Source organism: Rhinoderma darwinii, chromosome 1, assembly GCF_050947455.1.
Source record: "Rhinoderma darwinii isolate aRhiDar2 chromosome 1, aRhiDar2.hap1, whole genome shotgun sequence".
In the NCBI taxonomy this organism is placed as follows: domain Eukaryota; kingdom Metazoa; phylum Chordata; class Amphibia; order Anura; family Rhinodermatidae; genus Rhinoderma; species Rhinoderma darwinii.
In genome coordinates, this window is record NC_134687.1 from 564,405,243 (window position 1) to 564,506,369 (window position 101,127).

General features: G+C 42.6%; 1 protein-coding gene across 1 annotated transcript; it reads right to left on the reverse strand.

The window, feature by feature from the left end:
- Positions 1-26,178: 26,178 nt before the first annotated feature.
- On the reverse strand, positions 26,179-99,371 carry CENPH (centromere protein H). The gene is made up of 9 exons (XM_075854894.1): positions 99,019-99,371; positions 88,233-88,288; positions 86,982-87,042; positions 83,008-83,079; positions 71,862-71,918; positions 69,185-69,248; positions 58,329-58,380; positions 40,037-40,197; positions 26,179-26,713 (listed from the first exon to the last, which is right to left on the reverse strand). The coding sequence occupies exons 1-9, from the start codon at positions 99,168-99,170 to the stop codon at positions 26,621-26,623; spliced, it is 768 nt and encodes a 255-aa protein (XP_075711009.1). The 5' UTR covers positions 99,171-99,371; the 3' UTR covers positions 26,179-26,620.
- Positions 99,372-101,127: the final 1,756 nt, after the last annotated feature.

A 101,127-nucleotide genomic window follows, 5' to 3' on the forward strand; every position in this document is an offset into this window, starting at 1 on the left:
CATTGGTAACTGGTTTCCCTTCGTATGCCGTTTTTCGAACATACGCGACATATCTTTTGGGGTCGGCTTCTTTTTGGCAGTAGGGGGCACTTCGGATGGGAAATGTTGTCCTGGGACAATTCTGCTGGCTTGACTTGATGACGCCACCCCTCCCCTCCCCTGGGCCTGTTCTCCAAAAATAAGATATTTTAGCACATTTTCTTGATATTCAAGATAGGATCCCTGGTTCCCCACCTTTCTAAAAATCACAAATGAATTGTATGGGGACACTTAGATGAGGTGAACCGCCAGTTTTTTGTACCATATCTGGGATTTCCGGACAGCGCTGTAGGGCTGCAGCATCTGGTCTGCAAGGTCCACCCCACCCATATATTTATTTTAATCCTGTATGCACAGAGGCTTACGGACAGTACTACTACTCCTGCGTACAGGAATGTGGCTGCTGCTGTCAGGGTGAATTGATGTTAGCATGAGAACATCTCTCTTGTCACGGAATTTGACAAGCAGCAAGTCCTGATTACAAAGTCCCCTGATTTCCCCAGCTTTTAATTTTTGGTTGACTAGGGATTTTGGCAGGCCTTTTTGATTGCGGCAAATGGTGCCACAGGCCACGTTTTTTTTCTCAGACAGGCATCTGAAGAGGGGTATGCTGGAATAGAAATTGTCCACGTAGAAGTGCTACCCCTTATCAAAAAGAGGGTGCAAAAGGTCCCATACAATTTTCCAACTAACGTTGAGTGAGAGGGGGAATTCTGGAGGGATAATTTGGGAGTCTTTCCCTTCATACAGTCTAAATTTGTGAGTGTAGCCCGAGTCACTCTCACATAATTTATACATTTTTAACACTCTCACAACAAATTTACCCTATTGACAGGACAATCACCCACACCTGGAGATTGGGCTTGTTATATGCTGATAAAGGGGGATAAATTACTTTATTTTTTGGACTATAAGACGCACTTTTTAGCAACAATAAATCTTGCTAAAAAGTCTCTACGTCTTATAGTCGACAGTCAACCGGCGATTGCGCTGTTCCTGGCCGTTTAACTAAAGGGGTTTTCACATGAGGGACATTTATGACCTATCGACAGGATATGTCCTAAATGTCAAATAGATGCGGGACCCGCTCCTATCTCTAGAACGAGGTCCCCTAAACCCCGCTCTAGCTTTTTTTGCTCACACTTCCTTCCGGCCACTTAGTGATTACATGGTCGGGAGTTACGGAAACAGCGTAACTCGCTGAGCTGCGCTGTTTCTGTAACTCCCATAGCAGTGAATGGCAGTTACAGAAGTAGCATAGCATGCAAGCTACGCTGTTTCCGTAACTACTATTCAGTTCTATGAGAGTTACGGAAACAGAGTAGCTCAGCGAGTTATGCGGTTTCCGTAACTCCCGACCATGTAATCAGTAAGTGGCCGGGAGGCAGCGTAAGCAAAAAAAGGTAGAACAGGTTTAGGGGGCCCCGTTCTAGAGATAGGTGCAGGTCCCAGAGGTGGGACCTGCATCTATCTGACATTTATATGGATATGAGCTCCACAACATGATTGGGGGTGCCGATGGTTGTCATGGCAGCCCGGGGGCCTTATGAAGGCACCCGGGTCTGCCCTCTGCTAAGTCATGCCTCCGGCAGGGCTTAGCAGAAGCCTGTAAAAATGACAATATACTGCAATATATTTGTATATAGTGTAAAAAAAAATTAAAAATATAAAAACTTCAAAAAACAAACCCTTTTCCCATTTTTCCACAAGCACAATGTAAAAATAAAAAAAAATTGCTATTGCTGCGTCCGTAAAAGTCCAAACTATTACAATATACCATTTTTTAAAGAGGTTCTCCCATCCTGGACAATTATGCCATATCCTGTGGATATGCCATAAATGTCCAAGATGGGAAAACCCCTTTAACTCGCACGGTGAATGGCTTAAAAAAAAAAAGTAAAACACTAAGATTATTTTTTTTTTGGTCATTAAATAAAAAGTGAGCGAAAAATCGTATATACCAAAAAATGGTGGCAATAAAAACTTCAGCTTGTCCTGCAAAAAATAAGCCCTCACTCCGCTCAATCGATGAAAAATTCAAAAAAATTATGGCTCTCAGAATGTGGTGAAACAGAAAAAAAAATTTTAACAAATATTTTTTCCTTTGTAAAAGTAGTAAAACATGAAATTATTTTTTCTTAATTTCTGTTGTCTAAAACCTGGGTGCGTCTTATAGTCCGAAAAATATGGTATGTATGTGTGACCAGAAGGGGGCTCTATGTTCTGCCAGAGGGGGAGGGGTGTGGGGTTATCTATATGCTAGTGTAGAGGGAGGGGCGGGGAAAGAGGGGAGTTTATGAATGTGCTATAAGAAGGGAAAGGGTCCCTGGTGTGTGAGCAAGATATTGAAATTAGATTGTGAGCCCCTCTGGGGACAGGGACTGATATGAGTTACTATAATCTATGTATAGAGATGTCTTTGTAGCTGCTCTGTGCTCCTGCTGACTGATGAGGGTCCTGAATAAAAGTGCCCCCTGTATAAGGCTATGTTCACACGGAGTATTTTGGGGGAGGAATATCTGCCTCAAAGTTCCAAACGGAATTTTGAGGCAGATATTCCTCCCCCAAAATACTCCGTGTGAACAGCAATTATCGCGCCGTTTTTCGCCCGCGGCCATTGAGCGCCGCGGGCATAAAACTGCGAGATATACGCTTTCTCCTGCCTCCCATTGAAGTGAATGGGAGGTCGGAGGCGGAAGCGCCCGAAGATAGGGCATGTCGCTTCTTTTTCCCACGAGGCAGTTTTACTGCTCGCGGGAAAAAGACGCCGACGCCTCCCATTGAAATCAATGGGAGGCGTTCTCGGGCCGTTTCTGCCGAGTTTTGCGACGCGGTTTCCGCGTCAAAAAACTCGGCAAAAGACCCCGTGTGAACATAGCCTAACAATGCTATAGGAGGGCCAGACAACCCCTATAATGTATGAAATATAACAATTCTCTGCATGTTTTTTTATATACCTTTATAAAACATTTGTAAAATCTCTGAAACTATTTCTGCAGTTTTTGTGGATCTTTGTTATAATCAAAGGCTCTGCTCTTCACTATATATTCTTGTCGTTTGTGTCTTTTTTTCTTTTTATACCGGTGATGACTGTTTGTTTGTGTGCAATAGAAAAAGAGAGTAAAGTTATATTTAATCTGGCATTCAGTAGTACAGAAATTCTGATAATCCGGCTCCAAATTGCAAGATAATCTGGAATCTCAGAAAACAAGAAGCAGAAGACTGAGGCGGAAGAACCTATGATGAGACTACCGAGGTCGTCTTCTTGGAATATTTCTACCTCTACAGGGATGTTTTATAAACTTGTTAATTTGTCATCTAATAGTGCAGAATGTCTGATGATCTGGCATCCGTAAGGTCCCATATTGGATTTACACAATAATACTGTACTCAGATAAAGAACCAAGCACTACGGGAGCTCCTATTCATTAACAAGTCTTATGTTATAAAACGTGGCTCCCTAAGCAGGGGTATAACAAGGAAACACAGGGCACAAGAGAAAAACTTAGAATTGGCCTCACTGTAGAGATGATCATCACCAGCAGCAGCAAATGTGTTCAGGAAATTGAGAATTATGATTATTATGGTTTTCGGTCCCACACACGCATCATGTGACCCTTAGCATTGAGGTAGCAACAAGGTTACATAACATACATGAGTTGGGACCACATACAAGACACATCTATGGGCTAAGTGAATAGGACTAATGTTGGAATAATGATGAACAATTCATACCTCCCAACTCTCAAGTATTGCAAAGAAGGGCAACCGATGCAGGGCGCACCTAGCGCAGCACATTTTTTTCCCTTTTAAGCCACACCTCTAACCCCGCCTAATGCCCGCCCATATAAAAAACGGTTCAGCCCACACAGTATTATGCTTCCATAGTTCTTCCCCACAGAATAATGCCCCTATAGATCCCCCCACACAGTATAATACCCCTATAGCAGCCCGACACATAGTATAATACCCCATAGTGCCTCTCACATAGTATAATACCAAATAGCTGCCCCACACAGTATAATTACCGCATACACTATAATGCCACCCTAGATGCACCCACAGTATAAAGCCAACATAGATGCCTTTATAAGTACAATGCCCACACAGATGCCCCCATACAGAATAATGCCCATACAAATTCCCCCATACAGCATAATGCCCCCATAGCTGCCCCATATAGTATGCCTCCATAGCTGCCCCCATACAGCATAATGCCCACACAGATGCCCCCATACAGTTTAATGCCCACTTAGCTGCTACCATACAATATATTGACCCCATTGTGCCTAATAAAAAAAATAATACAATACATGGGCTACATTCACATGACAGTGAAAAAATAATGGCTATTAAAAACTGATAGATGGTTTTTCATGGACGTTTTACATCAGTGTATCTCAGAATTTTCATCCATTTTCAGTCCATCTGTCCATTTGCCCTCTGTTTTTCATGGCCGTTAAAAAAAACGGATGGATTTAATGTCATGTTTTTTTTGTCCCAACCCCCTGAAAACACCAGTGTCCATGTAGATAGTGCCGCAATACCCACAAATAAATGCCAGTGCTCACATAGTGCCACAGTGCCCATGTAGGTAGTGCCATTGCGGCTCCCTCTAAGAGTGGAATTCCCAGCCAGAGCATCTGCCACAATGTTGCCGAGGATTCCTCTATATATGGATAGTAATGCCAGGGGCTTCTCCAGGAGCAGAATCCCCAGCCAGAGCATCCCTTCAATATTCTTGATCAGTATTTAATAGGAGTACGACACGTATACAAAAAAATGGTTAGTTTATATTTAAATATAGTAATAAAAATAATACTATATTAGAGATACATACATAAATATAGTTTACAAATACAGGATAAAGATATCATCTTACATAGTCATTGTATGGGACACTTGTTGTCTCCATCTTGCTTGGCCCTGGGTGTGTGTTTTCATCGTCGGAATCAGTGTATGTACTTAGGCATCTCCCTAGACAGGGACGTAGCTAGGGGGCAGTTGGGGCACATGACAGGAGCACCCTCTAGAAGCGGAATCCCTGGCCAGAATGTTGCCGACGCTCTGGCCGGGGATTCAGCTCTTAGAGGCAGCCCCTGATGTCACTGTCCATATATGGACAGTGACGTCAGGGGCTCCTCCAGGAGAAGAATCCCTAGCCAGAGGGTCGGTAACGCTCTGGCTGGGGATTTTATTCCTAGGGGGAGCACTACTAGCGCGGTCTACAGAGAGGGGGGTGTGGCACTATCTACAAGGGAAGTGTCTGGCACTACTAGGGGGATGTGGCAGTATTTACTGGGGGTGCATGGCACTAAAAGGGGTGTGTGGTGCTATCTACTGGGGGGGTGGCATAATCTACTGGGGGTATGCGGCACTATCTACAAGGGGAGTGTTGCACTATCTACTGTGGGTGAGTGTGGCAATACCTACAGGGGCAGCTGTGGCAGTATCTACAAGGGGGGGGGGCTGTGTGGCATTATCTACAGGGGTGTGTGGCATTATCTACAAGAGGAGGCTGTTCATTATGTCACCATATAGTCTCAGTTATACAATCTGTTTTAGTCAGGCACACTGACCTCTAATTTATTTTCTTTTAATTTATTGTTATGTTAACTACCTTATATAACTATATTGGTTCTAAAATGTACCAATGGTTCTATGCTCGAGTTCCATCAAAAAATATGTGGGAAAAAAAAATTACACCTCATTGATTGGTAGAGAAAGCAAACCTGGCAAGGGGGAAAGAGATGTCGGGAAAGAGGTTGGGGGAGCCGCCAAACTGAATCTTTGTCCCGGGTGCAGGAGAACCTAGCTACGTTTGTCTCTGCTTTTTTGACAGAAACAATAGCGCAGTCTACTATGCTATTGATTCCGTAAAAAAAAACGGAAAAATTACAGAACGGAGACAAACGGAAACCATTAGCAACGGAAGCGTTACCATTGAAATCAATGGCAATGCTAACGGAAAGCTATAGTTTCCATTCGAGGGTTCCCCTGGCAGAACCCACGAACGGAATCCCGATGCAGATGTGAACGAAGCCTTACACAGACACTGACAGACACGATGAGATGTTGCCGTGGGTAGATATACTATATAATTTCTGCTCCTCTATAAACTATTATTCACCGGTTATATACCTGGACAGTGTTACCTGAATAACAGGTGTCACATGTGGGTCACATGACTGCTGCCATCTTTATTCCATTCAGTTATCCTTAGGATGCATTTCAATGGACTCATTTGTGGGCTATAATAGCTTTTATAGTTGTTCTTTTTACACAAAGGCAATTACACAGGTATAAGAAAGCTATATGTCATCCAAATTTTAAATACGTATATATTAGAAATCTGTATGATTTCCTATTCTATAAATTAATTAATAAAACTAATTAAAAGTGGACAACCTCTTTAATGCCACTACATGATTCCTGTAAGCCCAAGTAATATTTTGTGAGGGTAAAAAAAAATGAAAACACAGTATCTCAGTAATACAAGCATGTAATGGAGCTTACCACAAAAATCCCTATGAAATTGGTGATACACACCTCTATACACAGAGCCATAATTCAGCCATGTGCATGAGGCCTAATTGAAGAATATTAGAAACATCTAGTACCACAATACCATAGGAAATCTTCTGTTAGATCATTGACCAACATTTACTAAACCTCCTAAGAAGTAGAAACCATACAAAACATAAGGACTCATGCACCTGGCCGTATTACAATTCTGTGCAGGAAACATTTACACTAAAATCGACAAAAGTATTGGGACACCTACACATTACAGCTACAGAAACTTTTATGACATCCCATTCCAAATCCATATGCATTAATATAGAGGTAGACGCCCCCCCCCCCCCCTTTGCAGCTAAAACAGCTCTCTGGAAATCTTTGAGTGTGTCTGTGGAAATTTTGGCCCATTCATTCAGAAGAACATTTGTGAGGTCAGACACTGATGTTGGACAAGAGGCCCTGACTTGTAATCTCTGATCTAGATCATCCCAAAGGTGTTAGAGTTCTTCCACACAAAACCATGTCTTTATTGACCTTGGTTTGTGCACTGTCACGCTGGAACAGAAAAAGGGCAAACCCCAAACTGTTCCCACGAAGCTGGAAGCATACAATTGACCAAAATGTCTTGGTATGCTGAAGCATTAGGATTTTACTTCACTGGAACTAAGAGGATAGGCCAACCCCTGAAAAATAGCCCCGTAGCATTATCCCTCCTGCACCAATCTTTACAGTTGGCACTATGCAGTAAGGCAGGTATACATTATCCTGACATTTACCAAAACTAGGCAAGGGGATGAGTGGAAGACTGCGTTTAACATGCCCGAAGGTCATTTCGAATACCTCGTCATGTGTTGTGTAATGCTCCCGCGGTCTTCCAGAATTTCATAAATGAGGTTTTAACGCCTTCAGGACCAAGCTCATTTTGGCCTTCAGGACCAGACCCATTTTTTCAAATCTGACATATTTCAATTTATGTGGTAATAACTCCGGAACGCTTTTACCTATCAAAGCGATTCTGAGACTGTTTTCTCGTGACACATTGGACTTTATGATAGTGGAAAAATTTGCTCGATAAATTCAATATTTACCAGTGAAAAACACCCAAATTTTGTGAAAAATTTCAAAAATTAGCATTTTTCTAAATGTAAATGTATCTGCTTGTAAGACAGGCCGTTATACCACACAAAATTGTTGCTAATTAACATCCTCCATGTGTCTACTTTAGATTGGCATCGTTTTTTGAACGTCCTTTTATTTTTCTATGACATCACAAGGCTTAGAACTTTAGCAGCAATTTCTCACATTTTCAAGAAAATTTCAAAAGGCTATTTTTTACAGGGGCCAGTTCAGTTGTGAAGCGGCTTTTAGGGCCTTATATATTAGAAACCGCCAAAAAGTCACCCCATTTTAAAATCTGCACCCCTCAAAGTATTCAAAACAGCATTTAGAAAGTTTCTTAACCCTTTAAACGTTTCACAGGAATTAAAGCAAAGTAGAGGTGAAATTTTCAAATTTCATTTTTTTTGCAGAAATTCATTTTTAATCTATTTTTTTTGTAACACAGAAGTTTTTACCAGAGAAATGCAACTCAATATTTATTGCCCAGATTCTGCAGTTTTTATAAATATCCCACATGTGGCCCTAGTGCGGTAATGGACTGAAGCACCGTCCTCAGAAGCAAAGGAGCACCTAGTGGATTTTGGACCTCCTTTTTATTAGAAAATATTTTAGGCACCATGTCAGGTTTCAAGGGCTCTTTCGGTGCCAAAACAGTGGAAATCCACCAAAGGTTACCCCATTTGGGAAACTACACCCCTTGAGGAAATTATCTAGGGGTATAGTGAGCATTTTGACCCCGCAGGTTTTTTGCAGAAATTATTGGAAGTAGGCCGTGAAAATAAAAATCGTCATTCTTTCAAAGATAATGTAGGTTTAGCTAATTTTTTCTAATTTCCACGAGGACTAAAGGAGAAAAAGCACCACAACATTTGTAAAGCAATTTCTCCTGAGTAAAACAATACCCCACATGTGGTTATAAACGGATGTTTGGACACACAGCGGAGCTTAGAAGGGAAAGAGCGCTATTTGGCTTTAGGAGCTCAAATTTAGCAGGAATGGTTTGCGGAGGCCATGTCGCATTTGCAAAGCCCCTGAGGGGACAAAACAGTGAAAACGCCAAAAAAGTGACTCCATTGAGAAAACTACACCCCTTGAGGAATTCATCTAGGGGTGTAGTGAGCATTTTGCCCCCACAGGTGTTTCATAGATTTTATTAGAATTAGGCAGTGAAAATAAAAAAAATCCTTTTTCTTCAATGAGACGTAGCTTTAGCTCCAAATTTTTAATTTTCTCAACAAATAAAGGAAAAAAAGAACCCCAACATTTGTAAAGCAACTTCTCTGGAGTACGGCAATACCCCACATGTGGTCATAAACTGCTGTTTGGGCACACGGCAGGGCTCAGAAAGGAAGGAGCACCATTTGCTTTTGGTGTACAGATTTTGCTGCATTTGGTTTCTGGGCGCTATGTTGCATTTGCAAAGTCCCTGTGGGACCAAAACAGTGGATCCCCCCCAGAAGTGACCCCATTTTGGAAACAACACCCTCAAGGTATTCACCTAGGGGTGTAGTGAGCATGTTAACCCCACAGGTGTTTTGCAGAAATTCGTGTGCACACGATGTGGGAGAATGAAAATGGGAATTTTTCCTTAGATACGCCAATATGTGGTGCCCGGCTTGTGCCACCATAACAAGACAGCCCTCTAATTATTATGCAGTGTTTCCCTGTTTTAGAATCACCCTACATGTGGCCCTAATCTCTTGCCTGGACATTCGACAGGGCTCAGGAGTGAGAGAGTACCATGTAAAATTGAGGCCTAATTTGGCGACATATAAAGTATTGGTTCACAATTGCAGAGGCTTTGATGTGAAATAATAAAAGAAACCCCTGAGAAGTGACCCCATTTTGGAATCTACACCCCTCAAGGCATTTATTAAGGGGTGTAGTGAGCATTTTCACCCCACGTGTCTTTTCCATAAATGATTGCGCTGCGGAAGGTACAAATTAAAAATTTTCCCTAGATATGCCAATTCAGTGTCAAATATGTCGTGCCCAGCTTGTGCCACTGGGGACACACACCCAAAAATTGTTAAAAGGGTTCTCCCGGGTATGGTGATGCCATATATGTGGAAGGAAACAGCTGTTTGGGCACACTGTAGGGCTCACATGGGTGGGAGCGCCATTTGGGTTTTGGAGCGTGGAATTTGCTTGGTAATAGTTTTGTTTGGAGTATCACTGTTGTTTCCGTTTATAATGTGGGGCATATGTGAGCCGGGCGGAGTACATCAGGGGCATAGTCAGGTGGTATAATAATAAGGTAAAAAAATAAATAAAATGATCCATAGATGTGTGTTACGCTGTGATCGATCCTTTCTGCACAGGCCGGTGTCGCACTGATAACTGGCGTCCTTCCTTATCCCCCTTTTGATCCACACTCCGCACCTTTGCAGTTTGGGGAATTTTGCCGAGAAAGCGTTGTCCTGGTATAATACGGGCACCGTCGCTTCCAGCGGATATGGTTGGGCCCTCCCCTTCCTGGTTCCCTAATTTTAGTGCCTTGATACATCGCCTTTTGAAACAGAAGAAACGTTCCCCTCGGGCCTTCACAACTGGATAATTTTCTTTCCTGACTTATTGGAGCCTTAACTTATTTTATTTTTTCATAGACGTAGTGGTATGAGGGCTCTTTTTTTACGGGACGAGCTGTAGCTTTTATTGGTACATATTGGGGTACAATCAACTTTTTGATCACTTGTTATCCTTTTTTTGGGAGGCAAGGTGACTGAATTTCTGCCATAGCTTTTTTTTTAGTTGTTTTTTTTTTTATACAGCGTTCAACATGCATTATAAACTACATGTTACCTTCATTCTGCGGGTCAGTACGATTCCGGCGATACCAAATTTATAGAACTTTTTTAAAACTTTGCACAATAAAATTACTTTTGGAAAGAGAATGTATTTTTTCTGTCGCCAAGTTGTGAGAGCCATAACTTTTACATTTTTTCGTCGATGGAGCTGTGTGACGGCTTGTTTTTTGCGAGACGAGGTATAGATTTTATCGGTACCATTTTTGGATACATGGGACTTTTTGATCACTTTTTATTTCAATTTTTGGAAGACCGTGACCAAAAAAACAGTAATTATGGCAGTGTTTTTGAGTTGTTTTTTTTACGGCGTTCACTGCGCTGGATAAATAACATATTTTTATACTTCAGGTCGTTACGGTCGCAGCGATACCAAATATGTATGGCTTTATTATTTTTTTCTATAATAAATGACTTGATAAGTGAAAAAGGGCGATTGTGTTTTGTGTTATTATTTGAAACTTTTATTGTATGTTTTACAACTTTTATTTTTACTTTTTTTTTACACTTTTCTTTAGTCCCACTAGGGGACTTGAAGATCCAACTGTTTGTTTGATGTTCTAATGCATTGCACTACCTATGTAGTGCAATGTATTGGAACGGTCAGTTGTTCACTGACAGCAAGCCGATCAGGCTCCGCCTCTGGGCGGGGCCTAATCAGCTTACATAATGGCAGACAGGAGTCCATTGTTAGGGCTCCTGTTGCCAAACCTCTAGGATGCAGCGATCACAATGTATTGCTGCATCGAAGCTAGCTCCGGTACCTGGCGATAGATGGGGGTGTCCACTGTAACATACAGCGGACACCCACTGCTAATGACGCCGGCTCAGCTTCTGAGCCGGAAGCTGAGGCGGCCCCATCTTGCCAATGGTACCGGAAGCCTCCTGGGCCCCGCCGATGACGGGGCATAGGAGGATTCTGTTACAGGCTGATCGGGAGGTAAGCATTAGCCCTCCGATCGCCTTTGCAGCCACCGGCAACCCAGCGATCACGTTGCTGGGGTGCCGGTGGCAATAAACTCCTCACATTGAACGCAGCATGTGAGGGGTTAATCGGTCGGATCGGAGGCTAGCTCCGGTCCTGGCCGATACCTCAGGGTGCCAGCTGTAACATACAGCTGTCACCCGGCGGTGATGTCGCTGGCTCAGCTCCTGAGCCAGCTTCATCTCCATGACGTACAGTAACGTCAAAATGCGGTAAGACACCGTTTTTATTGACGTTAATATCCGGCGGGAAGGGGTTAAGAGACTACCTGGGGGTATTTTTTGTAGTGTACCTTGATGATATACTTGTGTTTTCCAAGGACTGGTCCTCCCACATTGAGCATGTCAGGAAGGTGCTCCAGGCCCTTAGGGAAAGCAAACTGTGTCAAAGCAAAGCAAAAATGTGTCAAAGCAAAAATGTGTGTTTGGGGTGCAGGAGATACCATTTTTGGGTCAAATCCTCACTCCTAACGAATTCTGCATGGACCCTGCCAAGGTTCAGGCTCTGGCGGAATGGGTCCAACCTGCCTCCCTGAAGGCTTTACAGTGCTTCCTGGGGTTCGCTAATTATTACAGGAGATTTATTGCTAACTTCTCGGTCATCGCTAAGCCTCTTACGGACCTCACTCGTAAAGGTGCTGATCTCCTCCACTGGCCTCCGGAGGCGGTTCAGGCTTTTGAGGTCCTTAAGAGGTGCTTTGTCTCTGCCCCAGTGCTGATTTAGCCTAACCAAATGGAGCCATTCATCGTGGAGGTTGACGCCTCCGAGGTAGGAGTGGGTGCTGTCTTGTCCCAGGGGTCTTACCCATCTCCGTCCCTGTCCCTACTTCTCCAGGAAGTTCTCCCCCACTGAGAGTAACTATGATGTTGGCAACCGCGAACTCTTAGCCATTAAATGGGCATTTGAAGAGTGGCGCCACTTCCTGAAGGGGTCTAGGCACCAGGTACGGTCCTTACCGACCACAAGAATCTGGTTTTCCTAGAATCTGCCCGGAGGCTAAACCCGAGACAAGCTCGATGGGCGTTGTTTTTTACTAGATTCAACTTTGAGGTCACCTATAGGGCTGGGTCTAAAAATATCAAAGCTGATGCACTGTAGCGTAGCTTCATGGCCAGCCCTCCTCCGGAGGAGGATCCTGCTTGTGTTTTGCCCCCATGTATAATCATATCCTCTGTTGATTCTGACTTAGCCTCTGAAATTGCGGCTGATCAAGGTTCAGCTCCCGAGAACCTTCCTGAGAACAAGCCGTTTGTTCCCCTGCAATTCCGGCTAAGGGTACTCAGGGAGAATCATGACCCTGCACTATCTGGCCATCCAGGCATCCTGGGTACCAAACACCTAATTTCTAAAACCTATTGGTGGCCTAGGTTGCTTAAAGACGTTAAGGCCTACGTCGCCGATTGTGAAACTTGTGCTAGGTCCAAGACTCCCAGGTCCCGACCTGCGGGCTTACTATGTTTTTTGCCCATTCCCCAGAGACCTTGGACCCATATCTCCATGGATTTTATCACCGATCTGCCTCCATCTCAAGGCAAGTCGGTGGTGTGGGTTGTAGTAGACTGCTTCAGCAAGATGTCCCACTTTGTACCCCTCAAGAAACTACCCAATGCCAAGACATTAGCTACCTTGTTTGTCAAACACATCCTGCGTCTCCATGGGGTTCCTGTCAATATTGTTTCTGACAGAGGGGTACAATTTGTTTCATTGTTTTGGAGAGCCTTGTGTAAGAAGTTGGAGATTGATCTGTCCTTCTCCTCGGCCTTCCATCCTGAAACTAATGGCCAAACTGAGAGGACTAATCAGTCTCTAGAACAATATTTAAGGTGTTTTATCTCAGACTGTCAAAATGATTGGGTCTCCTTCATTCCCCTCGCCGAATTTTCCCTTAATAACCGGGTCAGTAACTCGTCGGGGGTCTCCCCTTTTCTGTAATTTTGGGTTTAATCCACGGTTCTCCTCCGTTTCACCTGGTGGTTCCAACAATCCCGAGGTAGATGTCGTTCATCGGGAACTTTGCACAGTCTGGGCCCAGGTTCAGAAGAACCTTGAGGCGTCCCAGAGCATCCAAAAGACTCAGGCAGATAAGAGACGTTCTACTAACCCCTTGTTTGTGGTCGGGATCTGGTGTGGCTGTCCTCAAAAAATTTGCGCCTTAGAGTCCCGTCAAAAAAAATGTGCTCCCCGGTATATAGGGCCGTACAAGATCATTGAGGTCCTTAACCCTGTCTCCTTCCGGCTGGAGTTACCCCCGTCCTTTCAGATACACAACGTGTTCCATGCCTCCCTCCTGAAAAGCTGCTCCCCGTCCTTGGCTACATCGAGGAAACCTCCGGTCCCTGTTCTCACTCCTGAAGGGGTAGAATTTGAGGTGGCCAAATTGTGTACAGCAGGATGGTCCAGGACTCCCTCCAGTACCTGGTCCATTGGAGAGGTTACGGGCCTAAGGAGAGGACTTGGGTACCCGCCCAGGATGTTCACGCCGGGTTATTGCTCAGGAAGTTCCATCTTCGGTTCCCCAACAAGCCAGGTCCACCTAGTAAGGGTCCAGTGGCCCCTCATAAAAGGGGGGGTACTGTAAAGGCTGGGTGGCTGAGGAGTGGCCTATCACAGCCTGGCCAGACGGAGCTAGCTCCCGCCCTCTGTCTATTTATACCCTCATTTCCTGCTGCTCCTTTGCCTGTGATTCTGTCTGTTTCCTGGCTCTGCTGCTCCTGCTGTTACTATTGACCTATGCTTCAAATTGACCGTGGCTTACTGACTACTCTCCTGCTCTGCGTTTGGTACCTCGTACACTCCTGGATTGACTCGGCTCGTCACTACTCTTGTTGCTCACGGTGTTGCCTTGGGCAACTGCCCCATTTCCCTTAGCTTCTGTGTACCCTCGTCTGTTTGTCTGTCGTGCACTTATTGAGCATAGGGACATGATTACAGTACGGGACAGTTGTCCTGCAGCGAGGCAGGGACTCCTAGCATCGTACATAACTATGATGCTAGGAGCCCGGCTCCCTGCAATGTGTTCGGTCTGGGATTAGTGGCCGAAATACGTTCCGTTCATTACGGACGTAATGTGCTCGTGTGATTCCAGCCTAACTCTGCTAAAGTTTTGAATATCCAAGTAATTCTGACATTGTTTTTTCGTCACATGTTGTACTATATTTTAGTGGTAAAAGTAGACTGATACGATTTGCGTAAATTAATAAAAAAATAGAAAAATGTAAGAAATTCTGTAAAAATTAACATTTTTCCTTATTTTTAACGGCAATATGTCACATATGTACGTACACACATACTGTACTTTTTTTAAAATTAAATATATATTTCCAACTCTTTACTCTATTTTGGCAGCACTTTTGAAAAAAATTAAATTAAATTGAAGCAATTTAGAAGACTTACAAATTTAATAATAATTTTATATATTTAGGTACATTTTGTTTTCCTGCACCCAGGTCAGGTTTTCAGAGGCTCATAGGTGTCAGAATGATGAAAACCCACACAAGTGACCCCATTTTGAAAACTACACCCCTTAAGGCCCTGTTCACACAGAGTTTTTTGACGATTTTTTTGACGCGGAAACCGCGCCGCAAAACTCCTCAAAAACCGCACGAAAATTTATTTCAATGGGAGTTGGACGAGTTTTTTTACCGCGAGTAAAAATACAGCGTCGCGGTAAAATGAAGCGTCATGACCCATCTTGAGGCAGTTTCCACCTCCAAAACCCCATTTCAATCAGCCAGAAAGAGGAAAAAAACGCCTCGACGAGTGTTTTGACGAGTTTTTGTCAAACCACTGTGCAAAAACTCTATGTGAACACAGCCTAAGGCATTTATTAAGGGGTGTTGTAAGTATTTTGACCCCACAGTTTTTTGTAAGAATTCATGCAAAGGAGGCGTAAAAAAATATAATTAAACTTTTTTCACAAATGTGTCATTTTAAAGACACATTTCTTTGTAAAGCGGACATGACAATGAAGACACTCCTCAAAATCTATCACCATGTTTCTTCTGTTTTCAAAAATACCCTCATTGTGACCCTAATGCGCTTTCAGAACACCAATTTTGCTTGAAAATGGTTTAGGCTCCAATGCACATTTGGAGAGGCTTTGAACTGACATAATGATAGAAACCCAGAAGAAATGACCCATTCTTAAAACGAGACCCCTTAAAGGGAAGGTGTCATGATTTTTTATTATATTGCTTTTAATAAAATATAAACAAAAATGTTGTTTACTAGTGCAACACATTCCCTTTAAGCTATTCAGGAGTGTAGTGAGCATGCTGACCACTATGTTCTCATAAAGGAGGCATGTCCTGAAAAATGCATTTGCTTGTTTGACTATGTCTTGCTAACAAAGCAATTGTCCCACATTTGTGTCATTCTGATGCCGTTGTGAACAGCATTCTTGTCTGATATATAATAAATTATAGTGGGAAAAATCAACTGTTCTGGAGTGAAAGGCAATATATTGAAAAAAAAAAAAAAAAAATGGAGGAAAATGTATCCAAGTATGTGGCAAACTCGAGCTTGTTCACGAGATAAAAAAACACCGGTAGGGCTATGATGACATCTTATTTTTTATAGTGACTGGTCATACAACGTCTCTTTAGTCTCATCAATCCCTGTACAATGGACGAACGTGCCAAGCGACGCGATATTCCATAACAGGCCCCTGCCCGGCAAGGTAGGAACCGCTATGCGCACAAAACAAGCCATCACCTACAGAATATATAAAGGGACAGCATCCAAAACCATCTATAGGAACAGTAAATGATCATTAGTCCCCAAAATAATGTCAATATTGCTAGAAATATTGTCGGGTGTAAGAGATCCAGTAAAAACCCGAATAAAACGGTAATAAAGCCCATGGTGTATTGATATGGAACAGTTCGATTATTAGAGATCCTCCAAATAAAAAATAATATGCCCATTTCACGATACTGTAAAACAAATTGAGGTTTGTGCGGCAGGACATAGTCATTACAGGTCATTTTACATTTTGAAAAAAAGAAAAGATATGCTATTTCAGTGACAACATAGGGTCACATTTTGAAAGCTATACTCCTTATGCTTTTTTATCTAGGTGTGTAGTGAGTATTTAGACCCTATAAATATTGAGGCCTTAATATTTAGTGCACCTTTTCTCCTGTGATTCAAGATATTCATCTAGGGGTATAATTGAAATTTTTAGTTCTATTTAGTGGTTTTACTGGGATGTCAGGATTGCATATCAGAACTCAGAATTGAAGGAGTGGCAGGAGGTTTTTAGGGCCCACTTTTTACTCGTAAGATTTTTATGCAACATGGGGTGCCAGAACATTTAGAAAATTCATGAAATGCCTCCTTGAATAAAATTGAAACTTTCAAGGTATTCATCTAGGGGTATAATGGGAATTTTTTGTTCTATTTGGTCGTTTGTTTTTTTTAAATGTCAAATGGGACAAAATGGGAAATAAACTACATTTTAGAAAGTAAATACCCAGGCAATAGGAGAAGGCAGGAAGAAAATGGACTTAATTAAAATCAACAGAGGTGTGGTATATTCGAAAACACACTCCAATGCCGAGGCCCAGTTTAGAGGGGCAGTGTAACGTCCGTGGTCGCTGACCACAAACTCCTTCCATCCAGTCGACGCCCTGATTCTCCAGAGATGTCTGCACATACGGCCGTCCTGTTCCACAGTGACCACCAGGGTGCGCTCGTGAGCTCAGTCCAGACTTAAGAAGCCAAAGCACACGCAGGTGGGAGATTGAGCTGATTGCCCCCAGAGCACCCTGAGCTATAAGAGGGGCTGTGCCCCACCCTGCAGTGCCTGAGCGTTGTTTGGTCATATCCTAGTTGGTCTAGCAAATGGTCTCCTAGTGTTTTCCAGTTCTAGTGTTCCCTGTTCCTGTATCCCGTGCTATCCTGTTTTAGTGCTGTGCTGTAGTCGTGCTGTGCTGTAGTCGTGCGGTGCTGTACCTACGCCTGTCCTGCTGCTCTACGCCTGACATCTACCTGCTGCCTAGTCCCAGCTGAGCCTGCCTTGCTACTGTCCGAGCTGCCACAGGTACCTTATACGAACTGTGAACTGTACCCTGTTGGCCACGAACCCTGCGTCACAGTACGCTCAGGCCATGGACCCCGCTGGTCGATCCAAGATCATGACGACATCACAAGAGATGCGGGCGGATATGCTAGACCTCCGGTCTCGACAGAACTAACTCCTCCAGGACTTGAACATTCTCACACGTCGGCAGGAGGCACGTGCTGCCATTCCTTCCACTACACCTCCTAGACAGTACTGTTCCTCAGACTACACCTCCTGGCAGTGTTGATCCTCGTTTTTCTTTGCCACTTCCTGACCGCTATGATGGAGACGCAAGTACCTGTCGTGGATTTTTGAACCAGTGCCAGATCCACTTCAGCCTGTATTCTAGGGCATTTTCGTCTGATGGCGCAATGGTCGCTTTCATCATCTCTCTTCTTACTGGAAAGGCCCTTGCATGGGCGAATCCAATCTGGGAGAGACAAGGACCAGAGACCCGTGACTTCCAGGGGTTCCTCCGGACATTTTGCACGGTGTTTGAGGAACCTGGACGAGTCTCCTCTGCTACGGCTTCCTTACTGAACCTACTCCAAGGAGATATCTCTCTGGGCGAGTACGCCATTCACTTCCGCACCCTGACGGGAGAATTATTGTAGAACAATGAGGCCCCGGTGGCTACATTCTGGCATGGACAGTCTCCTAAAATTAAAGACGAACTTGCCGCTCGAGACCTGCCGTCTACCCTGGATGACCTCATCCTCCTGGCTGCCCGGATTGCTAGAAAGCTCTGAGAACGGCTCAAAGAGGTTCATCAGGAGGGAGGTCTTCCTAGACCGGTCTCTACCTTGCAGCAACCCCTGCTGTCCTCGAATGCCGATCCTCCTAAGCAGTCTGTGAGGATGGACCAATGTCAGCTATCTACCCAAGAGAAACGCAGACGCACTTCGGGACTCTTTCTTTATTGCGGCCTCGGTGGCCATCTTGTGCATCTGTGTCCCCAAAGCCTAGGGTTGGTAGGAGAGACAACCTTGGGTAAAGAAGGACTCCCGTCTAAGTTGTCCATACCCGTGACCATAGTGTCCAGTGAGAAAACGCATCAGGTCTCTGCGTATCTGGACTCTGGATCCGCTACTAATTTCATTTGCAGAGACCTGGTGGACCTTCTCCAATTACCCACTACCCATCTGGAGAGACCGTTGATGGTTGTATCAGTAAATGGACCACCTCTGCCAGACCCAGTTATAGCTGCAACCAAGCCGCTGAGGCTCCAAGTAGGGGCTCTCCACTCCGAACTTCTACCGTTCTATGTCCTGTCCAAGGCCGTTAACCCTGTGCTGCTGGGCCTGCCTTGACTCCGACTACAGGCTCCAGTCCTGGAACTCTGGAGAGGTTCTCCAGTGGGGCCCCAAGTGTCACAGCTGATGGCTGGTGCAGATTCGTTCGGCTCAGCCTCCTCTGCCTCGGTCATTGGCAGGATTGCCTGGTCATTATGCTGCATTTTCGGACGTCTTCAGCAAGAGGGAGGCGGAGACACTGCCGCCACACCGGGTGCATGACTGTCCTATCGAGATGATCCATGGTGCATCCCTTCCCTGTGGTAGGGTATATCCTCTCTCCTTACCAGAGACTCAGTCCATGTCCGCTTATCTTAAGGAGAACTTGGAGGGGGGCTTCATACGGAAGTCTTCCTCCCCGGCAGGAGCCGGGTTCTTCGTAAAAAAAAAAAGGATGGCTCCCTGCATCCTTGTATTGATTACTGGGGTCTCAACCAAATCACGGTGAAGAAATATCCGTTGCCGCTGATCTCTGAATTATTTGATCGTATACGTGGTGCCAAATTTTTTTCCAAACTAGACCTGCGTGGGGTCCAAACTAGACCTGCGTGGGGTTTACAACCTAATCCGGATTCGCCAGGGTGACGAATGGAAGACTGCATTTAACACCCGTGATGGACACTATGAGTATCTTGTAAAGCCCTTCGGCCTGTGTAATGCTCCAGCGGTCTTCCAGTAGTTCGTTAATGACATTTTCCGTGACCTCCTCTATGTTTGTGTCTATCTTGATGACATCTTGATTTTTTCTCCAGATCCTGTGACTCATAAGAGACATGTCCGTCAAGTTTTGCTGCGTGTTTGAAAAGGATGCTCTGCCCTTCCGGGGCTACATCATCTCGAATATAGGTCTCAAGATAGATCCTGAAAAGGTAAAGTCCGTTCTGGAATGGCCACGCCCTCAAGGTTTGAGGGCCATGCAGCACTTTCTGGGATTCGCCAATTTTTACAGACAGTTTATTCCAAACTTCTCTTAAATTACATCTCCTATCTCTGACCTTACTAAGAAGGGCATGAATGCCAAGGTGTGGACTACTGAGGCAGAGTCCGCATTCAATAGCCTGAAGAGTGCCTTCACGTCAGCCTCTGTCCTCCATCATCCCGACATTTCTCTAGTTCTCACTAGAGGTGGACGCATCCTGTAGGTGCTGGTGCACTCCTGTTCCAGAGAGGTTCCAAGGGCAAGTCTATGGTATGTGGATATTTCTCTAAGCTCTTCTCTTCCGCAGAACGCAACTACTCGATTGGGGATCGGAACTTACTGCCCATCATCTTGGCCCTGGAGGAGTGGAGACATCTACTAGAGGGCGCAGCTCATCCCATCCAGATTTTTACAGACCACAAGAACCTCACTTATCTCCAGACGGCCCAACGGCTGAATCCTCGTCAGGCCAGGTGGTCGCTGTTCTTTACCAGGCTCCAGTTTGAGCTCCATTATCGCCCGGCCGACAAGAATGTGAGGGCCGATGCCTTGTCCAGGTCTTTCGAGACAGAGGACACCATGGAGATGCCACAGAACAATATTGATCCGTCATGCATTGTCTCTGTCAATTCCCTGCAAGTTGGGGACATTCCTCCAGGGAGGACTTTTGTGCGCCTGGCTGACTGAGGGAGAATCCTCCGATGGGGACACTCCTCCAGACTGGCAGGTCACGCGGGTACACGTAAGTCCTGAGATCTGATTGGCCGTGATTTCTGGTGGCTTACGCTGCCCAAGGACATTTTGGACTTTGTTTAGTCCTGCTCAGTGTATGCAGCTAACAAGGTCGCTCACTCCAGACCTGCTGGCCTTCTCCAGCCATTGCCTGTGCTCCCTGGTAGCATATAGCTATGGACTTTATTACTGACCTGCCTCTCTCTGCGGGATGCAGTACTGTCTGGGTGGTGGTGGATCGATTTTCGAAGATGGCCCATTTCGTTCCTCTGACCGGTCTTCCTTCTGCTCCTCTACTGGCCAAGCTGTTCATCCAACACATCTTCCGCCTGCACGGCTTACCGCAGCATATTGTCTGATTGGGGGGGGGGGGTTAAGTTCACCTCGAAGTTCTAGAGAGCCCTCTGAAGATTCCTAGGTGTAAAGTTGGACTTTTCCTCGGCCTACCATCCTCAGTCCAATGGTCAGGTCGAGAGGATCAATCAGATCTTGGAGAACTACTTATGCCACTTCTTCTCTAAGCAGCATGATGACTGGGTGCCGTTGCTTCCGTGGGCTGAATTCTCATACAACAATCACACCAGCGAGTCCACACAGAAGACACCGTTTTTCATTGTCTACGGCCAACACCCACAAATTCCTCTCCCGATACGTCCGAGGTACCAGCGGCTTTCTCTGCTTTTAGAGACTTCCTGCAGATCTGGCAGCAGACTCGATCCTCCATCCTACTGGCAGCCGACCACATGAAATGGAAGGCTGACACAAAGGGAAGAGAACCTCCTCAATTTCTCCCTGGCACGAGGGTCTGGCTGTCCTCTAGGAATATCCGACTAAGTGTGCCATCATACAAATTTGCTCCCAGGTTCCTCTGACCCTTCGAGATCCTACAGCAGATCAACCCTGTCGCCTACAAGCTTTGGCTGCCTCCTACCCTCAAGATCCCCAACTCCTTCCATGTCTCCCTCCTGAAGCCGGTGGTTCTGAACCGCTATACCAAGACTCCTAGCCCTGCGGTTGCCTCCAGCGGTCCTTCAGACACCTTTGAGGTTAAGAAGATCCTGGACACTAAAAAAGTGAGAGGAAGAACCTTTTATTTAGTAGATTGGAAGGGGTTTGGTCCAGAAGAGAGGTCCTGGGAGCCAGAAGAGAATCTCAATGCTCCTACCCTCATTAAGAGGTTTCTCTCTCGTTCTGGTCCGAAGAGGAGGGGACGCAAGAGGGGGGATACTGTAACGTCCGAGGTCGCTGACCACGAACTCCTTCCATCCAGTCGACGCCCTTCTCTCCAGAGATGTCTGCACATACGGCCGTCCTGTTCTACAGTGACCACGAGGGTGCGCTCGCGAGCTAAGTCAAGACTTAAGAAGCAAAAGAGCATGCAGGTGGGAGATTGAGCGGATTGCCTCCAGAGCACCCTGGGCTATAAGAGGGACTGTGTCCCTCTCTGCAGTGCCTGAGCATTGTTTTTCATATCCTTGTTTGTCTAGCAAATGGTCTCCTAGTGTTTTCCAGTTCTAGTATTCGGTGTTCCTGTATCTCGTGCTATCCTGTTCTAGTGCTGTGTTTACGCCTGTCCTGCTGCTCCACGCCTGACGTCTACCCAATGCCTAGTCTCAGCCGAGTCTGCCTTGCTACTGTCCGAGCTGCCACAGGTACCTTATACGAACTATGACCTGCACCGTTGGCCAGCTGCTTCCACTGCCGTCCTCCCCTTCCTGGTCTCCAAAGATCTGAGTTTTAATATTTTTTTTCTTGAAAATCAAGAAAAGTCCCCCTATGGTCTGCACTTTTATACAGAACAAAATAATTATATAGTGCCACTTGTGTTAGGTATACGGACAATTTTTTATACCAGGTTCTTGATTTTCTCAGGGTATTGTAGGGCTGCAGAACCTGGTCCAAAAGATCCACCCCTCCCATGAACTGATTGTAGTCCTGAATACACACAGGCTTGATGGTGTCACGAAGCGGGTTAGTGGACCCACTAGGCCGTACCGGGGAGGCAGCTGGCCAAACAACAGGAAACCCCAGCAATACAATGTCCCACACAAGGGTACCTGGATAGTCCGGACATTGGCCGCAGCTCTGGCACTGATGGAGATGGGTGCAGCGGGTAACGCCAAACGTGGCGGATGACACAGGTGCCGCAGGTTGCGCCAGACGTGGCGGATTCCTCCGGACGTGGCAGATGACACAGGACGTGGCAGACTCAATACTAAAAGGCACAAGACGGGAAACAGGAACAAGGCACGGGTAACAACTGGAACGGGAAACACTAAGGGACCATTTGCAAGACAGACTGGGAAAACTAACAACGCTCAGGCAAGGATCAGAAGGCCTGGGGCCTTCTTATAGACCAGGAAATCATGGTAGTTGATGATGATGACAATTTCCTAAGTACGCGCGCACCCTACGGGACACAGCAGAACGGAGCGTGAGCGCTGGCGTCTCCTAGGAAAGAGATGGGGACCAGCGCTCACGGATCCATGGCTGCTGGCGTCGGGAGGTGAGTAATCCCGACGGTCTGAGGCCATGGACGCTACAGATGGTCTGCTCTGTGGTTCCTCGCACTGAGACTGGATTGGTCTGCATGGAGAGTGGTTAATTCAAGGACATCACGCTTGTCCTTGTATTTGACCAGCAGCAAATTGTCGCAGCAAACAGCCCTGCCTTCCCCTCGGCGCACTGTATGATCTACAAAGTCCTTGGGGAGACCCTTTTGGTTTCTCCTACTTGTGACGCATGCTGCGGTTCCTCTAGCAGCAAGGCACTTCAAAAGGGGGACACTATTATAAAAGTTGTCAATATATAGGTGGTATCCCTGGTCCAGTAAGGGGTGCAGCAAATCCCATACTATCTTCCCACTTATTCCTAGGACAGGGGGACAGTCTGGGGGCTCTATTGCAGAATCTTTTCCCTCATAGATTCTGAATTTAAAAGTGTATCTGGACACGTTTTCACACACTTTATACAGCTTCACGCCATACCTAGACCTTTTGTTGGGCAGGTACTGGTGGAAGTGTAGCCTGCCCTTGAAATGCACCAAGTATTCGTCCACTGCAATGCATTTTTGTGGGGTGTAAATCTCTCTAAATTTGGAATTGTAGTGGTTCACTACAGGTCTAATTTTAAACAGTCTGTCAAAACTGGGGTCATTTGTGGGTGGGCATTCCTCATTATTGTTGTAATGCAGGAACCGTAGCAGGATCTCAAAACGAGCCCTAGGGATGGTGAGGCGGTAAAGTGGGCAATGGTGTAGCATATCAGTGCTCTAATAGGAGCGAATAGTGGGCTTTTTTGTAATGCCCATGTTAAGTAGTAGGCCCCAAAATTTCTGTATTTCATTTGCATTGGTAGGGGTCCATTTTTTGTGACCTGGCACAATAACTGTTGGGATTACGGGCAATAAATTGTGCCGCATAAATATTTGTCTGCTGTACCATAAGACAAATGAATTCATCAGAGAAAAATATTTTTTTTAAAAAATCTCTCGCTATAAATCCAGTAATGTCCACGCTGATCCCTGGGGTGGCAGTAAATTCTGGCACCTGTGGCATATAACTATCAGGGGCATTTGAATTTGGTTGTGCTTGCGCAATAGCCGTAGAACCTCTACGGGGGGTGGGTGGGGGTTCATCACGAGATGCTTCACTTGAAGATGACGACATCAAAAATGCAACCTCATCTCCACGGTCAGACTGTGACTATGCTTAAGAGGCGTATGCCTTATTCTGTGCAGTGAACACCCACTTTGTCATTGTAACTAATAACATAGTTTTTAACTCCCTGAACCTCTAAACCTAATTAGCCCCAATACCCGAATGCTAAATTTTATTTTTAACTCGCCCTGCACCTACCTAACCTTACACCACGTACCCTCTAACAAGCTAGTCTGATACTATCCGTCGTTCACTAACAAACTTTTTTTTTTACAAGAACAAAAGAACACAGAAAAACCCACCAAAGTGGTTTCACACGCAATGTGGCTGACTGAACTGATTCAGTGATGTCTGTCACTAGGCAACAGAGAATACTGATGGGGCACAGGGATGTGCTTATGTGTCACAGGAGGTGACTGGTCAAGTCTGTGGGGGTATATTTCTTTCATAAACGAATTTAGAACCCATCTCTGATCTCCTCTCAAAACCAACAGAGGCGATCAGAGCCGGAGACTATAGTGCAGACAGACCAATTACAGCGATCGCCGACAGGGGACTACCGTGATTGGTCCCGTCAGCTAGTTTGCAGTGAACGGTCACCTCGTCCCACGGCGCTGTGACAGTTTAACTGCATCACGTACAGGCACGTGGGCATGCGCTAATCAGCCGCATTCCCCGACTTGCATGGACATGAAAAAGCAGCAAGGAGGTTAAAAACCCAAAAATGTAATGTGCAAATTGAAAAAAAGTTTCAGATTTCAATTTACGGAACAAATATTTAGTGGCATAACCAATGTTTCTGAGAACTGCTTGACATCTGTGTGGAATGGAGTCGACAAACTTCTTGCACCTCTGAACAGGTATTCCAGTCCAGGAAGGTTGGACGACATTCCACAGTTCTGCATTTTTGGGTTTTACCTCAAACCGCATTTTTTTTTATGTCACCCCACAAGTTCTCTATGGGATTGAGGTGAGGTGATTGGGCTGGCCACTCCATTCCTTAATCCTGTTTGTAACCAAGATGTTGTTGGCTCACTGGTGCGTTTTGGGTCATTGTTGCGTTGAGACACACATTTCAAGGACATTTCTTCTTCGGCATAGGACAACATGATCTCAAGTATCTTGATATATTCAAACCGATCGATGATCCCTTGTATGCGATAAATAGGCCCAACACCATGATATGAGAAACAACCCCATATCATGATTTTTGCACCACCATGCTTTACTATCTTCACAGTGTAGGGGCTTGAATTCAGTGCTCGGAGGTCATCTCACGTACTGTCTGCAGCCACTAGACCCAAAAAGAACAATTTTGCTTTCATCAGTCCACAAAACGTTGCACCATTTCTCTTTGGGCCAGTCAAGGTGTGCCTTGGCAAATCGTAACCTATTCCAGACATGTATTTTTTTTTTTCTTCTTTTTCAACAACAGGCCTATGCGGGAAGTTCTTGCTGTTAACTTGGCTTCACACACTAGTCTTCGGAAGTTACCAGTGAGTACTGCTACAATCAGATCTTCTTTGATCTTTCTGGAGGTGATCATCGGCTGAGCCTTTGCCATTCTTCTTCCATTTGAACAGTCGTTTCCCGCTTTACTTTGCTTCTTAAGGATTTGGTTGCCACCTCAATGCATTTGAGATCATTTTAGCTGAGCAGCCTATAATTTGCTGCACTTCTCTATAGGTTGTTCCCGCTCCTATAGGCTTTTTAAATCAAAGTACGTTTTTTTGTTTTTTTTTCAGAACAATGTCTGGAATGACCCATTTTCCCCAGTATTTCAGAAGGAAACACACTATAACCAACATGTGCAACGTTTGCCACCCTCCTACATTAAATAAGGGCCAATATTGATACCTGGTATTCCACAGAACGAATGACTTCACCAGTTTAACTCCTCACTCATTATTTTGAACAAGTCCCTTACAATTAATGATTCAATGACTCAGAACGAGCAGCATTCATGTCCTAGTTATTGGCTCTGTTTTTTTTATTCTACTACACTTACAAGTAAATTCTTTGCTATGTAGAAATATCACTTCTACCAAAAACATTGATTTATCAGCTTAATGATGTTGGACTGCTATTTTTACTTTTTTTTGTAACACTACTGTAAGGCTTAAAACAGACACTTGACAAGGGCATGTTTAGGAAGCTAATCTTCAGCAGTAGAACAGAGTTGTGGCCAAACATCTAGTGACAGGTTCCTCTTAACCGTTTCTAGTATATCATTTCTGTCCCTTCTCTCCTGTCACTTCTGAATGTGGATTATGGTGAGCTATATCACACTGAACGTAAATTCATCCCCGAGTCGTAAGAAAAAAAACCAAGACATTACAATAAATGTTTTTTTTTTTTTCTTATTACAGTGTTTCATATGAACTTGTAAAACTGAAATAGGACCAGATAGAGGATACGATGTTACATATTACATAAAATAATTACATAAAACAAAACAATTCTATAGATAAAAAATATCTAAAAACTACTACAAATTGGTCAGATTCTTGCCCAGTTTGAGCACAGTGTCGGTTAGCTCCGGATCTTCTGCCCAGTTGACTCGAGTGCCAAGAATCATTCTCTGGGGTGAGAGAGAGAGAAGAGGGGGTGGGGGGGAAATAGAGTTAGCTAAAATAACCAAGAATGTCTCTGCTGAAGACAGTTCAACACGGGAAAAGAAAATAAATAAGGACTTAAAACTAGCAAGTGTTAAGATTAATGCTGTGCCCACACGCCGCACTCTTATTTGTGCCACAGATTTCATCCTATGTATTGCAGAGGTTTAATATCCATAATGAAAAAATGCAACAAATCTACAACAGATTTGACATGTTACAGATTGAAAAATTCTGCAGCAAACCCCCGTGCAATTTTTTCCGCTACATGTAGATCAGGTTTTTAAAACCCCATCTATCTACATGTATAGTACTTTATTGCTGCGGATTTGGCAGCCTGTGTATTTGCCCTAATGGGGTGTCTCCCTGTATCTAGAAGTGACAGCCCAAACGGCTCAGACATGGTTTACTTAAAGTATTGCTGCAGGAACGTATTTGATATATTAATACAATCATATTATGCAGGTAAGAAATATAAAGAAGCATTATTCAGCTTTAGGTCTCCTGCACACCCCCACAATTCTTTCAGAATTTTCAAACGCTTGTAAAATACGCCCTATATTTTAAGCATTTCTTCTCTCCAAGCTTTTATGTGACATTTTTAAATCACTTTAATCCCTTCCCGCTTTTTTCAAATCTGACATGTGTCACTCTATGTGGTAATCTCTTTGGAATGCTTTTACCTATCCGAGCGATTCGGAGATTGACATAAAGTACAATATGTCACAAGAAAACAGAGGTAAAATTTGGTCGATACATTCAGCATTTTTTTTTTTTTTTTAAACACCAAAAATTTAGAAAAACGTACAAAAATAAGAATTTTTCTAAATTTAAGTGTATCTGCTTGTAAAACAGATAGTAATACCACACAAGATAGTTACTAATTAACATTTCCCATAGGTCTACTTTATGTTGGCATTGTTTTTTGAACATCCTTTTATTTTTATGTGACTCAACAGGACTTAAAGGAACAGTGTCATCACAATTTTTTTTTAAATATGTTAAAGATGTTAGTGCTTTATTAAAAACGTTTATATTTATTTGTGTGTTTGTGTTTTACTTTTTCTTATTTTTACACTTTTTCTTCCCTATGGGGGCTGCCATTTTTTTTTCCATTTCTGTATGTGTCGATTAACGACACATACAGACATGGAATACGGCAGCCACAGTCCCATAGGGACTGCGAACGGGGCCCGTTCCATCCACTAACATGTACGCCGTCTGTGTGGGAACTGCGCATGCGCCGCTGCCACAGTCCAATTTGAAAGGCGCGCCGTCCGGCGCCATTTTCCTGTGGACCGGAAGTCGCGGCCGGACAGTAAGATTACTACTTCCGGTCGCGGCTTCCGGACTTGTGCACTTGGACCAGCGGCAGCAGACGGAGCGGACGGGCCGGAGGGAGCCGCGGCGGCAGGAGCAGGTAAGAGATTTCTATGTATGTTCGTGTTTGTGTACGTTTACTACTGTATGTAAACCTACTACACTGTGTGTTAGCTCAAAAAATGGCGACACACAGTGTAGGAGGTTAGACCGTTCAAACCCCTCGTTTATCCCGGCACTAGCCAGGATAAAAGGAGGGGGGGGGGGATGCTGAGAGCTCACTAGAGCGAGGGCTTTTTACCCAATTTTGCAATGCTGCAATTTTGGGAATAGCTCCATCTAGTGACCAGCAATGGGAAATATTATAAATTAGATTTATAATATTTCCTGACTCGTGAAAAAAAAATAAAAAATTTGAACAATGTTTAAATCACCTACACACTAAATGTTTAATTAAAAAAAAAACAAACATGTTTTTCTGGCATCACATTCCCTTTAAAGAGGCTCTGTCACCAGATTCTCAAATCCCTATCTCCTATTGCATGTGATCGGCGCTGCAAATGTAGATAACAGTAACATTTTTTTTTTTTTTTTTTTAAAACGTTTTTGGCCAAGTTATGAGCTATTTTATATATGTATATATATATATATATATATATATATATATATATATATATATATATATATATGCAAATGAGGTTTGAAATGGACAACTGGGCGTGTTTTTTTTCGTATGTCCAACTGGGCGTGTATTGTGTTTTTAACTGGGCGTGTTTACTTGTTTTACTAACGGGGCGTTGTGAATAGAAGTGTATGATGCGGACGAATCAGGACACTTGTGTATGTGGCTGCACATCGTTCTAATAAGAACGTGATGCTGCTGTGTAAATGAATGGAGAGGAGTGCATGATGCTGACTGGTCACTGATTCGTCAGCATCATACACTTCTATTCACAACGCCCAGTTAGTAAAACAAGTAAACACGCCCAGTTAAAAACACAATACACGCCCAGTGGACATACGAAAAAAAACACGCCCAGTTGTCCATTTAAAACCTAATTTGCATATATATAAAATAGTTCATAACTTGGCCAAAAAAACGTTACTGTTCTCTACATTGCAGCGCCGATCACATGCAATAGGAGATAGGGATTTGAGAATCTGGTGACAGAGCCTCTTTAAGTTTAGCAGAAATTTCTCACATTTTCAAGAAAATGTCAAAAGCCTAATTTTTTTAAACAACCAGTTCAGAAGTGGCTTTGAGGGGCCCATATATTAGAAACCCCCAGAAATCACCCCATTTTAAAAACTGCACTCCTCAAAGTATTTAAAACAGCATTTAGGAAGTTTCTTAACCCCTTCAGGCATTTCAAAGGAATTATTGCAGAGTGGAGGTGATATTTACAAATTTATTTTTTTTCCAGAAATTCCATTTTAACCCCTTCACGACCAGCCCACGTAGATTAACGGGCTGCCGTGCTGGGCTTTTCTCCTGCAGCCCGTTAATTCACGTGGTGCCAGAACAGAGTGCACAGCGCTCTCCCTGTGCTCTGAATCTCTCAGCACACGCTGCTACTAGCAGCCTAAGTGCTGAGAGAAGACATCAGGGCCGGATTGGTGTCGGTCCTGATGACGTGATCACCATGATAAAGCTATCATGGTGTTCACAGCAAAGTTTGTTGCAGCAACAAACTTTCTGTGCTGTTTGTTACAATGTTTCTCCTCCCTCCCTGTCAGATCGTTCTGAGACAGTGGGGGAGAAGAAGCTGTGCCGAGCAGCTGCTGTGTGTCTCCTATAAAGACACACTGACTGTGAAAAACACACAAAAACACCTCTACATAGATAGTTTAGTGTAGGCAGCTAGTTATAGTTTAGGTAGATAGTACTCAGACTAGGACAATTAATTAGTTAGTAATCAATTAGGGCTTATAATGTATATATATATATATATATATATATATATATATATATGTATATGATTTTATATATTTATATACTGTGTATATATATATATATATATATATATATACATACACACACACGTCTATAATATATATATATATATATATATATATATACACACACACACACAGACATACATACATACATACATACATACACACACACACACACACACACACACACACACACACACACACACACGTAATATGTATTATATATAGACATATATTTGAAATTTGTTAATACTAAGAATTAATAATTAGGGATGTTATATCTATATCATCATATAGATATATACGTACATGTAATATATACGTATACACACATTCTTATATAAATCTCTTCATATATTTTACACGTCAAAAAATTAAATTGTATGTAAATTCTAAATACATTTATTCATTGTTAGGCTGTGTTCACACTGAGTTTTTTGCAGGAGGAAAATTCCTCTTGCAAAAACTGCTCCAGACGTTTTTTGCACAGTGGTTTGACAAAAACTCGCCAAAACACTCGTCGAGGTGTATTTTTTACCCTTCTGACTGACTGAAATGGTGTTTTGGAGGCGGAAACCGCCTCAAGATAGGTCATGTCGCTTCTTTTTACCGCGATGCGTTTTTTTTGCTCACGGTAAAAAAGCTCGTCCAACTCCCATTGAAATCAATGGGAGATATTTTTGGGCGGTTTTTGACGAGTTTTGCGGAGCGGTTTCCGCGCCGAAAAACTCGTAAAAAAACTGTGTGAACAGGGCCTTAGGGTTGTAGATAAATTTATTGATCAATGGATTATTGGACTTTTTCTTTGTTACTTTTATTAAAACTGTTACAAAAAATAAGTAAAAAAAAAAATACGTAAAAAATGGCACGCAAGTTATATACCACTGAAGAGGCATTTGCTCTCGAATGGGGTCACTTTTGGGGGGGTTTCTGCTGTTTTGGTCCCTCCAGGGCGTTGCAAATGGGACATGGTACCGAAAACCATTATAGCAAAATTTGAGCTCCAAAACCCAAATGGCGCTCCTTCCCTTCTGAGGGCTGTAATGCGTTCAAATATAAGTTTATGACCACATATGGGGTATTGCCGTAATCAGGATAAATTTCTTTACAAATGTTGGGGTGCTTTTTCTCCTTTATTTCTTGCAAAAATTAAAAATGTCTATGTTTCTTCAGAAGAAATGTAAATTTTCATTTTCACAGACTAACGCCAATAAATTCAGCAAAAAACCTGTGGGGTTAAAATGCTCACTATACAACTAGATAAATTCCTTGAGGGGTGTAGTTTCCAAAATGGGGTCACTTTTTGGGGGTTTCCACTGTTTAGGTACCACAAGACCTCTTCAAACCAGACATGGAGCCTAAAATATATTGTAATGAAAAGGAGGCTTCAAAATCCACCAGGTGATCCTTTGCTTCTGAGGCCGGTGTTTCAGTCCATTATCACACTAGGGCCACATGTGGGATATTTCTAAACACTGCAGAATCTGGGCAATAAATATTGAGTTGCATTTCTCGGGTAAAACCTTTTGTGTTACAGAAATTTTTCTATTACAAATGAATTTCTGCAAAAAAAATTACATTTGTAAATCACACCTCTACATTGCTTTAATTTTTGTGAAACGCCTAAAGGGTTAAGAAACTTTCTGAATGCTATTTTGAATACTTTGAGGGGTGAAGTTTTTAAAATGGGGTGATTTATGGGGAGTTTCTAATATATAAGGCCCTCAAAGCCACTTCAGAACTGAACTGGTCCATGAAAAAAATAGGTTTTGGAAATTTCTTGAAAATGTGAGAAATTGCTGCTAAAGTTCTAAGCCTTATAACGTCCTAGAAAACTAAAAGGCCGTTCAAAAAACGATGCAAACATAAAGTAGACATATGGGGAATGTTAAAGAGGCTCTGTCACCAGATTTTGCAACCCCTATCTGCTATTGCAGCAGATCGGCGCTGCAATGTAGATTACAGTAACGTTTTTATTTTTAAAAAACGAGCATTTTTGGCCAAGTTATGACCATTTTCGTATTTATGCAAATGAGGCTTGCAAAAGTACAACTGGGCGTGTTGAAAAGTAAAAGTACAACTGGGCGTGTATTATGTGCGTACATCGGGGCGTGTTTACTACTTTTACTAGCTGGGCGTTGTGTATAGAAGTGTCATCCACTTCTCTTCACTACGCCCAGCTTCTGGCAGTGCAGCACTGTGACGTCACTCACAGGTCCTGCATCGTGTCGGCACCAGAGGCTACAGATGATTCTGCAGCAGCATCGGCGTTTTCAGGTAAGTCGATGTAGCTACTTACCTGCAAATGCTGATGCTGCTGCAGAATCAAGTGTAGCCTCTGGTGCCGACACGATGCAGGACCTGTGAGTGACGTCACAGTGCTGCACTGCCAGAAGCTGGGCGTTGTGAAGAGAAGTGGATGATACTTCTATACACAACGCCCAGCTAGTAATAGTAGTAAACACGCCCCGATGTACGCACATAATACACGCCCAGTTGTACTTTTACTTTTCAACACGCCCAGTTGTACTTTTGCAAGCCTCATTTGCATAAATACGAAAATGGTCATAACTTGGCCAAAAATGCTCGTTTTTTAAAAATAAAAACGTTACTGTAATCTACATTGCAGCGCCTATCTGCTGCAATAGCAGATAGGGGCTGCAAAATCTGGTGACAGAGCCTCTTTAACTAGTAACTATTGTGTGTGGTATTACTGTCTGTTTTACAAGCAGATACATTCAAATTTAGAAAAATGCAATTTTTTGCAAATTTTCTCTAAATTTTGGTGTTTTTTATAAATAAATACTGAATTTATCAACCAAATTTTTTCACAGACGTAAAGTACAATATGTCACGAGAAAACAATCTCAGAATAGCTTGGATAGGTAAAAGCATTCCCAAGCTATTACCACATAAAGTGACATGTCAGATTTGAAAAAATCGCCTGCGTCCACAAGGCCAAAACAGGCTCAGTCCTGAAGGGGTTAAAGAGGCTCTGTCACCACATTATAAGTGCCCTATCTCCTACATAATCTGATTGGCGCTGTAATGTAGATAACGGTTGTTTTTATTTTGAAAAACTATCATTTTTGACCAAGTTATAAACAATTTTAGATTTATGCTAATTAATTTCTTAATAGACAACTGGGTGTGTTTTTACTTTTTACTAACTGGGCATTGTGAAGAGAAGTGTACGACGCTGACCAATCAGTGACTAAAATCCGTTTCATACACTTCTCACTGTTCCAGCCCAGCTTCTTTCACTGCACAATCACAGTGGGCTGTGGATCATGCTGGGCTGGAACAATGAGAAGTGCAGGACACTGATTGGTCACGGATTGGTCAGCGTCATACACTCCTATGTACAACGCAAAGTTGGTAAAAAGTAAAAACACGCCCAGTTGTCTATTAAGAAATGAATTAGCATAAATCTAAAATTGTGTATAACTTGGTCAAAAATGATCGTTTTTCAAAATAAAAACCACTGTTATCTACAGGGTGGGCCATTTATATGGATACACCTAAATAAAATGGGAATGGTTGGTGATATTAACTTCCTGTTTGTGGCACATTAGTATATGGGAGGGGGGAAACTTTTCAAGCTGGGTGTTGACCATGGTGGCCATTTTGTATCCAACTTTAGTTTTTTCAATGGGAATAGGGTCATGTGACACATCAAACTTATCGAGAATTTCACAAGAAAATGGTGTGCTTGGTTTTAACGTTACTTTATTCTTTCATGAGTTATTTACAAGTTTCTGACCACTTATAAAATGTGTTCAAAGTGCTGCCCATTGTGTTGGATTGTCAATGCAACCCTCTTCTCCCACTCTTCACACACTGATAGCAGCACCGCAGAAGAAATGCTAGCACAGGCTTCCAGTATCCGTAGTTTCAGTTGCTGCACATCTCGTATCTTCACAGCATAGACAATTGCCTTCAGATGACCCCAAAGAGAAAAGTCTAAGTTGATCAGATCGGGAGGCATTTCTTCTGCGGTGTTGCTATCAGTGTGTGAAGAGTGGGAGAAAAGGGTTGCATTGACAATCCAACACAATGGGCAGCACTTTGAACACATTTTATAAGTAGTCAGAAACTTGTAAATAACTCATGAAAGAATAAAGTAACGTTAAAACCAAGCACACCATTGTTTTTCTTGTGAAATTCTCGATAACTTTGATGTGTCACATGACCCTCTTCCCATTGAAAAAACTAAAGTTGGATACAAAATGTCCGACTTCAGAATGGCCGCCATGGTCAACACCCAGCTTGAAAAGTTCCCCCCCTCCCATATACTAATGTGCCACAAACAGGAAGTTAATATCACCAACCATTCCCATTTTATTTAGGTATCCATATAAATGACCCACCCTGTACATTACAGCGCCGATCAGATTATGTAGGAGATAGGGCATTTATAATCTGGTGACAAAGCCTCTTTAAATCTATTTTTTTCTGTACCACGGAAGGTTTTACCACAGAAACACAAGTCAATATTTCCCAGATTCTGCAGTTTTTAGAAGTATCCCACATATGGCCTAGTGTGCTAATGGACTGAAACACAGGTCTCCGATGCAAAGGAGCACCTAGTGAATTTTGGGGCCTTCTATTTATTAGATTATATTTTAGGCACCATGTCAGGTTTTGAAGAGGTCTTGTGGTGCCAAAACATAAACACCCCAAAAAAGACCCTATTTTGCAAACTACACCCCACAATGAATTCATCTAGGTAGTGAGCATTTTGACCCCACAGGTGTTTCATAGATTTTATTAGAAATTGGCCATGAAAACGAAAAATGTTAATTTTCTCCAATAAAATGACGTTTTAGCTTAAAAAAAAAACAACAATTTCCACAAGGAGAAAAAGCCCCCCAACATTTGTAAAACAACTTATGTGGTCATAAACGGCTGTTTTGGGCACACAGCAGTGCTCAGAAGGGAAGGCACACCATTTGGAGAGCAGATTTTGCTGGTTGGTTTCTCAGCATCATGTCGCTTTTGCAAAGCCCCTAAGGCACCAGTACAGTGGTAACTACCCAAAAGTGACTCCATATTTGAAACAACACCCCTTGAGGAATTCATCATAGGTGTTTGATATATTTTATTAGGATTGGGCAGTGAAAATAAAAAATGTTTTTTATATTTGAGCCCTCCCCTTCCTGTTTCTCTAATTTTAGGGTCTTGAATATTTCTTCTGTTTTCAAGAGCCGATTTATCCTCTCGGGCCTGCACAGCTGCATATTTTTGTCTTTCCTGACTTATGGGAGCCTTAACTTATTAAATTTTTTTCCTAGACGTTGTGGTATGAGGGCTGTTATTTTGCGGGACAAGCTCTAGGTTTTATTGGTACCATTTCGGGGTAACGTGCGACTGTCTTTTTTTTGGGAGGCAAGGTAAACAAAACAAACAGCAATTCTGGCATAGTGGTTTTTTTTTGTTCTTTTATAATGTTCACCATGCGTTATAAAATTACATGTTAACTTTATTCCGCGGATCAGTATGATTCCGGCAAAACCAAATTTATATTTTACAACTTTTGCACAATAAAATTAAAATAATGTTTTTTTTTTATTTCGCCATCTTGTGAGAACCAGAACGGTTTCATTTTTTCATCGACTAAGCTGTATGGAGGCTTGTTTTTTGCAAGACGACCTATCGTTTTTATAGGTACCATTGGATACACGCGTGATATTTTTTATTCCAATTTTTGGAAGCCAAGGTGACCAAAAGACAGTAATTCTGACGTTATTTACATTAATATTTTTTATAGCTCAGGCCGTTACGGACGCTGCGATACAAAATATGTATGGTTTATTTTATATTTTCAATTAGAAAGGACTTGATAAGGGCAACAAAGTAAAAAAAAAGTTTTAAGTCCCACTAGGGGACTTGAAAGTCCAACTGTTTGAGTGCTGTTCTAATACCATTACAGTACATTAGAATTGTCAGTCGTTCACTGACAGCAAGCAGATTAGGCTCCACCTCCAGGCAGGGCCTAATCGGCTCAAGTAGTTGGCAGACCAGGAGGCCATTGTTAGGCCTCCTGTTGCCATAGCAGCCATCAGCACCCCCCACAATCGCATCACAGGGTTGCAGATTTTCTACAAACCACTTAGATGAAGCGATTGCTTTTGATCGCTGCATCTAAGGGGCTAATGGCAGCAGTCAGAGCTAGCTCAGCTTCTGAACCCGCACCATCTTCCCGTTGCTACAGAAAGCCTTTTAGGCCTGCTCGGAGGCTTCCATACATGGCAGACCGGGAGGCCAGTGTTAGGCTTCCGGTTGCCATCAGATATGCAGATTGGCTTCAAACCCCTTAAATGCAGCGGTCGCTTTTGACCGCTGTATTTAAAGAGGATCTGCCACTAGTTTATTAATGCCCTATCTTCTAACTAATCTAATAGGCGCTATGATGCTATGATAATTAGCGTAATTTTTTTCAAAAACATTATTTGCAAAGTTATGTGCATTTCTCTAAATATGCTAATTTGGCTATACTTGCCAAACGGGAGGTAATGCTTTAGTTTCACTCTGGGCGGTGTAGTGTTTTCGGTATGAAGCGGTCCAATCAGCGTCACAGTTCTCTTCCCAGCCCAGCAACACAGCGTGATTATATAGCATAAAGCTTCCATTCCCGACTGTTTTCAACTGGTAATACATTCAGTTGTTTCACAGCTAGAACTGTGATCCATCTTTCATATGTCATCAGAAGCACTGTTCTATGTGGTCTACAGCCCGAGATATGGCTATTTGAAGAAGTGATCCCCCTTCCCTCCAGTCTCAGATGGTGTGTGAAGCAGCTTAATGCTGATAGGACAGCTCAGAGGCTGTGAGGTAGCTCCACCTTAGGGGAATCACTGGTGTTTACACCCACTTGTCTAGTATAGCCTCATTTGCATATTGAGAAAACAAAAAGCTCATAACATTTAAAATAAACTTTTTGGGACAAAATTATCACTAGAATTATCAGTGTGACAGCACCTATTCGGTTAGCTAGGAGACTGGGCATTACTAAACTAGGGACAGATACTTTTAAAGGGGGTTAATCGCGGGAATCGACGCTAACTTTGGTCCCCGCCATTATAGCAGGGTATCAGCTGTAACACGGGCTTAACTTCTGAGCACGTGCCATCCATTTGTCGTAAGACTATGACAAACTGCGGAAGGTAGCAGCTTTCCATGACTAACCCCTTCCTGACATTTGTCGCAAGTATAAAAGGTTTTATTTCTGGCATTTTTTTAAGGGCTGATTCAGACGAACGTGCCGTTTTTGCGCACGCAAAACCCGCAGCGTTTTGCGTGCGCAAATGGCACTTGACAGCTCCGTGTGCCCTGTTCATATGGATGCGTGGCTGCGTGCTTTTCACGCAGCCGCCATCTTTATGACACTGTTTGGATGTTTGTAAACAGAAAAGCACGTGGTGCTTTTGTTTACATTCATTCTTTTACTGTTATTGCGCGAATAACGCTTGTCGCACGGAAGTGCTTCCGTGGGGCATGCGTGATTTTCACGCACCCATTGACTTCAATGGGTGCGTGATGCGCAAAAAACGCTGACACATAGAACATGTTGCGAGTTTTACGCAGCGGACTAACGCTGCACAAAACTCACGGACTGTCTGCACTGCCGCATAGACTTCTCTAGGTCCGCGCGAGCTGCGTGAAAACCACGCGGCCGGCACGGACGCAAAACACGTTGGTCTGAATCTGCCCTAAGTCCCATAAAGAAGTCAGAAACACTTTTCCATAATTCGCTATAGACTTTAACCCCTTCCCGCCACAGCCATTTTTGGGATTTTCACTTTTGTTTTTTCCTCCCCACGTTCCAAAAGCCATAACTCTTATTTTTCCATTAATATTGGCGTATGAGGGCTTGTTTTTTGTGGGACGAGTTGTAGATTTTCACAGCACCATTTTTTGTACCATATAATGTAGTGGGAAACGAGAAAAAAATATATATGTGGGGTGGAAGAGGAAAAAAAAACAGCAATTCCTCAACATTTTGGGTGGTTTGTTTTTACGGCATTCACATTATGGTAAAAAAAAGGCATGTTAACATTATTCTGCGGGTCAATACGATTACAGTGATATTAAATTTATATAGTTTTCTTTAGGTTTTACTACTTTTACAATGAAAAAACTGATGGTTAAAAATACAATTTGAGTTTTGTCGCCACATTCGGAGAGCCATAACGTTTTTATTTTTCTGTCGATTTAGCCGTGTGAGGGATTTTTTGCGGGGCGAGCTGCAGTTTATATTGGTACCATTTTAGGGTACGTGAGAGACTTTTTATTTCATTTTTTTGTGGGAGAAGAAGGGACCAAAAAAACAGCAATTCTGAGGTTAATTTTTTACAGCGTTCACCGTGCGGACTAAAAAATTATATATTGTAATAGTTCAGACTTTTACGGACGCGTCAATACCAGTTATGTTTGTTTTTTAATTTTTTTACATTGTGCTTGAGGGAAAATGTTTTATTTTTGAGCTTTTAATTTTTTTTTATTTGTTAAAAAAACAACTTTATTTTACAGTTTTTTACGTGTCTCCCTAGGGGACTTTAACCAGCGATCGTTAGATCACTTGCACGATATACTGCAATACTAATGTATTGCAGTATATCGCGTTTCTGACAGTCTCCTATGAAGCCCTGCCGGAGGCAGAGCTTCATAGGAGTACAAAGATGGCGGACCTGGGGGACTTAGTCAGGCCCCCAGGCAGCCGTGCCAACCAACAGCTCCCCCCGATCTCGCTACGGGGGGCCGTTGGGACGTTACAGGGGGTCGCCCCCGTTTGTAGTAATTTAAATGGTGCCATCGTAATTGAAAGCGGCATTTAACGGGTTAAACAAGCGGGATCGCGCTCGAACGGGATCCCGCTCGTTACCCGTCAGCCCGCTCCATATTTCCCCACCCGGCGTGCGCCGTATATATACGGCGGATGTCGGGAAGGGGTTAAAGTAACATCTGGCCACAGCGGGTTTTTTTTCGCTTACCAAACACAAAAATCTTGAAGGGGAGTGTGTCCAGTCAGATCCCATTACAAAATTACAAATGGAAATCTATAAAATACCCTAAGGCTATGTTCACATGCAGCCTTTGAGCTGTGCACTAGTAGTAATTTTTCCGCTAGCTACAATACCATGCATTTAAAAAATCTGTGTTGATATAAAGGCATTGCTATGGTGAAGTTCACATGGATAAAACACATGCAGATTTTGCAAATCCACAAGAAAATTTTAAGATCTGAAGCATGCGCTCAAATTCACTCAGATTTTTTAAACCCCAAATACGTGTATTTTGTAGCGGATTTCTGACCTAAAATCCACAGCGTGTAAACATGTCCTTACGTCTTGTTTGAGGACGTCATTATATAATGGTTTGCCATTATATACATGGGACAGGCCGCACTGAGCAGTTCTCCGCTCTGGCCCATACACGACGGTCCTCCATCTATGATGTACATTTTCCCTGATAGAGAGTATAGAAATAGGATTTTTAATGCATTCTCTCTGAAGACCTTTAAATGAGCAGTTTCCTAGAAATAGATATTAAAGTGGTTGTCCACTACTTGACAACGGATGACCTATCCACTGGATAGGTCATTAGAATACGATCGGTGGGGGTCCGACACCTGGACCCTGCACCGATCAGATTCTTCGGCTGCCTGCGGGCACCGGATGTCATTGCACAATATGCAATGTACGGAGCCAGAGGCAGTCGACTCCGTACATTCCATATCGGCCGTGCTCTGGAACTGCATCTCTGCTCCTATTCACTTGAGTAGGAGCAGAGCTGCAGTACTGCAGCTCGGCTTCCATGACCGGAGCCATCTTTTTCCGGCATGGACGTCCAGTGCCCGCAGGCAGCCTGAACAGCTGATCGGTGTGGGGTCCGGGTGTCGGATCCGCACCGATCATATACAATTACTGATCATATACGGTGAATAGGTCATCAGTTGTCAGGTAGTGGACAACCCCTTAATATGATATTCAAAGTTTGGACATTGCGGTTACCTGAAAAACATTCTGAATCATTGTCACCATGTCAATTTCCTTTGCAATGTATTTATTTATACTCTTCAATTTCTGGTCATCCATTTGAGCAAAACTGGTGTTCTCACTTTCCTTCATAGCTTTGAGCTCGGTCATCACTGTGGTACAGGTCTCTTTAAGTTCTGCCGATAAAAACAGGAAAACAAAATAGTAAATGTACAGGAGGACCAGTTATAGCGGGAGATATTAGACCAGGACTAGAAGTCAGACGCAAGGCTCCAGCAGTATTACAAAGCAAGTGTCCTCATATCAGAAAAACCAGCATGGCACATGACTGCTTACAGTCCCACAACCCTCCACACCTCATAGTGCTAGAATTGGAAAGAAAAATAAATACTGAGCAAAAATAATCAAAGTGTAAACTTCACTGGACTAGTAATTGTAGAAAATTTGCTTTTAACCCCTTGCCACTTTTCCATTTTTGGGTTTCCCTCCCCGTCTTCTAAAAGCTATAATTTTTTATTTTTCTGTGGACATAGCCGTATGAGGCCTTTTTAAAAAAAAAATTTTGCTGAACGAATTGTCGTTTTTGACAGCACCCTTCTTTGTACCATAGAATTAAAGAGGCTCTGTCACCAGATTTTGCAACCCCTATCTGCTATTGCAGCAGATAGGCGCTGCAATGTAGATTACAGTAACGTTTTTATTTTTAAAAAACGAGCATTTTTGGCCAAGTTATGACCATTTTCGTATTTATGCAAATGAGGCTTGCAAAAGTCCAAGTGGGCGTGTTGAAAAGTAAAAGTACAACTGGGCGTGTATTATGTGCGTACATCTGGGCGTATTTACTACTTTTACTAGCTGGGCGTTGTGTATAGAAGTATCATCCACTTCTCTTCAGAACGCCCAGCTTCTGGCAGTGCAGACACAGCCGTGTTCTCCAGAGATCACGCTGTGTCGTCACTCACAGGTCCTGCATCGTGTCAGACGAGCGAGGACACATCGGCACCAGAGGCTACAGATGATTCTGCAGCAGCATCGGCGTTTGCAGGTAAGTCGATGTAGCTACTTACCTGCAAATGCTGATGCTGCTGCAGAATCAACTGTAGCCTCTGGTGCCGATGTGTCCTCGCTCGTCTGACACGATGCAGGACCTGTGAGTGACGTCACAGATCTGCACTGCCAGAAGCTGGGTGTTGTGAAGAGAAGTGGATGATACTTCTCATCAGAACGCCCAGCTAGTAAAAGTAGTAAACACGCCCCGATGTACGCACATAATACACGCCCAGTTGTACTTTTACTTTTCAACACGCCCAGTTGTACTTTTTCAAGCCTCATTTGCATAAATACGAAAATGGTCATAACTTGGCCAAAAATGCTCGTTTTTTAAAAATAAAAACGTTACTGTAATCTACATTGCAGCGCCTATCTGCTGCAATAGCAGATAGGGGTTGCAAAATCTGGTGACAGAGCCTCTAACTGAAAATGGGAAAGATTATTATTTATGGTGTAGAACAGAAAAAAAAAAAGGCCTGATTCCGCCATTGTTTTTATGGCTTCACCACGCGTAAAAATGTCAGGTTAATCTTATTCTGCAGGTCAAGACAATTACAGTGATACCAAACTTGAATAGTTTATTATTTGCTACTTTTACTAAAAAAACAAAATGTTAATTTTTCCTTTATTTTGCATCACCTTAGGCATCATGCACATGGCCGTGCCCGTAATCTCGGTCCGCGATTACGAGCATGGCCGGCCGCAGACTGCCACGCGTATTTGCGGGCTGTGCTCCCATATAAAGTATGGGAGCACGGTCCATAAAAGGCAAAATATAGGACGTCCTATCTTTCGTGGAGGCTTTCTATGGTTTCTATGTAAACATACGGGAAGGTGTCCGTGGTCAATAGCAATGAATTGGTCCGTAATTGCGGACCGTAACTACAGTCCGCAATTACGCCCGAATACTACGTTCGTTTGCATGGGGCCTTATTCGGAGACCCAAAACTTTTATTTTTCAGTTGATGTAGGGGTGTGAAAACTTGTTTTTTTGGCCTTTTTATTGGCATTTACGCTATGAGATAAATAGGTTATATTGAAATAGTTTGGTCTTTTACGGATGCGTCAATACCAATTGTTTATTTTTTTTTCTCTTTTAGGTTTAGAAAAGTATTATAATAGATATAAAATCACAGATTACAGATTATCCCCCACCTCTCTCCATACCGCAGAACAGAAATTTTTTTTTTTTTATAAAATAAAAAATTTAAATATTACAGAATTTCTCCCGTGAGTTTTAAAGGGAATGTGTCGCAAATTAAACCTTTTTTTTTTTTTAAGTGTCGTTACTTATTTCTATTATATTTTTTACGTTTTTTGCTGTATTTTTTTCCGTATGGTGGAAAGTATTAAAAATTAAATAATAATTTGACGTTTTCCAATGTTGGCCACCAGGTGGAGCACTTCCCAGAATTACAGCAAGGTGAATAAGGCAAAGCAACCTGACTCACAGCTGCTGTAAATGTGGGAGGGATCCTCACCCCCCCCTCTCACAAGCCAGGAAAAGGAGTCTTCAAATTGCTAAGCAGTGTCCGGCAGCCATTTTGGGTGTGATTCTGCAGCTGGAAGAAGTTATAGGACACACCAAAAGGCTAAGTGTATGTTCACATGCTTACTAAACAAAGGGCTTCTGATTTTCAGCCATTTTTTAATCAAACTCGCGTTTTTTAACGTCCCAAGAAGTTATGTGCACTTCATTTTGGTCGGGCGTCATTTTACGTGCCGTTTTTGGAAAACTACCACGTAAAAAAACGCCCTGTCGGAACAGAACGCCGTATTTCCCATTGAAACCAATGGGCAGATGCTTGTAGGCGTTCTGCTTCCGATTTTTCAGCTGAAAACATTGTGTGTGAACATACCCTTAGGGTATGTGCACACGCTAACTGCATTTACGTCTGAAATGACGGAGCTGTTTTCAGGAGAAAACAGCTCCGTCATTTCAGACGTAATTGCACGTACTCGCGTTTTGCGAGGCGTCAATTACGGCCGTAATTTGGAGCGGTTCTTCATTGAAAAACGGCTCAAATTACGTCCCAAGAAGTGTCCTGCACTTCTTTGCCGAGGCTGTTATTTTACGCGCCGTCTTTTGACAGCGACGGGTAAAATTACAGGTCGTCGGCACAGTACGTCGGCAAACCCATTCAAATGAATGGGCAGATGTTTGCCGACGTATTGGAGCCGTTTTTTCAGGCGTAAAACGCCTCGTTTACACCTGAAAATAGGCTGGGTGCCTTAGAATGATGAAAGTGAAGTGAATGACTTTTCAGTTGACCGGTTCACACGCCGTTTATTTGACAGGTTTTTGCAAAAAAAAAACACAAAAACTGCTTGATTACACTTGATTTTGCTTGTTTGGGGGATTTGTGTGTGTATGGGGGGGGGGGGTGCTCACCGCTGATTCTTCAAAACAGCTGATAAGCGACTATGAAGTATCAGCGGCGCCCGTGCACACTCCGCTCTGCCACACACACACACGGGAGAAGTCTTAAAGGGGTCGTCCAGGAAAACATGGCGCCGCACCTGTCCTCAGGTAGTGTGTGGTATTACAGCTCTGTCCTATTCACTTCAATGGAGGTGAACTGCAATACCAGACAACCTGAGAACAGGTGCGGCTGTGTCTCCAATCCGGACACCACTTCTGTCCTGACCCGACGGGGGAGGCGGGTGTCAGAACCACCCACCGCCATCACTGCAGCCAGAACCACACAACTACGGCATGAGGGCAGGGCTTGTCCTGAGTGCACAGTCTCTTGTTATGGACAGATTTAGGGTATGTTCACACGCTTAACAAAAAACGTCTGAAAAATACGGAGCTGATTTCAGAGAAAACAGCCTCTGATTTTCAGACGTTTTTGAAGCGGAGAATGAAATTTGGAGCTTCTTTTGAGGCGTTTTTCATAATGTTCAATGGAAAATCAGCTCTAAAAAACGCCTCAAGTAGTGACATGCTACTTTTTAGGGTATGTGCACACACACTAATTACGTCCGTAATTGACAGACGTATTTCGGCCGCAAGTCCCGGACCGAACACAGTGCAGGGAGCCGGGCTCCTAGCATCATACTTATGTACGATGCTAGGAGTCCCTGCCTCGCTGCAGGACAACTGTGCCGTACTGTAATCATGTTTTCAGTACGGGACAGTTGTCTTGCAGCGAGGCAGGGACTCCTAGCGTCGTACATAAGTATGATGCTAGGAGCCCGGCTCCCTGCACTGTGTTCGGTCCGGGACTTGCGGCCGAAATACGTCCGTCAATTACGGACGTAATTAGTGTGTGCACATACCCTTACGGTGAAAAGATTTGTGGCGGATTAAGAGCACAGACGGGTTCATTCAGGTAAAGGCATAATGAGGAAGTTTTCTGCCAGACAAATGAATAGGATTAGGAGAGCAGCTGCTAAAATGCCATTGCAAAGCAGCAAACAGGTATTTGAAGCTGCTGGTGCCTCTGGAGTCCCGCGAACCTCAAGGTGTAGGATCCTCCAGAGGTTTGCTCACAAGCAGAAACGGTTGCAGTGGGCTCAGAAATACATGAAGACTAATTTTCAAACCGTGTTTACTGATGAGTGCCGTGCAACCCTGAATGGTCCAGATGGATGGAGTAGTGGATGGTTGGTGAATGGCCACCATGCCCCAACAAGGCTGCGACGTCAGCAAGGAGGTGGCGGAGTCATGTTTTGGGCTGGAATCATGGGGAGAGAGCTGATAGGCCCCTTTAGGGTCCCTGACGGTGTGAAAATGACCTCTGCAAAGTACGTAGAGTTTATGACTGACCACTTTCTTCCGTGGTACAAAAAGAAAAACCGTGCCTTCCGTAGCAAAAATATCTTGATGCATGACAATGCACTCTCTCATGCTGCAAAGAATACCTCTGTCATTGGCTGCTATGGGCATAAAAGGAGAGAAACTCATGGTGTGGCCCCCATGTTCCCCTAACCTCAACCCTATTGAGAAACTTTGGAGCATCCTCAAGCAAAATATCTGAGGGTGGGAGGCAGTTCACATCAAAACAGAAGCTCTGGGAGGCTATTCTGACATCCTGCATAAGAAGAAACTGTCCAAATACTCACAAATTCAATGGATACAAGAATTGTGAAGGTGATATCAAAGAAGGGGTCCTATGTTAACATGTAACTTGACCTGCTAAGTTTTTTTTGATTGAAAGGGCTTTTGATTTCTGTAAATATGTCCTCCTGATGCTGCAAATTCAACAAATTACCATTTTAGTTCTCTTTACAACCTTTAAAATGTTTTGATCTCTGTTGTGCATAATAATTTGAAACCGTGCATTTTGAATTTTTTTACTTTTAAAAAAAATCTGTTATCATTAGGAGATTTGTTCATTAAAATTCGCATTATACTCCAATGGCTGATGGCTTGAAGATTATACTGACTGTCATTTGCATCGACTATTTAGGAAAAATCAGCGAAAAATAACATTTGCATAATAATTTGGAATGCGGTGTACATTCCAAGTTAGTGTCTTAAGAGAAGCAACAGGGAACGACAATGAACATAGGGGCTCAACTGGAGCTTAAGAAGCATACGTGTAGTCAGAGCGAAATTAAAGGAGGTGTTTCCACTATTCTGGGAATAAACACTGTGGAATAAAGAAAGGAACAATCACTCACCAGTAGCATCCCCCTGTGTTTAGCAATAACGAGCCAGCAAAGGAGACTATGTCCCGTTACACAATAGATATGGGGCAGGAAAACCATACGGTGCTACTCCCATATCTTCTAAACATTTATAAAATCAGAATTGAACGTATCCATGTGCACCCTCTAGTCGCTGACTCCATATAATATATGGATTTCACATAAGCAACTAGGGCCAAGAAATATAAATATGCACATGAGAGAGGAGAATCACCATGGCTGTACATCATATAACAGAATAACACGTAGCCGATTCAAAAGAACCAGAAGCAAATGTCAGAGAACGGTATCACTAAACTCACAATCACCATCTCACGGAAAATCACTCTCAGCGGCGGGGAGATCATCCAATCCTGGAGAGCCATTTATCAGCCGCCTTTGGGGTAGTAAAAAAAAACAACGAGCGGTCCCCATCAACCACTCAGGCGTGCAGTATACACCATGGAATCAGTTTCTCACATAGTAGTCTTTGATGTGAACATACGACACCCTTTGGCGTTGCAGCTCCGGAGAGAGGGAAAAAAAAACAAAAAAAAAAAAACGGGAAAAATGGAAACCGTAGTGTTTTCAAACAATCTCTCCTTTGAGTCGAGCAGCCCGCAACACTGTATCCGATCCTTGAAATTCAACAGGTGCGCCAGCAATGGCCTCGGGTTCGTACCAGGAGGTGGAAATTTGGCGGGAACTCTGTGCACCCTTTAAACAGCGAAGGCCTGCGAGAATGAAGTGTCTGGAAACAAATCTTTCAGCCATTTTTCAATGTACGCATCTGGTCTTAGGTCCTCTGCCCTTTCAGGGAGGCCCACAATCCACAAGTTATTCCTCCTCAAACGATTCTCCAGATAGCCAGCCTTTTGGCGCCACAGCTCCATCTTACCGGTAAGATCACTTAGCGTGCGAGGCATGGCTTCAATACGGTCTTCCACGGTAGAGATTCTAGTCTCAGCCTGAGTAACCCGGTCTATCAGGTTATGCAAGTCCTGGCGCAAGAGACAGACATCCACCTTCACCCCCTCAATTTTGGTTGTGACTGACGTCAGAGTCTCCAGGACCGCCGTCAGAAGCGTCCGAGACCAGCTTCATGGTCAGTTCAGGTGACGCCGGACATTCCTCAGGAAGTACAGTAAGCGTCACAGGCTGTGCAAGTGCAGACTCGCCTCGGGCGCCATCTTGTCCGGAGCCCCTGGTGAACTAATTTCTCGGCCGCAACGGACATCTTGGAAGGTCCCACATTGCTCCTCGTGGGTCTCCTACCCTTTTTTCTGAGATTATAGGGAGTTTTGGCATCGATAATACCAAAGGCCGAATGTCAGGGGTCGCAACACGGAGCTAAGGCTCTGCGCGTCCGCTCATATCAGTGCCTGGCCACGCCCCAATTGTAACAAATTTTTTTTATTAGTCCCTAGTGGACTTGTGATCGTTGGTTCGCTTGCACTATACACCGCAATACTAGTCCTTCTCAATATATTAGAATATCAAAAAGTTTATTTCAGTAATTAAATTCAAAAGTGAAACTCATTATATAGATTCATTACACAGTGATCTATTTCCAGCATTTTTTTCTTTTAATGTTGAGGATTATGGCGAACAGTTAACGAAAATCCAAATTTTAGTGTCTCAGAAAATTATATTATAGAAGCCCAATTTCCAAAATGATTTTTAATACTGAAATGTTGGCCTTATGAAAAGTATGTACAGTATATTCCCTCAATACTTGGTCGGGGCTCCTTTTGCAAGAATTACTGCATCAATGCGTCGTGGCATGGAGGCGATCAGCCTGTGGCACTACTGAGGTATTATGGAAGCCCAGGTTGCTTTGATAGCGGCCTTCAGGTCGCCTGCATTGTTGGGTCTGGTATCTCATCTTCCTCTTGATAATACCCCATGGGGTTTAGGTCAGGTGAGTTTGCTGGCCAATCAAGCGCAGTGATACTGTGGTTATTACACCAGGTATTGGTACTTTTGGCAGTGTGGGCAGGTGCCAAGTCCTACTGGAAAATGAAATCCGCATCTCCATAAAGCTTGTCAGTAGAGGGAAGCATGAAGTGCTCGAAAATTTCCTGGTAGACGGCTGCGTTGATTCTGGACTTGATATAACACAGTGGTCCAAAGTCCTGTTTTCAAATCAAGGTCCTAGAGTCTGGAGAGGCATCAATCCAAGTTGCTTGCTGTCCAGTGTGAAGTTTCCAGTCAGTGATGGTTTGGGGAGCCATGTCATCTGCTGGTGTTGGTCCACTGTGTTATATCAAGCAACGCAGCCGTCTACCAGGAAATTTTAGAGCACTTCATGCTTCCCTCTGCTGACAACCTTTTGGAGATGCTGATTTCATTTTCCAGCAGGACGCGGCACCTGCTCACACTGCCAAAAGTACCAATACTTGCTTTAATAACCACAGTATCACGGTGCTTGCTTGGCCAGCAAACCCACCCGACCTAAACCCCATAGAGAAGCTATGGAGTATTGTCAAGAGGAAGATGACACCCCAGACCCAACAATGCAGACGAGCTGAAGGCCGCCATCAAAGCAACCTGGGCTTCCATAACACCTCAGCAGTGTCACAGGCTGATCATCTCCATGCCACACCGCATTGAAGCAGTAATTCATGCAAAAGGAGCACCGACCAAGTTTGGAGTACATATACTGTACACACTTTTCAGTAGGCCAACATTTCGGTATTAAAAATCATTATATAGAATAGATCACTGTGTGTAATGAATCTATATAATAGGAATTTCAGTTTTTGAATTTAATTAAAGAAAATTAACTTTTTGATGATATTCTAATTCATTGAGAAGAACTAGTATATAGTCTTTGACGGGTGTCTATTAAGCCCTGCCAGAGGCAGGGATTAACAGGTGCACAAAGATGGCAGATCTGGGGAGGCCTTCATTAGGCCCCCCACGCTTCCATAGCAACCATCGCCACCCCACGATTGCATTGCAGGGGGGCGCGATGAGCTGCTAGAGAGGGTCACCCCCCTCTAATTATTTAAAGGCTGCAGTTGCTATTGACCACGGCATTTAATTGTTAAACGAGCGGGATTGTGCTCCCACTTGTTACTGTGAAGTGTCGGCTGTAACATGCAGCAGACACCCGCATTGTATGGAGCGGGCTAGGACGTAGCCATACGTCAAATGTCGGGAACGGGTAAATCCATTTCACAAAAGGAGTCGGGAATACAAATTTAATCAAAACCTTCCAAAGAAAGTTCCACTTGCTGTCAAACCCATTAACTGCATCCAAAGACAGTATTGAGTGGGGATAATTTCCCTCCCCCAAATCCGGAAGGTTAGAAAATAATCTGCAGAGATTATCCGAAGTATTTTTCCCTGGCATAAAGCCAGTCTGATTTTCGTTGACTAATGATGAAGTTACCAAAGAGAGAAACATCTTTACCAACAATTTTGCATCACAATTAATCAAAGATATAGGTCGATATAGGTCTACCAGTGCAGGGTCTTTCACCGGTTTTAAAATCAGGGTAATAAGTGCCTCTGTCCACGATAAAGGTGGAATACTGGTTTCAAAACTAAGGTTATATGTATCAAGTAGATTTAAGAGCAGGGTCCCTCTCAGATACATATACCACATAGGGGATCCCGTCTGGACCTGGGAGACTTATTTTTGTAGATTTTTTAGAGTATTTTCCAAGTCAGATAATTGTATCGGTGCAGCCAAAATATCCAACTGACCCGTATTTCGAGTGGGAAAATTAATTTTATCAAAAGTATTTTTTTTTTTTTTTTAACAAAGTCAGGTTTCCACTAGATCTGGAGGCATATACATTTTGAAAATAAATAAAAATCTTAAAATTCCTATAAATTCTGGGTCACAGATTAATACTCTTCAAAAATATAACATATGATAATGGATTTTGGTCCCTAATAAGTTTAGAAAACAAAAGCGCCCGGTTTAACAGATTCTGCATAAAACTTTGCCCGATCATATTCCTGAGCCTTTTGATCTAAAAACTCATTGATTTTGAGCATCTCTCCACTTTTGCTCTAATACTTGACTTTTATTATTATTCAGTTCATTTTCCAATTGAACAGATAATTTCAGTTGCTGTTCTCTGCTTTTTTTCCTGCAGTTATGGTTGGCTATATCTCTAACAAAAAGACCCCAGAGAAAAGCCTTATTTACAAAAAAAAAAAAAAAAAAAAAAAAAAAAAAGAAAGAAGCTTTTCTAGTTCTAGTTTAATCTATCCCATTCAAAATTTTAATCCATTGAGCATTTATCTTAAAGATCATAGAAAGCGAAGTATGAAACCTTTTTTAATTTCCGCAAGGATGGGAGAGTGATCAGAAATGCCCCTGGTTTTGTAAGAGACTTTCACAACCCTTTCAAGGATTGTTGCATTTGATACAGCTAGGTCTATTCTTGACAAACAATTATGTGTTTTGGAATGGCAGGAAAATACCAATTTATGGGGTTGTTTTTTTTTTTAAATAATTTTATTGTTTTTACACATACAAGAAAAATAATAAAACTGGTACATTAATACAATGCCTTGTGAGATATAAAGTAAAGTAATTCTCTACATTTTCACAATGCTCAGAATGCAATGGCTCGGTCTCGCAAATATGGGTGAGAAGGAAGCGCAACCAACCCACACTTGTCAGGGTCACCATCTAGACATGTATTCGTTGAAGTATTCATGGTAACAATTCACACAAAACTTTAAACTGGAGCCATATGGTGCAACATACAAAACACAAGATAGCAAGTTTATGGCGTTATAGATATTGATATTATGTTTAAGGAAGTTTCAGCGCCCCTAATGTGCCCTTGAGGTCTTCTATAAGATACCAAGGTGAACCAATGAATGGGTTAATTATACTACGTAGTTCCGAAACAGAGAAATATGTAAGAAATAGCTTCCATTTCCCCCAAAAAATTCTTGCCTTGTGTATCTGTGGTTTTCGATGCGGATTCTGTCTAAATAGAACAAATTTCCTCATCCCTTGGATTACTAAACTTTGGTTCGGGATATCTGCTATCAACCAGTTCTGAAGGAGACATTGCTTTGCCACCATAAGTGTGACATGTGCTATGGGGAGGAAGGTGCGTCACCTCTGCATCTTCCAGTTCTCCATCATGTTGCACATGAAAAAGAACTTCCATTGGTCCCAAGACCCCTCTTAAAAGTTACTCACTTGTTGCAGTAAGGAAGCCATCTCCTTCCAAAATAGTTGTAGGTACGGGCAGTCCCAAAAGCCAGGATACATGTTTGATCGTGAAGCATTGCACCTAGGACAAGAAGTTTTCCTATCGGGTTTGATTGTGGAAGGGGTAAAGTAAAACGCATAAATTGCCTAATGAATGATCTTCAGATGGGGTTTCCTCCACTTCTCGCTAATAATATGGGCCCTGAAATCTACCAACCCCATTTCAATATGTTTTTCGATATCTGGCATACTGAACAGTGATTTCCATGTCCCAAAGGCCTGGTTAGGGGACATCTTCAAATAGTAATGGTCTTAAAATGCTGAAAAGTAGCAATATGGATCTCCTACGAGAGCCCATGAACCATGAGTCAAACGTGTTAGATGGTATTTCACTAAACTATATTAGTAAGTTTAGTTTTACAGTATGCTATTATTTGGTAATATTGCAAATACGGTTGATGTTAGGAGGTGAAACCTGGACTGAATTTCCTGTAAGGACATCCACCTCTCCTCCTGCTCATGAAACATCTCACCCAATGTCGCTATCCCACCCTCTCCAACATGACAATAATTCACTGGATCTTCCCGCTTCAAACTCTGGGTGTTTCCACAAAGGCATGCTTTTTGAAATCTGATAAGAAAGACTATGGTGTTTGCGTAGTATTTTCCATGTAATGATGGTATCTCGTAAAACAGATGACCTCTTAACAGCTGTCGGGAGAGAAGCAAAAGCAGTGTGTACCAGTGCCATGAGGTCCCATGGCTCCGCCAGCTGTCTTTCCAGGATGTTAGAATTATACATTGTACCATGCTTCCAATCCAGTAGGTGTCTACTCAAACACGCCAGGTTACATCCTTGAATGTTGGGAAAATGAATACCTCCCTCTTCTTTTCTCAGCATGAGTTTTGTAAGTGCTATTCTCAGTTTCCTTCCCCTTCAAATAAACTTGGTAAAGGACGAGTTAATTGCAGTAATATCTTGGTGTTTAAATCAGTAAGGGGATGGTCTGCAGTGGACAACACAATTTACGAACCCTGACATTTTGACCAAACCGCACCTTCCCAAAAGTGAGAGGTAAGCTGTGTCATCTCAGATGATCAGCCTGAATGTCACAAATCAGCGGAGGATAGTTCAGATCATAAAGGGATTTAGGTGCATGTCCCACCTTGATACCCAGGTATGTAATAATAGACTCTGCAGTCAACGTCTAGTGCATTCAGCAGTCGTCCATGTTTGGAATCATGTGGTATTAATTTCAACACCTGACATTTTGATGTGTTGACTTTATAGCATGAGCAACTCCCAAATTCATGTAGTGACTAGAAAATAAAAAATAAAAAAATCGGGACATCCTGTGAGGGATTTGCGAGGAATAAAAGTAGGTCATCCGCAAATAAAGTTTCCCTGACCTCGGTCTTCCCTACCAATATGCCCCTAAACAAGTCAGACGAGGCACGGTATCAGGCTAGAGGTTCTAATGCCAGGTTAAACAGTAAAGTGGACAACGGGCATCCCTGCCTTGTAACTTTGTATAAACAAAATTGCTGGGATAGGAAACCAGTTGTGTAGATTCTAGCTTTCGGGGCCTTGTAGATGTGGTGTAATAAAGTTCTGAATGCCCCATGCATCCCCACTTTGTCCAGGACAGCATTCAACAATTTCCATCTGAGATGGTCAAAGGCTTTCTCCGCGTCTAATAAAAGTAGGGCTGGGTGTTCATTAGGTAATGGGCTATGATGCACTCTATCCAATACCATCCTGATATTAGGGACCGTTGATCTACCTTTAATAAACCCTAGCTGTTCAGGGGCTGAGATGAGGCATTATATTTCCCAACCTATCTGCTATGATCTTAGAGAGAAGTGTAGCAGCCATGTTAATGAGCGATATGGGCCAATACGACCCAGGCAGTGGGGGATCCTTTCCAGGTTAACAAAAGTTTAGCATACAACGTGTCCGCCGATTGTTGTAGTCCCTCACTTCCCAGAGCGTTAGTGAATAGAGATACTAGAGTCTCCGTCACCTGTTCCCTCATGGCTTTAAAAAAAATTCTCCAGTCATGCCATCTGGGCCAAGTGCCTTAGCATTTTTTAGGTTCCTAATAGCCCCATCTACTTCCTCCCTAGTAACCGATGCATTTAGTATTTGTAGCTGATCTTCTGAGATGGTAAGTAGAGTGGTTTTGTCCAATAGTGTGTCAGTCAACTGTGGTGAAGAGTCATCCGAATATAATTCCTCATAAAATCAAGACAGAATGGAATGAATACGTGAAGGATCACTAGTGTCATTCCAGGTAGAATCACGCATTTTTGCTATGTATTGCGTTGGGCGTTTTCCCCAAGCCACATTAGCCAACAACTTTCTCGCCTTATTACCATATATATGTAGCTTAGCTTCAAACTCATGGTAATGGAGTAGTTTTTGGGAAGCCCACTAGTCATAGGTTTGTTTAGCCTGTTTCCAAGCCCATCTAGCCTCGAACGTTTAGTGTGTAAGGTAAACTGCGTAAGCGTTCCCCAATGCGGTACTAGAGATATTACATTTTTGTGTTATTTCCCTTTTTTGCTCACGGAATAGGATAGTATCCGACCCCTCAGCAATGCTTTGGCAGTATCCCAGAAAAGGGACATTGGCCCTATGTTCTTCATTCGCTGAAGCGTATTCCAGCCACCAACCCCGTAACGACTGTACAAGTGAGTCGTCAGAGGCCAAGTGAGACAGAAATCGCAATATAAAATCAGAGCTTCTCGGATATACTTCCTGAAGAGATAGCATTATGGGGCATGATCCGAGATCACCAGGTCTCCTATAGTACACCTATGCTGTAAAGATTGGGTCATGAAAAAGTAATCTATTCTGTACCAAGAATGTTGGGAATGGGAATATTGAGTAAATTCCAGTTAATCTAGGTTACCTATTTTCCATGGGTCTATTAGTGGAGTACTCTCCAATAAAGGGCCCAACACCCGATCGTGTTTTCTCAGGGCCCCTTTAGGGATGGAATCGTGGCCTTGAATCGTAGGTGAGCGTCTATCTTCTCTATGGTCCAGAACAGAGTTAAAGTCACCCCCCAGTAGTTTACGTATGACCGTATCTGTGAGCAAGGATTGTTCTAGTCTACCATAGAAGGAAACATTATCAGTATTGGGTCCATACACATTATAAATGCTTAAAACCCCGCAAGGAGTGCTAAGAACAACATGGAGCAGACGTCCCTTTGTCCGAATCTATGTGTAACACCTCATGTACCAGGTTTCTATTGATCAGAAGGAGTACTCATGCCTTACGGCCACAAGCTGAAGAGCCGTATACGGAGCCGCCACACAATTTTATCACGTGGTGGAAGTCACTCTCCTCCAGATGAGTCTCCTGTAGGAGAGCGATATCGGTATGAAGTTTCTTTAGATGTCGAAGTACCATCATCCGTTTGTTTGGGGAACGGAGTCCTTTACCTTCCAAGAGGTCAGTTGCATACTTTGTTTCGCAAAAGGGATCGACAGTGACCTTTCACATAGATCTATGTCTGGCCGCGAGCGCCCCACTACTATGATTGCCACTCGGTTATATCTGCTCCAGTTTGCTACCAACATTACAAAAATTTAATACAAAATCAAAAAAACTGTAGCATAACAGATTAAAACATAATACCCAACCAGAAATGTCCCTTCTCTGTGATAGAGGCATCGTTTCGGCATGCATGACTTATTTTTCTGTGCTGTGACCGTCCCCGCTCCTCCCCCCGCATATACTAGTTATGGTTGTTAGTTTCCAGGGCATGCGCGACAACTGAATAACCCTGCACGTCCGGGAAGCCAATCTATCAGGAAAACAAAACAGTGCATGTTCATGTATAGTAGAACTAGAACCCCTTCAATGAAAGTGCAAAATATAAAGCTACCATAATGTATAAAGGCAAAGTCACAGTGCAATCATTCAACAGGACAGGATATACTTATCAGTCCGGTGACGTCGTAATCAGATTATCTGAGCGTTGGAGAGTCCTAGACGTCCCCACCCGTTGATGCTTGGGTGATGACGTGCGAGCTCTCAGGCTTGAGCATTCTCAACAGGGAGATACCGACAACCGGGGGAGGGGTGGGGTCAGTCGCCCCAAATCCTTGACTCGTGTTTGTTGCTTGACTCCGTTCAGAAATTCTGGTCTACAAAAATTGCTGCCTCTTCAGGTGAATGAATCTGTCAGCATAATCCTCAAAGTGGCGGGAATTTGATTTTGCGCTTGTAACGAGTGGTGCAGACTCCCCCAAAGGAGCTTCGTTGACGTGTGACTTCTTTCGAATAGTCCACGAACAAAATTATTTTTGCACCCCGAACATGCAAAGGGGTGTTGCGGTTCCTGAAGTTCCTTTTTATCATTGTAATCCAGGTAACACATGATTACCTGCCTTGGTCTGGTTTGCGTCGCTCCTTTTGTATTGGCTACGGATACAGGAGGACCTGTAGGTGCTATGGTTTAATGTGTTCAGGCAAACCGACAATCCTGAGATTGTTTCTCCTGCAGAGATTCGAGATCCTCCAAACGGTCTCGGAATTTGGTATTATCTCCAATCAGATCTCTAACGCAGGTTGAGCCCCTGCTGATTCATCTTCCAGTAAGCCAGCACGCCATTCCAGGTCGTCAAGTAGAGTGCCATGTGGTTACCTCAGTCTAGATTAGCTGCAGTGTCGGTCACTGTGGCAATTAGAGTCTCTAATATCAGGGGCCAAGCGACTTCCAACCTCTATCGCCAGTTTCCTGTAGTCTTGGATGAGGCCGTGCTCTGCAAATTATGTCCGGGCGGGTGGGGATCACGGCTACCGCTCCGAAGGAGGTATCGCTCCATACACCCTCCGCTCACTATCTCTGCTGAGATATGTCTCACTTGCAGGTGGGTGGCGGCGGAGGGTCAGGGGGATCAGGGCTCCGGGAGCTCATCTATCTCCAGCCTCACGTCTCAGCGCCGGAACCGGAAGTCTTTTTTTTTGTAAATTTACTTTACTTAACCTCACAGCTCAGCCTGGTCCTCAAGGTCTTCCCTCTTATGGGGGTTATTAATCCTCCACATATCCTCCCAACCAAATTCTTTCAACAGTTCCCCCATAGGTGACGAAGGTGGACCCCTGCAACAACCCAACTGGTCTAATTCATAATTAAGAACATTGTTAAAATTTCCCACAAGTGGGCAGCCTGTTTTATCCTGAAGAAATTGTATAAGTTCGAATAGTACCCCCAGAGAATATGGGGGGGGGGGGGGGGCAGATATAAATTGCTGCTAACACAATTGTAGTCCCACTGGAGGTACCATGTAGAAATACAGATCTCATTTAAATATCGATTTTATACGAGTAGATATTAAATTCAATTCTTTTATTGATTAATATACTAACCCCACGTGAGAATGAGGAGTATGTTTCATGAAACACTGTCAATCCATTGTTTAGATACAGTACCCAGTTTGTGGAGTCAAATGCGTTTCTGCTAAACAAAAGCACCACTGGACCATAAGGCTGTGTTCACACTGAGTTTTTTGCAGGAGGGAAATTTCTCCTGCAAAAACTGCTCCAGACTGTTTTTGCACAGTGGTTTGACAAAAACTCATCAAAACACTCGTCGAGGCGTTTTTTCCCTCTTTCTGACTGATTGAAATGGGGTTTTGGAGGCGGAAACCGCCTCAAGATGGGTCAGGACGCTTCTTTTTACCGAGACGCGTTTTTTTTTACTCGCTGTAAAAAAAACTCGACCAACTCCCATTGAAATCAATGGGAGGAATTTTCGGGCGGTTTTTGAGGAGTTTTGCAGCCCTGTTTCCGCATCAAAAAAACTCGTCAAAAAAACGTGTGAACAGGGCCTAATTGTGTTTTTTAAAAGAAAAAAAATAGAACAAAGAGCCTGGTATCACAGGTAGGGTCAAGGGCACATTGGATAGTTCAACACCTGTGATCACTTTCATCAAATCCACTTCCTTAAGGCCCTTTTACACTGGTCAATTATCGGGCAAACGAGCGTTCATTGGACGCTCGTTCCGATAATTGCCCTGTGTAAACAGGGCAGCGATCAGCAGATGAACGAGCAAACACTCGATCATCTGCTGATCGCGTTAAACGTTTAAAATATTATTGTTGTCGGCAGCACATCTCCCTGTGTAAACAGGGAGACTTGCTGCGGACATGATACAAATGTATGGAGACGAGCGATCAGAGAAACGAGCGCTCGTCCACATACTAGCTTCTTGTGAGATGGGCAAACAAGCTCCGATCAAACGAGCACCGATCAGTCCCGTCGATCGGTGCTCGTTGCACCGGCCAAACTTGGCAGGTGTAAAAGTGCCCTTAACTCAGAGAGCATAAATAGTGGCATTCCCACCATTTAGAAGTCATAGATCCCTGAGCCTGTGCGCATCTCCAGCACAGTTTAGAAATCATAGGATACAGCAGATGAGGCAGCGTTGGACCCATACACTATCCGGTTAGCATGTTAGAATTTGTCGGTTTTCATTTGGTGTCCTTTTGTACATGCATTTTTTCTGGCGTTTTTGAAGTCCTAGAGAGAAGCCTATGGGAAAAAGACCTGTTTAAAAAAAAAAAAAAAAAAAAAAGACGCTGCCTTTGGAGCAAAACACTACGGACCACAAAATTTTAGATTTTTCTGTTGACTTCAGTGTACCATCTGGCTGAACTAAAATACGCATTTAAAAGACGCCACGAAAAACAGCGTGTATCCAACCTTTTACATGAAAATAGTAAATTCAATCATAGTAAACTATATATCCCCCAGCTCAGAGCCTTCCCTTCAATCCTATGCTGCCCTCAGATAGTATAGCATAGGGGACCTTACTGAGCCACTTCAAAGCTTTCCATAGTTTTGAAAGACTTTTTTTTACTAAAACAATGTATTAGAATGTTTACTGCAACTTTGTCATTCGTTTTAATAAAAATAAAATTTTTTCACTTGTTGGAGATACAGTTCTACGTATCCTGGATACATACAAGATGTATGTTGCGCTGAAACCCATACGTTTATAACTTGGATGTAGAGGATAACAGCTGAATTCTGCGTGTCAGACACACGCAGGACCCACCGTCACTGAAGCGGTCACTCCCACTGACCTGACTGATTCGGGTTTCAGCGCAAGAAACAGCTTCTATGTATCCAGGATATATAGAAGCTGTATCTCAAAAAGGTAGAAAAAAAACAAAAGTCGCACTACACACTATAGTGTTTTGGTAGAAAAAAAAAAAAAAAAAGGCTTTACAGAATTTAAAGGCCTTTACAGAATTATTTAATTTTGTAGTTCTTAGTTTAAAAGGGTTTTTACTAGTGTCGTTTCCCACGGAAAATCCAGTTATGGAGTTAGCCATTATTCTTAGTGAATTGCAAAATAACGTATGGAAAGTGACAAGCAACATAGAGGTTAAAATTAGAAGCAGCTTACTCATCCTCTTTTTTCTGACTTCAATCAATTGTTCTTCCAAAGGGAGGTTCTCCTAAAGGGAAAAGTCATGTGAGAAAGAGTCCATCCAATTCTCCTCAAGAATACATAGCATTTGTGGAACCTGATGTAAATACAACATGGGTTATTTTTGTGATGAATGTTTATTGTATATGCTGAATGCATAGCACCAAAATATGCAACTGTAGGCAAAAAAAAGTTATACCCCAAAATATAGGTTTTTGCGGATTCCTTTGCGTTAAAAAGCATATTAGACAACACAGATGTAAAAGTACAAACTTTGCAGACATGAAGGGTACGGTCCCACGTCTTGACATCTGCAAAATATGTCCGCTTGAATTGGGCGCATTTTTCAAACATTTTTAATTGGCCCTACGATTTGGCAGTTTTATTGCAAAACAATGGGGGCCATTAATGGCATTAAGGCCCCTTAATGACCACGGATTGTTTTATTTTCTCACTGTCGCATTCCAAGAGTCGTAACTTTTTTTATTCCATCGACATAGCCGTAGAAGGGCTTGTTTTTTGCGTGACGAGTTCTATTTTTCAGTTCCACCATTTGTGGATGCATATAATATATCGATTAACATTTATTACCTCTATTTTCAGAGAGAATTGAAAATAAGAGGCTATTCCTGCATTGATTTTCACGTTATAGATTTACGCCGTTTACTATGCAGCGTAAATAACATGTTACCTTTATTCTATGGGTCGGCACGATTACGGGGATACCAATTACATAAAGGTTTCATAGATTTTCCTACGTTTGCACAATAAAAAACACTTTTAGAAAAAAAATTACTTGTTTTTGCATCGTCGCATTCCAAGAGCTGTAACTTTTTGATTTTTCCTGTCAATGTGGCCGTATGTAGGCTTGATTGCGGGCCAAGGTGTAGTTTTCATTAGTACTATTTTGGAGTACATGGGACTTCTTGATTAACTTTTTTTTTTTTATGGGGGGGGGGGGGGATGGTAGAAAAATAATTTTGCCGGGTTTTTTTTGACGCCGTACATTCGGTGGTTTAATTAATGTGTTAATTTTATTGTTCGTGTCGTTGCGATCGCGGCGATACCATATATGTGTTATTTGTTTTGACACTTACTAAACGCCACCACTTTATTTGGGAGGGAAAACAAAAAAAAGTGGTTTTATCTTTTTTCCTTCATGAACTTTATTTAAAGAGGCTCTGTCACCAGATTATAAATGCCCTATCTACTACATAATCTGATCGGCGCTGTAATGTAGAGAAGTGGTTTTCATTTTGAAAAACGATCATTTTTGAGCAAGTTATGAGCACTTTTAGTTTTATGCTAATTCGTTTCTTAACCCCTTCCCGCACCTTGGCATACATGAACGCCCAGGTGAGCAGTAACTTCGCGCACCTCGGCGTGCAGTTACGTCCGCGCTTTAACAGTTAACCGCCGTGCGGCACTACACCGCAGCGGCGGTTAACTGTGCACGGTGTCTGCCCTGCTCTCACCGTTGCAGATCAGCGGCCTGTTACAAACAAAAAATGCTTTTTTCCTAGAAGTCTTTTATTATAGGAAAAAAATTAAACACGTTAAAAAAAGTACACATATTTGGTATCACCGCGTTCATAACGACCCCAACTATAAAACTAATATTATTTCCCGCAAGGTGAACACGGCAAAAAAAAACTAAAAACAATGCCAGAATCACAATTTTTTGGTCACCACCCCATCCAAAATATACAATAAAAAGTGATCGAAAAGTCGCATGTACGCCAAATTAGTACCGATACAAACTACAACCCGTGCCGCAAAAAACAAGCCCTTAAACAGCTTTTTTGACTGAAAAATAAAAAAAAGTTATGGCTCTCAGAATATGGTGACACAAAAAAGAATTTATTTTATAAATAAGTGATTTTATTGCGCAAACGCTGCAAAACATAACAAAATTATATACATATGGTATCGCCGTAATCATATCGACCCGCAGAATAAAATATAATGGTAATTTATAGCCCAGGCTGACCGCCATAAAAAAAAAAAAAAAGAATAAAAAACATTGTCAGAATTGATGGTTTTTGGTCACCTTGCTTGCCAAAAAATGGAATAAAAAGTTATCAAAAAAATATCTGGTACCCCAAAATAGTACCAATGAAAACTACAGATTGTCCCACAAAGAATAAACCCTCACACAGCTCCGGTGGAGAAAAAAATTCTGCCTCTCAGAATATGGCGATGCAAAATGTGCAGTGTTCTAAAAGCAGAGAAGATCGGGCGCCCTTTATCAGTGCATCACCGGCCACACATCTGCGGATTATTATTTATTTACCCCATTATTATACCCTCTTATTATGCCCGGATGTTCTCCGCACAATTACATATGCCCCCACCTTATAAACTGAAACACCAGTAATACGCCAAACAGAACTAACAAGCTAAATCTGCGCGCCAAATGCCCCTCCCTCGCCCTACAGCGTGCCCAAGCAGCAGTTTACATCCACTGATATGGCATCGCCATACCCAGGAAAACCCGGTTAATATTTTATGAGGTATTTGTCTTCAGTGGCACAAACTGGGCATAACAGAGTGCACTAAAATGGAAGATCAATGGAAAATTGTAATTTTCCCTCTGCACCATCCGCTGCACATTAACCCCTTCGCGCACCACGACATAGCAGGTCGTAGTGTGGGGGTGATGTATGGAGCGTCTCACGTGAAAAATAAAAGAATTTAAAACTGCAAAAATCTCTGTTTTTTGGTCACCATGGCTCTACCAAAAAAATTTAATAAAAAGTGCTCAAAAAGTTGTATGTACCAAAAAATGGTACCAATAAAAACGACCGCTCGTCCCTCAATAAATAAGCCCCCACACCACTCTATTGACGGAAAAATAAAAAAAGTTATGGCTCTTGGAAAGCGGGGAGGAAAAAACTAAAAAGGAAAAGAAAAAATGGTTCAGTCCGGAAAGGGTTAATTACTTCAGGAAAAAAAAGTAGATTTTTACTTTTACATAATAATTCCAATGAATTCAGCAAAACAACTGTGGGGTCAAAATGCTAACTTTACCCTTAGAAAAATTCCTTGATGAGTGTAGTTTCCAAAATGGGGTCACTTTTCGGGGGTTTCCACTATTTTATTCCCTCCAGTTAATTGCAAATGTGACACGGCACTGAAACCTATAACAGCAAAATCAGAATTTCAAAATCCAAATGGTGCTCCTTCCCTTCTGAGTCCTGCTGTGGGTCCAAACAGCAGTTTATTACCACATATGGGGTATTGCTATAATCGGGAGAAATTGCTTTACATATGTTAAAGGGAATGTGTCGCTAGAGATTTTTTTTTTTAGTTAAAACAGCTGGTATATACAGGATTACACATTGTTCTAATTTTTTCACAAGTAAGGAAATATTATAAATTTGATTCTAATTTATAACATTTCCATGTGTCACAAGAGGGAGCAATTCCCAAAATTGTAGCATTGGCATGTGGTAAAGCAACCTCATTGCTTTATGCTGCAAAATTGGAGAAGACACACTCGATCTAGTGTGCTCAATTAATCCCCCTCCTTTATTCTGACTAGTGCCAGGAGAAAGGAGGGGGTTGAATGTTCAAACCTCCTATGCTGTGTGCCGCCATTTTTTGAGCGAATGCACAGTGTAGTAGGCTTACATACAGTGGTAATCACACAGTAAAACACGAACATACACAAATATAACTTACCTGCTCCTGCCGCCGCCGCTGCTCCCTCCGCTCCTAGTCCTTGCTTCTGAACATATGTCCGGAAGCCGCGACCGGAAGTAGTCATTTTACTGTGCGGCCGCGGCTTCCGGTCCACATGAAAATGGCGCCGGATGTCGCTCGGCCGAAGACCTTCCTTTTGGACTGTGTGGGAGCGGCGCATGCGCCATTCCCAGAGAGACGGCGTACACCATAGTGAATGGAACGGCTCCCGTTCGCATTCTCTATGGGGATGTATAATCGACACATACAGAGATGAAAAAAAAAAAATGGCAGCCCCGATAGTGAAGTAAAAAAAAAAAAAAAAAAAAAAAAAAAAAAAAGAATAAAGTAAAACAAATAAATAAAATTTCTTTTAACAACACACTAAAAGCAAATTGCTATAAAAAAAATTTTTTTGGCGACACCTGTCCTTTAAGGTGTTTTTTCTCTTTTATTCCTTGGAAAAATTAAAAAAGGTCTACGTTTTTTCAGAAAAAAAAGGTAGATTTTCATCTTCACATACTAATTCAAATAAATTTAGCAAAAAAAACAAAAAACTGTGGGTTCAAAATGCTAACTATACCCCTAGATAAATTCACTGAGGGGTGTAGTTTCCAAAATTAGGTCACTTTTGGGGGTTTATTGTTTTGGCCCCACAAGACCTATTCAAACCTAACATGGCACCTAAAATATATTCTGGGAAAAAAAAAAAAAAAAAAAAAAAAAAAAAGAAGGAGGCCCCAAAATCCACTAGGTGCTCCTTTGCTTCTGGGGCCTGTATTTCAGTAAATTAGCACACTAGGGTCACATGTGGGATATTTCTAAAAACTGCAGAATCTGGGCAATAAATAATGCGTTACAATGCTCGAGTAAAACTTTGGGTATTGAATTTTTTTTTAAATTATAAATGAATTTTGTAAAAAAAAAAAAAAAAAGTGACATTTGTAAATTTCACCTCTACTTTGCTTTAATGCCTGTGAAATGCCTAAAGGGTTAAAATACTTTCTGAATTCGGTTTTGAATACTTTGAGAGATGCCGTTTTCAAAAGGGGGTGAATTATGGGGACTTTCTAATATATAAGGCCCTCAAAGCCACTTCACAACTGAACTGGTCCTTGTAAAAATAGCCTTTTGAAATTTTCTTGAAAATGTGAGAAATCGCTGCTAAAGTTCTAGGTCTTGTAACGTCCTAGAAAAATAAAAGAATGTTCAAAAAACGATGCAAACATAAAGTAGACATATAGGGGGATGTTAACTAGTAAGTATTTTGTGTGGTATTACTGTTTTACAAGCAGATCTTTAAATTTAGAAAAATGCAAATTTTTGCAAATTTCTCCAAATCTTAGTGTTTTTTTTTACAAATAAATATTGAATTTATCGACCAAATTTTTTCACTAACAAAGTACAATATGTCACGAGAAAACAATCTTAGAATCACTTGGATAGGTAAAAGCATTCCCAAGTTATTACCACATAAATTGACATGTCACATTAGAAAAATAGTCTTCATCCTGATGGCCAAAACAGGCTCAGTTCTGAAGGGGTTAATAGACAACTGGGCGTGTTTTTACTTTTTACCAACTGGGCGTTGTAAAGACAAGTGTATGACGCTGACCAATCAGTGTCATACACTTCTCATTGTTCCAGCCCATTGTTACAGTGTGATTGTTCCAGTCCAGCTTCTTTCACTGCACAATGAGAAGTGTATGATGCCGATTGGTCAGCGTCATACACTCCTCTGTACAACGCCTAGTTGGTAAAAAGTAAAAACACGCCCAGTTGTCTATTAAGAATCTAATTAGCATAAATCTAAAAGTGCTCATAACTTGCTAAAAAATTATCGTTTTTCAAAATAAAAACCACTGTAATCTACATTACAGCGCCGATCAGATTATGTAGGAGATAGGGCACTTATAATCTGGTGACAGAGCCTCTTTAACTGCTTTACTTTTTTTCTTTTGTCCCACTAGGGGACTTCACCATGTGCTCGCTTATATAATCCTTTACTATTGCTTTGGTATACGGCATCATTGCCGGTAACTGTAAAACTGACAGGCTATTAGGCAATGTATTAGGCCATGCCTCTGTGGCAGTTACTGAAGGCAGTAATAGAAGTGTACACTTCTCATCGTTCCCACCCAGCTTCTTTCACTGCAGACACACAGCGTGACGTCACCCACAGGTCCTTCAACCTTGGCGTCGGACAGAGAAGATACATGGGCTGCAGCCGTCCGAGAAGGTAATATGCTCGTCTCTAGGGAGTTGGCTATGATTACCTGACACGGTGATGCTGCTGCAGATGTACTCTGCAGGAGCTGATGTGTCTTCTCTCTTCCGACGCCAAGGTTGAAGGACCTGTGGGTGACATCACGCTGTGTGTCTGCAGTGAAAGAAGCTGGCTGGGAACGATGCGGTCACCCACAGGTCCTTCAACCTTGGCGTCAGAAGAGAGAAGACACATCAGCTCCAGGCGTCAGAGTACAGTTGAATCTGCAGCAGCAACACATGTCAGGTAAGCATAGCAAACTCCCTAGAGACGAGCATATCATATATTATAAATACCCCATATGTGGTAATAAACCACTGTATGAATACAAATCAGGGCTCAGAAGGGAAGGAGCGCCATTTGGCTTTTGGAGAGTAGATTTTGCTGGATTGGTTTTTCTGCACCATGTCGCTTTTGCAAAGCCCCTTAGGTACCAGTACAGTGGAAACTACCCAAAAGTGACTCCATTTGGCAAACTACACCCATTGAGGAATTCATCTAGGGGGTAGTGAGCATTTTGACCCCACAGGTGTCTCAGATTTTATTAGAAATGGGCAGTGAAAATGAAAAATTACATTATTTTGCAATAAGACGTAGCACTAGTTCAAAATTCTTCATTTTCTCAACAAATAAGGGAGAAAAAGCACCGTAACATTTGTAAAGCAACTTCTTCAGAGTAGGGAAATACCCCACATGTGGTCATAAACTGCTATTTGGACACACGGCAAGGCTCTAAAAGGGAAGGAGCGCCATTTAGTATTTGAAGTGGAGATTTTACAAGATTCGTTGTTTGACAGCATGTTGCATTGAGCTATAGTACCAGTACAGTGGTACCCCCGAAAAATTACCCCATTTTGGAAACTAGATCCTCAAAGAATTTATCTAGGAATGTAGTGAGCATTTTGACCGCACAAGTGTTTTGCAAAAATGAGTAAACAATAGATGTTGCAGATTGAAAATTGCCGTTTTCCACAGATATGCCATTTCAGTGCCCAATGTTTTGTGCCCAGCTTGTACCACCGTAGACACACATCCCATAAATTGTTAAGCGGGTTCTCCAGAATACAGTAATACCACATATGTGGTCATAAATTGCCGTTTGGGCACACTGCCAGGCTCAGTTGGACCACCATTTGTCTTTTGAAGCGCAGATTTTGCTTGGTGTTTTACTGGTATTTCAGTTTATATTGTGGGGGTATATGTAATCTGTGCAGAGTACATCAGGGTATATGTGATCCGTGCAGAGTCCATCAGGGTATATGTAATCTGTGCAGAGTCCATCAGGGCATAATAGGATGATGTAATAACGGGGTGAATGAATAATAAAAGTAATAATCCATGGATTGGTGTGGTACGCTTTAAACCAATCCTTTATACACAGGCCGGGTTATTGGGTATTATACAAAATATCTGCGCTCCAGTATTGCCTAATCTTGGACTTCTACACTAGCCCTATAAGCAGCACAAGGCCCTAAAGTTTCCTCATCTCTGCTGCATCTACGGGGTCCAGCAAATTATGATGTGGGGTATTTAGTGAAATTCTACTGGACCTAAAAAATTTGTCTGGGCAGTCATTTAACATCATTGCGTTTTGAGAGTCATAACGTGTTATTTTTCCGTTGACGGAGCTGTGTGAGGGCACGTTTTTGTGGAACAAGCTGTAATTTTTCTTGGTTCCATTTTGGGGTACATGTGATTTTTTGGGAGATGAGGAAACCAAAAAACAGCAATTCTAGCACGGTTTTGTTTTTTTAGTGTTCACCGTGCAGTTTAAACATGTTAACTTCATTCTGCGGGGCGATACGATTACAGCGACACCAAATTTATATTGTTTTTTTACGTTTCACTACGTGCCCACAATAAAAATACTCTTTTCTAAAAAAAAAATCATGTTTAAAGAGGCTCTGTCACCAGATTATAAATGCCCTATCTCCTACATAATCTGATCAGCGCTGGAATGTAGATAACAGCAGTGGTTTTTATTTTGAAAAACGATCATTTTTGAGCAAGTTATGAGCAATTTTAGATTTAGTTTCTTAATGCCCAACTGGGCGTGTTTTTACTTTTGACCAAGTGGGTGTTGTAAAGAAGTGTATGAGGCTGACCAATCAGTGACCAATCAGCCACATACACTTCTCATTGTTCCAGCCCAGCATGATCCACAGCACAGTGAGATTGTGCAGTGAAAGAAGCTGGGCTGGAACAATGAGAAGTGTATGTGGCTCATTGGTCACTGATTGGTCAGCCTCATACACTTCATTACAACACCCACTTGGTCAAAAGTAAAAACACGCCCAGTTGGGCATTAAGAAACTAAATCTAAAATTGCTCATAACTTGCTCAAAAATGATCGTTTTTCAAAATAAAAACCACTGTTGTTATCTACATTCCAGCGCTGATCAGATTATGTAGGAGATAGGGCATTTATAATCTGGTGACAGAGCCTCTTTAAGTGTCGCCATTTTCTGACAGCCATTACTTTTTTATTTGTTAGTTGATATCGCTGCGGGAGGGCTTGTTTTATGCGTGACGAACTGTAGTTTCTATTGGTACCATTTTGCGTTACTTACAACTTTTATATCACTTAATTAAATTTTTTTGAGACAAGATGACAAAAATAAAATGGTGTCATTGTTTATCAAAAAATATTTTACGGTATTCCGTGCGGTAAAAATAATGTGATATTTTTAAAGATCAGGCCGTTCTGAACGCAGCGATACCTATTATGTAGTTTTTTTTCATGTTTTCATTTTTTTTCTAATAAAAGGAGTTGATCAGGGAAACAGGGCAAGTGTTGTTTTTATTAGTTAAAACTTTTATTTATTTTTCTTTCACATTTTTTTTTTACTTTTTTCACTTTTTTTTATTACACTGACCTGGGGACTTGAAGATTTGGTCTTCTGATCCCCAGTACGATACAATACAGTGCATACATAAGTAGTGCAGTGTATTGTAACTGTCATTCTTCAGCTGACAGTTAGGCTATTACGTCATGCCTCGGGCAGGACCTAATAGGCTACCGTACCTGGGCAACCAGGAAACCTGGCAACGGCTTCCTGGTTGCCATAGCAACCATCGCTATCCACGATCTATCGCGCGAGGGGGGGGGGGGGCACAGAGGGAGCTCCCTCCCTGTCAACCACTTCAATGCGGCGGACGTCATTGACAGCCGCATTGAAGGGGTTAAATGGCTGCGTTCGGCAGTAACTGCCATCGCAGCGGGATGTCAGCTGTGTATGACAGCCGCTGAAGATAAAGCGCGCTCAGCTCCTGTGCTCGCTTTATCTACAGCTCGTGACTATATGCCCGTGTGCGGGAAAGCACTTTGAATTTGGACGTAGTGTCATGCCCAATAGCAGGAAGGGATTAAGGAGTTACATTTCTAGTCTGTTTTTTAAGCCTTTATTTCAGGTTGCAGCTAGAATAGAGTAGGGATTTATCTGAATGAATTGATATGGTTGTTGTGATGTGGGCACACGCCTTTGGCTCAATGTGACCCAAGGACCTCCATTTATTTTACAATGTAAAAATGAGCAATTCTGCATTTTATATTTATAGACTGTATACCTTGGTTGGCTGCAGCCTGCTTATTTATAGGTATAGGGCTTGGTGAACCAGTGACTATGGACATAAAGATTTGGGAATTATCAGATTCACCTTCTACTAACGAAGATATTTTGCTTAAAGCGACCCTCCGGTCTCTGGACAAAATTATAAATGTGATGGGGTATATGGAGAAATATTACATGGTGCCCACCAGTTGTGCCCTCTGCCATGGATCCGCCGTATTAGGGCCCCTTTGTGTCGTTTCAAAATGGCCACAGCGCTCATACGGAGTCTAAGGGTATGTACACACGACCTCTTTTCAGACGTAATGGAGGCGTTTTACGCCTCAAATTACGCCTGAAAAGACGGCTCCAATAAGTCGGCAAACATCTGCCCATTGCTTGCAATGGGTCTTATGATGTTCTGTGCAGACGAGCGGTCATTTTACGCGTCGCTGTCAAAATATGGTGTGTAAAATGACGGCTCGTCAAAAGTGCAAGACGCTTCTTGGGACGTTTTTAGAGCCGTTTTCTCAGACTATTGAAAACAGCTCCAAAAACGGCCGTTAAAAACGCCACGAAAAACGCGAGGTGCTCAAAAAAACGTCTGAAAATCAGGAGCGGTTTTCCCTTGAAAACAGCTCCGTATTTTCAGACGTATTTTGTTAATCGTGTGAACATACCCTAAGACACACCAATCCATGAACAGAGGGAAAGGACTGCTCACGTAAGCAGCTCTGGTCAATCAGACTGGTAGTTTAAAAAGTGCTGCGCTCATCTTGGGACAGCATAAAGGGGATCCTGAAATGGTGGATCCACGGCAGAGGGCACAACTGGAGGGCACCGGGTAATATTACTCCATATACACAATCGTATTTAAAATGTTGTCCCGGGACCGGAGGGTCGCTTTAAGAAACTTCAAGTTGCTCAAACATCTGTTGCCCTAGGGCCAGGATCTAAAGCAGTTTTGGTGCAGTTTTTAAGGTTTTTTATTTTTTTGGACACCGGAGTTGGGATAGGAGATGAATACATTTTTGGGTGAAACAGTTACATAGCACAAGAGAAGACTCATCAAGCAATAAAATGTTCAAGTGTACAGTTTCATTAACAAGCTAAACAGCTGTAAGACGGCACAAAAAAAACGTGTGGTTCTGCAAAATTGCAGTTAAGTCACAAGGTTTTGCTGAAGATCAAAGCAAAACGTGTTTTTTTCTTTTTTTTTTTCTTAAGAGAGCATTAAATCGCTGTACATAAGTGAATTGCTCAATACAAAAAAAATAAAGGTTTAGGTCTAGCCCCAGCCTAAGGACAGCTCATGCTCCTCATTAATAACTTACCTTCTGAAACTTTAGTATCTGATTACAAAGACCCCTGCTGTGCTCAATAGTCTCATGTATTAACCTGAAAAATAAATTATAAACAATTATCCATGCAGTTACTCCCCAGATATAAACAGTTTAGACTAGAAAATAAATTTTACACTGCTGACACCTAAATATATACATTTCCCCGCTTTCGTGGTATACTCACACAGCGTCTGTACGAAGCAGAAAAAAGCGTGGCTGTTTAAGAGAAAACAGCCTCTGAAACCAGATGATTTTGGAGCGGATTTTGTAATGTCAATGTAAAATCACCTTGTAAAACGTTTAACTGGTTCCCGACCGCCGGTTGTATATAAACGTGCGGCAGCGGGGGTCCTTAAAACTGGCAGCAAAGTGTTTTACGGCGCAGGTTTTAGATGGCTGCCCGAGCGATCAGGCAACTGAATGTCGAGTCCCCGGCAGTAAGTGAATCCCGGGGACCCTGAGAAGATAGAAGTTTTCGCTGCTTCTATTTTCTCTGATCGCGTGTACACAGCGCTCAATGAGCACTGTGTATAGAATAGCGGCAGGCAGCACCGCGGCCTCTATTGGTCCCGTTGATCACGTGACTGGTCACATGATCACCGGGATGCCGTTAATGGCAAGCTGCTAATGGGGCCCTACACAGCACTATTCGTGACAATGGTCACTATAAGGGTATGTGCACACACACTAATTACGTCCGTAAATGACGGACGTAATTCGGCCGAAAGTACCGGACCGAACTCAGTGCAGGGAGCCGGGCTCCTAGCATCATAGTTATGTACGATGCAAGGAGTCCCTGCCTCGCTGCAGGACAACTGTCCCGTACTGTAATCATGTTTTCAGTACGGGACAGTCGTCCTGCAGAGAGGCAGGGACTTCTAGCATCGTACATAAGTATGATGCTAGGAGCCCGGCTCCCTGCACTGTGTTCGGTCCGGGACTTGCGGCCGAAATACGTCCGTCAATTACGGACGTAATTAGTGTGTGTGCACATACCCTAAGAGGGCCGATTTCTCCTGTAACCGGGGCTGCTGTGGATAGAAAATGGTGTAGAATAAAAAAAAAAAAATAGAGTCTCCAAAAAGTCTTTTCTGACCTTTCGGGGACAGGCCATAGTAAAATAAAAAATAAAAAAAAAAGAACAGTAGAAATAAGCTAAATAATAAATACACAAAATATCCACCCAAAAACACACCCCCCCCCCCCCCAACCAATCATTGTCGTAATGCTAGCCCTGACCCAATTACCTTAAAATAGACATGTAATATATCAAAAATTTACGGTAGACTGAAGATCAAACAAAAGGTCTATTTTAAGGAAAAACTATATTACCAGAAAAATGTATTAGCTGAAGACTAAAAAAGCATGTTTTTTTACTATTATTTTCAAACTTTATGCCTAGAAACGCTAAAATAGCAAAAAGGATGTGTTTAAAAATGATTAAAAAAAATAAACCTGCATGGTCTATGAAAAAAATATCGCAAAAATCACATTGCTAACACACCAAAAGAAAGCTGGAGCCGTTATAGCAGATTAACGTGTGCTAAAAATGGCTAACACGGTCTGGTCCTGTAGACTCAAAATAGCCCGATCCTGAATCGGTTAAAGTAGTGACATGTCACTTCCTTTTTACGAGGAGTTTTCTTAAATTCAGCAGCGTAAAAATACACCTCATATGAACACAGTATTTCCCATTAAAACCAGAATACGAGCGTTTTGCGCTCCGAAATGTGTCTGAACACAACTTGTGTGAATATGGCCCAATACAAAACACCAGTGATGGTCTGTCCGCTGTCTCTAACATCATGTCCTCTATCACTAAATTTATCTAAAACTGAGCTCCCTGTGTTCCCACCATCTACTAGCCTACCTAAACTGGATGTCTCTATATCAGTGCTCAGCACTACCATAACTCCTAGGCAGCACACCCGCTGACTTATATTCAGTCACTTTCACGCTCCGGTCACCACCTTCACCGTAAAAACCTCTCCAGAATCCATCCTTTTCTTACTGTGGAAACGGCCAAAACTCATGGTCGCTCTGATTCACTCTCGTCTTGATTACTGTAACCCATTACTAATTGGTGTACCCCTCCCTAAATTCTCCCCTCTATCCTGAATGCATGAGCCAGGATCATCTATCTGACCAACCGCTACACCAATGCCTCTATCCTGTTAACTTCCTCCATAATCCGAACAACCCACTCCCATTCTCTAGTCTTTATTCATGCTGCACCAGTTCTCTGGAACGCGCTTCCAGTCAGATTAATTCCCAACATCCAGTTTTAAGCTTATCATAAAAACACTTATTTTTAGGCACCTGCAATAGCTTGTGACTAGGAGGATTCATATGCTAGAAAAATAACGGCGTACAGCACTCACTTGACTAATGCAGTTAAGGATTTAACCCAGACACGCAGTATTTGTATAGCCGAAACGTTGCACGTCTGGATTAAATAAATAATTGCATTGATATTCTGTACACCATGGTTTTTCTCGCATTGGATATAACCAATGGACAGGACGAACCAAGTCCACAGGAGAGGAGCACCACATTTCGTTCTCCTTTGAATGTGGAGTGCTGTCCATCCATGTTGTTGAAAAATTCACAATCCAAATACAGATATAAAATAGAGCATGAGTAATAAATACCCGCTAGTAACACTTACTTTGACTCTGTGTTCTTCTCTAACAACTTATTGTGTATTGCGTCATATAACTGCATCCTGTAGTAAAGATAAAAAAAGTTATGCAAGTGTGTGTGTGTGTATATATATACACACTACCGTTCAAAAGTTTAGGGTCACTTAGAAATTTCCTTATTTTTGAAAGAAAAGCAGTTTTTTTTCAATGAACATTAAATTAATCAGAAATACACTATACATTGTTAATGTGATAAAAGACTATTCTAGCTGCAAACGTCTGGTTTTTAATGCAATATCTACATAGGTGTATAGAGGCCCATTTCCAGCAACCATCACTCCAGTGTTCTAATGGTACATTGTGTTTGCTAACTGTGTTAGAAGGCTAATGGATGATTAGAAAAACACTTGAAAACCCTTGTGCAATTATGTTAGCACCGCTGTAAACAGTTTTGCTGTTTAGAGGAGCTATAAGGGTATGTTCACACGATAGCAGACATTTACGGCTGAAATGAGACTGTTTTCAGAAGAAAACAGCTGCGTCGTTTCAGCCGTAAATGCTCCTCCTCGTAATATACGAGGCGTCTGTGACGCTCGTATATCTTGAGCTGCTCTTCATTGAGTTCAATGAAGAACAGCTCAAATTACGTTGCAAAGAAGTGCCCTGCACTTCTTTGCCGAGGCAGTCAATTTACGCGTCGTCGTTTGACAGCTGTCAAACGACGACGCGTAAATTACAGGTCGTCTGCACAATACGTCGGCAAACCCATTCAAATGAATGGGCAGATGTTTGCCGACGTATTGTAGCCCTATTTTCAGACGTAAAAGGAGGCATAATATGCCTCGTTTACGTCTGAAAATAGGTCGTGTGAACCCAGCCTAAAACTGACCTTCCTTTGAGCTAGTTGAGAATCTGGAGCATTACATTTGTGGGTTCGATTAAACTCTCAAAATGGCTAGAAAAAAAGAGAGCTTTCATGTGAAACTCGAGAGTCTATTCTTGTTCTTCGAAATGAAGGCTATTCCATGCGAGAAATTGCCAAGAAACTGAAGATTTCCTACAATGGTGTGTACTACTCCCTTCAGAGGACAGCACAAACAGGCTCTAACCAGAGTAGAAAGAGAAGTGGGAGGCCCCGCTGCACAACTGAGCAACAAGACAAGTACATTAGAGTCTCTAGTTTGAGAAATAGACGCCTCACAGGTCCTCAACTGGCAGCTTCATTAAATAGTACCCGCAAAACGCCAGTATCAACGTCTACAGTGAAGAGGCGACTCCGGGATGCTAGCCTTCAGGGCAGAGTGGCAAAGAAAAAGCCATATCTGAGACTGGCTAATAAAAGGAAAAGATTAATATGGGCAAAAGCACACAGACATTGGACAGAGGAAGATTGGAAAAAAGTGTTCTGGACAGACGAATCGAAGTTTGAGGTGTTCTGATCACACAGAAGAAGATTTGTGAGACGCAGAACTGAAAAGATGCTGGAAGAGTGCCTGACGCCATCTGTCAAGCATGGTGGAGGTAATGTGATGGTCTGGGGTTGCTTTGGTGCTGGTAAAGTGGGAGATTTGAACAAGGTAAAAAGGATTTTGAATAAGGAAGGCTATCCCTCCATTTTGCAACGCCATGCCATACCCTGTGGACAGCGCTTGATTGGAGTCAATTTCATCCTACAATAGGACAATGACCCAAAGCACACCTCCAAATTATGCAAGAACTATTTAGGGAAGAAGCAGGCAGCTGGTATTCTATCTGTAATGGAGTGGCCAGCGCAGTCACCAGATCTCAACCCCATAGAGCTGTTGTGGGAGCAGCTTGACCGTATGGTACGCAAGAAGTGCCCATCAAGCCAATCAAACTTGTGGGAGGGGCTTCTGGAAGCATGGGGTGAAATTTCTCCCGATTACCTCAGCAAATTAACAGCTAGAATGCCAAAGGTCTGCAATGCTGTAATTGCTGCAAATGGAACATTCTTTGACGAAAGCAAAGTTTGAAGGAGAAAATTATTATTTCAAATAAAAATCATTATTTCTAACCTTGTCAATGTCTTGACTATATTTTCTAGTCATTTTGCAACTTATTTGATAAATATAAGTGTGAGTTTCCATGGAAAACACAAAATTGTCTGGCTTTATTTCATCTGTGTATGTGTCTCTTAACGGCAGCTACAGTGCATAGGACACAATGAACGGCTCTCGTTCATTGTATTCTCTGCTTCTGCTATTTCACTCTGTACTGCGCAGGCACAGTTCAGAGTGACCCAGCATACAAGCTGGTTTGTAGGGGGAAAGCCGGCGCCATTATGAAGACCGGCCGCACTGCAGGTAAGTTGTGTGTCTCTCTCTCTCTATGTGCATGCGCAGTGTTTTCAGCCATTTTTCGGGCCCTAAATGTCCCAAAAATCGGAAGCAGTACACCTACAAACATCTGCCCATTGATTTCAATGGGAAATACAGCGTTCTGTTCCAACGGGGCATTTTTTTACGCCTCATCAAAAAACCGGCACGTAAGAAGATGGCCGCGAAAAAGAAGTGCATGTCACTTCTTCAGCCGTTTTTCATTGATTCTATAGAAAACCAGCTCCAAAAACGGCCGTAAAAAATGCGAGCTGGACTAAAAAAACAGCTGAAAATCATTTTCAGACGTTTTTTTAGTTAGCGTGTGAACATACCCTTAGCCTTTTGGTGTGTCCTATAGAGTCTACAAGCTGCATTATACAATCACTCCCAAAATGGGAGACGGACAATGCTTAGCAATTTGAAGACACCTTTTCCTGGCTCCCACATTTACAGCAGTTGTGAGTCAGCTTGCTTTACCTTATTCACCTTGCTGTAATACTGGGAAGTGCTCCCTCTGGTGGCCAACATAGGAAAAGATGTCAAATTATTTAATTTTTAATACATCCCAAAATGTGGAAGAAAAAAAAAAATACAGCAAAATAAAATTATAATAAATAAGTAACTTAAATAAAATATTTAATTCGCAACACATTCCCTTTACAGCACTGTTCTGAATGATCAGTGTATACAGTAACACACACGAGCAAACGTTTATCGATCGTTATCTAGCATTGCTCTAAATTGATTGTGCTTTGTATGTTATGTATAAAGTAACACATATAGCACTGTTCTGATTGATTAGTGTATACAGTAACACACATGGTATTTAATTTGTATTCTACCTGAGTAGTGGTGATATAGTTTGTGAGGAATCATTACAATTTATTACCTACGATATTATATCAGGAATCACCTGGCTTTCTTTTAACCTATTTTTAAAATGTCTATAGTATATACTTGGGAGGGGGGTTATCTTTGTACTATTTACTGATGTATAATAAATTGTATAATTTGTTTAATAAAATTGCATTTTGATGAAATTTATTGCATGATTTCAAGATTTCCTTTTTTGGTTTAATATGTGAATTTTGTGGTATCTTGAGTATAATTACTAGTAGGAAATATATTATATAGGTTATAATACATTCCCTTTAAGTGGACCAAAGACATTAATTTTGTAAATTTATCTATAATTGGCCGTATTTGTTTAATTTCTCAATACTTACTATAAAAAGCAAATCGATAGTATACATGCATGATCATATTCAATCACCACTCCAACGTCACCGCTCTGCTGGTCACTGCTGGTCTTAGTTGACTTCCCTGCAGAGACAATATGCCGTTCACACCCGTGACCATAGCAGCAAATCACTGACCTCAGCGGTGATGCTAGCATGGACTGCTGAGGCCAGTGATCGGCTGCAGCGTTGTGCATGAAAAGCACGTCATCACCGCAAGTCAAAAAAGAAAGATGGGGACCACCGTGGGACTGAACAGGTGATTACTGGGATTACTTATTTGATCAACTTTCCTGCTGAGCAAATTTTTTTAAATCCCAGACAATCCCTCTTATAGCATTTTACCATCAGGGTTTTTGGGTAATTTTTTAAATTCGGTTTATTTATAAGATTTAGATGCAAACAAATAGGCTAAGTCGCCAAACATTCCAACATGTATAGCCAAGCACTATACATCTTTACATTTCAGACATACTTTCAGTGTATAGACAAGGAATAAGCATAACACATTAGGAAGTATGAACGTGCATCGGCATAGTCACTCAGTCGGTAGTATCAGAGATAGCACACCAGGAGGCCCATATCTTGTCAAATCTTTTAGGACATTTACGATGTTGGTATAAAACTTTTTCATATGGTAGTACACTATTTACTAAAAACTTCCACCGTGTCAGAGTAGGTACCGTAGGCGCCATTCACCTCAGAGCAATGGCTTTCCGGGCCATGAACAGGGCTTCGCAGAGAAAAAATTTTGATGGTGTGAGTAGGAGTCATCATTAGTCAGGCCAAAAAGGCAAAATAGCGGGTCCTGAGGAACAGGGGCCCCCATCACCCTAGAGTGTGAAAACAAAACCTCACCCCAAAAGGATGCAATACATGTCCAAATCATATGTCAAAAATCAGCGGCCCCCTGGTGACCTCAGGAACTCGGTGGACGGGATCACTCCCATTCTGTGCAGACGAGTCGGTGTTAAAGGGAATGTGTCGCTAGATTTTTTTTTTTTAGTTAAACAATTATTTAAGTGATTACACATTGTTTTAATTTTTTTTACAAGTCAGGAAATATTATAAATTAAATTCTAATTCATAACCTTTCCATGTGCTGGCCACTAGAGGGAGCAGTTCCCAAAATTGCAGCATGGTCAATGTGGTAAAGCAACCTCATTGCTTTATGCTGCAAGTTTGGGGTAGACACACTCGCTCTAGTGTCCTCACACAATACCCCCTCCCTTATTCTGGCTAGTGCCAGGAGAAGGAGGGGTTTGAATCTTCAAACCTCCTACACTGTGTGCCGCCATTTTCTGAGCGCCTGCACATTGTAGGAGGATTAGATACAGTGCTCAGCAGACCGTATAACACGAACATACATGAACATAATACACACATCACATACATTACCTTCTCCTGCCGCCTCTGCTCCTATTCCTTGCGCCTTCGCTTCCTTGAACATATGGCCAGAAACCGTGGCCGGAAGTAGTCATCTTACTGTCCGGCAGCGGCTTCCGTTCCACATGAAAATGGCGACGGATTTCGCACTGCCAAAGACGTTCGTTTTGGTCTGTGTGGGAGCGGCGCATGCGCCGTTACCACACAGGCGGCGTACGCAGCAGTGAATGGAACGGCTCCCGTTCGCATTCTCTATGGGGTTGTTTGTGCCGTATTCCATCTCTGTATGTGTCGTTAATCGACACATACAGAGATGGAAAAAAATGGCAGCCCCCATAGAGGAATAAAGATAAAGTAAGAAGTAGAACACGAGAATATAAATAAAATTTATGTTATCATATTAAAAGCAATATGATAAAATAAAAATTCATAACACCTTCCCATTAAATAAGCACAGCGAGTGATATATAACTGCGTGAGCCTGTTATTAGCAGCCAGTGAGACTAGAAGATGAGTAGACAACATATTCCCCCAATCGTCATCAGACATGAGGGGAAGAACCCCCAACCATCCGGCTTTAGCAGACGGTAGACGTTTGGAGCATGTTTTTTGCTTTTTGGGCAAGTTTAACCCCTTAAGGACGCAGCCTAGTTTTGGCCTTAAGGCTCAGAGCCCATTTTTGAAATCTGACATATTTCACTTTATGTGGTAATAACGTCGGAATGCTTAAACCTACCAAAGCGATTCTGAGATTGTTTTCTCGTGACACATTGGGCTTCATGTTCGTGGTAAAATTTGGTCGATATATTCAGTGTTTATTGGTGAAAAATTGCAAAATGTAGAGAAAATTTGGAAAAAATTGCATTTTTCAGAATTTAACTGCATCTGCTTGTAAAACTGATGGTTATACCACCCAAAATAGTTACTAGTTCACATTTCCCATATGTCTACTTTAGATTGGCATCGTTTTTTGAACACTCTTATTTTTCTTGGACGTTACAAGGCCTAGAACATAAACAGCAATTTCTCATATTTTTAAGAAAATTTCAAAAGCCTTTTTTTTTTAAGGTACCTCTTGAGTTCTGAAGTGGCTTTGTGGGGCCTATGTATTAGAAACCCTGATAAAACACCCCATTTTAAAAACTAGACCCCTCAAAGTATTCAAAACAGCATTTAGAAAGTTTTTTTAACCCTTCAGACATTTCACAGGAATTAAAGCAAAGTGGAGGTGAAATTTGCAAATTTCATTTTTCTTGCGGAATTTCAATTGTATTCATTTTTTTTTCTGTAACACAGAAGGTTTTACCAGAGAAACAATACTAAATATGTCCAGATTCTGCAGTTTTTAGAAATGTCCCACATGTGGCTCTACTGCGCTCCTGGAATAAAACACAAGCGCTAGAAGCAAAGAAGCACCTAGTGCATTTTGAGTCCTCTTTTTTTATTAGAATATATTTTAGGCAGCATGCCAGGTTTGAAGAGGTGTTGAGGTGTCAAAACAGTAGGAATCCCCCAATAGTCACCCCATTTTGGAAACTACACCCCTCAAGGAATTGATTTATGGTTGTTGTTACCATTTTGACCGCACAGTTTTTTCACAGCACGTATTTGAATTGGGCTGTGAAATGAAAAAAAATTTCTTTTTTTCCAATAAAATGTCATTTGTGATCAAAATCTTATTTTCACAGGGAACAAAATACCCCATTTTGTTGCCCAATTTGTCCTTAGTGTAGCAATACCCCATTTGTGGTGATAAACTGCCGTTTGGGCCCATGGGAGGCCTCAGAAGGGAAGGAGCGCTGTGTGTTCTTTGGAGTACAGATTTTGCTGGTTTGGTTTTCGGGTGGCATGTCGCATTTGCAGAGCCCCAGAGGTATCAAAGCAATAGAAACCCACCAGAAGTGACCCCATTTTGGAAACTACACCCCTCAAGGAATTCATTTATGGGTGTTGTGACAATTTTGACCCCATAGTTTTTTCACAGAACTTATTTGAATTGGGCTGGGAATGAAAACAAAATTATTTTTTTCAAATAATATGTAGTTTTGGCTGAAAATTTCTTATTTTCACAAGAAACAAAACACCCCATTCTGTTGCGCAATTTGTTCTGAGTGCCGCAATACCCCATTTGTTGTGATAAACTGCCGTTTGGGCCCATGGGAGGGCTCAGAAGGAAAGGACCACCATTTGGCCTACAGGGGATTTTCTAGTGCGAAGTCATGTATGCAGAAGCCCCTGAGGTACCAGTACAGTTGAAACCCGCAAGAAGTGACCCCGGTTTAAAAACTACACCCTTAAGGCATTCATTTAGAGGTGTAGTGAGCATTTTGACCGGAGACCCTCACCCCATAAACTGTAATGTGGGTTCTCCCGGGTATGGCAATACCCTACATGTGGCTGGGATCAGCTGCCTGGGCACACAGCAGGGCTCAGAGGGGAAAGACGAGGGGGGATAAGCTGTGCGGAGTGCATCAGGGTAAGTAAAACTGGGGTAAATTATAAACCAAGGGATGTATGATAAATTTTAAAACACTCTTTCATACAGAGCTCTGGTTATTCGGGACACGTGTCACATTGATATATTGTGTCATCCCTTATAGCAGACTTTGCACCTCTTTTGACTTTTTCCCTTCTTGCCAGTTTGGGGAACTTCTCCTGGAAAGTGTTGCCGCCCTGGTACGATGCGTGTGGCCCCGCTTCCAGAAGTACTGGTACTTGGTCCCTAAAGATTAGGTTCTTGATAATCACCTCTTGAAATTCCAGGAAAGATCCCGTCTGGCCTGCACATCGACGTAGCACGTACGCATTGTACAAAGCCATCTGTATGATGTGCACGGCCAGCTTCTTATACCACACCGCATAGCGCTGTAGGGCTTCAGGATTTGATCTGACAATTCCATCCCTCCCATGTACCTATTGTAGTCCAGGATGCAGTCAGGTTTGGGGGTGGCCTTTCCTTCATATATCCTAAACCTGTAGGTATACCCTGATGCACTCTCACAGCTTATACATCTTCACGCTATACCTTGCCCTCTTACCCGGCAGGTACTCGCGGAATTGAACCCTCCCTTTAAAATGTACCAGGGACTCATCAATAGAAATACACTTCTCGGGGGGTGTATGCTTGGGAAAACCGGGCACTGGAACGGTCTAATAGGGGACTCAGTTTATACAAACGGTCAAAACTGGGGTCATCTCGGGGTGGGCACGGCTCATTATCAGTATAATGTAAGAAGGGAAGTATTGCCTCATTTATTTATTTTTTTAGGTTACAGTTCATTTCTGAAGTTGCTTTGAGGGGCCCATCTATTAGAAACCCCTATCAAATACCCCATTTTAGAAACTAGACCCCTCAAAGTATTCACAACAATATTTAGAAAGTTTATGAACCCTTTAGGTGTTTCACAGAAATTTAGAGCAAAGTAGAGGTGAAATGTAAAATTTTTTTTGTCAGAAAATCCTCTTTATACCATTTTTTATATAACACAAAAGGTTTTATCAGAGAAACGCAAATGAATACGTATTGCCCAGATTCTGCAGTTTTGAGAAATATCCCACGTGGCCCTAGTGCGGTAATGGACTGAAGCGCCGGCCTCCGAAGCAAAGGAGCACCTAGTGGATTTTTGAGGCCTCTTTTTTATTAGGCACCATGTCCGGTTTGAAGAGGTCTTGTGGTGCCAAAACATTGGGAACCCCCCCAAAAGTGACCCCTATTTGGAAACTAGACCCCTTGAGGAATCCATTGTAGTTTTCTTGAGGTGCATGCGACTTTTTGATCAGTTTTTATTCTATTTTTAGGTGGCGTGGTGACTAAAAAACAGCAAATCTACTATTGTTTTTTTATTCTTTTTTTTTTTTACTGCGTGCACTATAAATGACATATTCACTTTATTCTGCGGGGCGATACGATTACGTCGATACCAGATGTTTATAGTTTTTTTTTATGTCTTATGGCGTTTGCACAATAAAATACGTTTTGTAAAAAATCATTTACTTTTTGTGTTACCTTATTCTAAGTGCCATAACGGTTTTATTTTTCAATCAATATAGTCGTGCGAGGACTTATTTTTTGCGTAACGAACTGTAGTTTCGATCAGTACCATTTTTCGGTACATGCGACTTTTTGATCTCTTTTTACTCCATTTTTTGGGAGATGAAGTGACCAAAGAATTGTGATTGTGGTTCGGTTTATTATTATTTTCTTTTACGGCGTTCACCGTGCGGGATAAATAACGAAATAATTTTGTAGTTCAGGCCGTTACGGACGCAGCGATACCAATTATGTATAGTTTATTTGTTTATATATTTTTATTAATAATAAATGACTGATAAGGGAAAAAGGGGGATTTTTACTTTTAAAACTTTTATTTTCTTATTTTTACACATCTTTTTTTAACTTTATTACTTTGTCCCACTAGGGGACTTGAGGGCAGGAGGCCCTGATCGCTATTCTAATACATTGTACTACATGCGTAGTGCAGTGTATTAGAACGGTCAGCTACTCACTGACAGCAAGCATAGTGGGTCCTGACGTTGTCAGGACCCACTAGGCTTCCGTCTATGGCATAGCCGGACGCCATTGTTTGGTGTCCGGTTGCCATAGTCACCATCGCCGGCCGCTATCGCGTAGCAGGCCGGCGATGGCAGCTTAATCTCTATAAAACGCGGCTTTTAAGGGGTTAATCAGCGGGGACACAGCGATCGGTCCCCGCTGTAGGAGCTGTGACAGCTGCTGTACGAGACAGCAGATGTCACAGCTCCTGTATGTGTCGGGAGGACGGCCGAAACGGCCGTTACTCCCGAGACGTACTATGAGGGTATGTGCACACACACTAATTACGTCCGTAATTGACGGACGTATTTCGGCCACAAGTACCGGACCGAACACAGTGCAGGGAGCCGGGCTCCTAGCATCATACTTATGTACGATGCTAAGAGTCCCTGCCTCGCTGCAGGACAACTGTCTCGTACTGAAAACATGATTACAGTACGGGACAGTAGTTCCACGGAGAGGCAGGGACTCCTAGCATCGTACATAAGTATGATGCTAGGAGCCCGGCTCCCTGCACTGTGTTCGGTCCGGTACTTGTGGCCGAAATACGTCCGTCAATTACGGACGTAATTAGTGTGTGTGCACATACCCTTAGGTCATGGAGCGCGAACGATACAGCTGCCATGACCTAATAGTACGTCCAGGAGCGGGAAGGGGTAAACACCTGGCATATGAAGAAAGCGCTACCCAGCAATCAAAAATCACCATTGGCCTAATTGGGCGCAGGAGCGATTAGAAGTGCAACTGTTCATCTACTCACCAGTTAAAAAAATAAAATAACAAAACCTAGATGATACAATCAGAGATATCTTCTATCATTGGTAGGAGTGGTTGAGAACATGGGTTACTGGTAGACTGTACAGGAGAAGAGATGACAGTGACAAGGGTGTGCTCTCTCTCTACTCGCACTTGCTGTTTCCCTCACTCACCCCCATCCACTACACAGAACAGGAAGTAAAACTTTTCCTCCTGCTCCCTAACCTTACAGAGAACCTGTCACCTGCCCATACATGTGAAGCCGAGTGCAGCATGTAATCTGCAGGGCTCCACAAACACTTGAAATAACTTTTCTAACTTCCTTCGTTATTTACGTATCAGTGCCGTTACATTTGGCGCCCGATATGTAGATAAGCCCCTGAACTGTCAACAGGGCGTTTCTATGCAACAAAATGGAAAGGGGCGTGAGGTCTTCGCTCTGACACCGTCCAATCAGCTACGGACAGTGTCAGGGCGGCTTGCGCTGAGTTCCCTCCCATGAGAACCCACACAGGCTGGTGGTTCTGCAGAGAGCGCTCCCTCAGTCTGTGTGTGTTCTCTCGGGAGGGAATACAGCGCAAGCTGCCCTGACACGGTTACAGCAAAGACGTCACGCCCCCTTGCCATTTAGTCACATAGAAATGCCCCGTCGACAGTTCAGGGGCTTATCTACATATCGGGCGCCAAATATAACGGCACCGATATGTAAATAACGGAGGAAATTAGGAAAAAAGTTTAAAGTGAGACAGCGTTCATGAAGCCCTGCCTATTACATGCTGCACATGTATGGGGGGGTGAAAGGTTCTCTTTAAAGTCACGATCTATTACATACACCCATGGCAGTAAAAGTCTTCAATCTATTCGAATATATGGATAGTCAGAGCTAGGAGATCATACTTGCCTTCGTAATAACAGTGATTTGTTATGGTATGCAACTTTCAGCTTTTCAATTTCTTTTTGTAGATTTGCAATTCTGTAAAAAAACAAAAACAAAAAAACATGGTGACTAAATGATGGTTTCCAACTTGGAAATTATTTCAGCCAGACCCAATGAGGGCATGTTCACATCACATTCGGCTAACCAGTAGAAAAGTCTGAACCAATTTTTTTTTTTCCTTTTCAAACCGATCTGTTTACGGTTTTTAATGGAGCTTCCGCCATGGTTCAAAAAAGTGTCCATTTATCAAGATTCCGTGATTTTTTTCCAACAGGACAGAGAAACGGAGACACTCATTTTTCTGTCCTGTTGAACAACAGGATCCCAACTGATCAGTTTTTTGTACAAAGCATCTAGGGCATCTGTTTGACTTTTTTTTTTTCCATAAACTTACAACTTAAATTACGACTTTAACCCCTTCACGCAGCCGGATGTGCTATTACGTCCGGGTGCGGGGGGTGATGTTTGAAGCGCACTCACGCACATAGTGCGCTCTATATGCTGCGAGTGTCGGCTGTATTTTACAGCGGACACCCGGGAGCAGCGATCGCGCTGTTCCTGGCTGTTAAATCCCTCAAATGCAGCGGTCAATCACGGCTGCGGCATCTGAGGCGTTGAATAGAGGGGGGGGGGGGGGGGGGAGGTCCTTCAACAGCTCATCACCCCCCCCTGCAGTGACGACAGTTATGACCCCCCCCCCCCCCCCATTTTCTCCTAAAGTAATGTAAAAAAGTAATGGAGGTTCTTAGTGCACATTGAGCCAAAGGCACGTGCCCACATCACAACAACCATATCAATTCAGTCATTAATTCAGATAAATCCCTACTCTATTCTAGCTGCAACATGAACCTGAAATAAAGGCTTAAAGGACGGGTGTCGCGAAAATAAATTTTTTTATATCAATTTGCTTTTAGTGTTTTATTAAAAAATGTTTTATTTATTTGTGTGTTTGTTTTACTTTTTTTTTTATTTTTGCACTTTTTCTTGTCTATGGGGGCTGCCATTTTTTTTTCCATCTCTGTATGTGTCGATTAACACATGGAATACGGCACATACAGCCCCATAGTGAATGCGAACGGGACCCGTTCCATTCACTATGCTGTACGCAGTCTGTGTGGGAACGGTGCATGCGCCGCTCCCACACAGTCCAAATGGAAGGTCTTCGGCCGAGCGACGTCCAGCGCCATTTTCTTGTGGACCGGAAGCCGCGGCCGGACAGTAAGATTACTACTTCCGGTCGTGGCTTCCGGACTTGTGTTCTGAAGCAAGCACTTGGAGCGGAGGGAGCAGACGGACCGGCGGCGGCAGGAGCAGGTAAGTTATTTCTGTGTATGTTCGTGTTTTAGTGTGTGATTACTACTGTATGTAAACCTACTAACACTGTGTGTTAGCTCAAAAAATGGCGACACACAGTGTAGGAGGTTTGACCGTTCAATCCCCTCCTTTCTCCTGGCACTAGCCAGGATAAAGGAGGGGGGATTCTGTGAGCTCACTAGAGCGAGTGTGTATTCTCAAATTTTGCAGCATAAAGCAATGTGGTTGCTTTACCACATGCCAATGCTGCAATTTTGTGATTTGCTCCATCTAGTGACCAGCACTGGGAAATGTTATAAATTAGATTCTAATTTATAATATTTCCTGACTCGTGAAAAAATAAAAAAAAATTAGAACAATGTTTAATCATTTATACACTAACTGTTTAACTAAAAAAAAAAAAAAAAAAATTTCTAGCAACACATTCCCTTTAAAAACAGACTAGAAACTTAACTCCTTAAAGAGGCTCTGTCATATTGTCAAACCCCTATCTCGTATTGCAGCAGATCGGCGCTGCAATGTAGATTAGTGTTACGTTTTTTTTTTCTCCAAACGCGAGCATTTTTGGCCAAGTTATGACCATTTTTATATTTATGCAAATGAGCCTCTCTTAAGTACAACTGGGCGTGTTTAAAGTTAAGTACAAGTGGGCGTGTATTGTGTATGTACATCTGGGCGTTTTTACTTGTTTTACTAGCTGGGCGTTGTGAATAGAAGTGTATGATGCGGACGAATCAGCATCATCCACTTCTCTTCGTTAACACCCAGCTTCTGGCAGTGCACAGACACACAGCGTGTTCTCCAGAGATCACGCTGTGACGTCACTTCCCCAGGTCCTGCATCGTGTCGGACGAGCGAGGACACATCGGCACCAGAGGCTACAGTTGATTCTGCAGCAGCATCGGCGTTTGCAGGTAAGTCGATGTAGCCTGTCGCCTATGTGTCCTCGCTCGTCCGACACGATGCAGGACCTGGGGCAGGAAGTGACGTCACAGCGTGATCTCTCGAGAACACGCTGTGTGTCTGTGCACTGCCAGAAGCTGGGTGTTAACGAAGAGAAGTGGATGATGCTGATTCGTCAGCATCATACACTTCCATTCACAACGCCCAGCTAGTAAAACAAGTAAAAACGCCCAGATGTACACACACAATACACGCCCAGTTGTACTTAAGAAAGGCTCATTTGCATAAATATAAAAATGGTCATAACTTGGCCAAAAACGCTCATTTTTGAAAAAAACCAAAACGTTACTGTAATCTACATTGCAGGGCCGATCTGCTGCAATACGAGATAGGGGTTTGAAAATCTGGTGACAGAGCCTCTTTAAGGACCGAGCCAATCTTGACCTTAAGGAGCACTTTAATGTTTAATTGATATGAATATTTTATAATGCCGGAATGGAGGAAAAATGCAACTCCGCCACTATTTTTTTTAATGCCGTTTACCATAATTGTGGGAATAACTTTATTTTCTGTGTCAGTACGAGTTTGTGGATACCTAATATGAGCATATTTTTACATTATTTGTATCCAATATTCCTTTGCACGTTTATTTCAACAAACTTGCATTTCTAATCCCATTAGGGGATTTTCAAAACTTTTTTTTTTTTCTTCTAAATTGTAAGGTAGTATTACATTTCAGCCTGTGCATGTAAAAAGTATGCCCTAACAGGGGCTTATACTAGACAGCTCTTAGGACCTCTTTTAGGTCTCAGACAGAAAGCATAAAACGGATCAGAAACACCGCCAGGATCAGAGTTTTCTCCGATCCCCACCGTAGGTGCTGAAGAGTAGATGGAATTTCAGCTGTTCGCCAGAAAGTGAAGATACACACGATTGCCATCGTGTACATGTACATTGGGATGCAGAAAGGGTAACCTTTTCCGTGATGTACGTCACAATGTGGTATGGGGTTGAAGAGTTAATCCTATCGAACACATTTATGGCATATTACATGGATATTGCATACGTTTTAGGCCCCATGCACACGACCGTGCCCGCAATAACGGCGGGAACTGCCGGCCGCTACAAAGTAGGGGAGTGCGGCACGCAAAATGCAGAACAACGGACATGTTCCCTAATTTTCTACGGCATGGACACCCATCCGTAGCGATATGGAAAGGTGTCCGCGTTCAATGGAAGTAAACGGGTCTGTTTTTGCGGACCGCAAAAACTGAGTTTTTTTTTACGGTCGTGTGCATGGGTCCTAAGATGGGATTAACAATTTAATGGGGTTTCCCACCATTAGGTTTAGGACCTTTCCATAGGACAGGTCAGACCACTGGGAACCACTCAATTCTGAGAACAGGCCAGTTTTAGCCATGTTCACCAGGCAAGAGAAGACTGACTAAGCACATTAAATGTCAGTTACAGAAATGGAGGCGAGATTTCATTTGCTGAAGCGACATGGGGATGTGCTGGGCCAATGATGAAGGCAGCCAATACCTTAAAAAGAATATCAAAATATACAACAGTATGGTCCTCGCCTCCAAAAACATTACGTAAGTAGGTGCGCTATAAAATTAGTAATGCTAGGAATAAAAGTTTGATCTGTATTTCTTCTGCATTGTATGCGTATTCAGAAAAAACAATGATAGAGACAAACAGCTGGCGGGAAATCTTACTCCTCAGTCATATATTCCTTTGTGATGTTCTCTGGGGAGAAGTCTTCGGTTGAAATTTCCCCTGCAATGTAAAAGAGTAAAGAACATAGAACACAATCAGATTCATTTTTCCCACAATACATCAGGAGATTCTTTCAGCTACCAATGTCCCAATAAAACTGACTGATAAGGACTAGGACCCTGGAGGTCGAACACCTGGGATCCTAGCTGGTGGAGATAAACAGAAGATCGTTTTTTCTGTAAACAAAACCGTTCTGAAACAGTTTGCGGTCAGTGAATGGAAGCATTCTTGTTTACATGAATGTCTGAAAACCTGCAGAGTCGGACCGTATATTACAGTCTGGGCAATTCTCTGTGAGCCAAATACAGTAAAACCTCAGACTACCACCCAAAATTGCATTTAAAGCTAATCTTCTAGGGGAGAGGGGGGTCTTCTCAAAGACGATAGGCAGTATGCATAGTATACGGTGCAACACAATCTGGTCTGGAAAAAGGGGGTGCTCTTCTCAGAGGTGTCGCTGCACATCATCAGCGCACATCTCTGGCCAGTCCTTTGCTACAATTTCAATAAAATGTATTAGCCTGGGGTCTTCACACAGGATTTGCTTAGACTGGATAGGATTGTATCCACCACTCAGCTTGAGAAGTATTGCTCTGCATAACCCTGGGAATTGCTGAGTAGTTGAAGCACAAATTATATTAGAAAATTTTAGAACTTTTCATTATAAAACTGTGTATAGTGTAATTTTGAACAACTTTCAAATATGTTTTTATTAAAATGTTTTTTACCTTAAGATACAGCTTCTATGTATACTGTATCTTGCCTCCTAAGCCGAATCCGTCACGTCTGCAGGTTTGACGTAGTCGGTGAGCGCTGGATAGACAGCCATTATCGATCACACCTGCGTTCATGAACTTAGTTGTGATCGATAACATGGGGATCCTGCGGACCACACGGCTCAAGATACAGGATACATAGAAGCTGTATTATAAAAAGTTTTTTTTATTTATAAAAACCTATTTAAAAAGTTGTTCCAACTCACATTATACAGTTCTATAAAAAAAAAAAAAAAAAAAAATAATTTGACTTCAAAAGGTTTACATCGCCCTTAATGGTACATGGGACAGGACAAGATTCATGCTTCGGTGCATATATAGTGATAAATCACAGACACGCCTGTTGAAGTCATGCCATAATGGAGGCTGTGAATTGCCTGAGGGAAAGCACTACACATATCAACATTACTGTACCTGCTTTTATCCGGTTCTCCAGCTGAAACTTCTGCTGTTTTAACTGTTCCAATTGTCTAATAAAGAAGAAAAATAAATAAATTCATTATGTGCCAAAGCTGTAATAATGGTCATAAAATATACAAGATTTGTAAGCATTAAGTGCACTCTCTCCTATGGAGAACTATTGTCTGTATATTAAGGAACCGCAATGTGAGCAATTCCCAATTAGGCTGTGTTCACATCTGCGTCGGAGGCTCCATTAGTCTGTCGCATATTCCATCATACACCACTATTTTGTCCGGCAACATGACGGAAATCCGATGGAACCCATTAAAGTCAATGTGAAAGTGATTTAGGGTTGTCATGATACCGGAATTTGAACTTCGAAACTTCTTGCAGTATTGCGATACCAAAACAATACTTTAACCCCATCATGTTCCTCAGTCATAATGGACAACATTTGGTTAATTTGTGAGGTGCATGGGGTTAATTACTGTTAATGTGAGGCACATGGAGGTTCAAAATTCATAATACCTCGCGCCTCACATTAATAAGTGAAAGAAAGCAGATTTTATTTTAGAACCGCGTAAACATAGATGACACTATAAATGTATTATAGTCGTGGCGATAACGAATATGTGAGTATTTTATGTATTGGGACTTCGGGTATGTTCACACGAAGTGACCAAAAAAAGTCTGAAAATACGGGGCGGTTTTCAGTCGAAAACAGCTACTGATTTGCAGACGTTTTTGTAGCAACTCGCGGTTTTTCAATGGAGTCAATGAAAACCGGCTCCAGAAACGTCCCAAGAAGTGACAGGCACATATATTTTGACAGCGCCGCGTAAAATTAAACCTCGTGTGAACAGAACACCGTAAAACCCATCGAAAGCAATGGGCAGATAATTGTAAGCGTAATGGAGCCGTTTTTTCAGGCGTAATATGCCTGAAAACACTGCGGGTGAACATACCCTTATTTTAATGCTTATAGGTTTTTATTTTACATTACTTAATTATTTATTTTTTTACTTTAATGTACTGATAGTACACAGGCAGTGGTTAGGACATACCTCAGTGCGCCCTAATAGAAAACATGGAATGGCCCTCGATCGCGTCACAGGGATTCACTGTGACGCGATCCAAAGGGTATCCCCCTTCTCATTTACCCCTTGAATGCTGCGGTCAGCTTTGATCGCAGCATTCACGGGAATAGCGACAGAGATGAGGTTTCTCTGATCTCTGCCATTACAGCGGGACCGCGGCTGTGTAATACCACCATCTCCCCGCTCCTGACAATAAATCAGTGCGCGCGACCAGCATGAGGGGATGCAGCCAGCGCTGCACTAATGAGTGGCAGCAGCGCCGATACTGAAGACAGAACATGCGGGTGTTTTGCAGTGCCTCCGCCATGTTGTCTTCAGTACCTCCCACTCACCATGTGCACTTATCAGGACTCAGGAGCAGGGCGATGGATGTATTACACAGCCGCAGCCCTGCTCTAACATCATTCAAGTGTTACAATACTAAGCTGTGCAGCCGCATAGCTTAGTATCGAGATACATGAAACAACGGTATCGAACCGTTTGGGCGTGCACGGTATCGAAGTATCGATGCATCCCCAAAGGGATTAAAATAATGTTTAAATGAATCCATTTTGTGCAGCAGCCATCTTGTCTGCAGTTCCCATCTTGGTTCTTTTGTAGTGAATAAGAAAGTCATTGCTCCTTTAAGACTAGTTTGTATGTTTCTAAGTTAAAGGGAATGTGTTGCTAGCAAAAAATGTATTTATTTTTTTTAGTTAAACAATTAGTGTGTAGGTGATTAAACTTTGTTCTAATTTTTTTTATTTTTTTTCACGAGTCAGGAAATATTATAAATTAGATTCTAATTTATATTTCCCAGCACTGGTCACTAGATGGAGCAATTCCCAAAATTGCATGTGGTAAAGCAACCACATTGCTTTATGCTGCAAAATTGGAAAAAAATCCCTCGCTCTAGTGAGCTCTCAGAATCCCCCCCTCCTTTATCCTGGCTAGTGCCGGGAGAAACGAGGGGTTTGAACGGTCAAACCTCCTACACTGTGTGTCGCCATTTTTTGAGCTAACACACAGGTGTAGAAGGTTTACATACAGTAGTAATCACACACTAAACCACGAACATACATAGAAATCACTTACCTGCTCCTGCCGCCGCCGCTCCCTCCGGTCCGTCCGCTCCATCTGCTGCCGCTGCTCCAAGTGCACAAGTCCGGAAGCCGCGACCGGAAGTAGTAATCTTACTGTCCGGCCGCGACATCCGGTCTACAGGAAAATGGCGCCGGACGGCGCTCAGTTCAACTTGGACTGTGTGGGAGCGGCGCATGCGCCGTTCCCACACAGACGGCGTACACCATAGTGGATGGAACGGGCCCCGTTCGCATTCACTATGGGACTGTAGCTGCCGTATTCCATGTCTGTATGTGTCGTTAATCGACACATACAGAAATGGAAAAAAAAATGGCAGCCCCCATAGGGAAGAAAAAAAATTAAAAAAAAGTAACACACAAACACAAAAGTTTTTTTATAAAACACTAACATCAAACTGATATAAAAAAATTTTTTTTTGGCGACACTATTCCTTTAAAGGGAATGTGTTGCCAGAAAAACATGTTTTTTTTAAAAAAATTAAACATTTAGTGCGTGGGTGATTAAACATTGTTCAAATTTTTTTATTTTTTTTCGCGAGTCAGGAAATATTATAAATTATTTCTAATTTATAATACTACCCATTTTTGGTCACTAGATGGAGCTAGTTCCCAAAATTGCAGCATTGCAACATTGGGTTAAAAGCCCTCGCTCTAGTGAGCTCTCAGCTTCCCCCCCTCCTTTATCCTGGCTAGTGCCGGGATAAACGAGGGGTTTGAACGGTGTAACCTCCTACACTGTGTGTCGCCATTTTTTGAGCTAACACACAGCGTAGTAGGTTTACATACAGTAGTAAACACACAAACACGAACATACATTGAAAGCTCTTACCTGCTCCTGCCGCCGCGGCTCCCTCCGGCCCGTCCGCTCCGGTTTGCTGCCGCTGGTCCAAGTGCACAAATCCGGAAGCCGCGACCGGAAGTAGTAATATTACTGTCCGGCCGCGACTTCCGGTCCACAGGAAAATGGCGCCGGACGGCGCCAATTTCGAATTGGACTGTGTGGGAGCGGCGCATGCGCAGTTCCCACACAGACGCCGTACACGGAAGTCAATGGGACGGGAGCCGTTCACAGTCCCTATGGGACTGTGGCTGCCGTGTTCCATGTCTGTATGTGTCGTTAATCGACACAGACAGAAATGGAACAAAAAATGGCAGCCCCCATAGGGAAGAAAAAGTGTAAAAATAAGAAAAAGTAAAACACAAACACACAAATGAATATAAACGTTTTTAATAAAAGCACTAACATCTTTAACATATAAAAAAATAATTTGTGATGACACTGTTCCTTTAAGTTATCTTTGACCTTGGTTCCCATAGAGGCTTGGAAGGAAGGAACAGGCAGTGAGATAGGAGAGGGAGACATGCTCACTTATGCAGGAGTAGGTCTCCCCCATCTTAAAAGAACGATTATATCCTTGCCAAGCTGCAAACCCTGATGAACGGAGAATTATGATAATGCATTTGAAATGTATTGTTGTCTGTAATTGGTTGAATTTGAAATATTGTCACATTGACTAACCTCAAGCCTACACTCCTTTTGAATGAGATTATTGTAATTGAGTTTGGCAATAAACCTCAGGAGGAGTATTTTGAGCATACCAGCAGCGTCTGTGTGTTATTCCTCCCTCGATAGATCGATAAACATGATTGGAAACTGTATAAATCACTGGAGGGCGGGTATCGGTTAACATACCCATTACAAATTTCAGTCTAATATATTTTGGCCCATGAGTGCGTCAATCAATAAGTTCTGTTGGACCCTGCTTTCGTGGGTAATTTGACGGATCCGGCGCTTCTGTTATTTTGTTCCTATGATGGAACAGAATAAGGGCCTGTTTACATCAGCGTTGGCTTTCCATTGAGGGGTTCCTACAGAGGTTTCCATCGGGTGAAGCCCTCAACGGAAAGTCAAATGGAAACCTTAGCTCCCGTTTGCATCACCATTGATATTGCTAATGGTTTCTGTTTGTCACCATTCCGGCAGGTTTCACCTCCGACGGAACCCATCAACGGAAAGCCAACGCTGATGTGAACAGGCATTAATGGAAATTTGAGCGCAGATGCAAACAAATCCTTATACTTCTATGAAGAGTCACTAGTGTGATGAGCAAATTCGCAGCTCCTGCTCTCAGCACTATGAGCAGAAAACAGGGACTGTTCACAATGCCTGTCATTGAATAGAGTAAGGGTATGTTCACACACAAACTCAAAAACGTCTCAAAATACGGAGCAGTTTTTGGAGCGGTTTTCAATAGTCTATGAAAAACGGCTTAAAAAAACTTTCCAAGTAGTGACCTGCACTCGGAACAGAATGCTGTTTTTCCATTGCAATCAGTGGGCAGGTGTTTGGAGGCGTTCTGCTTCCAATTTTTCAGGCTTTTACAGCCCGAAAATAGGCCGTGTGAACATACCCCAAGATTATTTTCACACGTGGCAGATAAGTTGCGGAGATTTCTGCAACTGAAAATTTGGTCCATTTATCCGAAAAGGGTTGTTTCTGCACCAAGTATAATGATTTTTGCAGCCCCATTAAAATTTTGTAGCACATTTTTGCAACACATCTGCTGGGTGTAAATAGAGGCTGTTAGGCCCTATTCACACGACAGGGTTTACCGGCCGTGTAACGGCTGTTCAAAAAAACGGCCGTCGCACGGCCGCAGTAGGAACAAAAGACCCCAAATAGGGCTATTGGCACGACAGATTTTTTGAGGGCCCGGAAAACCGGGACATGCCCTATTTTCGGCAGTTTTTCCGGCTGCCCGGCTCCCATAGAAGTCTATGGGGCCAGGTAATACACGACCATCACTGGAATATTTTCCGAGTGACGGCCGCCTCTTCCGTCGCTCTCTCTCTCCTCCTCCTAAATACGGGGTGCGGCTGTGTGGCACTACCTACAGGGGGCAGCGTGTGGCATTATCTACAGAGGGCAGCGTGTGGCATTATCTACAGAAGGCAGCGTGTGGCAAAAAATGTACATGTGATACGCATCCGTTTTTAAAACGAACAGGGGAAAAAAAAAGGATCCAAAACTGGTCAAAAATCGGCAGTTAAAAACTGAAACACGGCCAGGAACGGAAACGAAGTGTCCCTGCTACGTACATTGTAAGAGCTGGGGAGCGCTTACACTGTCCGTAGCAGAGACACGCCCCCTTGCCAGTTCGGCAGACAAAGTCTGATCTCTCACAAGAGCTGAGAGCGCGCTCTCCTCTGCAGCTCTTACACTGTCCGTAGAAGTGACAGGCCCCCTTCCTGTTCGGGTGAAAAGACTGCAATCGCACTCTCTCCTGCTGTGGCACTGTCCATATCTGATTGGACAGTGTCACAGCCATAGTAACACGTCCCCTTGACTGTTCAGGGGGTTATGTAAATATTGGGCGCCAAATAGAACAGCACCGATATCTAAATAACGGAGGGAGGTAGAAAAAAAAAAAATGCAAAGTGCCCCAGGGTTTGTGCAGCCCTCCCCATTACATGCTGCACATGTATGGGGAGGTGAAATGTTTTTTTTAAGAGTGCTTCAGTGAGTGCTCATCCACTAAGCAGGAGCTGTAACTAATAGCTCCTGTACTGAATACAGCTGGGAATGGAGGAAACTCTGACCCCAGCTGTTGAACCTCTTATCACCACAGTCCGTTTTTCAATCCCACCACTAGGTTTCTGGTAATGAGATCAAAGAGGGGGAGTTCATTTTGATTGAAGACAGGGGGAACCCTCCAGTCAGCCCCAGGGACCTAGAAAACACCCTAGGCATACTGCTTAGTATCACATTTCCCATATGTCTACTATAATGTTGGCATCATTTTTTGAACATTCTTTTTTTTTTCTAGGACGTTACACGGCTTAGAACATAAGCAGCAATATCTCATATTTTGAATAAAAATTTCAAAATCCTTTTTTTTTTTTTTAAGTACCAGTTCAGTTCTGAAGCGGCTTTGTGGGACCCATATATTAGAAACCCCAATAAAACACCCCATTTTAGAAACTAGACACCTCAAGGTATTCAAAACAGCCTTTGGAAAGTTTATGAACCCTTTAGGTGTTTCACAGAAAATTAAAAGCCAAGTAGAGGAGAAATTTACAAATTTCATATTTTTGTCAGGAAGTCCTTTTTATTCAATTTTTTGTTTAACACAGAAGGTTTTTCCTGAGAAACGCAACTCAATATTTATTGCACAGATTCTACAGTTTTGAGAAATATCCCACGTGGCCCTAGTGCGGTAATGGACAAGCACTGGCCTCAGAAGCAAAGGAGCACCTAGAGGATTTTCAGGCCTCCTTTTTATTGCGCACCATGTCCGGTTTGAAGAGGTCTTGTGGTACCAAAACAGTGGAAACACCCCCAAAAGTGACCCTATTTGGCAAACTACACACCTCAAGGAACTTACCGGAGGGGTATAGTGGGCATTTAGACCACACAGGTTTTTTTGCTGCATTTTGTGGAATTAGGCTGTGCAATTGAAAAATCTAATTTTTCCAATAAAAGGTACGAATTTTAAATTTTGACAAGGAATAAAGGAGAAAAAGCACCCCAACATTTGTAAAGCAATTTCTCCCGATTTCGGTAATACCCCATATGTGCTCATAAACTGCTGGTTTAACAAACGGCAGAGCTTAGAAAGGCATGAGTGATACTTGGCACGTAGATTTTGCTGGATTGGTTTCTGGGCGCCATGTTGCATTTGCAGAGCTTCTGAGGTTACCAGTACAGGAGAAACCGCCTGAAAGTGACGCCATTTTGGAAACTAGACCCCTTGAGAAATTCATTGTAGTTTTCATGGGGTGCATGCGGCTTTTTGATCAGTTTTTATTCTATTTTTAAGAGGCGTGGTGACTAAAAAATAGAAATTCTACAATTGTTTTTTTATAGCGTTCACTATAAATGACATTCACTTTATTCTGCGGGGCGCTACGATTACGGCGATACCAGATGTTTAAAGTTTTTTTTTATGTCTTATGGCGTTTGCATAATAAAATACTTTTTTATAAAAAAATAATTTACTTTTTGTGTTACCTTATTCTAGGAGCCATAACGTTTTTATTTTCCATCAAGAAAGCCGTGCGAGGACTTGTTTCTTGCGTAACGAACTGCAGTTTCGATCAGAACCATTTTTAGGTACATGCGACTTATTGATCTTTTTATTCAAATTTAATGGGAGGTGAAGTGACCAAAAAAAAATTGTCATTCTGTTATGGTTTATTATTACTTTCTTTTAGGGCGTTCACCGTGCGGAATAAATAACGACATACTTTTGTAGTTCAGGCCGTTACGGACGCGGCGATAACAATTATGTATAGTTTTTTTATTTTTTCAAATAAAGGACTGATAAGGGAGCAAGGGGGATTTCGACATTTATTACTTTTAAAACTTTTTTACACAACTTTTTTTTTTACTTTGCCCCATTATGGGACTTGAGGACAGGACGACGTGATCGCAATTCTAATAAACTGCACTACATGCATAGTGCAGTGTATTAGAGACTTTGTCAGGACCCACTAGGCTTCCGTCGATGGCCTAGCCGGATGGCATTATTAGGCCTTCGGTTGCCATAGCAACCATCGCCACCCGCTATAATGTAGCGGGCCATCGATAGTAGGTTAACCCCTAAGAAACCACGATCGCTATTGAACGCGGCTTCTAAGGGGTTAATCAGCGGGGACACAGCGATCAGTCCCTGCTGAAGGAGTTGCAACAACTGCTGTACAAGACAGCAGCTGTCACAGCTCCTGTATGTGTCAGGACGGCGGCCGAAATGGCCGTTCGTCCCGTGACGTACTATTATGTCACGGAGTGTGAACGATACAGTCATCATGACCTAATAGAAACTTTATTAAACTTTTTTTTTTTTACTAGTGCCTCTAGGGGACTTTACTATGCGACTGTCCGATCGCTTTTCTAATACACTGCGATACTTCTGTATTGCAGTGTATTACTTACTACCTGTCTGTTTGCAACGGACAGGCATTTGCTAGGCCATGCCAGAGGCATGACCCAACAGGCATCCACTACAGGAAGACCTGGGGGCCTTTATTAGGCCCCCGGCTCCCATAGAAGACACTGGCACCCTGTGATCTCATAGCAAGGTGCCAGTGGGGTGAGAGAGGGAGCGCCCCACCCTCTCTCCAAAACCACTTAGATGCAGCGCTCGCTATTGAGCGCCACATCTAAGGGGTTAAACGGGCGGATTTCAATCTGCCTGCCCCAAGTTCTCAGCTACCGGAGGGGGTTTGAACTGTTCCCATCAGCAGATTTATTCTGCTGCAGCGCCGTGAAAAGGCGTATTGGCGGTCACTAACAGTGGATGAAATAATATTTTATATTCTATTTTTTATGTAAAACATGCTTATAGTTTTAGTATAGGAGTTCTATGTATATAAAAATGCAGCGGTGTCTGACACGTGTATTTAAAGAGGCTCTGTCACCAGATTTTGCAACCCCTATCTGCTATTGCAGCAGATCGGCGCTGCAATGTAGATTACAGTAACGTTTTTATTTTTAAAAAACGAGCATTTTTGGCCAAGTTATGACCATTTTTGTAGTTATGCAAATGAGGCTTGCAAAACTCCAAGTGGGTGTGTATTATGTGCGTACATCGGGGCGTTTTTAATACTTTTACTAGCTGGGCGTTCTGATGAGAAGTATCATCCACTTCTCTTCAGAACGCCCAGCTTCTGCCAGATCACGCTGTGTCGTCACTCAGGTCCTGCATCGTGTAGGACGAGCGAGGACACATCGGCACCAGAGGCTACAGTTGATTCTGCAGCAGCATCAGCTTTTGCAGGTAAGTAGCTACATCGACTTACCTGCTAACGCCAATGCTGCTGCAGAATCAACTGTAGCCTCTGGTGCCGATGTGTCCTCGCTCGTCCTACACGATGCAGGACCTGAGTGACGACACAGCGTGATCTGGCAGAAGCTGGGCGTTCTGAAGAGAAGTGGATGATACTTCTCATCAGAACGCCCAGCTAATAAAAGTATTAAAAACGCCCCGATGTACGCACATAATACACGCCCACTTGGACTTTTACTTTTAAACACACCCACTTGGACTTTTGCAAGCCTCATTTGCATAACTACAAAAATGGTCATAACTTGGCCAAAAATGCTCGTTTTTTAAAAATAAAAACGTTACTGTAATCTACATTGCAGCGCCTATCTGCTGCAATAGCAGATAGGGGTTGCAAAATCTGGTGACAGAGCCTCTTTAATGAGACCAGCGCACGCTTCAGCCTTGCCCCAGAAGAGGCTGGACAAGGCGAAACCCAGGGTCGGGCAGGAGAGGCTTGGCGTGTAACGTGGAGGTTTTATAGATTTATGACTTTATGAGCGCTGTTTATTCGGTCACTTTGTGAGTATATGAAATAAAGTACCAAAGGATTTTATCCAAAGCTGCAGTCTGCGCTATGTTCCTCTGCATCTCCTGCATTAACCTCATGGATATGGGGGATGGTGAGGAACTTTCTCTGGAGTCCAGCCCCATGCACACGAACGTAAAAACGCCCGTAATTACGGCACGTTTTTACGGGCCCATGGACTTCTATTGGCCACGGGTACCTCCCCGTATGCTTACGGGAAGGTGCCCGTGCCATTGAAAAATATAGAACATGTCCTATTTCAGGCCGTAATTACGGCACGGGCAGCCCATAGAAGTCTATGGGGCTCCCGTAATTACGGGTGACTACGTTTGTGCACCCGTAATTACGGAAAGCGTTGCTAGGCGACGTCCATAAATAGTCACTGTCCAGGGTGCTGAAAGAGTTAAACGATTGGCAGTAACTCTTTCAGCACCCTGGACAGTGGCTACCGATCACAATATAGATCAACCTGTAAAAAAAATAAATAGAAGTTCATACTTACCCAGAACTCCCTGCTTCTTCCTCCAGTCCGGCTTCCCTGGATGACATTTCAGCCCATGTGACCGCTGCAGCGGTCACATGGACTGCCGCATCATCCAGGGAGGTCGGGCTGGATGTCAAGAGAGGGACGCGTCACCAAGTCAACGGCCGGGTAAGTATGAATTTCTTTTACTTTTATTACGGAAAGGGCTGCCCCTTCTCTTTATCCTGCACTGATAGAGAGAAGGGGCTGCCGATTACTGCAGAGTAATTTTGCAGCGAAAATACGGGTGGAGTACGGATGACACCGGACACGTATTTACGGGCATGGGTCCGTAAATACTGGTGCAAATCGGGTCGAATACGTGTGACCAAGGACCCGTATTTACGCCAGTATTTACGGGAGGACAAAAATACATTCGTGTGCATGAGGCCTCAGTGTGTTGACTTTTTATCCGGACTAGTGTGTAGCCCCATTGCATATCACTTCTATATATGAATTACTGAGTGGATTGATGGACCTTATTCACTGCTCCACTGATTAGTGCAAACAAGCCCTCACACAGCCACGTCCAAGAAAAACGAAAAAAAAGTTATGGCTACTGAAAATTGTAGCTGGTTAGTAAGTGGTTAAACCTTCAGATTTGCGGTTGGGATTCCCTTTTAAGTAAATTGAAACCTGTACGTAATGTTCAGGGCAACTGGGACTTGTAGTTCGTTAGCAGCTGGAAAATCGCAACTTCTCTGAGGTAAACCACATCTGGGAGCTCAGCCGTTTCTACTTACTTCAGCAGGTCTAGAGTACAGGCTGTAGGCTGCGGTTTGTGATCTCTGCATCTTATCAACGCCACTCTCCCCAGCTCCATACTCTGCTGCTGCAGCTGCGACAACAGAGGATCCATGTGTACCGGTGCCCGCTCAGCCTCCGCTCCCTGCATGCCGCCTTCTGCTTCAATGCAGCTCCGTTAAATAATAAGAAGTCTGAGCTACCAGAACATTCAAAACAATTCCCGCCGAGCGAGGGGCGTGGTTTCCAAGTCTTCAGCACTGCACGTACAACCACTGAGAAGGCCGTCACTACCACAACGTAGAAAAGGGGGAGGAGCCTATCAGCTCGGCTTTCCACCATTGTTAGTCATGTGATTGAAATGTAATCGTTCAATGGGTTGTACATGCAGAAAGAAAATAGATGAAGAGGCGTGGTTATGGTCATCTGACCAGGAATGCACATGAGAAAGTAATTTTATTTTTTAATACAACTTTATTAGAAGTTAGACAGAACGCAAAGCGAACAAATATTAATTGGATTAGGAAGTAAAGGAATTTCCAGCATTCATACTATAATTATTACATAAGCATAACATTATACACAAGGAAATGTTTTTTGTTTCTGCACTGCATTACTGAGTATCATACATAGGACTACAACGCTCAACAATTCAGGTATAAGCTTCACTACAAAAAAATAATAATTTTGTAATATCATTTATTACCATTTAAATTCTAATCCGGTTCTCCATCGCCAGCCTGTTTGGTTTAGATTCAGATGAGATGATGTCTTGTCCATAATTACATCACATCATGGGACATTAAGTCAAAATTTTACTTGACCCTTTAATTAAGGCTCATTTGTTTTACATTTACACAAAACATAGATGGATATACATAGAACAGGGTTTAGAAGGCACTGGGTTTTCACGTGGGTGCATACGTAGTGGCGCAACCCAATAAGTAGAATAGAAGTACTATGCGACATTTCGGTCAAACCTTGACCTTCCTCAGGCTCGGTAAATTTCATAAATATATACGTATGTTAGACTCCATGCTATATAACATATATAGTCAGTGAGCTACTTACTAATAGATCCCTGCCATACGAAAGACATTTGTGGATTAGGGGCCAAAAGCAGACACACTTGGGCGTTATGCAAATAATTCAGACTCTAACTGTTGTATTAATAATAAATGTCTAGGGGGGCAAAATATTAATAGAAGTCTTAGGTCTGCACAGGTTTTCAGCCCCTGAATGTAAACAACAATAATGTTTCCTTTCACTGACAGCTAGCAGAGATCTTGAAAATGGCTACTATCTCTGATATTATAGAATTTTAATTTGGCTGCGCACCAAAATTGCACCTAAAAATTTTGCACTAAAAACTGTCATAAACTAAGCCACCCAGTGGTGATATATGGAAGAGAAATGTATCTAACATGTCACGGCAAATTTATCATACAAGAATTCACCACTTTCATAAATTTGGCGCATGTTTTGACTGCCTGGTCTAACTTTACACTGTCTAGAACTGAGGCCGGATTCACACGAGCATGTTCGGTCCGTGATATACGGACCGTATGTCGGCAGTATTTCCCGGACCAAACACACTGGAGGGAGCCAGCCTCTTAGGGTATGTTCACACGGCGGGGGTCCGTAACGGCTGAAATTACGGGGATGTTTCAGCCTGAAAACATCCCCGTAATTTCAGCCGTACCGGCATGTGCAGGCGCTTGAACGCCGCGTCAATTACGGCCGTAATTAGCGCTGCTATTCATTGGAGTCAATGAATAGCGGCTCCAATTACGGCCAAAGAAGTGACAGGTCACTTCTTCTACGCGGGCGTCTATTTACGCGCCGTCATTTGACAGCGGCGCGTAAATATACGCCTCGTGTGAACAGACAAACGTCTGCCCATTGCTTTCAATGGGCAGATGTTTGTCAGCGCTATTGAGGCGCTATTTTCGGGCGTAATTCGGGGCAAAAACGCCCGATTTACGTCCGTAAATAGGCCGTGTGAACATACCCTTATCGTCATAGTTATCTAGGACGCTAGGAGTCCCTGCGGAAAACTGTCCCATACTGAAAACATGATTACAGTTGTGATGGTATAGAACAACCTA

Excerpts from the sequence above, each read along its gene's own strand:
- CENPH (XM_075854894.1), bottom strand. The coding sequence starts at position 99,170 with ATGCAGGGAGCGGAGGCTGAGCGGGCACCGGTACACATGGATCCTCTG. Across the intron at positions 71,919-83,007 it reads AAATCACTGTTATTACGAAG|GATGCAGTTATATGACGCAA; the intron begins GCAAGTATGATC and ends TCTTTACTACAG. Across the intron at positions 69,249-71,861 it reads GAGAAGAACACAGAGTCAAA|GTTAATACATGAGACTATTG; the intron begins GTAAGTGTTACT and ends TTTATTTTTCAG.